The sequence below is a fragment of the Perognathus longimembris genome, chromosome 8 (genome assembly GCF_023159225.1).
Source record: "Perognathus longimembris pacificus isolate PPM17 chromosome 8, ASM2315922v1, whole genome shotgun sequence".
Taxonomy (NCBI): Eukaryota; Metazoa; Chordata; class Mammalia; order Rodentia; family Heteromyidae; genus Perognathus; species Perognathus longimembris.
The window spans coordinates 28,329,591-28,465,454 of NC_063168.1; the positions used below are offsets into that span (position 1 = coordinate 28,329,591).

The window sequence follows — 135,864 nt, forward strand, 5'->3', positions numbered from 1 at the left end:
AGGGCTTCATGTATGTTAGGCAAGCATTCTACCACTAGGCCATATTCCCAGCCCATGAGTTTTTTTTAAATGTCCGGACTTTGATAAAATTACCTCAAGAAATAAATTACAAGGAAAAAGTAAGCAAAAAAGAAAGAACTTGGAGACTAAAGGAGACTCAATAGGTACAGAGAGAAGAACCAAAATGTCTGCCTATCTTATGCACAGCCCATCCTATGCATGAGCTGGATATCACCATCTACCAAATTCTGCTCCAGGCCTCCAATAGTGCTACTGGAATGTGAGCCTCCAGTTTAGGCTGATCACTTCCAAATCACTTCAAGACTATCTATGCCAATTGGGATATAAAATATCAAGAGTTAATCAGGTATCATTGCTGAGTAGACAAAACACATCCAGTTTCTACTTTGTAATGTGATTCCAGGATAGCACACAGTGCAGGCACAATGCTTTCAGTGACATTGGCTTCAAAGGTCAGGATGATGCTTTTACATCTTGCAGAGTCACTTCAAGTGGTCAAAGCAAGTATAAGATGCACAAAGCATAGGGAAAGAATATTTGTTCCAAATTTGGATCTAGTCTTCAAGGAAGGATAAGCCATAAAATGTAATAAAGGAACTATTTCCATCAATAGAAAACATGTTTCTAAGTCCAAGATTGCAAGGGATTACTGGTCTAAGCTTATTCTCATCCTCACCTAGAGGCAAGTTACTATTCCCCATCCATCTTCTAAGGAGATGCAATCATGTCAATGTATCAGCAATTCCAAATCTAACTTTAGAGGTAGTATGCAGATATCTGTTAGGCTGGGACTCTCTTACTTCTGTCATAACACCAGTGTCAGCTCCAAACTCTGAGAGCAAAGACTTGGAAAGAAATAAGCACTGTATCCATCTGTTCTAAATATGGAATCATAGCCATCCTAGTCCAGTGGTAACACCGTCAACACCAACAATAGATTTCAATAAAACTGTAAGAAGGAAAAAAGGAAAATGAGAAAGAAAGAAAAAAGCAAGAGATGCAGAAGTTAGAGATGGTAAGAGACTTAAAAATTCTAAAAAATTATGTACTGGGGGGACCAGTAGCTCACACCTGTAATCCTAGCTAATCAGGAGGCTGAGATCTAAGGATCTTGGTCCAGAGCCAGCCTAAGCAGGAAAGTCTGTGAGACTTTTATCTTCAATTAACCAGTAAAAGGCTGGACATGGAGCTATTACTCAAATGGTAGAGTGCTGGCCAGTCTTGATCACAAAAGCTTGAGGATATGCTCAAGCCTTGAGTACAAGACCCAGGACCAGGACACATACACAAAATACAACAACAACAACAACAACAACTCTTTTGCATACTTAGATAAGTTTGAGTACAAGTTGAAGATATGACTTCCTTGATTTTCCTTCTAGGTTTGTTATAGTTACTTACTATCAATAAAGTAATGAGACAAACTAGAAAAACATTTAATGAAGATAGAGATTTTCTTATTTTTTTTTTGTTTTTGCTTTTTTACTATCTGAAGCTTCATTTTGGACAACTGTATATAGTAACTATTTTCTACAATAAGGTCCTGATATTTAACCATGTATGTGAAATAGAAACACAAAGTTTTTGTGTGTTCAATTTTAGACTGAATTTGAGACTTTGTCTGCTTTTACAATTACCATACTTGAATTACTTATTAATAACTATGCAATTCTGTCTCTTTTTTTCCCTAGTACTGAGGATCAAACCCAGGCATCAAACATGGAGGATCAAACATGACAGGCAAGCATTCTATCACAGATAGGTCTTACTTTTACCTATCTTAATAAAACAGTGCTTGTATCAGGTGTCTATGTGCCACTGTAGCCTCTATGACAGCTATTTAATATGTAGGCACTAAATGACATAAGGAAAACTTGGACATTGGTCATTTGATGAGTTCTTTAAAAGGTATAATAATTGTATTACAATTTACATCTTTCCCTTTTCTTTCTTTTTGTTTTGACAGGGAGACTATCTGCCAGTTCATTAAGCATCTGGAAATCACAGTAGCTACTTCTTAGAACTCATTTGCCATTTGAACTCCTCAGTCTCTGTCCTCTCTTAGTCCTGGCACACTTTCCCAGAGGGTCCTCTGCTCTCAGTGGATGCTCCTTCCAACTCTGCTGTGGGTTAATTCTTAGAGCTACCCAGGGTTCTCCACCTTCCCTCATCTATGCTCTCTCCTACAGTGACTTGCTTCTTCTCTCAACCATAACTGACTCCCACATCCAACAGCTACTCTGCCCTGACCCAATTCTGGCAGTCTAGCACTTCAGCACTTCAGGGCTTGCATGAAGTACCAGGCTGCATACTACCCAAGCCATTAGAGAATGTTACCACCATCCAGAAAAAATTTTGAGCAAAGGACAAACAGGAGGAAGGGCAGGTAATCTTCCTTTTCATCCCTCCATCAATATTAAGCATGGTGCTTCTGTGTAGTCTATCCAGAGTCACTTCATGTGGGCAAGCTGCATCTTCATGAAGCAGTGACCAATTCATTAAGCAAACTTTTTTTGTTTTTGTTTTTTAGTTGGTTTTTTTTTTTTTTTTTTGCCAGTCCTGGGGCTTGAACTCAGGGCCTGGGCACTGTCCTTGAGTTTCTTTTGTTTGAGGCTAGCACTTTACCACTTGAGCCACAGCACCTCTTCTGGCTTTTTTTTTCTTCTGTTTATATGGTACTGATGAACCCAGGGCTTCATGCATGCTACAAGCACTCTACTGCTAAGCCACATTCCCAGCCCCTCACAAAGCAAACTTAATTTCCTTTTCTTCTTTTCCTCAACATTCGGGGATTGCAGCTTCCAATAAAACCCTAGCATTTAAGCTTTTCCTCAGGTTTTCTAAGAAACCTGAATTATGAGAGTGAACTCATCAGATGCTAGTGTAGTGGTTCATAACTGTAATCCTAGCTACTCATGAGGCTAAGATCTGAGATCAAAGCTTGCCAGGGCAGCAAAGTCAGTGACACTCTTATTGCCAATTAACTACCAAAAAGCCAGAAGTGGAGTTGTGGCTCAAGTGATAGAGCTCCAGCCTTGAGTAGAAAAAGCGAAGGGACATTGCCCACTCCCTGAGTTCAAGCAAACCATTCCTTCACCCATCGCTGACATGCTCTCATTTCCCAAGCACATCTCCACTTTAGACTCTGTGAGTTCCAGACCCACTTGGATCCAACTGCCAAATGGACATCCAGTTAGATTCTCATAGCCACCTTAAACTCATGAATAGAATGAAACCACACTCCTCAAACATGTGCACTTCTGTGTTTGGGGGGGATAGAGAGGTGGAAACCACCCGTAGGAACTCTCTGTCAAACAGGGGAGACAGAGGAATTAATAACGATAATAGACACAGATGCTTACTGGTATAGAGCAGAGTGGCAGGAGCGTATACTGAGGAAGAGAAGCAAGTGCACTGTGTGCCAGGCACAGTGCTTGGTGACTGTATGCACTAGCGCTCATCTAGCCTTCACAAAAATCCTGTATCATTATTCTCATTCTGCAAACAAGGAAACATTACAGGTTAGCAACCTCAAAAAAGTCATAAAACAACTAAATCCAAATTTACCTAAAGGTCAACATTTTTGCTTTCAAAAAGGAGCACCTAACAAGCTGGGCCTGAAGGTCCCCTGAGGTACTAACATCAGAGCTAGCTCTAAAAAAAAAAAGAAAGAAAGAAAGGAAAGAAGGAAGACAGGGAGGGAGGGAGGGAGAAGCCAGACACAGAAGTGGGAAGGAGTGAGTGGCATTTTTCTCTCATTTCTCATGAAATGGTGACAAAGAGTTGCAGGGTCCACTAGATGCACAGAGAAAAGCAGCCTTGTAAGAGGCAAGCCCCTAAATCATAAATGGCATTGTGTGCCATTCTAATTAATTTAAATTTTCAGTTCTAGTCACTTGTATTAACCATTTTAGGACTTTATAAGTTTTAGTCAAGTTGGAGGGACCATTTTACGAATTAAGACTTGACTAGTTTGCATTCTGATTCCTCTGGCATCAGCATGGAGAATTGCTTGAAGAGAGGCAATAGAGGGTCTGGTAACAGTTTAAAGACTGCTGAGGTATCCAAGAAAGAAGTTATATACCAAGTTAGAAGCAGGTGGTAGAGTGGACAGATTTGAGAGATAGTGAAGAGGGTAATTAAAAACAGGGCTGGGGCTGGGAATATGGCTTAGTAGTAGAGTATTTGCCTAGCATGCATGAAGCCCTGGGTTCGATTCCTCAGTACCACATATACAGAAAAAGCTGGAAGTGACGCTGTGGCTCAAGAGGTAGAGTGCTAGCCCTGAGCAAAAGGAAGCCAGGAACAGTGCCCAGGCCCTGAGTCCCAAGCCCCAGGATTGGCAAATAAATAAAAATAAAAACAGGGCTGGGTAACTAAATTGTGTGTGTGTGTGTGTGTGTGTGTGTGTGTGTGTGTGTGTGTGTGTGTTTGTCTCCTGGAGCTTACAGTTGTGTGTGTGGTGTGTCTCCTAGGGCTTATAGTTATGAGTGTGTGTTTCCTGGAGCTTATAGTTATGGCCTGAGTATTGACCATGAGTTTTTCTGCTTTACCACTTGAGCCACAGCTCCACTTCAGGTCTTTTGGTAGTTAACTGGAAAAAAAGTCTCATAGATTTTACTGTCCCAGGCTGGCTTTAAATTGTGATCCTCAGATCTCAGCCAATTGAGTACCTAAGATTACTGATGTGAGCCGCTGGAGCCTGTAAAAGTAATTAAATTTCTGAGGCTGAAGGGGTCAAAGATAACCAGGTTTGTGGCTTTATGGCCTCTAGGACACAGAGGAAGTGATTCCAATTTTGGATCCGTTGACTGAGACAAATATTTGTGGGGCATTTAAGACTAGGGTTCAGGAGAAAAGTAGTTCAAGGGACAAGAAACTGCCACTGAGGAAAAAATGGATCAAAAAAGTCCTGGTCTCTTCTCAGTACCACCAGAAGTTGCTTAGTATTGGTCTTCAGTATCTTAGCCCCCAATGGAGATAGGCAGACACTTGGATAGAAAAGATAGCAACACAATCCATCCCAAGGAAAGGACAACATGGCCTGCAATTTCCTTCATACTGGAGAAGCCAAATTCAGAGTCAACCAGTTCTATAGGACTGAAGGTCTAACATTCCATGGCATCTCTGTATGTTACCAACTGAATCTTATACATCTAGCATGGTATTAGTCAAGTACTATCCTTGAAAGTACTCAAGAAATCCCCTTAGATCACTTACTTTTGAAATCCCAGCTAAGAAAAGCTATACCCACTGACCTTCCCATAAGGTATTCTAATTAAGACTGTGCCTCCTGGGCTCTCATCTTGAAGCCTCCTTCCTCCTGTCTTCCTCTGCCCCTCAAGAAAGACAGTATATGAGTAAAGAGTCCGGCCCAGCTAGACTGCTCCAAAGCACCAAGGACTTTCTCTATCTGGATCAGAGCCCTTTGGAAACCTGAGCTAGCTTTCTTTTTCCCTGTGTGGACAATAATAGAGTATCAAGGAACTAACCAGCAAAACTAAACTGGATTAAGTTCTAAAATACTGGGGTATTGCTCATAAGCACTGTGAACCTCAACTCTTGAGGTAGTTCAACTTGTCTAGGTTAAGGCCCAGAAAAATTTAAAAGTAGAACCCAACTGATACTAATTTGCTGTGGGGCTTGGGAGCAGCTTTTGTAACTTCCATCCTTTCTTACTGGTCTGATAGTTTAGTTTCCCTAGGCTAGTAGACTGGGGTTTTAGAGGGAACATTTACTAGCCTAGGGAAACTAAACTATCAGACTGTATTTCCTAATGAACTTAAGTATCTACTCTAAACCTAGCCTTTTTCTCCTTGCTCAGAGTAGCTTACATATGTGCATTTGAGGGGCACAGCACTAAACTGCTCACTACAGAGAGGGGGCCCTCAGTTATGACAGAGTCGAAGCTTCCTAGCATCTCTCTCTCTCTCTCTCTCTTTTTTTTTTTTTTTTTTTTTTGGCCAGTCCTGAGCCTTGGACTCAGGCCTGAGTACTGTCCCTGGCTTCTTTTTGCTCAAGGCTAGCATTCTGCCAACTTGAGCCACAGCGCCCCTTCTGGCCTTTTCTATATATGTGGTGCTGAGGAATATAACCCAGGGCTTCAAGTATACAAGGCAAGCACTTTACCACTAGGCCATATTCCCAGCCCCTCCTAGCATCTCTTCTCTCCACTCCTGCTCTGAACCAAATGTCTCAAGTTGCACTCTCAAGACCACACAGAAGGCGCTGAAGCAAAAGTTGCTTTAATCAGGGGTGAAGTCCTCAATCAGGGGGACCTCACTCAACCTTTGGTGGTGGGGTCTCAGCCTACCCCCCACATGCCCTGAGGCCCCTCTGGGAAGAGGGAGCAGCTGAACAGCTAATTATGGAAGAAGCCAGGGGTGAGAATGGGGAAACCCATGTTAAGGGCAGGAGCAAGAGAATGACAGGATTGGAGCAGACCTGAATGGAATGGGAAGAGCTTCATCCACATGGTTCTACCTGGGGATTGGCTGAGGTGGTTGTGCATCGGGCAGAGCAGTACAGGGGGAGGGGGATTTGAGGGCTGAAACAGGCAGCAGGGAAGGGTGGAGTTCTTAAGAGATGAGGCGACTGTGAAGCTGGTGCAGCTGCTCCTGGGTCAACACCAGCCGGTGTCGCTGTCCAAGGCCAGCTGCACAGGAGAAGGTCACTTTGCCCATGTAGACTGTATCATCTTGCTGTTCTTCCTTGGCCTTGGGATTGGAGAAAGAAACAGGATGCCAAGTTAGGGGCTTATTTGAAGGCTTGGCCACTGAAGGATACCCTGAGTACTGAGACCCTTGGGAGATTGAAGCTTTTGAGGTCTTTGGCCATGGTAACCACACTTGCAAATTAGAATGGGGGAGGAATGGGGAATACAGTCTGACAAGGAAGTTTTGAGTGTCTCCTGATATAAAGTTAAGAAATGTACTCTTTATATTTTGCTACAATACTAGAATTTGCAGAAACACTGAAAGTACTTTTGAATTACTTGCAAGTAATACTTGGACTTGCCAGACCCAAACAACAACAACAACTACAACAAAAGGGTAGGTACTGGGAATGTGGCTTCGTGGTAGAGTGCTTGCCTAGCATGCATGAAGCCTTGGGTTTGATTCCTCACTACCACATAAACAGAAAAGGCCAGGAGTGTCACTGTGGCTCAAGTGGTAGTGCTATCCTTGAGCAAAAGCAGCTCAGGGATAGTGCCCAGGCCCTGAGTTCAAGCCCCAGGACTAGCAAAAGATGGGGGGGGGAGCGGTAAATACTTGTTGAATGTGAGTCTCCAGAACCCTCCTCTTCAAATTCCTATGAGTGGGAGGAATCACCTGAGCTGCCCCAAACCACTTTATTCTCTGACCTATGTTCCCCCTTACCTTAAGGAAGGCAGAAGAAGGGAAGGTGGCAAAGTCAGTGGGGACTGTGGCTCCAGGGCGCTGAGTTACTGTATCCTTAAGGACTTCATCCTGGAGAGGGCAAAACAAGGGTTCATTTAGGAGTTCCTCACAGTCTAGCACAAGGCCTCCCTAGTTTCATAAAAATGCTCTTGCCAGAAGGGTAAGGATTCAGTCCTCATTATACTTCTGCTCTCACCTTCAACCTCAACCCCACACCAACATTCCTCCTTAGAAATCTACATTATTTAAAGCCCAACTCAGTTTCCCTGTCTCTAAGGGAGCCATGCCCTAAGTGATTTACCCCATAGTGATTTCAGTTCTAACAAAAGTTGCACCCTGAGCCACAACCCCAAAGAGGATCCTAGCTCATGCATTCTGTTGATGAGAATTTATCTTGTTTGTACCAAGGTAGTTCCCAAAGCAAAATTACCTCCTCCCCAATGTGCTGTCTGGCACAGAGCTAGCCCAAGGAACTTAAGAAGTGCCTAGTTGTACAAGAAATGTACCCAATGTCTTACGTATGAAACTGTAACCCCTCTGTACATCACTTTGACAAGAAATAATTATTTTTAAAAAAAAGACTAGCAATTACACTCTAAGATACATTAAAAAAAAAAAAAAAGAAGTGCCTAGTTCCACCAATGAATGCTCCCAAGTGAGCTTTGTAGGGTAGAAACTGAACTGACCTTGAGCTTCTCAATGGTGTCACTCAGGGCCTTGAGCTGAGCCACTTGTTCCATAAGCTGAGCTGATGGGCTCTTGGCAGCTGTTGGGAGGGAAAGCTGGTGAGGCCTACTGAGGCCCAGACAGGCAGCTGAATTGGATTAAGGGTCAGGAATGCAGATAACTAGATGATCTCATGGAACAAGCACTGAAGAGAGAGTCGGTGAATCAAGCATACAACTTGGAGGCTAAAGACACTATTGGGAAGGTCTTCTATGGTACAAGGACTCCTAGGCACAGGCTCAATCCCTGAGGAAGAGGGGATGTTATAGTAGTCATCTGACCATGTGAACATACCAGGGCTGGTGCGAGTGATATCTACTACATGAGTGTGTGTACTCAGTTGATTTAATGTCTCCAGAAGCTGGCTGGTCTTGCGATACAATGCCCCAGCTGCTAGCTCATTGCCAGGGCCCTCATGGGGTGGGAGGGAAAGCTTTGCAACATGCAGAGGGGGCAAAGCTGCCAAGGATGCCTTCATTTGGGATCCCTGTGGAGGAAAAGGGGAAGCAGTATAAGAGCTCCTAGAAGGCCTCTGCCATCCTCTTCAATGGAGGCAGGTATGCTTCACCCTCTACCCCAATCCTCTCTGTAGGCTCCTCACCTTGAGGATGCTGTTCTCATGCTGGAGCTGAGAGATGTGCAGCCTCATAGCTGAGATCTGCTGAAGCAGCAGGGGTGAATCCTTCACCAGCCCAGGGCCTGGCAAGGAGCCTGGAGCTTGCCCAGGAGTGCCCCCTGTGGATATCATAACAAATGTCCTCAGTCGCAAGTGGAGAAGGTTAACAACTGGCTCCATCCTGTTCTTCCCTTTTCCTCCTTTCCTCCCACCTCCAGTTCTAACCCCAAGTTCTAACCCCAACCCTGATTCCCATCAGCCCTAGTAAACCCCAGACAGAGTGAGTCTCTACCTCGCTGCTGGTCTTCTGTGCTCAGGATAGCCCATGGGGGAGCAGGAAAAGAGGAGAGAGGAATTACATGATTTGGGCCTAGATGGATATACCATGGGGATCCTGGACAGAGGAAAACTCTTTTCCTGATGACCCTGTCTCTGCCTTCCTTTAGCACAGGAGCAGATATGTATAAAAACAGAGGAAAGGGGACAGGCGCTGGTGGCTCATGCCTATAATCCTAGCTACTCAGGAGGCTGAGATCTGAATATCACATTTCAAAGCCAGGCTGGGCAGGAAAGTCTGTGGAGACTCTTAGCTCCAGTTAACCACCAGAAAAGCAGAACTGTTGCTCAATGTGGCAGAGTGCTACCTTTGAGCAAAAAAAGCCCAGGCTCTGAGTTTAAGTTCCATGACCCACCAAAAAAAAAAAAAAAAAAAAAAAAAAGAGGAAAGGGAGTGAGGTCTTGAGTCAGGGAGTGCTAAATGAGAACAGCAAAGTGAGTGTAATTCAGGAAGCAGTTGCAGCACCATCTCCAACAAGGGTGCTGGGAGCAACCCAGGGACTCCCATGCACTTGTACCCTCAGGGCTCACCAGGAAAACTTAAGTTGGGAATGCAAACCATTCCTTTATTCCTCAGGTTTCTCTATTGCTCTGAGGTAAAATGCCCCTTTTTTAGTAGGAAATTTCATTAATTCAGAATCAGCATTGTTTAAAGAACCTTCATTAAACACTGTAAGATGGTTATTCTGAATACCCTCTCCACATAATACTGAACTTCCAAAGTCAAAAGGCATCAGTGATATGGACTTAGCTGAGAACAAGACCTTCAGAAGGGTTATCTGACAAGACACAGGAGCATCAGGAAAAAGTTTAATTCCAGGCAAGAAAATTGCCTTCTGGAGGTGAAAAGAGCAAGTAAAAAACTGAAGGAATAACAAAAAAACAAACTCTAGGACAGATGAGAACTAAAATGGCATCAGATACTTTCTTATCCAGGAAAGTAGAAGACTGGGCCTGGAAAGCAGAAAAGGAGCCTGGACCATACTGAGTGACTAGGTAAAGGTCAGAACACAAGCCACAAGCAAAATGGACAATTATGCAATAGAAGAAAGAATCACATTATAGAATGAAGCCATGTCAATTCAGTAGAGAAATGCAGTCCCAAGAGAGGCACAATAAAAAGCAGGCATCAGGCAGAGCTGGATGCTCTGGGAAAGTTAGCCCAGACTGCTTCAGGCTGACAACCCTCTGGACACAGGGTTGCAATAGGAAGACCCAGAAGGGAGAACTAGCAGAGTTCACCTGATGTTATTATGCTGAAATTCACAGACAAATTTGGTAATACCCTATTTGTCCAGAAGGACTCTACATAGATCATACATATATCAAGCCAAAACTTGATAAAAGCAGGCAGAATGCAACTGGGCAAACATTCATGGGTAAACATCCAGAGAAGGCGGCAAAAGTCAAAACCAAGGACAGAGAAGAGGAATTAGTCTCCTCTGGGCCAGTGATGTGTATCTATCCCACTTCACTCACCACCAGCAATGCCAGAGACCAAGGTAGCAATGCCTGAGGGAGGGGGCCCCCGGAGGCCCTCAATTGTGCGCTTGGACTGGCTGTTTAGCCGCAGCTTTAGCTCTGCCTTTTCTGCTTCTAGCTGGTCGATGTCGGCCTGGAGTGCATCCATGGTCTCCTCAAACTCTCTGTGAAATAGAATCTAGGCTTAGTCAGGACCTTTCTCCATTGCCATACCTGACCTTTCAGTCCCAACAGGTCATTGTACCCCTTACTATCCATGCTAGTGAAGAACAGAGCAGGGATAGTGAGATTAGGAGAATCATACTACAAGGGGGAAAGGGAATGCTTAAGAATAGAAAGACTCCATCAAGAGGGAGGATTAGAGGAAGTGGGGATCCAGGGAAGGTGCCTGACTTCTCTTTCTTCCGCAGCAGCGCCTGCGTCTCCTCCAGCCGAGTCTGGACTTTCTCAATGCGTTCATCTGCATCCTTGGCAGCACTGTCCAGTTTCTTCTCTAGGAGACTCAGCCGCACATTGGCCTCACTCAGCTCCTCTCCCTGGACAAGGCAGATAGTTTCTAGTGTCCTGACATCGTCCCATGACCCATGACCTGCAAAGCTCCCAGATGATTCTCTGATCACAGGCTCCACTTCTCCCCTCAATCCTCAAGACATCTCACTCCCAACTTGATATTTGTTTGCCCTAGGTCCCATCATATTTTGATGCCTCACAACCTACACTTACCTTAATTTTAAGTGACTTTTTCAATTCTTTAATAACTGTCTCTCGATCTTCAAGCTTCAAACCTAGGCCTTCAGCATCTGTGATCTCTGCACGAAGGGCTGCAGCCCGAAGTTCAACAGGAGGAGGCTAAGGGATAAGGTTAGTCAGAGTGTAGAGGCAGTGAGAGGAGACCATCAATGCAAGATGTTGCTCCAGGCATGTTCCTCTTGCATACTTGCCCTCCTACCACTAGCAACAATCTACAAGTCCTGCCCCTCCCATACTCTAGATCCTTCTAACAAAGTGTCTACCCACCTTGCTTGGGGGCCGTTCTGCATCATACTCCCCTTCCTGCATGGCAGTGGCCAGCTTGTTCATAGTGCTGATGAGGATGTTGCATGACTGGCGCAGACATTCATAGGGGCTGCTAGAAGGGCTCCCATAGATCTACAAGAGCCAAAGACAGAAGTGAAAGTCCTGCACTGACTACTTAACTCCCATACCCTCCTGATCAGCCATCCAGTCCAACCTGCTCGCTTGCTTTGAAAGCCAGTTCCTCCAATGCAGCCACAGGTAGTCCCTCATTTTCCGCCAGTGGGGCAATGAGCTGGGCAGCAGCAGCCGCCACCTCTTGCAGTACAGCTACCACCCATGTCAAGTGTTTTCTGCAGTCTAGGAGTGTGTCGGATACCTGTGGAACAGGCTAGAGTCAAAAGCCCTCCCTAAGTTGGCATCACAGTTCCTAGCTACTTCAAAACTATTTTTGTCCCTTGACCAGATCCACATTTTTTTTTTTTTTTTTTTTGCAGTAGTGGGGTTAGGACTCAGGGCTTCATGTGGCTTCGTAGGTAGGCACTATGCCACTTGAGCCATGCCTACCAGCCTTAGATCCAGATCTTAATGTGGTAGTCCCCTCCTAGCTCTACTCAGCTTCTTTCCCTTCTTCACTTGGAGCACTAAACCTGTGGTCCAAAGGCCAGAGCAGCTGGGATCCCAGGAGCATCTGTCCCAGGCATTCGCCTTCGGATCTTCTTGCAGAACTGGCGGATATCACTACATGATGTTTCCAGGTCCCGGAGTAGAAGAGCAATATCTGTAGCCTCTTGCCCACCCTACATAGGAAATAAGAAATGAATGAGAACCCAAGTCAGTATTAGGGCTGGGAGTGAGGTAGTAATAAAGGAAAGAAGAGGAACTTGCATAGATCTAAGTGTTCTCACCTGTAAAAAGGCACGCAGCCGCCCCACTTCCACACTCATGCAGTCCAGGGCACTCTGGGTGAACTGTGGGGATAGAAACATATGGTCTCCATCTACAGTAAGAGCCTTTCTGCCCATATCATCATCTCAAAAAAGTCTCCCTCCTCTGATGACCTCCACATATAGATCTTCCAACTTCCCTGAACTGGCCATGATGACACTTCCACAGTCTTATATGACATCCCTCCAGGGCCTGATCTCTTGATCTGATATCCTTTATTCTGACCCCTATAGTAGGATCAACCACTGATTGAGACACTTCACCTTAATGTGGTCAGCCAGCTGCATGGTACAGTCCTCCAGCTGTTCAGCAAGGTGGATGCTGTACAGATGCTAAGGAGGGATGACAAAGAAACAGAGAGCCTTTAGTCTGTGGAAGGACAAGAGGAGTCCTTCTCAAACTGTAATTTGAGTCTTGGTCGTTATGGGCCTTAAGAATATCCAAAACCTCCAAGGAACTGCATCATAAGGCAAGTTCACTTCAGAGTAAATTGGGCCAAAAGCAGCCAACCTAAGACATGCAACCTTGAATACACTGACAATAACTCCCCTTAGGCAAAAGCTTCCCTCCCGCCTACCCCATGCATGAATTCTTGCCCCAGACCTGGTAGTACTTGATAGCCTTGGTGAGAGGTTCCACATTGACAGTCTCATCCAGCTGATCCTTGTGTAGCAGCTCAATGAGGAAATCTAAGGAGCGCTCATGGGCACTCATCTCAGGGTAGAGGCTGCCCACCTTCTTATACACATCCACATTGCACTGAGAGAGGGCACTAGAGACCAGAGAAGGGCTCTGTGAAGCCAAGGTCTTCCAAGAAAACTCAGTTTCAGTTAATCCTGAACCCATGGCCCTGGCATGGAGGTCAGGAGTCACTTACTGCTCATAACGATGTAGTGTGGCCTGCAGAAGACTCAGTGAATATACCAGCCCAGCAGCAAAGCTGAGCTGCTCCCCTGCAGCTCCTCGCAGCCCAGGCCTCTCTGAGCAGTTCTCACTTAGCTCAAACTTCTCTTGGGCCTGCTTCCGAATCAGTTCTGCCTGTGGGAAGAAGACTAGGGACCTGAGCAAAGGATGGAGAACAGACTCAGGAATTCAAGAGATAGCTTAACAACTATATGAGGAGTACAGGTATGAGAGAAAGAGGATAAATGGGCAGCAAATCTTGCTAGAGAAAAGGGTAATGAGGTGAGGAGCTTGTGAGAATTTAGGATATGACAATGAATGGGCAGTGGGATTGTGGAGACCAACTCTTCTTGACTTAAACCTGTCTCTCCATGTAGAACACTATCCTGCCAATTATTTTCCTAGCTACTTTTAGCAATCTTTGGGCTCTCAGCTTCAATGTTATTCTTCATTCAAACCCTGCCCTACTCTAAATCAGATCCCTAGCTATGCTCTCATAAAGAACTTACCTTATTTTCATTTAAAAAAAAGTTACGAAGGAAAGTTATCTGATTGGTTATCTGGTCTCCCACAAATAATATATGGACACTCAAATACTTTATATATGGCACAGTACTTTCATAAAATCTATGTGCTTCATCTTGTATACTATAAATCATCTCTAGATTACTTGCAATACTGAATGTAACATAAATGGTACAAAAATAATTGTTATACTGATTGTTTAGGGAATGACAAGAAAAAGTCTGTACAGACTTAGTATAAATGCAACTTTTTTCCAAAATTTTTAAGACAAATCACTTAATTTTAGTTTGTATAAGCAAGTATAAAATGTTCTGGGTGCTAGTGGCTCACACCTGTGAATCCTAGCTACTCAGGAGACTGATATTTGAGGATCACGGTTCAAAGCCAGCTCAGGAATGAAAGTCTGTGAGACTTTTATCTCCAATTAACCACCAGAAAACTAGGCACTGTGACTCAAAGTGGTAGAGTGCTAGCTTTGAGCACAAAGAGACTCAGGGACAGCACTCAGGGCCTGAGTTAAAGCCCCAGGACCATCGGGAAATTAAAAAAAAAAAAAAAAAAAAAAAGCCTGCAGGGCCAGGCACTATCTTGCTTCAGCATTGAGTGGGAGAAAAGAGGCTTCTGTTCTTACCAAGCTTGTTGAATCTAGTGCAGAATGTATGTACTTCCACTACCTCATAAACTTTGCGGGCAGAAATGATTGTTGACTATCTTCAGTTGGCATCTTCAATACCTGGCTCAGACAAGTCAAATAGATTTTTATCGCATATGTGACATACCTTGCAAATAAGACGAGGCATGAGCAGGAGCACCAGGACACAGTCATGGTCTCCTCCTGGACGAAGGAAGCTGTCAGGCATGAAGGCTGTCAGCAGGGACATGTGCCGGTTGGCCTGGGCCACTTCCATCTGTCTTAATTCCATCTCAATAGCCTATAAAGTATATAGGGAGGAGGGATCTAATTCTTAGAACTGCCATATCTTACTTCTCCAAATCCCTTAGTCTAGGACAAGCCCAGGACTATATTCTTCCACACTACCACACAAACAACTTCCTCTTCCTCAAGAATCTAAAGCTCAAAACCCCAAACTTGTTAAGAACACAGACATACCCATTCTGGCCTTCAGGCCACCCACTTTACTGACCTTGGCATGGGCCTTAGTCTCAGCAAACTTGATTTTGAAGTCAAAAGTCTCTGGAGGCGGCTGTTGCTGTCTCTCCACAGATGCTTCCTGCTGGTTTGTCAGTTCCCGATTGACATCCTAGGAACAAACAGTGAAGCAACGCTACATCATGACACACACCTAGGGAGATCACAGAGAAAGGGCAAGAACAGAAGCAAGGGCAAAAGGTAGGTACCTGTAGGTGTGCAGTCAGCTGGCGGTACTTTTTGATGGTTTGCTGGTAATCTGCAACTGTCTCCTGAGCTGCTTCCACACGCTTCTGGGCCTCCCGGACCCGAGCACCTGCCATGTCCAGTTGCTCTCGCAACTCCAGTTCTGTCTCACGTGCATTTTCCTGCAGTTCATCATTCATCTCATTCATTGCTTCCTGGATATCACAAGGTAGTGGGGGAAAGCAAAGGTAGGATCAAGACAGGGAGCAGGGCCACAATGAGTTACCTTACCACACATATTCTGAGTAAAGGTCGTGGGTCATATGTTAAGCTCTCTCAGCAGGTCCCTTCCAAATACACTGCACCATGGTCAGAAGCCAGGAGTTTGCTCTTCTCTTACCAAATCGCCCACAGTCTCTCTTAACTCCCGCACTTTCTCTTCCAAATTCAGGTTCCGGTCAGTCAGCATCTCCACCATCTCCTCAGCACCCAGAGCAGCATCCACCTGTGTGACAGAGAGGACAAAGGAAGAAGTGCTGCTGGAACATGTCTAGAGAAAGAGGAAGTGACAAAAGGAGAGTCAGCCGGGGAGAGCTAGGCTTCCCAGACCTGTTCCTTGAGCTCATCAATGGTGCTCTCTGCCTGGCTCAGCTCTTCCTGAAGGCGTTCTCTCTGTTGTCTCACAACTTCCAACTCTTGGTTCTTTTTTTCCATGAGCTTCTGAAGCTTCACATGCTCCTGCTTCTCCGAGGAAGAGAGATCCCGCATCCTGTGGGGAAGAAAGAAAGCAGAGTATCACTGGTCAGTCACAGGCCAATGGATACTCTTAATACATTTGGAGGCAGCAGAGTGAGCATCAAAGCCAAGCAGTCAGAAGCCTACCTCACCAGGGCATCCTTCAGGCGAGCATTTTGCTCCTCAAGCTGCTTGAGTTGGTAACTGGATGCAGCCCCATCTGAACCTGGTGAAGACCATTAAAACATTCAGGCTGGTCTCACCCCACCACTTGGTCCCTGCAGCTCCATGTGCCTTACCCTTTTCCTCAATTTCAGCCTTGAGGATCTCCAAGTCTGTGGTGAGCTCATCCACACGTTCCTTCAGTGCCTCCACCTCCTGCTGCAGAGACTCTGCCCTCTCTTCAGCCATTTCCTTGTCTAGAGTGGCCATCTCGATGGCATCAGCAGTGTCTGCCATCTCCTCCATGTATCTCTCCTTTGCCTCCAGAGCCTCTTTGGCTTCCTGGTAAAGGGAATTGGTGGGTGAGGCCAGAGCAGAGAGTCCCACACTGCCTTTATTCACAGGGTACTACAGGCTCCAGCCTCATTTCCAGTTTGCCTTCTCCGAGCCCTCAGTCTCCCCAGGCACTCCCTCCATCCATCCTGAGTCTCACCTTCCGTGCCTCCTTGAGACGTCGCTGCAGGTCTGCCTGCTGCTCTTGCATTTTGCTCTTCCATTCCTGCACCTGCTCCAGCTGGATCTTGTGTTTCTCCAGCTCTTTTAGCTTTGCTTTGTCTTCTGCCCGTTTCAGCCGCAGAGTCTCCAGTTTCTCCTCCAGGTCCCGCACCTGAGCCCTCAGCCCCTCTTCCTCCTGCCAAAGAGAACCCCAGCATCTATGCACAGCCCATCCCTCTTCCCCAACACAACTGGGCTGGAGCTGTGTATAAACATTTTTGGCCCTAGCATCAAAACCAAGTGACAAACAAATACCTGAAAAGAAACTTCAACATAGTAAGTATGGAGAAAGTGAAAGAACAGCAGAAAAAGAAAAGGTAGCTTGGCCAGCAGCAAGATATCCATATACTATACCCTCGCTGCTTGTTTTTATTCAAGTTCTAGGTCTTCCCCAGCCCCAGAAAGTTTCTGACACCCAGCCAGAAGTTATCGGCCCCTCAGTTTCTTGATTCTCCTTTAACTCAACCCCAGTTCTTACCTTCGAGGGAGAAGGAAGTGGGGGTGCTGCTCCAGGAGAGGTGAGGGCTGGTGTGGGGATGATGGGTGCTGCCAGTGGAGTCTGAGCTGGGGTGCTGGGCTCACTGCTGCTCAATTCACCTGCTGATGCTGAACCAGAGGGCCCCAAGGAGCTACTGGCTCCAGGCACTCCAGTGCTAGCTGGACGAGTGGGCTATTCAAGAGGGAATAGGGGTAGTCCAGGGAGAGACAGAGGATGGCAGAGATGAAAGGGAGAGAGAGAGAGTGTGAGAATATGGCAAGGGAAGAAGTCAGAGAAAAGAAAGAGCAGAAAGGATATGAAAGCACAATGAGAGCAGAGGCAGTGGATGGAAGAAAGAAAATGACATCGTCAAAAAGCAACAGTGAAAAGGACAGGGGGCGGGGAGAGGGAGGAAAGGATGGGAGAAGACTTAAGATTAGAAGGTTCCTCCCTTGGCAATGAACAGTACATTCCTCCTAGCTCTGGTGTTACCCTTTAGAGCAGAATTCCTTACTCCCCAGTACTCCCTTCTGTGACCCATTTGTGATCAGCAATTTCTTAACACTCCCAGTCCCGTCCTTGCTCTGGGTCTGTGCCCAACTCCCCAAAGGGAAAAAAGTGCTTCAATGTCATTCCCAGAGAAAAAGAACAGATTAGAGTTTGTTCTCGATTTTCATGTTCCCAGAGAAGGATGGGCTAAAAGTGGGAGTGCCCGGCTCTCTAGCCCTGGCAACCCATCTCTACTCTGGAAGTCATGCTGAATCACCGTCCCATGACCTATGTCAGGGGATCACACAGGTAAAGGGCCAAGGTGAAGCCCTAGACTCTCTCCTGAAGCAAGGTAAGTACAGCTAACCCACTTTGCTTACTCCACTGTACTTACTTACAAGTAATACTATGCAGGCCCCTAGGGGACTAGGAAAATGGGAGTAAGGGCCAAGCAGTTGCCCTGAAGCTCCAAGCCTTGGGGCAGTCAGGCCTGCCCAGCAGTCTTCCTAGCAGTGTCAATCCCTTTAGTTCTCCTGACACTGAGGAATGACATGCTACCCACATACTCCCACCCAAAAGCTTTAACAGACACACTCTTCTCCTTATTCTCACATTGTACACTGCCAGTTCTTTACCTCAAAACTGGTCAAAATTACCTTCTTCAAGAAAGCATGCTCTGGCTAGCCAAAATCTCCCTCACTTCTCTTTTGTATTCAATTATCCTCCCTATAGCTAGAGCCATTTTCCTAGAAAGGGCTCATCACCAACTCCAAGCTCCTTCCTCCCTCAAAGGGAACCCATATGTACAATGACCAACTTTGACATCCTATACATGCCCACACACATGCACATGCCAAAATGTGTGTAGACTCAGCAGTGGCTTGCAGAGGCCTGTTTGTTCTCACCTTGGGCCGCCGAGTTGTGGTCTGGACAACAGGAGCCAGAGGAGAAGTAGTCAGGAAAGAAAGGATAATGGCAGAAAGACAGACAGCAAAAGGACAGCAATGAGAGCAGAAGTAGTAATGGGAATAGACTGCAGTTAGCCACCACCCTCAGCCCCATCCCATCTCCCCTCCACTGAATCATGGTGTTCCCATTCTAGGAACTCAGAACTCCTGTTCCTCCTGGTTCCGGCCACTTTCGCCCAACCCTTGCAGGCTTTACCCTTTCAGACATTCTAGAAATCCCAGAAGTCCTGTCTCCTAGGCTAAGCCTCAAGAAACCAAATGCAGCATCTGGCAAGAAGGTCTCCAGAGATTAATCCTTCTGTGAACAACCGCTCTCAGTTCAGCCCTCAGGCCCCACCCAGACACCATTCCTAGGTCAGTCTTTTCCTCCAAGTGCTAGACTCCATAGTGTGCTCCCTAGGAACAACCCCCACCATGACAAGAGTGACATACCCCAGAAATGTGAGATCTGATCCCTAAGCAGAACACTGTTTCCCTCCCTTCTTTTCCCCCTTCCCTGCCAGATCCCACAGCAATCCCCATCCCTAAGACAGAGGGCTCAGGTGTCAGGATTATGAATATTGTATTACTAGAAGCCCAGAGCTCAGCTAAGAAACCCCACCCAGCTTAAAGAAGGAGGTAGGGGTAGGTAGCAGCACAGAAAAACTACTGTTTTAAACCAAATTCAGAAATCCTCTGGGTTACTGCAAGGTGGTAAAGAGGAAATTATCTCCAATTCCCTAAGAGTATTCTTGCTGCCCAGTATCTCATCATTCTGGCAAGGACAGATCATGGCTTAGGTCTATTTCCAAAAAATACTGAGCCCAAGAAGACCATCTCCATACCTGCACAGGACTAAGCAACCACAGCTATAGTCAGACTATTTTAGGATCTCCATGCCACCCTAGTTTTAAAAAAAATCCCCAACACAAATCCTGGGGGAGGGGGAATGCTGGGACAACAACCAAGAGTCATTCTAGCAAAGGTTGAGTGAGGCAGGTAGGCCTGCTACAGGCACTGAGGTACCTGGGCCAGCTTCTTCAGGCTCTATCACAGGAAACCCTCCTCAAGCCTGTTTGCTGTAAAGGTTGCCTAAAGCTTAAGCTTGTGGAGCTATAGGTACAAGGCCTGGAACACAGACTCAGAGTACAAAACTAGCAAGGTAGGGAGCATACACTCAGAAGTGGGACACAATAGTGATACACACCTCTCCCAGTCCTTCTACCCTTACCTCCTCCCCCCAACCAGGTAGAATAAAGTCAATCAGCCCCCACCCCCACCCCTAGCAGCCAGCTGCCACCATCGCCTTAGCAACCTGGCAGCAAGACCAAAGCAAGCAAGAGTACCTTTCGGGCTGTCGGTGCCTGTCTCATCATTGCAGAAAACCACAGAAAGCAAGGAGAGGAAAGAGAAGGAGGGAAAGAGGATAGACAAATACAGGGAGGAAAGACGGACAAGGAAGGGAGGGAAAGAGACCGAATAGAGGGAAAGGCAGCGGAGACAGGAGATTAGTGCATCAAATCCCAACAATACAGTCCAGGCCGGCAGCTTCCCAGGCTGCAAACTGCTGCTAGGACACAGAGGCCACCCCGCAGGTGCGCAGCAGGACAGCCAGGCTCCAGCAAGCACCAGATCAGAGCCCGGCCCAGTTCGCCAGCTTAGGCTGATGGCAGCCTCAGTGGCCGCAGCACCAGCTCCATCTGACGTCATGCACCCACCCTCCTCTGCTCCATAGGGGTGGAGCCACTGTTCCACAGTCACCTAGCAACCACCCAGGGCTCTAGCGGCTCCTCCTCCTCCTCCTCATGACTGGACAAAGTCCTGTGCAAATCCCGCCTTTCTTCTTCCTCTAAAGATCAGATTCTAGTTCCGCCCTCCCTCCCTTACACACTCCCAAGAGCTTGCTCCACAAAAACAGGGTCAGGGGCCCAGCCCTTATGGGCCCAGGGCATCAGTGAGCAGGAACGCAGGTCTCCCTGCTCCATTCAGTCTCTCTCATAATTGCACTGTTTTCCTGACTACCCCATCAAGTCCACTTCTCTTACACATACTGGCAACACCCTTGTCTCTCATCAGAAATACAAAACCAGACTGCAGCCTTCTCTACCCCAATACCCAGCTTGGGCTCTGAAGAGTACACGGAGTAATCAATGAGCCCTGGGGAACAATCTGTTGGGAAAGTAGTTCTAATGACAGTGTTGGGCTCCTCTGGCTATAAGCAGGTTAAAGCCTAACTGTAAAGCGCTTTCCAAAAAAGATTCAGTATTTTTGTAGGGACATCTATGTTCTCTTTTGTCCTCCCTCAAAGTATTCTTTTTTGTTCCAGATGTAGCTCCCAGTTCCACATGGGAAAAGAGCAGGGATCCTCGCTAAGTGATGTGCTTTAAGAGACCCAATGGCACAGATGACTTGGGGGGTAGGGTAGGGAGGACACTTTCTATCATGAGCAAAGAAGGTGCTGAACCCAGCTCAGGTAGTTTAGGCTAGTCTTTGCCTTATTTCCCCATGGTTTGGCTTAGGCCCCTGACAGGGTTATGTCAGGCTGCAGCCGGAACTCCTCTGGCTTCACGTTCTTCTCTGTTCAGGGGCCTGAGGTGAGATGAGAATTCCATCCAGAAGACAAAATCAAGGGAAGCCAAGTTTCTATTGGCCTAGAATGGGCCTCAGCATCCACCCTTTAGGGCATTATTTTCCTTTCACCTTCATTCCCATCTGGAGCTGGGACTCAGGATCCAAATTCCAGCATGTGGTCAAGACTCCAAATAAAGAACCTATCTTCCACCATTGGTCAAAAAAAAATTTTTTTCCCCTCTCCTTTCCCATTGCCCCAATCCAGCAGCATTCCATGCAGCATAAGAAAGGCCTGAGATAAGCAGGCAACAAGGAAATAATATTGTATATACAGTACATACACTCAGACAGGCAAGTGCACATCAGAGACAACTTAGGAAGAGGCCCAAGGCAAGGGCTGGGGAGAGGAAGTGGTCATGGCAGTAATTTAAAATTTAAAAGTCTATAAGGAAAGGAGAGAGGTAACACATTGAAGCCACTCCAAGAAGTGAAAGGTAGGCCTCAACCTAATGAAGGAGGAGGCAGAAAAAGAGCAATGGAGTAGAACAGAGGTAGCAGTCTTGACCAGTGGCTTTCCAACTATTCTTCCTGTGTTGTGTTTCATAGCCCCCTGCCTGTTTGCACAGCTATTTTGCTTAGTGCTTTTCTTAGCACCATTACTTCAATCTATCCTCCTATCACCCCCAACCTTGGCTAAGTAAGACCCACTGTAAGCAAGTAAATGCTCTATTTTATGTTGTTGCTATTTACAGTCATATGTTTAGAGCCTCTAACTAGGAGTCTGGAGCAAGGAGAAATCATCCCTAATGAATGTTACTTGGGCCTAACCACTGAGCCTGACTGATGCTCTGGCTCCTCTCTTCCAACACAGGAAGTCTAAAAGCAAAGCTGCCATTTCCTCTGGCCATCCCAGCCCCAAGGTTACACATATACATGCATACAGCAGCCCAATGGCATGCAGGACAACAGGGGTAGAGGGCTCCTGGCACCCAACCACCCACCCAAGCACAAACAGTAAACACGCCACCTTCTTAGGCTTCAGTCCCCGCTGCATTAGGAGTAGGAAAGGGCAAAGTTAAAAGGACAAACATGACATGACCTTATGCTAGTTGGCCAAACATCTTGGACATAGGCATCAATACCAACACAGAAGAAAACAGACAACGTGTGAGGGGAATTCAGTTCAAGGTCAAGCTCTAGGCAAAGGAAATGAGGAGTCCCTTAAGGATCAGCTTCTAGGACAGCCACACCCTGGCCCAAAGAAGCTGAAGACCCACCTCTGCAGATGAGAGGCACAGGGGAGTTGGAAAGTGCCCTCAGTATATACAGCCAAAACAAGTAGCAAGGGACTGGGCTCCTTCCACCCACCATTTGTGAACAGAATGCCGCCCCCCCCCATCTTCTACCTTACCATACCCTCAAACCCTTTAGGTCTTGGTATCTTTGGGTACCAGAAGACAGAAAGTTGACTTCACTACTGGGGTCAGATCTGTCCTTTCTATCACCACCACCCCACCCCACCCCCAGCTCAATCCCATCTCACTCTGCACTTGTGAAATCTAACAGTTTTCCCCTACTACTACTATTCTAACCCTAATAGATCAACTCATACCCAGAAAGCTTCCTTCTCAGGGAGGTTAGAGAGACTGAAGCAGTTCAGACTCACCTACAGCTTCTACCTTCTTGGTCTCCCTCCCTCCATCTATCCATATTACTCCCTACTCCCACTCCCAAACCACTCACCAGTTTGCTAGCCTTTGCAGCTGTATCAGCTCCCTCTGAAGAAAACAAACAAAAAATGTGCATTTGTATACAGGGCTAGAGACAAGAAACATTATAGTGGGGCAAAGGGATATAACAAGAGACTATGGTGTGATAGAGAAACTTCAGTATCCATTATGAACCCCCCCCCCATTATGGGGAGAAGATCTGGGGATTTCTGGGTGTGAGGAAGCAACTTAAGTGGGTGGCTATTACCTCTTTTGAGGACCTTCGAGGCAGAAGAATCGGGTGTCTCTGGAGAAGTAGTATCTGCTCCATCTTCAAATACCTGGATCTGAATCCACAGAATATATCAATATAGCCAGTTTGAGAAAGACTATATGAGTCTCACCCTACTCCTCAAACAAACTGGTAGACAGGACAACTTCCCTAGGATGGACCTCCAATCCTCCCTCCCTTCTACCTCCCATTCTCCCAACCAGCTTATGCCCCACCTAGGAAAAGGAAATACCAACACATCAGCTGCACATGAAACAGATATCATCACATACACACACACACACACACACACACACACACACACACACACACACACACACACACACACCACACACACATCCAAGCAAGGTAAGTACCTGGGACTGGCGCACAAAGATGCCGTGCCCTTCATCACAAGTGAAATACTTCCTGCCTTGAACTGTTCCATCATTCTTGCCTTTTGCTTCATCCAGAATAACGCCTACCCATTTGCCAGTGGCAAAGAGTGTGGCCCCAACATAAGCCACAGTTCCTCTGTGGCCCTTTCCAATCACCTCCACACGGGACCCAACCCGCAGAGGCCGGGCACTTGCCTCTGCACTCATTCTGCTGCCACTGGGCGTCTGAAAGAAAGACACACATAAGCATACACAATTAGAGGCCTAGGTCAAGGATGGCATCCTAATGCACAAGAAACAGCTCAGACAGGATCCTGGGCTAGAAAAAAGACCAGAGTCATTCCTTGAACACCATCATCAGAATGAGGAAAGCCTACAAATTATCCTTTGAAAAATGTCAGTGATATGTCTTCCTAAGATTTCTCCAAACTCCTCTGGAATCTGGTAGGATTTTCAAGTTTATGTTTAAATGCTATAACAAATCAGAATTCATTGATAGATCTGTGAATGTCACCATATGGCTGCTTTCTCAGGAGCACTGCCCCCAAAAAGGGGAATTAAGCAGAAGCAAATAACTCAGTTTAGACTAGGCTCTCCACAACCCAATGCCTTGACCCAGAAGACTGAGCTTGGAAGACAGGTGACTCAGTGGGCAGCCCTATAGAATTTCATTTCCTTCTTCACTGTCAACTGTTTCCTTTGGGATTCAAGTAGTTCTCTCACTTTTTTCTTAATTTTGTTTTTCTGTTGATACAGGGTCTGCAACATAACAGGCTAGACTTGCACTCATGATCCTCCGGCCTCAGCCTCCTGATGTACACCACCATACCAAACTAAGCCTCTTCCTTTCACAGATATGTAATTGTCCCTCCTCGCACCTCCTCAAGTTACCACCACTCCTTCATCATCTGACTCCCATCCACATGCCCATCACAATACTCCTGATGCTATACTACAGTTCATCCAATCAGTCAATTCCCTTCTTCCTGGCCTTTGTCCTGTTCTGTCCACTTTCTATCCTTCAAGCTCTGGAGATTCTTCCCCAATGCTATGTTGCCATAAAAAGTAAAACAGGTAGCTCAGATTTGTCCCTCACATTGTCCTCAGTCAGGCTCTGCCTAGTGGTTCAAATGAATGTCTTAGCACTCCATAAATGGACAAAACAAAGGAATAAACTAAGACACTTTCTTAGGATGCTCTCAGCTTTTGATGCATTTGTAATAACAGGATACAACATGAAATTAGGTCCCAAATCAGCCCATGATTTAAGAAAATCACACCTAAGCCATTTTTAGTAATAGCAGCTTCATGAACCAGGGAGCCTTAAAGCAAACAGATAAATGGAGCAAGAAAAAGTGACAACATGGTCCTAATGACTCTAAAGGGCTCCATTCTGATAGCCCCAGGTTGGCATCAGAAAAGAGCCCTGAGAAAAGCAACGAAGAGGCAGTACAGTTCCAAACCTGTCACTCCCTAACTCCCTTTCCCAAAAAGCTCACCCAGGAAGGTAAGGGCATAGCTTCCAGAGAATCCAGAAGCACAAATCACCTAGGACATTAGAGCACATCCCATGGAACTAACAATAAAAAAAAATTGCCAGTGACATCAAGGCTGGACCTCTAAGACTCTCCCCGACTTCCCAACAAGCCTCTCCAAACCAGGTGGACCCAACAGTGTTACAGAGTCTATCTCAGACAGAAGACAGGACAAATGGCAAACAACAAAGCAGCTCTTCGGAAGTCCTTTCTGACCATATGCCCCATTCTGAGTCCCTGAATAGTTTGGACCCCCCACTAGCCTGAAGGCCAACTAGAGTCAGAAGACAGGCCTTGACAGTCCCCATTTAGGGCTCAACTCTAGGAAAGGAAATCTGTCCGGACTGCCAGGGCTTTGGACTAGTCTATGAGTGCCCCAGCTGAGTCCCAGCCTATCTCCCCAGCCCCCACAACAATGATGTCCACAGGCACCCAGGCCTTCTCCAGCAGTTTTCCCAGAGCCATCCCAAATTAGGGCCACTTACCCGGTTGTATACATGCCTCTTGCTCTGGGCCATGTTGCTCACCTGGCTTCTACCCCCTCCCCCAGCCGGCCAAAGACAGAGAGAAAAGGCAGAAACCTAGGCAGGAGGGTCAGGGCGCTGGGCCCTCATGGGCTGACATAGGAGGCGTCAGGCACAGCCCTCCCCAGTCCATGGGCCTCACTAGATGAGGGACCCTACCCGGGTAGGGGTGGGGGCAGTGATGGGGGCTGCGAAGCAAGTCCCCTCAGCTGCCCGAGGATTCCTGAACCACAGATACCAAATCCTGCTTGCCAGCTGATGAGTCTCACTCTGCGCTAGTGCTGCTCCAGACTTGTCAGGAACAGTGCTACCCTCTGGGTCCTAGTGCCCCCCTGTTTCACCTGGGCCAGAGAAGAGGAGCAAGGACCAATGGACAGGCCCACCCACAGACCCTCAGCACTCACCTCTACAGTACATTGTCTAGGACTAGAAACACAGTCCTGACAATTCATCCTAGCCTGTAACCCCTCATCATCACTGTCCCCCTATCCTCTCTAGGGTATGAGGCCTCAGCAGGCCCACAAGCATCAAGTGACACTTCAAAACGAGCCACAGCCTAAGGGGAGGCACAGAAATAGAGGGACAAAAGGTAATCAAATGCAGCAGTGGTACTCACTAGACACTATGAAAATGAACTATACAACTCATGGGTGAGGACGGGAGGGAAAAACTGGGAGTGTGTGAGGGAAGGGATGACATGGTCCAAAAGAAATGTACTCTTTACCTGACTTAAGTAATTATAACTCCTCTGTACATCACCTTTATAAATGACAATAAAAAAATTAAAACAACAACAAAAAAGATCCACTGCCTAGGGCCTTCACACAAACAAATTAAGGATCTCTCACCCCACATTCTGGACTCTAGATAAGGTCCAAACCTAGTCCAGAGCTTAGAATCTAGGTTTCAATCTCAAACCAAGCCAAATAAAGAGCAAAGAAAGGGTAAGTAGCACTGTGACTCAAAGTGGTAGAGCACTAGCTTTGAGCAAGATTGCTCAGGGACAGTGGACAGACTGAGTTCCAGTCAGCTGCCCCCCAGAAAAAAACAGAGCAAAGAAAGGAACAAAGAAGGGCAGTAATGGAAGTACATTTAGGCATACTGCAAAAAGTCAAGTACCACAGAACACAACATCCCCCACTCCCCCCCTCCCCCCCACACACATTTTGCAAAGGTTATCACAGTCACCCTTCCCAATTTTGGTTGTAGTAACAGATCAGGCTTGAACTCCAAGAGAAGCAGATTATTAAGGACAACGCATTGAACCCCCACTTTGCTCTTATAGCCTAAAGCACAGGACATCTCAGCCCCTTCTAAACTTAACAATGGGGCTAGACTCTCATGCAGCTTTTTTTTACCACATGAGCTGTGCCTCCATTTCCAGCTTTTTGCTGGCGAATTTGATAGAAGCCTCTCAGATTTGTCTGCTTGTGGGGCTTCAAACTCTCATCCTTAGGACTCAGTCCTGAGCGGCTAGGATTACAGGCTTGAGCCACTGGCAGCTGGTAGCCCCTTCTATTCTTGGTTTTGCCTCCTACCATCCCAGATCTAATGAGATAATTTTTTCTATTTTTGTATTTCACACACAAAAAAACTTAATAGTCATATATTACCCTTATAATGAAAAAAGTTTTAATTTAATGAGATGATGTACTCTAGTGAGATGTCTTGGGGCCATGTAACAGCATACCTCGTGCATTTACTGATGGGCTAGAAACCAAAAGATCAGGGTCCTTATCCCTTAAGTAGCCAGCAAAACTGGACTGGGGTCTATCTTATTGCTCCTCTGGCTACAGACTCCCTGGACCTAGGAATATTTGTCTTCCTTCACTGCAAAAAATGGTGACTTCCCCAACTCTATGCTTTAGAAAGATCTAAAGCAGGCCAGATAGCCCAAGAGTAAAATGAAAGCCAACAGGAGCAAATATAGCCCCAAACAACTTCTGTATGTTCAATCCTATCCACAACCCTTAGAAAACCATCTCTCTTCTCCCCTAGAAAATCTCCATTAGGCCAAACCCTTCCTTATTCATCATTACACGGGTGGGCAGAGTAATCAGACTCATGCAATTTGGACCTTACACGTTCAGAGTTATTCTAGTCTATAATGGTTAAGAACCAGTGGCTCAGGCCTGTAATCCTAGCTACTCAGGCTGAGAGCTGAGGATCCTAAGCCAACATGAACAGAAAGGCCCCAAGAGGTCAAGCCCTGATACACACACACTCACACACACAATCAGTGCCAGTTCTAGACTTAGACTACTATCCTGGCTTTGCTACTAGGTAGCACATAAACTTGGTCTATTAAATATTGTGCCTTAATTTCTGTATCTGTAATCAAATAACATATCTCAGGTGCTGTGATGAGCTGAAACATGATAGGTAAAACTTTTAAGACAGTATCCAGCTTTTATAAAATGTTTGGTAAAAGCTAAGAAAAATGCTGCCATCACCATATTGGAGTATTACAGTAACCCAAAAGGTAGGCCAGGGACGTTGCAAACTGCCACTAAGGACTTAACTTCTCTGAAGTTAAGAGTGAAAACCATAACTGGAAGCAAAACCTGACCCAGGGCCCACAGTGCTCTCTACTATCCCTCATTGTTCCCATGCATATCTCTGTTTCCAAGGCTATACTTTTTCTCTAAATCACATTGCCTTCAGAAAAATAAAAAAGCTCAGATGTACAATGGCCTGACAAGTTACAAGGAACACACATATATAGTCACTTCTGTTCATTATCCTGTAAATGAGAATAATATCTGCTATGTCTATAGTAATGAAAGGCTCAAATAAAACAAAACACATAACTTGTTAAAAAAAAAATGTAGAAAGCTATGCCAGGAAGTGACTCATGCCTGTAATCCCAACTACTCAGGAGACAAAGATCAGAATAATCATGGTTCAAAGATAGTCCTTTGTAAAAGTTAGCAAGACCGCATTTCAATCAGTAAACCAGAGGTAGTGGTGTACACCAGCTACATAGGAGGCCCAGGTAAGAGGATTATGGTTGGAAGCCAGTCTAGGCAAACAACCCTACCTGAAAAATAAAGAATGTATGGTTCAAGTGGTAGAGCCTTTGTCTAGCCAGTATGGGGTCCTGAGGTCAAATCCTAGGAAACTCAAAAACAAAACCAGAAATACCAAAGCTATAAAGGTCCAAAGAGTTATCTCCTGAAAAGAGTCTAGATGGTATATAAATCTTAAAATCATTACATATTATGTATTATAGGAATTGTAGATGGATAATGTGAAACAAAAAAAAGGTACCTCGTATGGTTTTGTTTTTGTTTTTTGGCTATGTAAAGAGGACAGGTCTACTAAGTACAGTACTCACTATACGTTGTGAATACAATATAAGTAGAGACATACTGCTTAGAATAAAAGACTAGCTTAGGTAGAATGAGGGTTCCTCTATCAAACTATAAACTTTTCAAAGCAGACACCACCAATTCTCTTTACAATCTAATTACCTTTAGTTGAAGAATCAAATATTTATTGAATAAACACTCTAGATGCTAAAAGGTAAGTAATGATAGGCAGGAGTTTAGTTAGCATCAGGCAGACAGACAGACTTAATCCAGTAACAGTAGGAAGCTAGTCTCCTTCCTGAGCAGTAGAATAGTCGAGTGAACTATTTTAGGAAGATCAAACTGGAAGCACATGCAAGAACAAGTTGAAGCAGGAGCAATTTGGTGAAGACAAATATGGCAAGGAGACTATTGCAATAATGAACATGGAGGGTCTGAACCAGGATCATTAGAGAGAAGAAAGGGGACAATTCAGAGATAGTACCCAAGAAGACCCTACAAGGCCCTGTCCTAAATCAGACATGAGAAAAGAACAGGACTGTATAGCTTCAGATATAAATCTACACTAAGGGGCTGGGAATATGGCCTAGTGGCAAGAGTGCTTGCCTCGTATACATGAAGCCCAGGGTTCGATTCCCCAGTACCACATATATAGAAAACAGCCAGAAGTGGTGCTGTGGCTCAAGTGTCAGAGTGCTAGCCTTGAGCAAAAATCTACATTCAGCTTTGGTTCTTTTGTTTCCTTACCTATGTGACTCTGGGCAAGATATTTAACACTCCAAGCCATATTACCTCATCTGCAGAAAGGTGGAAATAATGCTACCACTCAAGAATGTTGTAAAGATTAAGTAAGACTTAAAATATTAGCACAATTTCTGGGACAAACTACATGCTCAATAAATTGTAGATGTCTTCATCATACTGAAAAGATACATCAAAATGACTTACAAACAGTAGAAACTCCAATGTTGCAAGGATAAATGATTACATATATTTTTAATATAATGCTATTCTTATTATTAAGGTGCTGTACAGAGGGGTTGCCATTTCATAAGTCAAATAATGATTTATGAAAATGTCAGCCCTTCCTTTGTTTCTCCTCCAGTTGAGTGCATACATTACTAGGTAAATAAACTGTGGAGTTTCTAAGCAAGAGTAATGTAAGAATGATGATCAAAACATTGACATAATATAGGAAATGAGAAGGGAAACTGAGCATATTAAGAGAAAATACGTACTATTTTTAGGGCTTGCTCTAGGGCAAATTTAACTGTGTATACTATCATACGTATTCCATCATCTCCTTCAACTATGAATCTAAGAGGTGTGGTTGCCATGTACTTTGTGTGTCTCCTCTTAATTTAAAGGAGGATTAGAGGGATGTTTTCTCTTCTGTGTATAATTCTGTATTTCTTAGAATATTAAAAGAGCACTCAAGTGTGGGTTTCTGTGTATTGAGTATTCATTTGGATTTCAAATTACAGTTATGTACTGATGTTACAGACTTATAGCAGCATAGTGAATGGTGAGACTAGTGCAAAGCATTTACTTCTGAAAATTAAAGACCTTTATTGCTAGCAAATCAATGTAACTTTCATATGAATTTTTCCTTTGTAAATTTTAAAGTATCATAGTGATCAGCTAGCTACCTTTTATTTTGCCTTTTTCAAGTGGAATTTTCTTTTAATTTGTATATAACCTGTTGTCTAAATCTTATATACAGATTTTTATAATAAATCATTCTCCTATATGAAATTTTGGATACTGTTAAAATATAACTGAGGACTTACAAAAAAAAAGAGGTGTGGTTGCCAATACTTAAAGACTAAGGAAAATGGAACAAGGGGGCAAAGTGGGATGGACTTGAGACTATAGAATGTCAACATGAGAAATCATTAAGAGTGATGGAACTGTTCAGAATTTTGACTATATCTATGTCCTGGCTTTAATGTGCTATAGTTTATAAGATGTTAATTACTCAGAGAAACTAAATAAAAGTATGTGCAATCTTTGCACTAGTTCTCTAACTACATAGAAACATGTCAATTATCTTGAAGTAAAAATATTTCCAACAGGGCTGGTGATATAGCTCAGTAGTAAAATACTTGCTTAGCATGTACAAGGTCCTAGGTTGAATCATCAGCATTGTCAAATAAATAAAAAGAAAAGAAAGTGGGTGCCAGTGCCTCAAACCTATAATCCTAGCTAGTCAAGAAGCTGAGATCCAAGGATTGCAGTTGGAAGCAGTCTTCAGATTGTTTTCCAGCCAGGGCAGGAAAGTCCATGAGACTCAGATCCCAATTAACCACCAAAAAGAGCTCAAATTGGAGCTGTAGCTCAAGTGGTAGAGCAGTGGCCTTGAAAGAAAAGGCTAAACAATGCCCTGGACCCTGAGTTCAAGCCCAAGTACACACACACACACACACACACACACACACACACACACACACACACACACACAAAATGTCTAAAATATTTCTTTTAAAATTTTTATTAATTTTATTTATGTGGTACTAAGGAATCAAACCCAGGGCCTCATGCATGCTAGGCAAGCACTCTACCACTAAGCCACATTCCCAGTCCCCTAAAATATTTCTAAGGAAACCAAAACTTGTGTTACAGATGAAACAGATTCCACTGCCTCCATTCTATAGGTGATAGAACGGAGTCTCTCAAGCCAAGTCTAGCTGTATAGGTAGGTATTCCTACCTACCACATTACTGAGCCCCAGTTATGTTCATAGGACTCTCCCGAGTTACATGCTCCCTTGGCTAGAGAGAAGACAGATACTCCTTGAATTCCTTCCTTCCTTCCTTCCTTGTCCATGGGGCTTGAACTCAGGGCCTGGGCATTGTCCCTGAGGTTTTTACTCAAGGCTAGAGCTTTACCACTTGAGCCACAGCACCACTTCCAGGTTTTTTGTTTGTTTGTTTTTTCTGGTGGTTAACTGGAGATAAGAATCTCACGGACTTTCCTGCTCTGACTTGCTTTGAACCACGATCCTCAGATCACAGTCTCCTGAGTAAGCTACTCTTTGAATTTCTCATTCCTTTTTCTCCCCAATATTAAATACTGCTAAAATGTCTAGGAAATTACAGGAAGAGGATGACTTTTTTTTTTCTGTATCTGATAAATAAGTTACCAGTAGTCTTGGGGAAATTTTCAGGAAATGATAGGGAAATCAATGGATGTAGGTGAATAGAGAAAGAAGTGAAAATAAATAGCCTCTTTTCCATTTCTTTGGGATCTGAAAACATTAACCTAGCTTTTCCTGGCACCCCAGAATCCCTTGATACTTTGATCTCTTGTCTCACTTCATCAAACCTTGATGCTTAGCTAACCCAACTATCTGCTTTCCCTGATCTCATTCCAAGAGGAACTGGTTGAAACCTGGGTATTCTGACAACAGGGACAATTCATACATCTCTAAACACACTAACAAGAAAGAAAAAAATGTGGACATAGGCCCCTTAGGAGTCAGGAGAGGGAAAAGTTTATTTACGCATAGGGAAAATGGAAGCTTGGAGACTGAAACTAGATTCCAGATACCTATAGGAACCTGCAAGATGGTATGCACAAAGCATTTTGTCCCTAGGTCCAACTCTGATCTGTTTTACGGATTTCATAGAGATAGACTCTAAATGGACTTCTTTCCATTTAAGTACCTCCCCAACTACTCATTATCCCCCAAAATGTCTGTATTCTACTACCAATCTGAATGTGACTAAAGCCAAAGACTGGGGCTGGGAATGCAGCCTAGTGGTAGAGTGCTTGCCTCGCATGCACGAAGCCCTGGGTTCGATTCCTCAGCACCACATATATAGAAAAAGCCAGAAGTGGCTCAAGTGGTAGAGTGCTAGCCTTGAGCAAAAAGAAGCCAGGGACAGTGCGCAGGCCCTGAGTTCAAGGCCCAGAACTGGTAAGAAAAAAAAATAGAGCCAAAGATTTCCAGGTTTACTTTTCAGGAAGAAAAGCTACAAAATATATTTCACTTGTTTTCAACAATGGAACTTCTTCAGGAAGACAATGGGTTTTCACCCTGGTATTCCAATCCTCCCATTGTTAAGGGAGTACCACTTAGCTATTTTTGAAGTTCCTGCTAGTTCTTCCCCCTCAATCAACCTTAGCAAGTTCCTGGCACTAGGACCCTGCAAGCAAGAAACACTGAGCCTGCGCTCTAAAGAAAGAGATGCACCATTTCACAACTTCAGCAAAAGCCAAAGCAGCCAACAAAGCCACAGCCACCTCAGCTGTGCTGGGCTGTTCTGGGCTCTGCGGCCAGCTCATGGGCCACTCCCCAGAAGCAGATCATTCTGTCCTTTCCCTTTTTAAACCCACGTCACCACCTGATCATCATGGAAATCAGTCGCCTCACACCACCATGCAAAGGCGTATCCATGGCAACCTCATGAGGAAGGACACAGAAAAGATGCTCCAGTGGCTGCCACAAAAATAGGTAAGTCCGTTTCTCCTCTATCCATGCTATCCTGCTATTCTCCCCCTTCACTCAAGTCAGATATGCAACTTACCTGCAAATCCTATCTATCTCACCAACTGGAAAAACACACAAGGCGAATTAAATCATTATATTATTATATAAAGCTTATATGTCTGCCAAATCCCATAACTGACTCGTAGAAAACATCCTCAGTATTTCTGGGTAATGGAGATGGTAACAAGAGCTCTCTTTTTATTCAGTCGGATAGCAGTCTCAGCCTTCAATTCTTAGCAAGTCACTATCAGTCACTAGTCCTTCTTGTCAAGACGCTAATTATTCCAAGATCTCAGTTTCCCTAGGTACTTGAAAAATGCAAGCAGCTAGAGTGACACCACTGCCCTGCCTATCCACTCCACCAAGATGCTCAAAGACTGGCATGGTGAGTCTCCCTCCTCAGATCCAGAAAGTGGGAGTTCTGATTAAATTCCTTCCTTCTCTAATGCCTGAAGAGAAGGAATCTCATCTACAGGGGATATATTTATCAAACATAAATACTAAGCTGAAGTAATCCTCCATGCTTCAATTACTGCTCCTGTAAATTTGGAATAACAGTACCTTTCTGACAGGATTGATGTTAAAAAAAAATCATATGGGAATGCCTGAAAAGCACTTACAACTATGTCTGGTATGAAGCATTCAATAAATATAGGTGATTATTATGAGGAAGAAAGATGCCTGTAAGCGTAAGATTCCATCTGGGAGCTTCTGTAAATGTAAGATTCCGTCTGGGAGCTTAACTAAATTGTTCTTTTTCCTCTTAACAGTTGTTTCCAGCTTTCTTTACCACTTTCAAGTGTCTATTCCTGATGAAGCCCACACCAGCACCCCATCCCTCAGTAAATAACCTTGCTGAGAAAGAAAATTTGGCTTGCTAGGTAAGAATTCTTTTGTAAAAGCAGATATATCTACATCCAACACTGTCTCTTTCTTCCTAAACTCTTTAGTTTCTTACATCATTCCAACTTCAAAGGAAACAGTGTCCCCTTCTTTTCAGACCAAACCTTCCACTCTCCTCTTAGGATGTGATTTAGCAATCATCTTCTCTCTAGTGCCTTCAGTTGCACCTTCCTGCAGCAACTGAAGGGTCCCTTCCCTGGAATTTTTTTCCTTGTCTAACTTCATGGGCAGCATTGTTTCTTACCTCATGTACCAATCCCTCTTCTCCTCTGTTACCTCCAGCCTTCTATAAGTGTGGCTGGGAAAGCTCATCCACTCCCATTACTTCAGCTACTACCTATACCCTCTAACTGTAAGCAAAGAGCTCTTTTTAACTTCAGGCCCACATCTCTGTTTACTGCCAGAGACAAAGTTCAAAATGCCCAAACACATTCGCTATCATCTCCCCTTAAAAACAATCCCTTTGGGCTGGGAATATGGCCTAGTGGCAAGAACGCTTGCCTGGTATACATGAAGCCCTGGGTTCGATTCCCCAGCACCACATATATAGAAAATGGCCAGAAGTGGCACTGTGGCTCAAGTGGCAGAGTGCTTAGCCTTGAGCAAAAAGAAGCCAGGGACAGTGCTCAGGCCCTGAGTCCAAGGCCCAGGACTGGCAAAAAAAAAAAAAAAAATGATCCTTTTCCTATAGTCCTTTGCTACTGCACCACAATCCACCCAAAATAAAACAAATCATCCTCAGCAACTCTTTCTCCCTTGTTCTCAACAATCAGTCACTAGTGGGTTAATTCATCTCCACAGTCTCTCTCAGATGTGTCCCTTCCTCTCCTTCCCCACTGACATAATTGTAGTTCAGTTCCAAATCATTTCTATGTTATTACCAGTCTCCCAACTGTGTCTATAGTATTATAAGGGTCTTCTAACAACCAGTCTCTAGATTCTCCTGTTCAGTCTATTTCCAAAGTTTAACCTCCCAGAATATAGCCATGTTACTCCCCTGTCTAAAACCCTCCAGTGGCTTCTCTGCTCACAAAATTAAATCTTCTTAGCAGAGCACTATAGGCTACTAAGAACCTGGCTTTAGGGTTGCAAGTGGGGACTATCATACAACTGTAATCTCAGGCCTAGGAAGGATGAGGCAAGAGGATGCAGAATTCCAAGCTACCCTGGACCTTGTCTCAGAAGGGGGGGGGGGGGAAGTGATTTAAGTATTAACCCAGTCACACCAATTATCTCTCCTTTTTTGTTTTGGCCAGTTGCACAGCTTGAACTCAGGGCCTGGGTACTGTCCCTAAGCTTGTTTGCTCAAGGTTAGTGCTCTATCACTTTGAGTCAATGTTCCACTTTGGTTTTCTGGTGGTTAATTGAAGATAGAATCTCATGAACTTTCCTACCTGGGAAGGAGATCCTCAGAGGGTCAGATTCTCAGATCTCAGCCTCCTGAGTAGCTAGGATTACCGATGTGAGCCACCAGGGCCTGGCTCAATTACCTCTGCTTTGGTTCCAGAGTTTTCTTTTCCTCTTCAAATGTCACCAGGACTATTCTCCTATCATCCTTCAATATTCACCTCTTCTAAAGATTCTCCCAACTTCTCCAAGCACAACCAGTCATTCCCTCTCCTGTCCTCACACAGCACCCTGGACATATTTCCATTACAATACTACATTTGATGTAAAGTATTGTCTATTCAGTCCTACCATGGGTTCCTTCCGGATAGTTTTACCCATCTCAGTATCTAAGCACTGAACCCGGTACCTTGCACTGAAAAGGTACTATGTTTACTAGAAGCTTCTACCAATAGCAGGCTATAGGCACATAAACTGGCTGACAGCTTTTGAAGTAAAAAACTCCACTCTTAAAAATGAGGTGTAGAGCGGAGGGAGGGGATTAGAGCAGGGCATAATACACTCGTTCTTACACTTACACACAAACACACACACACACACACACACACACCACCAGATGCTGCTCTTTAATCTCTAGATAAGAGCCTAATAAATTAAGTTCTAAGTGCAAGGGGAGTACCAGACACTATGGAATTCGGTAGTGGCACTAAAACTCAAGCTTATTTTCTACTCGGGTAATAGAACCACAGAGTAGGTGCCCTAGGTAAAGTGCAGATATTTTGGAAAGCACTATTAAATAAGGCTTAAGGGCAGCCAGGGCTGATGCTCTGTTATATATCTCCTAAGAGGTCTGAGGAGGTCAAACTGTACATCAGCTAAGCTCAACTGGTACTGGCCTAAATTTCAAATCAAAAGTAGTATTGCGGGCTGGGGATATAGCCTAGTGGCAAGAGTGCCTGCCTCGGATACACGAGGCCCTAGGTTCGATTCCCCAGCACCACATATACAGAAAACGGCCAGAAGCGGCGCTGTGGCTCAAGTGGCAGAGTGCTAGCCTTGAGCGGGAAGAAGCCAGGGACAGTGCTCAGGCCCTGAGTCCAAAGCCCAGGACTGGCAAAAAAAAAAAAAAAAGGTAATATTGAGCCAAATTCGAACCTCCAAGATGACAAAGACTCTAAGCTAGATTTGAACCAGGCATTCTTTCACCTTTTTGTCTCTTCAGAGGACTCTGAGGACCAAGTTTCCATTTCCCCTGATATGGAACAGATATTCCAAGTCCTCTACAAATACCCAGTAACTACAGGCAGACAAGAAACATGAGACTCAATCTACTATAATAATTCCTCCTAACTTATAACTCCAGGCAGCCACTAACAATGATAAAGCTGGCAGAGCAAAACTTAGAATGGCAATTATCAATAGTATTACAATTCTCTCAACTATTTTAACTTCTCCCTAACAATGTTTCCTTTAAACCCTCATATCCAGTAAGGCTGAACATATATCAGTTCTTTTTTTGGTATTACCCTCTGCCACTTAATAGCTTCGAAAATTAAAGCATATCATTTGCCATTTTTGGTGCCTACTTCACAGAGATTATTAAACCAAATGACATTATGCCATGGAAAGGTCTATAATCAATAGTGTTATACATAAAAGTAAGGCATCATTTTCATCAGCCTAAGTGAAGCCTGACTCTGCCTTTCTCCTTCCTCATTTCCAATCACTTTATGCACAACAGTAAGACAAAAGCATCCTCTAAAATATTGCTTTGTCCATATATTCATTTGCCCAACTTTTTTTTACAGACATCTCATTCCTTGCTTCAATCAAACAATCCTAATTTAACATGTGAAGTTTCATCTCTGCACCACTGCAGCTGCTTATGGTGTTTTCTCTAAACCTGCATGACATACTCTCCCTTCAACATCCAGCTAAAGCCTCATTACACACAAAACAGACAAAATTTTAAGGACATTTCTTAAACATGATGGAGGGACTACGGACAATTCCATTTGAAGGTAAAAAAGGTGAGAATAACTATAATACTTTTAAGAGTCAACGTTTTAAATAAACTATATATACAAAATTATATACATATAACTTTTGTACATATATAAGTATTACTTATTCGTACACATCACTTGTGAGTACATAAAATGTTTTAAATACCTGTAAATATATATTCTGCATGTTTATTTACAAGCTAATTATTAAGTTATCATTTTTAACATCCCACAGCGCAAGCTTTGGTAGTACATCAGGCAAAGAATGTCAACCTGCACTTGAAAACTCTCTCTCAGTACTTTATACCAGAGTAGCAAACAGTCATTAAGGGGTGGATGCTCTCATCGCTGCATTAAAAATGGGTAAGTTGGAAATCTCTGCCTCTTTTAAGACAGCAGAGCTCTGGGTGGTTGAGCTGCGGCTCTGCCTGAGTTGAGAGGTATGTTAGATGACTTTTCAGGGGACACGTAGCTGGTGAAGGCAGACCCCTGGGCAGGGAAGACACACGGAACTCACCCCTGGACTCCCTCGCCCAGGCCCCCACGCTTTGCTTTTTCCGCCTAGCACCAAATTCTCAGCCCCGTGCCCATAGGAAACCTGTGGCTCGGTGCGGGCTCAGGAACGACTATGACGGTCCCAGGAAAAGGAGGGGACCCTAGCAGCTCTGGAGGAACTCTGACCCCAGGGATCACGGCAAGGCTGAGAAACTGAGGTGGGTCAGACGAGCCCGAACCCCCACATCCAGGTGGGCGCCCACCGTCGCCGAATGCGGCCCATCCCAGCCGGCCAGCTCCCAGGGCACCGGGCTCCGTGCCCCGCCCTACGCCGGAGCCGAGCCCTGGCCCACGGCAGGGCGCCCTACAGCACGTGGGGCGGCGGAGAGAACGGCGGGCAGGGTCGTACATTCGTACCTGTCCTGTCAGGGGCTCCGTGCCCGCCTCGGGCACCGCCGGCGACCGACGCCCAAGACCCTGCGGGCTCCGCCCAGCCCCGCCGCCCCGCCTCGCGGGCTGCCCGATTCGCCGCCCGACCCCGCCAGCCCCACCCCAGAACCCCCAGGCCCTGAGGCCTAGAGGCGCCCTGGATCCGGGAACAACTACTCTTTCCCACAGTCTCTCCCTGGCTGCGGAATGCCCGCCACATGCGTCCTAGAAGACATCGGTCAGGCACAAAGCTGGACACCTGAGGCGGGATGTGCGCACGCGCACTGCTCCTGGGACGCTGATTAGGACCATAATAGGGAAGCGCGTCGTGACGAGCGCCACCTGCCGGCGCAGGAAAAATCGCGCAGAAAACCTGAAGGAGGCATTTGCGAGCTGCAGTGTTTAAAACTGTTAAAACTACAATGTTGTATCCATGTCTCGTCGTCTAGTTTGAAAAATAAATTTATTTTTCTGGTACCAAATAATATCCATTATGTGAGGATTCATGAATTACCATGTATTAACGACAGACATGTAAAATAACACGAATTTACATAATAACATCTGGCTCTTTTTTTTTTTTTAAGGGACAAAGGATTTATTTTGATTCATTACTTCAAAGGATTGTGTTCTCAGTTCCTGAGATCCATGCACTGGACACAACGTGACCACAGTGGGAAAATGGAGCAGAGAATTACCACACCTCCTATCAACCAGAAAGGAGGCTGAGGGAGACACTGAAAATGACAGAGACAAGGGAGGCAGGAGAGGGAATGGAGAGGGAGGAGGAGGGCAGGGAGGAGGAGGGTGAGCAGAAGAGATTCCTGGACATAGCCTTCAAGCACATACCCAAAATGACCTGTTTCCTCCACCCAGAAGTCTGCAAGTGTTCCACAACAGCCCAGTCCACTGGGGACAAAGTTTTAAAAGCAGATGTCTACTGGGAATATTACATTATCAAAACACAAAAACATGAATATATCCTATTAAGCAAATTAAAAACACATTAGATACACAAGCACATGTAAAAACGTTTTTGAAAAATCTCAGTATCTTGACATTTGGTCACTTATTTCTAATTTTAAAAATGTACGTTCATCTTACAGCAAACTATAACGCTATTTAATATACTTTCTAAGCATGGTCTGGTACTTGTAAAGACATGCTCTTTAGTAACCAGAATACAGGTAATTTGAGAAGTTATACTGAAAAGAACACTTTTTCTACATTATTGAAAACATTACACCAGTGACTACTTACATAAAATTGGTAAACTCTTTCATTAAGGAGCTTCTCAATTTTTTTCTTTTCTTCTGTTGATTCCTTGGGCTTGAGCTCAGGGTCTGTGTGTTGTGCCTGAGCTTCTTTGCTCAAGGCTAGCACTCTACCCCTTGAGCCATCATTTGCAGAGCTGACTTTGGGGCAGTCAGTAAGAGTCTCATAGACTTCTTGCCTAGGGTGGCGTCAAAAAAAATCTTCTATTCTCAGCCTCCTGACAAGCTGGGATTCCATATCTGTGACACTTGGGCCAGGCACTTTTGATGTGAATGATATATGTTTCCATATATTTTAGGTAAGTTATCTCAGGGCTATCATGATGATTTGAGTTAGAGGAGCTCCCACCATTACTCTGCCCAAAGGAAATGTTGAAGGACAAACATCAGGAGTATTCTGAGGGCCTGACCAACAGACATGGTAACACCCATGTGGTGAGGACGACCGAGGAGCCCCAAATGCCTTAAGCTCACCTTTGACATAGTCGTGGCATTCCTAGACACTTGGGAAGGAGAGAAAACCCTGTGCTGTGTTTCTCAGCACATTTGGGGATTTCTGCTAACATGAAGGAGTTGGAAATTATCTCAGTAGAAAGGATATTGAAGGAAGGGATGGCCCAAAGTAAGGGCTGAATATCTTCCCACCTATCAAGGAGTTCAGATCCAATGTTCTGGTTTAAACTTCATGATAAAAAGTAGAACAAAATAAATGTCAGATCTTCTTAAATAGGCTCTCAATTACTTGAAATCTGTATTGCTAATTCTATCTGCAAATTAGGTTCCGTCTGGTTGACCTTTAGTTTGGATTGAATGTCATCCAAATCTACATCTGATGATTCCTTATTAATTTTATGCAATCTCACTATTGTACATATATATTCATACATCTGGCTCTTATACTAAAAATATTCAATTTCTTAACCCAGTGCACCCACTTGTAATAATGTAACCTAAAGAAATGAGCCGCGCTGCTGGTGGCCGACGCCTGTAATCCTTAGTTAGTCAAGAGGCTGAGATCTGAGGATCAAGGCTCCGAGCCAGCTGGGGCAGTAAAGTATGAGATTCTTATCTCAAATTAACCACCCAAAAGCCAAAAGTGAAACTATAGCTCAAGTGGTAGAGCACTAGCCTTGAGCCAAAAAGCTAAAGGGCAAGACCCAGGTCCTGATTTAAGCCCCCATACTTAAATAATAATGGAACAAATGTGCAAGTACCTGTGTACAAAGATACATGATTCGATAAGCAGGGATTCAAATTCTAACTGCAATTTCTTCTTAGGCTGTGTACTTCACATCTCTGTGCCTCTGTTTCCTCCTTTGTAAAATGAGAATGTTAATGACAACTTTTATCACAAGAAAGAAACTATTAGAGCCTAAAATATCATTGTTACTAGTATGCTTCTCTCTCATCATCTTAGCTGGAAAACAACCTGAAAAATCCATAATGTTAGCAGAGTCGTGGTGGCTCAAGCCTGTAATCCTAGCTACTCAGGAGGCCGACATCTGAGGATAGAAATTCAAACATAGCCAGGGCAGAAAAGGCAGTGAGACTCTTATCTCCAATTAACCTTCAGGAAACTGAAAGTGGAAGTGACAAGTGGCTCAAAGTTGTAGAGTGCTAGCTTTATGGCTCAAAGTTGTAGAGTGCTAGCCTTGAGCAAAAGAGCTCTGGAACAGGGCCCAGGCCCTGAGTTCAAGCCCCACAATAGACAAACAGACATGCATGCATGTATAAGGTTAATTCTGGTATAGGATTAATGGTAGAAGCTTCTTTTCCCTTCATTTCACCTTCTAATTATTTCTAATTATTCTGAATAGATAATACACAACAATGGTTCAAAACCAAAAATAATAATTTAAAATACGTACTGAGAAACTTCCCGTCAGCCCTTGGTTCAACACACTCCATGTCCTTACCTTCTCACAGGTAATTTGTTATTAGTTTCTTATTCATCTCCATGTTTTATTTAAATGCTTGCTGGTATGGATACAGTCTTATTCATTCCACTTCTTTTACAAAAGGTAGCATACGATATATACACTTGTACCTTGTTTTATCCACTTGCAATATATCTCAAAGCTCTTTCTGATTTAGTATATTAGAGACAGAGATGCTCCTTAGTGTTTTCAGCTGCATACTATTCTATTACACTGACATGCATAATTAACCAACTTCTACTTTCCCTCTGTCTTTGCTGTTTGTTGTGCCAAGTCATGAGACCACCACCAAGAAGGCCACCAAGACTCAGACACTCCAAAATGCAAAAGCAAGGCAAGGCTTTATTTAAGCGAGCTGCAACTCGGGCCTCGTCCTACCCACCGACACAGCGGAGGTTAGGAGGGAGCCCCGAGCTGTGATTACACAGGGCTTATAAAGGCAAAGAACAAGGTTACAAGAATCAGGTGTTCAAGCAAGCAAGATTAGGACACAGGTACAAATCTGATTGGCTCAGGGTTCGATTCTAGAATGGGGTTCACGTGGTAAAATGGGGTTCATGTGGTAAAATGGGGCCTGACTTCAAAGTCTGGCACTTCAGTTAAAATGTTGCCCTGAATCACTCTGTACATTTGTGTGGGGTAGTTATTGGTCAAATAACAAATCTATAATTTCAGTAGAATCAGTCTCTATCATTTGATGAAAGAGAAATAGTATAAAAGTAAGTTTAGAAGTTTTAAAATACGTTACTTACCATTTTAATCATTTTAAATGTACAATGCAGTGGTCCTAGTACATTCAATTGTTCTGCAAACTTTACTTCTATCCATCTTCAATTTTTTTCATCTTTCTATAGTGAAATTCTGTCCCAAATAAACACTAACTCTTTATTTTCCCCTCTCTACAACCCTTAATAATCCTTGCTTCTGTGAATTTGAGGACAGCACTTCATATGTGGAACAGCATAATATCTGTGCTTTTTTTCTTTGGTTTATTTCACTTAGCATGCCTTAAAGGCTCATGCATGTTGTAGCATGTGTCAGAATTTAATTCCTTTTTAAGGATTTTAACGTAATATTTCATTGTAGCAGTGTGCCACTTTTCTTTTCTTTTCTCTTTTGCCAGTACTAGGGCTTGAACTCAGGGCCTGAGCACTGTCCCTGAACTTTTTATGTTCAAGGCTAGCACTCTACCACTTGAGCCACAGCGCCACTTCCAGCTTTTTCTGTTTATATGGTATTGAGGAATTGAGCCTAGGGCGTCCTGCATGCTAGGCAAGCACTCTATCACTCAGCCACATTCCCAGATCAATATGCCACTTTTTGTTTTTTCATTTTTTTCTTGGTAGACATTCAGGTTTTTTTCACCTTTTAGAACCTATGTTTATTTCTTGTCTTGTTTTGTTTTTTGCAGTACTATGGTTTGAACTTAAGGTCTCAAACCTGCTAGGCAGGTGCTCTGTCACTGTGCCATGTTCTACTCTTTGTATATTTTTATTTTATTTTATTTTATTTATATTTTAGTTTATTTTTTTTTTTCAAATAAGGTCTGGCATTTTTTTGCCCCAGCCAGGCCTGGGCCACAATACTATTTACAGCTCCTGTATATATAGGTGGGATGACAAGTGTGAGCCACTGTGCTTAGCCTTTTTTTTTTTTTTTTGTCAGCTTGAACTCTGGGCGTGGGCGCTGTTCCTGAGCTCTTCAGCTCAAGGCCAGCACTCTACCGCTTGAGCCACAGCCCCACTTCTGGTTTTCTGATGGTTAATTGGAGATAAGTCTCAAGGACTTTCGTGCCCAAGCTGGCTTTGAACTGCAATCCTCAGATCTCAGCCTCCTGAGTAGCTAGGATTACAGGCGTGAGCCAGCAGGGACGCCTGGTTTAGCCTTACTTTTATGCACATACTTTTAAGCATAAATTCATGTCTCACTCACTTCATCCCCAAGATTCCTACTCAGAGCAATTTTTGTGTGTGTGTGTACTAGTCCTGGAGCTTCAACCCAGGGCCTGGAGGCTGTCCCTTAGCTTTGCAGTCAAGGCTAACACTCTACTACTTGACCCACAGCTCCACTTTTGGCTTTTTGGTGGTTAATTGGAGCTAATAGTCTCACAGACTTTCCTGCCCCGGCTGACTTTGAACTATGATCCTCAGATTTTAGCCTCCAAAGTAGCTAGGATTACAGGTGTGAGCCACTGGCACCCAGCTCGGAGCAATGTTTGTTTGTTTGTTTTGTCTTTTCTTTTTTGGTACTGGCTACTCAAGTGCTTTGCCACTGAGCTACATCCCAGCCCCCAGAGCAATTCTTTTTTTTTTTTAATAATAATTACTTTTTTATTGCCAAAGTGATGTACAAAGGGGTTACAGTTTCATACGTTAGGCCATGGGTACATTTCTTGTACTATTTGTTACCTCCTCCCTCATTCCCCACTCCCCCTCCCCCCATGAGTTGTTCTATTGGTTTATACCAAATGGTTTTGCAAGTGTTGCTTTTGGAGTTGTTTGTCTTTTTATCCTTTGTCTCTCGATTTTGATATTCCCTTTCACTTCCCTAGTTGTAATACCAGTATATGCAGTATCCAGGGTACTCAGATGAGATATAGTGATAGCATGGGGACAAACACAGGAAGGAAATACAAGAGGATCATCAAGAAAAGCAGCTACGGTTTCCAATGGCATGTTGAAAGTAATTACAACAGTGCTATAAGTTGTTTCCATTACATGAAGTTCATTTCACTTAACATCATCTTATGTGTTCATAAGGGCATAGCTATTGGGCTCTTGTGATCCTCCCCAGAGCAATTCTTTTTTTTTCTTTTAAATTTTTTTAAATTTATTAATTAAACAGAAATTTTTTGATAAGGTGTTGTGTAAAAAGGGTACAGTTACATAGTAGGGCAGTGTGTACATTTCTTGTGATATCTTACACCCTGTTTTTCTTTCCCTTCCCTAGGTCAGGTAGACATATATACAATACACAATGTACCAAGAACATATACAGTAGCCACGTGGCCTACGCCCAGAAAAATTCGCCTAGGGCTTTAAATGTAATGTCGACATTAGACAATATGTCGACAGTAGTCTTATATGAACGTACATACATAGCTTTTGAGCTATTGTATTCCATTCAGAGGTCAATTTTTGACCTTTATATGTTGAATAGTTGTTTGGTTTTAGTTACATAATGTTGGGTCGCTGACCCAATCCTGTGAGAAATACCAAGCAGTTTTTGGTTTCACAGACCTGGTCTCTACTGTGTCTCCGTCACCCCATCTTAACAGTCATATATCAGGGAGATCATGCCCCTTTGTTTTCTGTGTTCTAGGCTTGTCTTGCTCAACATTATTTGTTCAAGTTCTGACCATTTCCCTGAGAATAACAATATTTCACCATATTTCACCATTCCTAATCGCTATGTAGTATTCCATTGTGTATAGGTACCATAATTTTTGAATCCATTCATCTGTGGAGGGGCATCTGGATTGTTTCCATATTTTTGGCTATTGTGAATTGTCCCAGAGCAATTCTTTTTTTTGGCCAGTCCTGGGCCTTGAACTCAGGGCCTGAGCACTGTCCCTGGCTTCTTTTTGCTCAAGGCTAGCACTCTGCCACTTGAGCCACAGTGCCACTTCTGGCCGTTTTCTATATATGTGGTGCTAGGGAATCGAACCCAGGGCTCCATGTATACGAGGTAAGCGCTCTTGCCACTAGGCCACATTCCCAGCCCCCCAGAGCAATTCTTTTTTTTTTTTTTTTTTTTGGCCAGTCCTGGGCCTTGGACTCAGGGCCTGAGCACTGTCCCTGGCTTCTTCCCGCTCAAGGCTAGCACTCTGCCACTTGAGCCACAGCGCCGCTTCTGGCCGTTTTCTGTATATGTGGTGCTGGGGAATCGAACCTAGGGCCTCGTGTATCCGAGGCAGGCACTCTTGCCACTAGGCTATATCCCCAGCCTCCAGAGCAATTCTTTTTTTTTTTTTTTGCCAGTCCTGGGCCTTGGACTCGGCCTGAGCACTGTCCCTGGCTTCTTCCCGCTCAAGGCTAGCACTCTGCCACTTGAGCCACAGCGCCGCTTCTGGCCATTTTCCGTATATGTGGTGCTGGGGAATCGAACCTAGGGCCTCGTGTATCCGAGGCAGGCACTCTTGCCGCTAGGCTATATCCCCAGCCCCCCAGAGCAATTCTTAATGCTAGGTTTTTATGCTGCCACAGTTAGGCTCTAGAAATTTAAGCATTTAAAGTGCACAATGTCCTCTACACAGTTTCCTATAGAATAGTTTCCTATACACATTGTACTGAACCTTGATTAAAAAAAAAATTCACTATATCCTGTCCATATTAATACATATTGATTAGCATGCTCTCTTTCACACACACACACACACACACAAACACATAACCTGCTTGGTGGCATTAACAACCTTTAACAGATGCACTGAGGTTTTTTTATGTGAAGCTGCCAGGCCTTCAGTGGGATGGAGATGGGACATGGGAAAAATGTAAATGTTTCTCAGAACAATGAAAGGAAGGGCCACCGAATCTAAAGGTCATGCTAATAGGAGAACTATTGTTTCTTTTATATTTGGGCTAGTCTGAATGGCCTTCAGGGAAAATTGGTATCCTCTTTCTTGTGTATCCTTTGTATTATTTCTTCACAGGTAAAGTACCCCCATTAATCACTAGCTCCTTCTAACACAGCCTGAATCAGATCCCAAAGACCCCCTAAACTGTTGTGTGACTATATCCCATTACACTAACCTGTGATGTTGAACATAGAAGAACATCTTTGCTTATCTGGTGAAAAGTTAAATTACATAATTTTTCAAATGCATTTTTGTAATAAACTTCACAAAAATGTATACAACTCAAAATTTTGCAATCGTATTTGAAGACATACTAAAGATAGCCTAAAATTGGGAGATATAGCACTTTCATAAATAGGAAGACTTAAGGAAGTGAATTATCTCTTATTAATCTAAATGTCTGAAATTCCTCATCAGTATCTAAGAACAATGAATTAGTAAATTTGTGGAAAAGGGCAATGGGCCAAAAATAGTCAAGAAAGTCCTGAAGAAAAGGAAGTCAGTCTAAGTGCTGTGGCTCATACCTGTCAGCCCAGCTACTCAGGAGGAGGCTGAGACCTGAGGACCATGGCTCAAAGCTAGTCCAGGCAGGAAGGTCCATGAGACTCTTACCTCCAGTTAACCACCAGAAAACTGGAAATGGCGCTGTGGCTCAAAGGGGTATAGCACTAGCTTTCAGCAAAAATACTTAGGGACAGTGCCCAGACCCTGAGTACAGGCTTGAAGACCTGATCCTACCCACTCCCCACCAAAAAAGAGGTCAGGCCTGAGTGGGGTACTGTGCAGTGGGGAGGGGACTACACTGGGGCTTGAACTCAGGGCCCGAGCCCTGCCCTTTTTCACTCTAATGCTTGAGCAACATCTCCACTTCTGGATAGGATTACAGGCATGAGCCACTGCTGCCCAGATGACTGCAAACTTTAAAATTACAGTAATTTGGGAAATCTTATTTTGATGTAGTGATAGAAAAAAAGACAGGATGTAGCTTGGTGTAGAGTTCTTACCTAGCATGCATGAAGCTCTGAGTTCAATTCCCCAGTACCACATAAACAGAAAAAGCTGGAAGTGGTGCTGTGGCTCAAGTGGTAGAGTGATAGCCTTGAGCAAAAGAAACTCAGGGACAGAACCCAGGCCCTGAGTTCAAGCCCCAGGACTGGCAAAAGGATAAAGAAAAAAGACATACAGAACAGAAAAAAATGTCGACACTATATAAACATATTTAGGAAAACCTGATATATGAATATTATTATATTATTGGGTAGTTGGAGATATATACTCTTCAACAAGTGGTGCTGGACAATTGGTTGTCCAAATGTAAAAGGAAGGAAAAATGACATGAATGGATCAAAACGAAATGAGAAAGGGAGGAAAGAACTACTTTTCTTCTGGCCATGTGGTAGAGTAAATATCATAAATCCCTGATACAACAACTAAAACTTCTCTCTCCTTCCCTCCCTCCCTCCCTCCCTTCCCCTCTCTCTCTCTCTCTCACACACACACACACACACACACGCACACGCACACACACACACGCACACGCGCACACACGCACATACACTTGCCTGATGGACCTGGTAAAAAAGTAAGAAAATTCCTCAGCGCTCAGTACTGGTGACCCCACACCAGCAAAAAGATGCCAGTGGAGTGTGTGTGGCTCTGGTCATAGAGTACAGCCTTGAGTGAAAAGGCTAAGGAAGATGTGAAGCTCAGAGTTCAAGCTCCAATGCCAACAAGAGGCAGAGAAAGCAGGGAGGGGAAGGAGGAGGGGGAGGAGGAAGAGGGGGAGGAGGAGGAGGGGGAGGAAGAGGGGGAGGAGGGGAGGGGGAGGAGGTCAGACATTATATAAAAGCTTGCTTCCCAAGACTGAGCCAGTGTTTGTTAAATTGAGCCAGACCCCTTGGCAGCCCCCTATCTGCTCCTTAGAGAGAGAGGAATTCTGCTATGGAACAGTCACCACCCTAAAGCTGGGTCTCCTACGGGTGGTGTCCCTCTTGGAGTTCAGTGAGAGAATGGATGGATACTCTTGAAATTGACAGAAACATCCCACTAAATTCCTGAAACAACTCAGCGTTTATTTTCCTCAGCAGGGGAGGTCCAGTTCCCACGGGCAGGGGGTTCAGGACTGAGGGGAGGGCTCGTTCTTGGATGGGAGCAACCATACTTTGGGAGCTGTGGACTTCATTGGCGGAGTCTCAGGCATTTGTTGCTTGGGTAAACCGGTCTGGATGGGGCACCTATCAGCTGAAGGAGAGGTGTCCCCCTCCAGGGGCACAGCAGAGCTGGGCAGCCCTCGTGTGCTCCGGTTCCACATTCTTACACCAGGAGCCAGTTTTATGGCTTCTGACAGAACCATGGGCTTCCACAGCACCTGCGAGGTGGCCTCAAGCACATGGGGTGCTGTTTCGGGCTCTCCAGAATCCTGGTCTTCCTTTTCAAGAGATCTCAGGATCCGAGGGGCCACTTGAGTGCGTTCAGCCCACAGCTCGCCCAGCAGCTGAGCTTCCCCTTCCCAGCCACTGGGCCACTTGGCACCGGGCCATAGTTTGGGGCTGGTACTGAGGGTGACATCAGAAAGCGCCGGGTGTTTCATGGGGAAACGGAGTCCAGAGCTGGGGAATGGCAATTTTGACCCAAAGGATGGTGTTGGTAGGTCCAAATTTAAATTGGGACATTGGAATCTGGGGTCTGGGCCCAGGGGACTGACGGGAGCCGTAGTATGGTAAGGAAAGTGCACCGCCGGGGGTTCATGGAGTTTGGGGTCCACGGGGGCTTCAGGAGGTTGGGACTTGGCCTGGATCTGGATCCTTTTGCCCCGCCGACGCCCATGGTAGACGTCCAAGGGGTGAGCCTGGGGGTCTGTGACCAGTATCTCTGCTAACGGGCGCACCCAGGGGCAGGGAAGCTTGGCGGGGTCCAAGCGCGCCAAGGCCGCCTGGTAGCCCATCCTGTGTTGAGAGGCACCCGACCCCACTAGCGCCGGCGACTGGAAGGACACTGGCGGGCTGGGCTTTCTGGGGCCCTCGGCGGAGGACCAGGACGCAGAGGCAGCCGGGGTCATGAGGGGCACACTGTGCAGCCGGTCCCCGGCCGCGTCTGGTGGGGGCAGGTCACAGTGCAGGTCTACCAGCACCGAGTAGGGGCTGAGGGGCGGTCCCTTCTCCACGGACGACCGGGGTGTGGCCCCGTGGAACAGCTCCGGGACCAGGTTGGCAGGTCCCACCTCCACCGACACACTCTCATTCAAGGAATCGGGGGAGAAGAGGCCGTAGGTCTCCGGGCCGATGGACTCCTCCAAAGTATCCTCGGGCCCTGCCTCCAGGCGCGGCCCCGGGGTGGCCTGGAGGCCCGGGGAGACTGCCAGCTCCGCAGAATGCTCTGAAGAGTCCCGCGGCTCCTGGGAGACGCTATCCACACACGGTCTTCCCAAAGACATCCGGTCCGGGTTCCCAGGATCCTGGCAACGGCCCGGGGGAAGTGAGAGGTCGGAAAGCAGAGTGGGGGAGGGAGAGCGAGGAGCGGGGTCGGGAGAGGCCCGGGGGGAGGCGGAGGGCGCGTCGGGGGCGCTCCTGCTAGGAGGCGGCTGTGGCCGGGCTTACTTGGCCTTCCACGCCGGAGGCAGGTGCTTGCAGCACCGGCACGGAGCCTTGAGCCCAGGCGTCGATCGTACACTCTAAGGTCTCCTGGTCCTCGCTCCAGGTGGGGCTGTCGGCCAGGGCGGACTCCCCCTCGTCTCGGACCAGGAAACGCCACTCGGTGATCTGCAGCATGGCCTCCTTGGCCTGGCTGATGATGAACGGAACGCACTGTGGGGGCGAGGCAGGGGCTCAGCTGCGCCGGGAGGGCTTCCGGAGGGAGGAGGGAAGATCGGGATCGAGTCCCACCTGCTGGTTCAGATAGACTTTAAAGGCGGAGTCCAAGACTCGAGTTAGCAGATCGGCCAAGATATCCCCCACCACGTCCTCGCCCTCCTCGAGAGCCGTGAGCGCGATCCACTCCGCCTCGTTGAGCCGCCCCGGCACGATCTCCACCTGTGGTACGGGCACGGTGGGCGGTCTTGCCTTCTCTGCCTTGGATCGAGTCGCCCCACGGTCTCGGGCTTGCCTCTGTGGGAACCAAACGCCTCTTTCAGGGAGGGAAATCAAGGAGAACAGAGGGGCAGGATGGAGGAGACGGTGGAAAAAGAAAAAAAGGATAATTTCCAAAAAGGCTCATTTAACAGCCCACTAAATCCACTTTACTGACAAACTGAAGTTTGGCACAAGTTAGCCATCAGTTGCTTGGGAACACACACACAGTAAGCCCAGGTAACACAATGTTTTCACTCCATGGATCTTGCTATTTGCACTAATACAGAGAGAATCCAGAGTTCACAAGAGTACAAAGAATTTGAGAATATGCGTTGTTTTTTTTTGTTTGTTTGTTTGTTTTTTTTGCCAGTCCTGGGGCTTGTACTCAGGGCCTGAGCACTGTCCCTGGTTTCTTTTTACTCAAGGCTAGCACTCTGCCTCTTGAGCCACAGCACCACTTCCCGCTTTTTCTGTTTATGTGGTGCTGAGGAATCGAACCCAGGGCTTCATGCATGCTAGGCAAGCACTCTACCACCAAGTCACGTTCCCAGCCCCTATGCATCAATTTAAACGTGCTGGATAGCTAGTTACTCAGAAGGCTGAGATCTGAAGATCAGGGTTTCAACCCAGCCCATGAAAGGAAAGTCAGAAAGTCCAAATAACTCCCCAGAGGCCAGAAGTGGAGCTGTGGCTCAATTGGTAGAGCACTAGCTAGTGTTGGGCAAAAAGGTACTGGGGCCCTGAAGTCAAGCCAAAGTGAGTGAGCAATCAAGCACACACCTGCTAGAGTTATTGATGCTACTGAGTCTTTTTTCTTTTTCTTTTTCCCCCCTTTATTGTCAAAGTGATGTACAGAGAGAGGGGTTACAGTTTCATATGTAAGGCAGTGAGTACATTTCTTGTTCAATTTCCCCTCTCCCCTTTTCCCCTCCCCCCCATGAGTTGTACAGTTGGTTTACACCAAATGGTTTTGTAAGTATTGCTTTTGAAATCGTTTGTCTTTTTATTCTTTGCCTCTCGATTTTGGTATTCTACCTCAAATATCTATTATTTTTTATCCCCATTTGATTTAATTTTCCCAGAATCACACAGCTCAGAGGTAGTGCAGCCAGAATTTGTATTTGGGCTTCTAATTCCAGAACCTGCCTTCATCCAACTTTCCAAACAAAAGCATCTGCACACTGAAATCCCCTTCGGTATAACTAATGTAAGCTAGTAAACAAAATGATCCAAAAAAGGATTTGCAACAAATATGAAAGATGAAAACAAATATGCAAATATGGAAAAAGAAGTATCTCCAAATATTTACTTTAAACTCATATAAAAGAGGAAAATGCCTAATGACTCCAAAGCTAAGGAAAAGGCATAATATTCCTCAAAAGAGAAACTGTAAATGAATAACAAATATTCCCCACCCCCACAGGAAGTGCTTTAAACAAGGAAGCCCAGTTATTCCTAGCAGAGAGGTTTCATACCCCCAACTCTAACCCATGAGGAGTGCTGTAATAAATATTTTTAAATATTTAATATATATCCAAAACACTAAAAATTTCAATTTAATTTTCTGTAGTACTAGGAATCAAGTTCAGGTGGTGGTAAGATTGTGGCAATTTGATGAAATAGAAACTTTTAAAAACAAGAATATTCAACCCTACTAAAGTTTTGTGATGCCTAAACATAATGAAAAATACAGAAAATATATATATATATATATATTTGCCAGTCCTGGGCCTTGGACTCAGGGCCTGAGGCAAGCACTCTTGCCACTAGGCCATATTCCCAGCCCCAGAAACAATATTTTTTGAAAGCCATGCAGTCGTATATATTACCACTACCAAAATAAATTTTCATGTGTGTACTGGGGTTTGAACTAAGGGTCTGGGTACTATTCCTTACCTTTTTGCTCATGTCCGATACTCTATCACTTGAGCTACAACTCTACTTCTGGCCTTTTTGGGTGGCTAATTGGAGGTAAGAGTCTCACAGGCTTTTCTTTTTAATTTTTTGCCTGTACTGAGGCTTGAACTCAGAACATGGGTATTGTCCCTGAGTGTCTTTTGCTCAAGACTAGCACTCTACCACTTAAGCCACAGCTCCACTTCCAGCTTTTTCTGCTTTATGTGGTACTGAGGAATCAAACCCAGGGCTTCATACATGCTAGTCAAGCACTCAATCACTAAGCCACATTCCCAGCCTCTCACAGACTTTTCTATCTGGGCTGGTCAAACTAATTTTCAGATCTCAACATCTTAAGTAGCTAGGATTACAAATGTGACACACTAGTGTTGTTTCAAAAATATTTTTAAGGGGCTGGAAATATGGCCTAGTGGTAGAGTGCTTGCCTTGCATACACAAAGCCCTGGGTTCGATTCCTCAGCACCACATATATAGAAAAGGCCAGAAGTGGTGCTGTGGCTCAAGTGGTAGAGTGCTAGCCTTGAGCAAAAAGAAGCCAGGGACAGTGCTCAGGCCCTGAGTCCAAGGCCCAGGACTGGCAAAAAAAAAAAAAAAAAATTACACACACACACACACACACACACACACACACACATATTTAAGAGGGTACTCTTTTTTTTTTTTTTTTTGCCTGTCCTGGGCCTTGGACTCAGGGTCTGAGCACTGTCCCTGGCTTTTTCTTGCTCAAGGCTAGCACTCTGCCACTTGAGCCACAGCACCACTTCTGGCCATTTTCATATATGTGGTGCTGGGGAATCGAACCCAGGCCTTCATATATATAAGGAAGGAGCTCTTGCCACTAGGCCATATTCCCAGCCCAAGAGGGTACTCTTAGGGGAGAAACACAAGGTGAAATGCCTATGTGCTTCTTATCATATAAAATAATATTTATCAAAATGAACTCCAGGAAATGGAAACACAAGTTTTTTTTTGTTGCTGTTTTTGTATTCTTTTTGTCTTGTTTATTTGGGAAATAAGAGGGGCCCAGAAATGAAGGAATAAAGGGTGAACAAATACAGCAGTGGTATTCACTAGACTCAGTGTTGAAAATGAACTATATAGCTTACAGGTAGGAATGGGAGAGAAAAACAGAAGAGAGCTAGGGAAAGGGTGACATTAACCAAAAAGAAATGTGCTCATTACCTGACATATATCTGTAACTCCTCTGTACATCACCTTTATAACAACAACAAAAATTAAATATATAGGGGCTGGCAATGTGGTTTAGCAGTATAGTGCTTGCCTAGCATGCACAAAGCCCTGGGTTCAATTCCTCAGCACCACATAAACAGAAAAAGTGGTGCTATGGCTCAAGAGGTAGAGTGCTAGCCAGGGACAGTGCTCAGGTCCTGAGTTCAAACTCCAGGGGTGGATATATATATATATATATATATATATATATATATATATATACTGGATCATGTTTGCAATCCTAGCTAGTTTATAGGCAGACATCACGAAGAGTCCAGTTCTAGGCTAGTCCAGGCAAAAAGTTAATAAGACACCTATCTCAACTAATAAGCTGAGTGTGCTTATGTCACACACCTGTCATCCCAAGTAAATGGGAGGTCATGAGTATAAGGATTATGTCTATGGCTTGTCTGGACAAAAAGTAAAATCATGTGTGAAAAATAGCCTAAAAATAATAAGCACTGAATTTTGGCTAAAGCCATAGAGCAGTTGCCTAACAAGTTCTAGGGAAGGTCCTATGTTCAAACATTGGAATCACCAAAAAATAATTTCTTATGCTGGGCATGGTAGTCCAGTCCCAACTTGATCTCAGGACTGGAGTCCAGCCTGGATAACGCAGTGATATATTGGCTCAATAACAAACAAAAAGTGAAAATGGTCAGGCGCCGGTTGCTCACATCTGTAGCCACCAAAAAAGCCAGAAGTGGTGGTATGGCTCAAGTAGTAGAACACAAACCTTGAGCAAAAACCCTAAGAGAGCCTGACACTGGTGGCTCATGCCTGTAATCCTAGCTACTCAAGAGGCTGGAATCTTAGGATCACAGTTTGAAGCTAGCCCAGGGAGGGAAGTTCCTCCATGAGACACTTATCTCCAATTAACCACCAAAAAGGCAGAAGTGAAGATGTGGCTCAAGTGGTGGAGTACAAGCCTTGAGTACAAATGCTCAGGGACAGGCCCTCAGTTCAAGCCCCAGGATAGGCACACCAAAAAAAACCCAAAACATACAAAAAAGCTAGGAGATAGCACCCAATCCCTGAGTTCAAATACCAGTGCTGGCTCCTGAGAGACACACACACATACACACACACACACACACACACACACATACACACACACAGAATGAAAACTATACTCATTCAAACCTTCAATTTCAGTTCTATAAATACATCCAGAATGTATATGCTGACATAACTATAAAAATATATCCTCATGCATATTCCCTATGGTGTTGTTTCTAGTAAAAACTAGATAGGATGATTTAGAAAAGGATAATAGATGATTGATTGTCCTGCATCTACATAAAAGAATATTATACAGTGAGTAAAGATAAAGTTTAGAATGAATTTTCATGGTATAGGAAAATGCTCATGATTGAGTGAAAGAAGCAGAATACAAAATGGCATCTTATTTATATCAGATATATAGAACAACACATAAGAAAACTAAAACACCGGGCTGGGAATATGACCTAGTGGCAAGAATGATTGCCTTGTATACATGAAGCCCTGGGTTCGATTCTCCAGCACCACATGTACAGAAAATGGACAGAAGTGGCGCTGTGGCTCAAGTGGCAGAGTACTAGCCTTGAGCAAAAATAAGCCAAGGACAGTGCTCAGGCCCTGAGTCCAAGACCAGGACTGGCAAAAAAAAAAAAAAGAGAGAAAGAAAGAAAGAAAGAAAGAAAGAAAGAAAGAAAGAAAGAAAGAAAGAAAGAAAGAAAGAAAGAAAGACTGAAACACCAAAACAATTACAGAAGGTATGCTCTTTTCTATTTTGTAAGTTGTCTACAATGAGACTGCAAACTGCTCCAAACTCACTTTAGGGAACATGGTAACTTACTTTGTCTTGGGACTCCCCTTAGTCCTCACAACCATCTCACTGAATGTGGTTCTTTCCAAAATGTACCTCCAAACATGGTCTTTCCAAACTTTTACTTACCTCCTCCTCCCACAACCTTATTGCCTCATATTTGACATTCTCTAAAGTTCATTCTCCCATCAAATCTAATGTTCCCTACACCTCACACAGAGCTCAAAAATGCCTCATTTCTCTATTCCACTAGCAAAACCAGCCCTCTATCAAGCCTGGTGGGAGCAAGGTAGATAGCACTGGTACAACAGTTGCTTCCTTAGATTTCACCTACCCTCTCTTCTGACACCAGTGGGCCCGTGACAGTATCTAGACAAGTTCTGACCCAGATGATAGTGATATGTTTGCAAAAAGGCTCTACAAATGCTTTAAACCCTCTGCCTTTTAAACGATTTGACTTTCAAGTATAGCCTCAGAGTTGTTGAATTCATTTCTTCTGAAATGATCAAAGCTGATGATTTCTCTTCCACCCAAATTACTGACCTATCCTGGTTTTTACAAATGGATGCCTCAGTGTACAAGAACTGTTAGATGCAATAGCTGTTTCGAATTCCTTTTTCTTTCTTTTTGGCTCCACACCAGCTACTGACTCTTCTATCTTTTTTTTTTTTTTTTTTTTTTTTGGCCAGTCCTGGGGCTTGGACTCAGGGCCTGAGCACTGTCCCTGGCTTCTTTTTGCTCAAGGCTAGCACTCTGGTCGTTTTTTTTTTTTTTTTTTCTGTATATGTGGTGCTGGGGAAATCGAACCCAGGGCCTCATGTATACGAGGTAAGCACTCTTGCCACTAGGCCATATCCCCAGCCCCGACTCTTCTTTTTCTTTCTTTCTTTCTTTCTTTCTTTCTTTCTTTCTTTCTTTCTTTCTTTCTTTCTTTCTTTTTCTTTCTTTCTTTTTCTTTCTTTCTTTCTTTCTTTCTTTCTTTCTTTCTTTCTTTCGCCAGTCCTGGGGCTTGGACTCAGGGCCTGAGCACTGTCCCTGGCTTCTTTTTGCTCAAGGCTGCCACTTGAGCCACAGCGCCACTTCTGGCCATTTTCTGTATATGTGGTGCTGGGGAATCGAACCCAGGGCCTCATGTATATGAGGCAGGCACTTTTGCCACTAGGCCATATCCCCAGCCCCCCGACTCTTCTTTCGAGCCTGAGTGTGACAATGCATGTGGGTAAACACAGTGCAGAAGTAGACTTTGTGGCCTAGTGCCATTGTGGCCTCTTTGGCCATCTAGAATGCCCAGACGGCGCGAATCTGCCCCAGTGTTTACGACACCGATCTTACTGGCCGACCCCAGCTCCGGCACACCCCTAGTTGAGCCAAAGCTCACCGTGCCTTCGTGAGACATCTTCAGAGTGGTCCTCCAACCTCCAGGTGTTTGTGCTGCCTCCGGGACCCAACGACGCCGCCTAACGGTCGCCTCAGCAACCACGCAGCGCGTTGGGCCCCCTCGCCCCGCCCACGGTTGCCAGGCAACTGCGCCGCGCGTGACGTATTGCTGTCATTCGCCCCGCCCGAAGGCCGTGCGTAGGCGCGTCGTCTCTATGGTGGCGGCGGATTCGGAGGGACCGCAGGATCCAGGAATCAGGCAAGGGGGATCTGGGGTTGTGGGTGTAACCTCCGACCCTGGCAGGCGTCCTCAGGAAGCCGAGCCGAAGGAAAAAGGACCTGGAGGCCTCATTCTGCCTTGTTTTGTTTTTAGCTCCAGCACTTGGGACCACCGCGTCCTATGACTTCATTATTCCTCCTCTGGGATTCCCGTATGGCCCAGTGACCCAGCCCTGGGGCTCTCCTCTCCTGCTCCCGGATAGCCTCCGCCCGGCTTGAGACCCAGCCCCATCACTTTCTTCTGGTTACCCCATCACACTGCCGATCTGTGAGATCCCCTCCCAGTAGCCCCTCCTCGCTGCCACTCTTTCCCCAGGCGTCTCTTTCCGCAGGATGTTCCGTCGGGAGCGCTCCATTCCCCTTCGAGGTTCTGCAGCCCCCCTGTGTAACAACCTCAGTGTACTACACCTGCCAGCCCGCAACCTGACGCATTTTGGTGTAGTACATGGACCAAACGCGCAGCTTCTCAGCGCCGCCCCGGATGGTGTACCCTTGGCACAGCGCCAACTCCATGCTAAGGAAGGCGCCGGAGTGAGCCCTTCACTTATCACTCAGGTGTGGAGTTGGGAATGGTGTTGTTAAATTCAGTTCTACCCCTTTGTCCTTTTCATACTTCATGAAATAGGCCCTTCCCTTGCCTTCTGAATTTCCACGCAAGTCTCTGACCCTTGTCTCACTAGGATCTACATCTCTTTCCAGGTGCATTGGTGTGTCCTCCCCTTCCGAGTACTGCTGGTCCTCACCTCACATCGAGGGATACAGGTAAGAAAGGACCTTCCTTACCTCTCCCCGGCCTTCTCATTCTCCTCAATTTCCCTTCGATGCCCCCAGAGCCTTCCTGCTTGCCGCCAAGCACTTCCAAATTTTCCCTATGCATAATCCACTCTTCTGTTTTCATCTTTATTCTTTACATTTTCTCCCGTTCCCATATACCATATCCAGCATCTGCTCCCTTTACTAACTGTATGGCCTTGAGCAGAGTCTCTGTGTCCTCCTCTGAAAAGTAGGGATAAAAAAATAGTGTTTAATTCCCGGAACAGTTTTGAGAATTAAATGGATTAAAGCTAATATAGCTATGTGAAATGCTCAGTACAAAGCTCATCATAGGCCAACTGGATCACACTCCTATCCTTGTCCTCATCTTCCAGATGTATGAATCGGATGGCTCCACTATGGTCTACTGGCATGCATTGGACTCTGGAGATGCCTCTTCAGGTACGTGCAGAACCAAGTGAGGTTGGTAGAGCATTTGCTATTATTGGGGGTGGAGGATTATTTCTGATGGTTTTCTGTTTTCATACTCAGTACAGGCTCTGTTTGCTCGAGGAATTGCTGCCAGTGGCCACTTCATCTGTGTGGGTGAGGCGGGACCAAGGACATGACATTAAGGGGTTTACGGTATATGGGTGTGAGCTTCAGCCAGGTAGATGCTGAGGGCCTGAAGAAATTGTGAGAGTTGGAGGGAAGAGTAAGAGAGAAGGGGATCTGAGGCTCTGGAAAGACATGGAGTGGTTCAGAGAGTCAAGGAGGGACTGGATGATGGTAGCACTGAATTTGTTACTAAGATTTCTGGCATAGAGGGAATGTTGATCATGAAGGCTAGAGACCCAAGAGGGTGAGGAAGTCATCAGTGGGATACTGATTCTGGCTACAGGAACATGGTCAGGCCGGGTGCTGGTGTTTGACATCCCAGCCAAGGGTCCCAACATTGTCCTGAGTGAAGAGCTTGCTGAGCACCAGACACCAATCACAGATATTGCCACTGAACCTGCTCAGGGACAGGTGAGTGGACTTCCCTTACCCATTTTAGTGAGCCTGGTCATGACTGTGAACTGGCTTACTGGAAGATCTCAAGAAAGTTATGGCACCTAAATTTCATCCATTTAGTGAGGACAATTATGCATCCTCTTCTTATTCTTGAAGAAAGGTATGGGATATTGAGGTTGTGAGACTATAATATATGTAAGGAACCCCCCTGTGCTGTGTGTGTGTGTGTGTGTGTGTGTGTGTGTGTGTGTGTGTGTGTACTGTGATCCTCAGACCTCAGACTCCTGAGTTTCCAAGCATGAGCCACAGGCACCTGCTGAGTCCCTGCTTCTTAAGCACCTCTAAGGAGAGTTTCTGGTTGGTCCAGCTTGTGAGGGATCCACATCTTGCCCCTTCACTGGAGAAACAAATATGCTATCTTTCCCCACGTGACTTGTACTCAGGACCACAGCAGGAAAGAAAGGGAAAAGCTGACTCCACCTTTCCCCTCAGGATGGTATGGCTGACATGGTAACGGCAGATGATTCAGGCTTGCTGTGTGTCTGGCGGACAGGACCTGAATTTACATTACTGACCCACATTCCAGGATTTGGGTAAGGAGGCTGTGGCCTTCCTGAGTTAGCTTCTGGGTAGGGTATTAACTTGGATCTAGCACAAACAAAGTGAATGTCACCCATGCAGGGTCCCATGTCCCTCTGTGCAGCTGTGGCAGGGAATTGTAGCAGCAGGTTATGGGAATGGACAAGTATGTTTGTATGAGGCTACAACAGGAAATCTACATGTCAAGATCAATGCCCATGCCCGGGCCATCTGTGCCCTGGACATAGCGCCAGAGGTGGGAAAGGTCAGTCTCTTCTGCATCTCAACATACCCTTTTTCTTGGTACTGAGACACTGGGACGAATGCCACAAATTTGTCTTCACTCAGTGTAGCCCTTGCCCAGGACACCTGGACTGGGCATTCTAGTCTACATCTGTCCCATCAGGGAATTCTCACTCTCCCTTTTCCATTTCTTTTTAACATAGCTACTCTCTGCAGCCGAGGACACCTTTGTTCACATCTGGAAGCTAAGCAGAAGGCCAGAGAGTGGCTCTATTGAGGTATGTATCATGAAGGCTTGGAGTGGGGACCCAAACAAAGGACAGTAGGCCCTGACCAGCTCTCTTCTCCCTTAGGTGGAGCACTGTCATGGTGAGTGTGTATCTGACACGCAGGTGTGTGGTGCTCGGTTCTGTGAGTCCTCAGGCAGCTCCTTTGCAGTGACGGGCTATGACCTTGCAGAGATCCTGAGATTTACCAGTGTGTGAGAGGAAAATAGTCCTCCTTTTTCCCTGTGGTATTTATAAAGTATCCCTCCACACAGTGCTTGTCTGATTACTCAGTGTCATGGTCATATTTCTAAATAGTGAGCCAAGATCCAGGGAGGAGCAGGTGGAGCAGGCCTAAACCACTTGGAGAGAGGCAACCTGAACTCAGGAACCAGAAGGAGGCAGCTGTTAAATAACTTTAATGGTGTGTAAGAGTCACAAAGGAGGTACAGTTTCCTCCCAGGGCTCTTCAGTGCTATCCTCAAAGCTGGTTAGTGCAGGGAGGTAGGGCAGTATTGTTCCAGTTTTCTCCCAGGAAGGGTTTAGAGGGTCCTAGCCAACTCCAGTTATGAGCCCCCCTCAGTACCATGGCAACCACAGCTTAAGAACAGCTTCTGTTCTCTCTCCCCATCTGCCCCTAGTCCAGCAGAGAAAGAGAAGGCCAAGATGGCTAACTTGCTGAAGACAGTGCCAGATCCAGAGCCCAACTGTACATAGGTCATCTTCTTTTCTGCCCAAATCCTGTTGTCAGCATCTTTCTCTCACACTGGTGACTGGAGCCAAGTGCGGAATGAGCCTTTGCTGCTGCAAAGGCCTCTGGCCCGTGGGGACCGCTGATTGGAGAGGGGGGCAGCCAAGCGAGAAGCCCCAGGGGTGTGGTCTGAGGGGACAGCATCCAGGGAAAAGGTTCGGGGTCTCCCCCAGGGCATAGGGTGGGTCCAGGATGGGGCTGGGGTCACTGAGGCAGGTGTGCAGGAGCTAGGCAAGGCAGGCTGATCTGTGAACATAGCTAGCCAGGGTGGGGGTGTCTCCAGCCTTGCACCCTCCCGCTGGGCCAAGATGTCTGTCACAGCTGCGATGTCATCCAGTGGCTCAATAGCTGTGGCACCAGGAAGGGGTTGAGGGGTGGGGGCTAGTCAGAGCTCAGGCCCCAGGCCTACCCAGCCCTGACCATCACCTGTCACTGTAGTAGGAGGAAAGCAAAGCCCGGATCTCAGCTGAGATTGCATTATCCTGTAGGAGCAGCCCCTCACCTGGGCTCCCTGAGGCCATAGGCTCTGATAAGACTGGGATTCAGCGGCAGAGGGGAGCAAAGGTGGGTGAAGAAACCAAGAAAGAAGATAAAAAAAGAACGTGGTGCCAGGCAAGTGAGAGGTCAGAGGAAGAGACAGGAATCCACATGCAGAAAGGGAAAGAGAAAAGAAGAAATTAGGAAAGAAATTCATGAAATGAGCCTGTTGTTGTTTTACTTTGGGGGGAGGGGTGTTGAGCTTTGGAGGAGGTAGTTCTAATAAGAACAGGAAAGAAGAAAGGAATGCAATAGGGTTGAGTGGGACATGGTCCCCAGAGATGTGCCTTAGCCTGAAGTGCACTTTGTCTGTTTCCATTATCTGGGTTCCCTTAAAGCCCCCAGTCTCACTTCCCACCAGCTTCCCTAAGTATACCTTCCCCTCACTCACCCATCTCATGATATAAGGACCCCTGCTTAGCCAGTGCTTGAGGAGGCTTCCGGGGAGCAGGAGTTTCAATCTTCATGACTTCATCACAGCACTGCTTCCACTGGCCTGCAGGAAGAGCACTAACTGTTAGAAGGCCAGTTGCTCTTGCTCTTACTGCATTTATCTCCATTTTTTAAAGAAAAACAAATTCTTTCTCTCTTAGCTTTTCATTCAAGCTGGCACTCTACCACTTGAGCCACACCCCCACTTCTGTCTTTTTACTGGTTAATTAGAGGTAAGAGTCTCTCAGATTTGTCTGCTTGGGCTTGGCTTTGCACCATGATTCTTAGGTCTCAGCCTCCCAAGTAGGTAAGATTACAGGTATGAGCTGGGCTTAGAAAGTGGCTTAGTGGTAGAGTGCTTGCCTTGAATGCATGAAGCCCTGGGTTTGATTTCCCCAGTACCACATACACAGAAAAAGCCACAAGTCGCGCTGTGGCTCAAGTGGTAGAGAGCTAGCCCTGAACAAAAGAAGCTCCAGGACAGTGCCCATGCCTCTGAGTTCATTCCACAGGAATGGAATAAATAAATATTCAAACCCACCAATCCCTCCCAAAGGTTCAACCCAGCCCCCTTCTCTCTTACTCATGTCAAAGAAAAGCTGCCACAGTGCTTCCATCCAGTTTTGCAGGGCTTCCCGGCTCTCTATCTGAAGGGTGTGTGTCACCTCATCATCCCCATACTGGTTACTGATGCTGAGAGTGAGGGGTCGTCCAGGGGCCTGGTCTGGCTCCCCTGCCCGGACCCGAGTCTCCTAGAAGAGGAATAAGTGGGCTACTTCCCCCTCGTTTTTGGTCAGAGAACTCAGCAGTGATGTGCAACAATGAGGTCATCCCTTCCTAGAAGTGGTATGGGCTTTCTCTGAGCCTTCACATTTGCCTCCTACTGGGAAGGATGGCAAGAGAAAGCTGGGAAAGAGACAGTCAGTGCCTAGTCAGGGAAGGAGAAGTAGATTAAGAAGGGAAAGCGGGACAGAGGTAGGCACCAAGGCCAAGGTTTCCAGTAGTTCCAAAACATAGGTAGGGATCTGGGGTGTGCCTTGATGATAGAGCACTTGCTTGGCATGTGTAAAGACCTAAATGTGATCCCAAGCACCAAAAAAGCAAAACAAGATCAAAACACAAGTGGGTAGGAAAGCCAAGAAAAGGACTAGGAAGCAAAGAAATGAAATTAGACCTGGGTAAGGAGAGAAGAGCAGCAAATAGTAAAGTAGATACAAATAAGAAGCTGAAGGGAACTTGGGAAAGAGAGCTCAAAGTCCTAAATTGATGGTAGGACTCCCTGAGAGTCTGAAGAAGCTGAGGTTGATGAATAAGCAAGTGATGCTGGGGGAAAGGGGCAGGGCAGTAAGGACCCTTCTGCATCCTTGGCGCTGAAGTGGTGGTGTTAAGGTAGGAACTCAGCCCCTGAGATCTGCCCCCACTCTCCTAGCGCCTAAAGCAGAGGCTCCTGAGCCCAGGCCCCCAGTGGCTCACCACTAGGAAGGGGACCCATCACCTTGTTGATGGCAATAGTCAACAGCGGATCTTCCCCAGTGTCTGCATCCTCAGGTCGACGGTAACAGAAGAGATTTGTGCCTTTTAGGACTCCATACACTCGTGCTCTGTTCTGTAGCTCCCCAGCTTGCTGCATAAATGATGCATTGTTTCTTGGGGGGAACATACTCCCTGGCACCTCTTTCCCAATCCCCCAGTGACAGCCTGCCCACTTCGCCCACCCCTCCTTCCCATCTGTTCATCTTTGGTCTTTCCAAGCTCCCTTCACCCACCCACATCTTCATCTTTCAGTAGTCCTAGGTGATTCAGCTTGCCTTTGCCGCCTCCCTGTCCCCTTTAACTCTCAGAACCCCCTCACCTGCACTCTGAGAGTACCACTTGCGGTGGGCTGGGTCATGCAGAGAGGCTGAGCTGCCAGGCGGCAACACACACTACCATAAAGGGGCAGCCAGGCAGGATTCTCCTCTAGGGGAGGAGGAAGTGCAGGGTGAGGGCAGGGAAGGAGAAGGGACTATGCTATGTCCCCTCTTGCCATCGCCAGCGCCCCCTCCCCCTACACATACATACCATGACTGGCAAGAGTGAGGTCATGAGTGCGGAATCCATCTTGTACTGCGGCCAGCGTGAGTGTGGTGTGAGCCAAGAGGTGGTAACGAGGACCCCTAGAGGGAAGAGGAAGAAGCATCAGTTCATGTTTTCCATTGCAGGAGTTCTTAGGGACTGAGCACAGAAAACTAGCTCGCCTCCCCATCCAGTAGGAGTGAATATTAACTGTTCATCACACTGTGCATTACATATGTTATGCCAACTGTATTCCCTTGACAGCTCTGTGAGGTTTATGGCATCTTCACTTAATAGATAAGGCAATTTAAGGCTTAGAGATATTAAGAAACTTGCCAGTAAAAGCCAGGTGCTGGTGGCTCACACCGAAATCCTAGCTACTCAGGAGGCTGAGATCTGAGGATCAAAGTTTGAAGTCAGCCCAGGCAGTAAAGTCCATGAGACTCTTCCCCGCCTCCCCCCCAGCTGAGGACTGAAATAGGGGTCTTGCACTTGCTAGGCAGGTGCTCTTCCACTGAGCTAAATCCCCAGCCCACTATAAGACTCTTAATCTCTAATTAACCACCAAAAAGATGGAAGTGGAACTGTGGCTCAAGTGGTAGAGCATCATCCTTGATCATAAAAGCTAAGGGACAACACCCAGGCTCTAAGATCATGCTCTAGTACTGGCACACGAAAAAATAAAAGAAAGACTGTAAGTTGCCAGTAGTTTATAGCTCCTCAGAGTCTTTGTGATTCCATCAAGTACCTCCAGATGCCTCTACCATAAGTCCAGTGTACTCTGCTCCAACTAGGGACCTCTGTTGTGTGTGTGTACATCTATCTATAGCTGCTGAACAGTTAAGAGCCTAGATCCTGACTTTTTCTGCCTTACTACTGGTCTTGAGCGTAGGCTTAGATTCAGCTCTCAGCTAATCCATGACCACAGCTTGTTCAAGTCCATATGTGTGTGCTAGCAGCAGTGCAAAGTGGGCTGTGATGTGCAACATGGCTCAAAGGCCACCTGTGGGCAGGATACATCAGCTGAGAGCAGTAAGGGTGGTGTAGATCTTACCCCACAGCCGGAGTGGGCAGCAGGATGGGACTGCTTGCTGAGCCTGCAGCACTGTCCAGCGATGCTCGGACACGCTTTCCCGAGGAGCGGCCCAGAGAGCTGCTGAGCTTGGTGGCAAGCCTCTTGGGGGCACCAGCCAGAGCCCCTTCTTCATCTACACAAGCCCCATACAACTCCAGCCGCAGTTCAAAGTCTGGCCCTGCCTCAGTGCTGCAGAGGTGCAGAAGGACAAAGAATGTGGTGACAGGAAGGGCACACAGTAAAACATGGAATACAAGTACTGGGGCTCCACAGAAAACCAGGTACCCATCCTCCTCCTCCTCTTCCATGCCCCTACCCCAAATTGCTTCATGGGAGACCGGAACAGAGTGGAGAAAGGAGGAGTTGTGATACTCACAAGAGCACATTGTTCTGAAAGGAGATGTCTGTGAGGGTCCTGTCCACCAGGATCATCTCTGTATCCTGAATCTGTTCTCCTAGCTGCAGCAGCAGGAACACAGCCCAGCGGTGCAGGTCTGGGAAGAGGTGGGGGGGGGGGGGAGAGGAAGGGGGAAAGAGATGTGTGTGTGTGCATGTTTGTATATACTCACCACCAGAGAGAGCCTTTAACGTCAGGGACACTCCCAGGGTATGGACTCACCACCTTTGTTCTTGAAATATTCTGTGTCCTTCCACATGAGTGGAATCCGGAGGTCTAAGGGGCAGAGAGGTAGGAAAAGTGGTTGAGGTGGGACGGAGATGGCATAGCCAGATGAGGGATGCTAGCAGTTGGGACAACTGCTTCTTACCAGAGATGCAGACCCGGCCTCGGCAAGGGGTGCGCTCAGCAGGCAGCCGGCTGTCAGAAGGCCTATGGGTAGATCACAAGGTTCTCTCCTGGACTCCACTCTTCCCCTTCCCTTGCTCTGGTTCCCAAGGGCTCTGGAGCTCTCTGGTCCCAGAGTCCCAGCCCTGAGGTCTCTAGCCAGGCTTGACATGGGACTGAGGGACTGAAGGACTGAAGGTGTATTGTTGCCAGAACCCAGACATTTGCTGGGTTTCAAGACACTTAAGATGATCCTCTGCCTCAGCCTCCGGAGTGCTGGGATTACAAGCATGCACCACCATTCCCAGCTTCATTTCTTCTTTTATATAGAAGTGCAACTGGGTCAGTCAGAATATAATTTGACCAATGTTTGACAAAAGAAAAGTATCATAAGGAGGGAACATTTATATTCCATTCGCCACAGTCTCCTTAACCTCTCCACTGCCCCCTCCTTCCAACTTTGATGTCCCTTTTACCTTCTTAGCCAGATAAGTGGCACCTTCCCAGTGCCTGGGGTTACCTAGAGCTCCACACATACAGCATCCTCCCCTCCCCACCCATCACTGGGGCTCTCTGAGCCTGTATGACAGCCAGTCTGTCCATACTTTTTTTTTTTTAAACCATTCCTGGGGCTTGAACTCAAGGCCTGAGCACTGTCCCTGGCTTCTTTTTGCTTAAGGCTAGCACTCTACCACTTGAGCCATAGCACCACTTCCAGCTTTTTCTATATATGTGGTGCTGAGGAATCAAACTCAGGGCTTCATGTATGCGAGGCAAGGACTCTACCACTCTACTAAGCCATATTCCCAGCCCTGTCCATACTTATTTATCAGGGCACTCGTATAATTTCTTGGTGATATGGCTTCCAGGAATTGGGTTGGACCTCACATCCCATTGTGTGGTGACCCAGGCAGAGCACTCTGCTGGCTGGCCACCTGAGGAGGCAGCGTATGCCCACAGGCAGCTGCCCCCCTTGCCTACAGGCCCTTAGCTGCAAGGGGCAGCTGTAGAGTCTGTTTTCATCATCTGTTAGCTCCATGGTAGGCTGGCATCTGCCTGTGATTTAGCCACCAGGCTGACATCATAAGTGAGGGGCTGGAACCATCTCTCCATGAGGCAAGCAGGCCACTCTTCCAGAAGCCACTTCTCCAAATGGCAATTACCCAAAATGGCCAGTTGTCACAGCATCCCCTGAGCCATTTCACAGTGGTTGTGTCAGATGAGCAGAGTTTACCATCAGAGTATCTGTGTTTCATATTCAGCAGCTGAGCCCTCCTAGAAAGTGTAATCTAATTTAAACAAATGGGTAGGTTTCCTTTAAATTTGTTTTGTTTTTATTATTTGTTTCCCTGATTTGTCTCTGATGGTGGATCTCAGGTGTAACCAACTATTGTTCATTTGTGGTGATCTAGCCATGCAACAAATTGGCCATTTGAACTGGCTTTGAGAAATCAGTTTTCCAGAAGCCAGCCAGCCAGCCAGGCTTATCAGATTCCAGGCAAGACTTAGCAAATTAGTGCTTTTGCTTTACTCTCCATCCATCAGACTGCCAGTTCCCACCAGAGCTCCCACATGAGTTTTACTGAATCCAGCCAGCCCTGGCTACTCTGGACAACCCACTAAGTGGGAAAACTCCAAGGTGTCCTCCATGCCCCACACAGGCCTTCCCAAGGAGGCAGTCTGCAGGGTGGTCTACACTGCATCATTTGCTGTACCACCACCACCTGAAAAGCCTCCTGCTCCCACTTAGGCCTTGCCTCCCCTTGCTCACCGCCGGCCTGTCTTCCCCAGCACCTGGGCCTCCTTGCGCCGCTGCAGCTCGCCCATGTAGCTGAGGATGCGGCTGTTGCACACCAGCAGGCTCTTGGTGGCCTCCAGAGCCTGCTCTCTCTGGGAACAGGCTGCCAGCAGCTTGCAGGCTCCTTCCCTCATCCGGATCTCATGGTCTAGCTTCCTCTGCAACTCTGTGTCCTAGCCAGGGAATGATGGAAAGGAAATGTCAATCAGGGAACAGGCTAAAGCACTACCTCTTCCCCAGTGCCCAAGTGGGCTGGGGCCCAAGAAAAACTGCCATAAAACTAATGGTTGATGCAATTCAACAGCAAGTGTTGATCCAGGTATGGTGGTTCATTTCTGTAATACCTGTACTCCAGAGGCTGATGCAGGAGGATCACATATTGGAAGTCTGTTCAAAGCCTATTCAAAGTTCTAATCTAGTCTGAACTACCAAGTAAGACTCTATTGCAAAACAAAATTAAAGAAAGAAAAAGCAAGCTTTGAATCTCATCCAAAACTGCTCAAGAATAATCAGAAAATGAAATACAGTCTTCTTATTCATTTGATGTTTAGGAATACAAATTTTGAACGCAATTTGAACCCACATATCCTTTCTTCTAAGTATTCAATAACTAAGTTTATCCTACAGATATAGTTAACATATTTAACTGGATAAGGCCATATGGACAAAAATATTCACCAAACATTGTATTATTATTATATTGCCAGTCCTGAGACTTGAACTCAGAGCCTGGGCACTGTCCCAAAGCTGCTTTTGCTCAATGCTAGCACTCTACTCTTGAGCCACAGTGCCACTTCTGGCTTTTTCTGTGTATGTGTTACTGAGGAATCAAACCCAGGGCTTCATGCATGCAAGGCAAGCACTCTACCGCTAAGCCACATTCCCAGACCTATTTTATTATTTTAAAAATAATTTTATGATTATAATTTTATTTCAGGGCTTGAAGTTAAGGCTTTAGGCTGTTGCTTAACTTTTTTGCTTAAGGCTGGCACTCTACAACTTGAGCTACACCTCCACTTCTGGTTTTTTGCTGGATAATTAAAGATAAGAGTCTCTGAGGGGCTAGGAATGTGGCTTAGCAGTAGAGTGCTTGCCTAGCATGCACAAAGCCCTGGGATCAATTCCTCAGCACCTCATAAACAGAAAAGGCCAAAAGTGGCACTGTGGCTCAAGTGGTAGAGTGCTAGCCTTGAGCAAAAAGAAGCCCGGGACAGTGCACAGGTCCTGAGTCTAAGCTCCAGGACGGCAAAAAAAAAAAAAAAGTCACCCTGACTTTTCTGCCCAGGTTAGCTTCAAACCACAATACTCAGATCTTGGCCTCCTGAATATCTTGGTTTACACATGTGAGCTTCCAGTACCAGCTTAAACGTTAGTCTAAACAAGCCTAAAACCCTTCAGTAGGACATTGGTTAAGTAAGTTACAACACATCTCTACCATGTAATATTGCAGATATTAAAGAATAAGTTTACAGATAAAGCTCTAAAATCTGTAGCATGAGGAAAGAACAATATTATACAAATTACCATCCATGCATGATATATGCACTTGTGTGTATATTTTCATATACAGATAAATAGATGTGCATATTTGGTGTTTTTTTTTTTTTTTTTTTTGCCAGTCCTGGGCCTTGGACTCAGGGCCTGAGCACTGTCCCTGGCTTCCTTTTGCTCAAGGCTAGCACCCTGCCACTTGAGCCACAGCGCCACTTCTGGCCATTTTCTGTATATGTGGTGCTGGGGAATCGAACCCAGGGCCTCATGTATACAAGGCAAGCTCTCTTGCCACTAGGCCATATCCCCAGCCCCTAGATGTGCATATTTATGCACAAAATATCAGTATTTGTGGGCTTGGGAACCTGGAAGGGAAAAATGATTTATGGGAATAGTGAAGACACATATAAGGTAGTATGCTCCCATAAATCTTCATGCTGCACAAAACTCCATATATAACCCCAAATAGGATATCTGCCATGTTCTGGCTCTCGGAACTTGAGAGATGAGTGAGGTCAGAGGCAAAGAACTGGAATGAGAAAGTAAGTGGTTTAAGGGTAAGGGGCTGGACAGGTCATGCCTAGGGGTCAAAGGAGAGGTCCTGGGAAAGGCGCCAAGACAGAGCGGTAGTAGTACTTAAAAAGTACTGGACAGATTACCCAGCCCCTCTAAGCTTTTGTTTTCTCACCTATAAAATGGAGATAGAAATAGTCCCCACATCCTAGAATTGTGAGGATTCAGTGAGACAAGGTTGTAAAGCACTCTGCACAAAGCTGAGCACTTTATACACACGCATACACACACACACACACACACTCATACACATGAGTGATAAGGATACTGATTTTAGCCATGATGCTACTTTGGCAGGAGTAGATTTTACCCAATGAATAGCAGAGCACCCCCTTGCTGTCCAGCTGGGAAAGGAGTGGTGTAGGCATTAATGGCTGCTCCAGAAGTGCCATGTCATGGCATAAACGTACTCCCAGGAAACAGACCCTGTTTATTTCTGGTTGAGGTGTTCCAGGGAGGCTTCCAAGAGGAGGTGGGAAACAGATGGGACCGGACAGAATGCAAATGGAGACATCCAATTGGAAGAGGGCAGTGAATGTGACCCGTTCAGACCTGCTTCTCCCTCATACTAGGTGTGCTTTCTGTTCCCTGTGGTTCCAGCCTTCAAGCGTCCAAAATCTGAGCACCTCTTCCAAAAAGCCTTGGCCGTCCTGCCTGCAAATTCTTCCTTCACTATTTTCCGAGCTAATAAGCCTGGGCAGACTGTCAGCACCCTTCACTCCAAGACTATCCACCATCCATCTCCCCTACTGGGCAACCCAGTCCCAAAGGGCCCCTCGGCCAGGAAGCCCACCCAGATGTCATGGCCCCTCCTGGCCTAGCTTTGCCTGTCTACAGCAGTGTTCTACCTCTGCTAAGAGTCGTTGCTTGCCAGCCCCTACCCCACTCTATATCCCGTTTCTGCCCTAAGTACCTCAAATACATTAAAGCCAAAGAGAAAGGAGGAGCCAGCAGCATCCTCAAGTTCCTCCCCGCTAGCCTAGCCCCAGTCCAAGCACTCACGGATCCTTGCCTAGCCCTGTCCATTGCTCCTGTGGCACGCGATGCAGGGAGCACCAGCCTGCGGAGCCCGCTGGGGCCTGAGGGCCGCGGGGAATCTGAGCAGCGCGGCGCCGGTGCAGCAGTAGCACCTCCGCCTGCGGCGCTCGCTCAGGGCGTGGGTGACATCAGCTCCCAATTGCCGCGAGAATGGCTGTGGGGTTCCAGGGCGCCGACAGCCCCTCCAGGAGCCTGACCCTTGTTGTCGCACAGGACCTCAGGGAGCGCCCCCATCACCCTAGGAAGGGAGGCAGGAGACCTGTCCAAGGTGACCCCTTTCTGGGGGAGGGGCAAGGCTGGTGGGGGCATATGAAGTGGGGATACCTACGGGAGCCCTAGAGATGTCACTAGACTCAGCATGGGGACTACACAGCTCGTTCATTTGTCCCCCACTTTTCACCTCTCCCAGGGCTCAGGGTCAGCAGTGCCTTAGAAATCTGGCTTCCAGCCTTTAGGGTAGAAAAGCTCAGAAGCTCACCCAGGCTCTGGGTTCTCCTGCTTCATCCCCATTTCCCTAACCCAGGGAAAGTTCCTTGTCACTCCCCACCCCCACCCTTCATGGTCCACAAACATAGCATTTCCTGGGAAAAAGCAGGAGCTGAGTCTCAGCGAGACCAGGGTCAGATCCCCTGGGAGGAAGGAGGAAGAGTCATGGGCAGAAGCCCCAGAACATACTAGACCCTCTGTAGAGATCCCCACCCTCCCCAGACTTCCTGCTCTGCTTCTCACCACCTTCTGTGCCCTTCTGAACCTCCAACAAGGGCTAAGTTCATATCCCTGGGAAGCTGTGAGCATCTAAGCTCTGGAAGTCAGTTTGTGTACACGTATTTTGTGAACGTTAAGTGACTACAACTGCTCTACCTGGCCTAGCACATATTTAAAAATAAACTTCCTCTCTCCCCATACTCTCAATTCATCTCTTCCAAAAAGTCTTCTTGGATTTACCCCTCCAGAACTATCTTATCTTCTTTCCCTGAAATAGTAATCATTCTTTTGATAGCCTGCTGGACTTGAGGAAAAAGAACACAGTATCCTTAGCCTGTGGCTACAGGAAAGTTGAACAACGTAAAAACTAAGCCCATCTTCTGCCCTAGATCTTAGGCAGACCCCCCCCAATAGACAATAATGAAATGGTGTGTGTGTGTGTGTGTGTGTGTGTGTGTGTGTGTGTGTGTGTGCAGATTTTAAACATTTCTATGAAACATTCTTTGATGATAGAAATATTTAGTAACGGTCTTAGCACATGACATGTATGTACTTAGAGCAACTGAGGAACTAAATGTTATTGTAACTTTTTTGAGATAAGGTCTCCTGTGTATCCCAGGCTGGTCTTAAATGCTGGATCCTCCTGGGATTACAGGTATTGGCTACCATGCCCACCTTGTTTATTTAATTTCTGGGCGCGCGCGTGCAAGCGCTAGCACTGACGCTTAACCTCCAGGCCTGGGCCCTGCCCTTTAGCTTTTTCACTCAAAGCTAGCATTCTACCACTGGAGACATTACTCTGCTTCTGGGTGTTTTTTTTATGGTTAAATAGAGATATGAGTCTCTCAGACTTTTCTGCCCAGGCTAACTTCAGGCTTTCCTGCACAGGCTAGCTTCAAACCAAGATTCTCAGATCTCTGCTTCCTGAGTAGCTAGAATTACAGGTGTGAGCCACCAGTGCCCTGACCAGTTTTAATCTTAATTAAATAAAATTAAGATTGATAGTGTCCAGATATAACTAGTAACAGACAGGACAGAGGACTAGGGATGGTAATTGATTTTATCTGATGCACGAATACAGGAAAACTTTTGTAATATCAGAATCTCAACTCATTTAGCATCTTTCTGCAAAATAAAGGTAACCTTCTCTAGGCAAACACATTAAAGTATTCCATCCTGATGCAGCTGAAACCAGACCAGGACTGGCATGGTGAGAAAGGTACAACCTGAACAGTTTATGCCAAGGCTACACCAAGAAGGATTCTTAGTACTATCTAGGCTTATTGGTGCCATAATTGACTAGATATATGCATTCTGGTCCAGGGAGTAGTACAGGTAGCACATGTACAATAAATTGCTATACCTGACCACCATCATTTAAAATCACCCTTTCCATCATTCCTCACCATAAACAAACACATTTTTGTGTATGAGTCCCGGGGCTTGAACTTGGGACCGGGGTGCTGTCCTTGAGCTTTTGTGCTCAAGGCTAGCACTCTACCTTTTAAGCCACAGCAATACTTCCAGCTTTTTAATGGCTAATTGGAGGTAAGATTCTCATGAGCTTACCTGTCAGGGCTGGCTTTGAACCATGATTCTCAGATCTCAGCCCTCTGAGTAGCTAGGATTACAGGCATGAGCCACCAGTGCCTGGATTAAACACTATACTCTACTCCCTCATGACTACAACATGAACACCTACCCACCTGGTGGCCTTTCACTACTTTTCTTGCCATACCTTTTCCCCAGTCCCCTTTCCACCACCCAGCTTACTCAGCTAATGGTTTTGAATGACTTTAAAACCATTGATGAGCCTTTCCTTCACTTAAAACCCTTCAATGGGGCTGGGAATATGGCCTAGTGGCAAGAGTGCTTGCCCCCTACACATGAAGCTCTGGGTTCGATTCCCCAGCACCACATATATGGAAAACGGCCAGAAGGGGCGCTGTGGCTCAGGTGGCAGAGTGCTAGCCTTGAGCAAAAAGAAGCCAGGGACAGTGCTCAGGCCCTGAGTCCAAGGCCCAGGGCTGGCAAAAAAAAAAAAAAAACAACCTTCAATGGCACTTCATATCTAGAGTACAATCTAAGAACTTTATCATGGTATTCCAGCCTGCAAGATCTAGCCCTGCCCATAAGTTCAACTCCAATTACATATTGCAATCACATTGGCTTCCTTTCACTCCCATAAATGCATCATCTCCATCTCAGCGCATTTGCCCTTGCTATGCCTTCTGTCTGGAAGGCCTTCCTTCCAATCATCACATCTCCAAATTCTTCCAAATTTCAACATCTCATCCTGCCTCTCAACCTGATGTTGACTACATTCCTTGTTTTCACCAAATTTTCACTAGGTGATATTTGTTACGCGTTTATATGATTATCTCTTCTCCCTCAAGAATGGGCTTTTCTTGTTTAGTTTGCTGAGGTGTCCCATGCTCTGGAAAGGAGCTTGGTATACAGTAGGTGTTCAATATGAGATCAACCACCATAAATAAATAACTGAATAAATAACTTCAGACAATCTCCAGGGCCTGAAGAACATTTATTCCTGGCTCAGCATTTCCTTTCTCTTCTCTAGTGAGGCTATATCCTTCCTGCAAAGCTTTCCCATGTTGACCTCTCTCCATCCCCTTCCCAGGCCATCTACAACCACCTACAGAGCTTCCAGAAATAGGTGTGGAGACCCTGCTTTCAACTTACATGTTTTGATGGGTGAAAGTGGACCCAGGTCCACACACTGCACAGAACATCTAACAAACAGAACTACTGAGCCTCTCTCCCCGTGCCTTTGGGTGAGTCCCTGTGCCCACCCCCACCAAAGACAGGCAAAGCTGAGACAGACTGGGATGCAAGTGGAAGAAGTGTGTGGTCCAGGGGTAGGAACATTACCTCCAGGCTCTGTGCCATCTGTCGAATGTAGAGCATATTCAGGTCCTCCAGGATGTGCATTCTGTCCTGCATCTCTGTGCCCCCCAAAGTCCCTTCCCTTGTCAACCCCTCCAGAGCCGCAGAGGGGACAGGTAGTGTCCTACAGTCCCCCAGTCTTGAGAGAGGTGGCCAGCTCTTGAGTAGAAAGCAGAGGCCGGTCCTGCTCTCCTGCACTCCTGTTAGACGGCTCTGGCTGCTGTGACAAAATTTCCTTTCCTATTGCTGTTCCAAGGCCTTGGCAGGATCCAGGCAGGGGAGGAAAGGAAAGTGAGGAAGAACGAGGTCCTGGGAGGGGAGGCCAGCTGCAGAGGGGGCCCTGGGCACACAGTGTCCAGTCTTGCTTTGGTGGCAGCTGTTCTCCCAGCTGTGGAAGAAAAAGGCCTTTTCATTCGCCCTCTGGCCCCTCCCCAGCCCCCGCCCACATCCCTGGCCCGGTGGACAGAGAATCTGTGTGCCCAGAGGGCAGTGAGGGGCAGGCACAGCTGGAAGGGGGCAGGGAGGGGACTTCTCATGCACAGTCTATGGAGTCCTAGCGTTTGCTGAGAGGTTGGAGCTCTCTAAAAGGGGCCTCTGGCTTACTTTGAGAAAGTTAGAAAGAAGAGCCACAGAAGCAGGGACTTGAGCAGAGATGAGCCCAAAGTGGAGCAAAGAGGTGAGTGGGTAATGTGGCCCAGCCCCCAGGGCCACCCCTTCCAACTCGCGCTCCCATCTAGCCCGCCCCGCCCGCCCAGACTCACGATTACCTCGCTTTTCCACCCGAAGGGAGGATAGGGAAAGAGAAAAGCAGGGGTGTGCCTGACTGCTGCTGTCCTGCTCCCCTTGGAGGGCCCCTTCCCTTCCAGACAGGAAACCAGCCCCGAGTCCCAGCCAGCTGCAGCCTTGCCCCCCCTCTACCCCTGGCCCACGAAGTCACACTCGGCCCGGGCCGGCGGGCCCTGCGGCTCCGCCCCAGCTCCACGGCGATGGCCCCCCGAAGGCCAGCAGGACAGATCTCAGGGGCGGCCCCGGCTTTCAGGCCACTCCTCCTGGTGCCCGGCTTGGCCTCCTATTTCCCCCCACGCAGGGTCCGCTGGCCGACAAAGGCCCTGTCCCCCAGCCCAGTAACTTCTGACTCAGAGAAAGCTTGGGACTCTGGGACAAGGGTGTGAAAGGGCCTTTGTTCCAGGCAGCCTGGAGGAAAAGGGCAGAAGCCAGGCCTGGAATCCCAGCCGGAGGGAGCGGGCAGTGTGGAGGGAGATCCACCTCACTTAACCCTTTCCAGTCCTCGGAGGGAAGAAGCAATTGGGACTGGGCCGTCCTGGGGCAAGTGCGAGCTGACCTTGGGAGCAGGAGCGTTTTTGGCTAGGTGGCTATGCACACCGTCCACAGCCGCACCCCTCCCGTCCCTCCCCATCCTAGTGAGTTAGGGTAGAGCTCCACCGGCCATGGGTGGCCCTAGCCTAGAGGCTGGACTACTCTTAGGACCCAGGAAAGAAGGAGAAAGTTTGGCAGTGGGAAATAACTCCAAAGAGTTAAATCTCTCAATCTCTCTCTCTCTCTCTCTCTCTTTCCTCGCCCCCCTCCCCCGTGTGCTGCCCTTCAGGGGATCTTAGGGAGAGCTTCAAAGCCTCAGACCCGGCCTGGGGTTGAAAGAGTTGACAGAGCCCAGAAAGCTGAAACAGGGTGTGAGATGGTGCCCATATGGTGCCCATAGCCAGGATCTACGGGCGACCAGGTGAAGACCCCGAGGTTTTGGAGCTTGCCTGGCTGCCCACCACCCCAGGAGCAGGAGAAGTTTGGGAGGAGCTCGGGTTCAAACCTATTTTGCGAATCCAAAATAGTTTTTCTTTTTGAGCGCAACCCAGACTTTTTCCCCCAAGAACAGGGGAATCATCCTAACCAGACCATTAGAGGGGCAGCACTGATCGGATTCACGTGCAAACTCTCCGCACCTTACTTTTTTAAGTCCACAGCTCCGGCCAGAGTGGACCCAGCGGATCGGGTCTCCGCCCCCGGGGCGTGCGCGGGCGAGGGCGGGCGCAGGGGCGGCCCAGGCTGGCTGCGGGCGCAGCGAAAGCGCTAAGCAGGGGCGCAATCTCACCTCGGGCTGGTCACAGAAAAGGCTAAGTCGGAAGCGGCCTCGTTTGAATTCCATCTCCAGGGCGGAGCCCCTGGCCACGGTCACCCGGCTCCGGTGGTTTCGGGAGAACATGCTGGCGACTGGGGCACCTTTGCCCGTCCAGTGCGCTCCCTGCGCTGCCTGGCGCTGTCTCTTACCAGCTTCTGTCCTCCGACGCCCTCCCTCCCTTCAGTCCAGCTGGGAATCGCCAGCTGCCCGGTTCCCAAACTCCGCCCCCGGAGACCGACACCTGGGCTGGGCAGGGCGCGGCACCCTCCTCTTCCACCCCCGCCAAAGGCCCTGCCTGCCGAACCAGTGTGCAGGCTCCTAGCAACTCTGGCTCCACAGTCACAGAGCTAAAGGCACCCAACGCTTCGCCGCATTGCGTGGGCGCATCCTCGCTTCCGGCAGGAGTCCGACGCCTTACCTGGGCATGGGGAGGGGCCACGAAAGCCCTGCCCCCACCAGCCGCCCCCACCTGTCAACTCTGAGTCCCGGAGCGCGGAAAATCCCGTGGTCACATGGATGGCGCATTGCCCACCTCCGGTTCCAGCACAGCACAGGACTGCCTCGCCTCGCCCTCAGGCAGCCTCAGTAGTGAACATGGCAACTTTAGTTCCACAAGTCTCATCTTGGTCTCGCTCCTCCATTGGGCTCCCCTCCACCGCTACCCTTGTGTAGGGGCCATAATAGTTAAACATGTCTTGAAATCCCAGTTCCTTCATTGACTGACTGTGGATTTTCGGCTCAGCCATTCAACTTTCTCATCTGTTCTATGGAAATACTGTTACTCTTCTTATTCCTGAAGATGCTACAAGGATTGTATATGAGACTGCGAAGAAATACTCCGTTTAGCACCTAGCACAAACCAAGCAGCTCGTAAGTGTAGCTACAGAAGAGAGAGCCGGTGCAACACCTGTGTACCCCTAAATGAGACCAGTAGCTTAAACTCCTTGTACTCACAACTTAAGTGCCTTAAGAGGGAGAGGCTTTGATGAATGACTTCAGTGTTGGCTGCTGAGTAGCTGAAACAGGATTGGTGAGCACTCCCTGCTTCTGCAGAAACGGAGTTCCCCTCCTCTTCCCCAAAAGCTCTGTGAGATAGAAAATGGCACTCTCCTGGAGGCTTCAGAACTTACGGGACTGAACTTGAAAGAGGGTGAAGCTCCTAGATAAAAGTTGAGCGCAAGCCAGAAACATTTTAGCTGGGAGGAAGTCCAAGTCAGAACTCCTCAGCTGCCCAGCAGAGCAGCTGAGAGATGTTTAATATTGAGATGTGAAAGCCTTTGCCCTATTAAAGCATGTCAGGTCTGGATCCAGGTAGCCGAGGCTGCTAGTGTCCCACCCAGAGAAAGTTAATTAAAATTACTTCAGCAAAAGAGAAAATGTACCCACACATTGAACTGAAATGTCCAGAGGACAAGCTTTAGGTATGGCTTCACCCAGGCATTGAGTGTCTCAAGGATCCATTTTTTTTCCATCCCCTGGGTATACGTTCCTCCATATTGTCCTTGCCCTCCACAGCATAACAAAACGGCCGTTAAAAATTCTAGGTCCACATTTTCTCCAGCTTAAATTTAGCTGAAAAGAAAATATCTGCTGCCTTCAGCTTCTACACATGTCTGTGATTCACTGTGAGCCATTTGGAATTGTTCATCCATCCCAAACCAATCATTGTAACCAGAGGGTTGACTAGACCTGAGCCAGTAACTGTGGATAGGGAGTTCTGTTCGCCAGCTAGCCAGGCCTGAGTCAATTTGTGCACTCCTGGCAATGAATTGGAATGCAATAAGGTGGGGAAGAGAGACAGACAGACACACACAGAGACAAACACAGAGAGACAGAGGAGTCGGTTTACCAATAAATGATGGACAGGAAAAACAACAAGTATCTTCTACATGCAAAATTTTACATGAAGAAAGGAGCTGTAGACACAGGAAAGGCAGATCAAAAGGTTTTTATAGGGCTAGAGGCATGCTTCAAGTAGTACACCACTTGCAGAACAAGCATAGCAAGCATGAATCTCTGAATACCACTAAAGGTAGGGGAGGTAGCTATGAAGTCCACAGTATCTGAGATAAACCTTAAAAGGAAAAAAAGGAAAAGCATCATTTCTTAGCAATTGCAGGGACAAGTGCCAGTAGCTCCCACCTGAAATCCTAGCTACTCAGGAGGCTGAGATCTGAGGACAGTAGTTCAAAGCCAGCCCAGGCAGGAAATTCTGTGAGATTCTTGCTCCACTCAACCACCAAAAAGCTGGAAGTGGAGCTGTGGGTTCAAATGGCAGATCACCAGTCCTGAATGAAAAAGCTAAGGCTGAGTTTAAGCCTTATGATCCATTGTCACTCCTTTAAGCTATAAACTCTTCAGGGAGGCACAATCTGTTTGGTCCACTGTTTTATTGCAGCATCTGGCATATACCAAATGCTCAATAAACATCAGTTGAAGAAAATAAAGAAACAAGCAATTTGAGAATGACAGATTGAGATGAGCCAGCTTGTTAGACTAAAATAGTTTATTTCTATTGTTTATTTTTAAGCTCAAAACCCATTTTTCCAAATAATCTTACCCAGGATATGTGACATTAATTTGAGTCAGTAGTGTTCTAGAGACAGGTACCAGAATTTCACACTGCCTCCTCCCCACTAGCTCTGTCAGTCCTCTGCCCACAGTAAAAATGGGCTTTGTGGAAGGGTTGGATAATACTGGTTTGTTCTTTCACACCGTAAAGAGGTGGGTTTTTTTTTTCCTCCTGGGGGAGGGGGGCTAGAGTTTAAACTCAGGGCCTTATGCTTGCATCATCCCGTGTGTGTGTGTGTGTGTGTGTGTGTGTGTGTGTGTGTGTGTGTAGATTGGTGCTGAATTCAGGTCTGGACATTGTCCCTGAGCTTTTTTTTGCTCAAGACTGGTGCTCTACCAATTGAGCATCATTGATCCATTTCTGGCAACATTTTTGGTGGTTAATTGGAGATAAGAGTCCTGCCCTAGGGGCTTCCAATTGTGATCCTCAGATTCCAGCCTCCTTAGTAATTAGAATTACAGTATAAGCCCCTGGTGCCTAGCATACCATCCCATTTTTTGCTCCTCTGCTTCTTCTTCTTCTTTTTGAAATAGAGTCTTTTAGGCCAGCATGGTCCACAATCCTCCTATTTACTCTTCCCTGCTGGGATGACAGACTCCTGACATCATGTTCAGTTTTTTTATTGTTTTCAATGGAGTCTTTGAATTTTTTTTGTACAGACTGGCCTTGGAACTGGCCTTGAATCCTACTGCTCTAGCCAGGATTGCAGGCAGGAGCTACCAGTGCCAGCTAGAACCAATGCCTTTTTTTTTTTTTTTTTTTTTTTTTGGTATGGGGATCCAACCCAGGATGTTGCACTTGCTAGGCAAGCACTTTGCCACTGAGCTACAGCCCATCCCAGAGCAGATGTTTTGAAAAGAAGATAAGCTAAAATTCTTTCTGAAATTGTGTATGCACTATGGCTAAAGATTTTGGAAAACACTTTATTTGTTTTTGTTTTTGTTTTTGTTTTTGTTTTGCCAGTCCTGGGCCTTGGACTCAGGGCCTGAACACTGTCCCTGGCTTCTTTTTGCTCAAGGCTAGCACTCTGCCACTTGAGCCACAGCGCTGCTTCTGGCCGTTTTCTGTATATGTGGTGCTGGGGAATCGAACCTAGGGCCTCGTGTATCCGAGGCAGGCACTCTTGCCACTAGGCTATATCCCCAGCCCTGGAAAACACATTTTAGAAAACATAATTTGGCAGTTTCTTGTGCAAAGTAGTTGACTAAAGTCAATGAAGCCAGTGAACCATGCTCCCAACCCAGGGAGGAGAAACAAAGGCCAAAATATATGTGGATTTATTTGTTTAATGCTAATACTGGGACTTGAACTCAGGGCTTGGGCTCTGTTTCTTAGCTTTTTTGTTCAAGGCTCTACTACCTGAACTACAACTTCACTTTGGCTTTAGGTAGCTAATTGGAGATGACTCTCATGGACTTTCCTGCTTGGACTGGCTTCAAACCATGATCCTCATAATCTTAGCCTCCTAAGTAGCTAGAATTATAGGCACAACCCACCAGTGCTTAGCTTGTGGATTTATTTTTAAATGAAGTATTTGAAAAATACTTGAAAACATACATGCCATTTAAAAAACAATGCTATCACTTTGAAAATAATACAAAGTTTAAAAAGAAAGTGAGAGAGAATATTTAACTTCCAAAAAATGCCTTACTTCATACCAATTCCAGTTCCTGAGGAAAACATTGAGACACTAGTTATGTAGCATATTGAACCCTCACCGTGGCTTATGCAAGATGGCAGCTGAATCTCACAGAATTGTGCATGTCAGTTGTTGAAACAGGGCATTAAAGGCTTTGGGTTTCATTTGTTTGTTGTTGTACTAGAGTTTCAACTCAAGGTCTTGAGCTTTCTAGGAAAACATTCAACCACTTAAGCTACAACTCTATAGCCAGCACTGGCTCATGACTGCAATCTTAGCTATTCAGGAAGCTGAGATCTGAGGATCCTGGTTCAAAACAAGCCTGGGCATAAAAAGTCCTCATGAGGGGCTGGGAATATGGCCTAGTGGCAAGAGTGCTTGCCCCCTACACATGAAGCTCTGGGTTCGATTCCCCAACACCACATATATGGAAAGCGGCCAGAAGGGGCGCTGTGGCTCAGGTGGCAGAGTGCTAGCCTTGAGCAGGAAGAAGCCAGGGATAGTGCTCAGGCCCTGAGTCCAAGGCCCAGGACTGGCCAAAAAAAAATAAGTCCTCATGAGATTTTTATTTCCAATTAAAAATTTCCACTCAAAAAATGGGAAGTGGGGCTGGGGATATAGCCTAGTGGCAAGAATGCCTGCCTCGGATACACGAGGCCCTAGGTTCGATTCCCCAGCACCACATATACAGAAAACGGCCAGAAGCGGCGCTGTGGCTCAAGTGGCAGAGTGCTAGCCTTGAGCAGGAAGAAGCCAGGGACGGTGCTCCGGACTGGCCAAAAAAAAAAAAAGGGAAGTGGCACTGGGGCTTAAGTGATAGAGCGCTGGCCTTGAGCCCACAAAGGGTTGTTTATAGCTGGGCCTAGGTGAAATGTCCTGTATGCATTTCAAAGCAGGTTCACATGTTGAGGTTCTGGCATGGTGTCTGTATGGGCCTGAGGCAATAGGCTGGGGGTTAATCCTTCATATTCCATTTCCGTCTTTGGACACATAGAAAGAATGGGCCTAGAAAGGAGAGGCAAGTCTTTTGTGTAGGATCTTTGGATACCTAAAAAGAATGGGATGAGAGGGGAGCAATGTGGAGTTCTGAGAACAAAGTCAATTCCCATCAATTATAATGTAGGTATTTGGGGAAGATGTTATGGATCGTGCAGGATTCAAATGATTTCCTATTTCTGCACAATCTTCCATAGGAGACTACTAATTGATGGCAGCTAGAGCCTTTATCTTCTCTCTCACTTCTTTATAGCTCCAAGGGGTAGACCCTTGGTCTAAGGTAAACAAATGGAAGTTCTCAATTGGACTTTGAATCTTGAAGTGCTAATAAGACCCAGGGATCATTTATGATATACTCTCTGCATCTGCATCAAGGAAATGATCAAGTTCCTGTGGCATGACTTTGTGTGGCTTTGGCACAACCACAGCCTTATATTCCTACTGCCTGGCCTGACAAGATTCTCATTCCTTACCTACAGAGAGTACAAAATGAAACTAGAACATTTTGTGGTGTTATAAAGTTGTTTATTTATTTTGTTGGTTGTGGGGATTAAACTCGGGGCGCAGGTACTATCACTGAGTTGTTTTTGTTTTTTTTATTTTTGCTGAAGGCTAGTGCTCTACCACTTTGGTTTTTTTTGTTTTGTTTTGTTTTTGTTTTTTTGGCCAGTCCTGGACCTTGGACTCAGGGCCTGAGCACTGTCCCTGGCTTCTTCCCACTCAAGGCTAGCACTCTGCCACCTGAGCCACAGCGCCCCTTCTGGCCGTTTTCCATATATGTGGTGCTGGGGAATCCCGAGAGCTTCATGTGTAGGAAGCAAGCGCTCTTGCCACTAGGCCATATTCCCAGCCCCCTACTCTACCACTTTGAGTCACTGCACCACTTCCAGTTTTAAGGTGACTAACTGGAGATAAGAGTCTCACACAGCCTTTCTTGCCTGAGCTGACTTTGAACAGCAATCCTCAGATTTCAGTGTCCCGAGTAACTAGGATTACAGGTGTGAGCCACCAGGGCCCAGCTTAGAAGTTTGGGTTTTTTTTTTAAGTACTAAAAAATGATTGAGACATGTCATAAAGACACAGAAGTCAGCTAGGAATGACCACTGACCAAACCTAGGATAAATTTGAGCATTGATATTGTTATGCCTAGATTTCCGATCCCCAAAGACCACCAAGGAGCCTCAAGCCTGGACTCCCAACTGTCACCGACACAGCGAATCTGGATTGAGAGTCCAGACCCTCAGATAGGCAAGGTTTTTATTGTGATTACAATGGGGGTAGGGTATTTCCAACTTGGCAGATACTTGATTGGATGGCATTTAGCAAGCAAGTCTTGTCCTATTTCTATTGGCTATCTACCCTTTCAGTTATCTATTTTGGCTTTGATATCAGGAACTGGCCTCGATATCAGGAATTGACAACAGGTGGTCACATAGCACTGATGCAAGGGGTTAGGGCAGGGGGTAGAGCAAGTCACAAATGGGTTAAGCAAGCCGTTTACAGAAGCAGAATATTGTGGTCAGGCTGACCTAGTACCAACTTTATTTAAACAATTGCAACCATGTTTTCCCATTACCACTAAGCTAGCTTGAGCGGGCTAAAACAATACAGTACTCAATCATAAGTAAACAGTTACCATGGCATTTCTACTACTATTATGGTTATTTCTATAATCTATGACTATGATCATTTTTTACTGTCCATTATCATGGTTGCTACCCAGGTACAGAGGGGAACAAGTGCTCCCTATATTTTTAAATGTCAAACTACAAGAAACTAGTCTCACAGCAGGCCTCTAGCATGGAGTCATCACCAGGGCTTAGAAGCCATTATAATTTTAACACTAAAACTTATATTTAGTTACTCCAGTTTTCAGGTCAACCCTAACAATATAAAATCATGATAGCAATGAATTAGAACCCATTGACTACACTGGGTACCCAGCGGTACCCATCTACAATCCTACATACTCAGGAGGCTGAGATCTAAGAATCACAATTCAAAGCCAGCCTAGGCAGACAAATCCTGAACACTCATCCCCCATTAGCCAGCAGAAAAGAAAGTGTGTAGGTATGGCTCAAAGGGTAGAGTACCAGCTGTGAGCCAAAAAGCTGAGTGAGGCTGGGAATATGGCCTAGTGGCAAGAGTGTTTGATTCATATACATGAAGCCCTGGGTTCGATTCCCCAGCACCACTTGTATAGAAAATGGCCAGAAGTGGCGCTGTGGCTCAAGTGGCAGAGTGCTAGCCTTGAGCAAAGAGAAGCCAGGGACAGTGCTCAGTCCCTGAGTCCAAGGCCCAGGACTGGCAAAAAAAAAAGAAAAAAAAAAAAAAGCTGAGTGAAAACATGAGGCTTGGAGTTCAATCCCCTGCACCAGCACAAAACAAACCCACTGACTAGTGGGAAGCTGTGCTAATATATAAATACATTAAAATTGGAGGCTTGGTTGAAGTGGTAATGTGCCAGCCTTGAGCAAAAATGCCAACCAAGAGTGTGATACCCTCAGTTTAAGCCCCAGTAAAAGGACAAAAACAAATCTAAGAAATTTCCGGGACTTAGGGGCATAGCTCAAGTGGTAGAATACACGATTAGCAATTACAAAGTCCTGAATTCAAACCCCAGTACTGTCACCAAATAAATAAATAATAAACCTGGAAACTTGAGTGGAGAGATGGGATTGGGAGATGGAGGAGAAATATGGAAGGATGACATTGATCAAGATGCATTGTATTCATCAACTAATATGTTGCTGGGCACAGGTGGATCATGCCTATAATCCCACCTGCTCACCAAGCTGAGATCTGAGGACTGTGGTTCAAAGCCATCTTAAGCAGGAAAGTACTTGAAACTCTTATCTCCAATTACCCACTAAAAATCTGGAAATAGAGGTGTGGCTCAAGTGGTAGAGCACCAGCCTTGAGCAAAAACTAGCCAAGGTATAGTGCCCAGGCCCTAAGTTCAAGCCCCAGGAACAGCACACACATACACACACAAAATTGATATGTTGAATAAAACTCCTGTGTATTTAAAGGTAATAAAAATGAACACATCATACCTAGATAAATGCAAATGAAAGCTCTTCTTTATTGTACAATGCTAATATGTGTAAATAATAAATGTTGATCACCACTAGGTAATTATTGTTGTATAATTCATTTATATAGTATTAATCAGGGCTGGGGATATAGCCTAGTGGCAAGAGTGCCTGCCTCGGATACACGAGGCCCTAGGTTCGATTCCCCAGCACCACATATACAGAAAACGGCCAGAAGCGGCGCTGTGGCTCAAGTGGCAGAGTGCTAGCCTTGAGCGGGAAGAAGCCAGGGACAGTGCTCAGGCCCTGAGTCCAAGGCCCAGGACTGGCCAAAAAAAAAAAAAAGTATTAATCAGATGAGTGGAGGTTCAATGAAGAACACAATATTGGATTGTTCAGAATATTCTCTCCCCAAATACTTATAATTTACCAAGGCAAATATGGTGATATACAGCAAAAGAAGCTACCCTGACCAAGTAATCAAGTTTAACATGATCACTAGTGAGATGGGCAGACAGACATCTGATGGGAACCTGCATTGTTCTCAGAACTCCATGTTACTCCCCTCTCAGCCCATTCTTTTTATTTTATTTTATTTTTTGTAATTTATTTATTAATTAAACAAAATTTTTTTCACAAGGTGTTGTGCAAAAAGGGTACAGTTACATAGTAGGGCAGTGTGTACATTTCTTGTGATATCTTACACCCTGTTTTTCTTTCCCTTCCCTAGGTCAGGTAGACATATATACAATATACAATGTACCAAGAACATATACAGTAGCCATGTGGCCTACTCCCAAAAACATTCACCTAGGGCTTTAAATGTAATGTCGACATTAGACAATATGTCGACAGTAGTCTTATATGAACGTACATACATAGCTTTTGAGCTATTGTATTCCACTGAGAGGTCAATTTTTGACCTTTATATGTTGAGTAGTTGTTTGGTTTTAGTTACATACTGTTGGGTCGCTGACCCAATCCTGTGGGAAATACCATTTGACAAGCAGTTTTTGGTTTCACAGACCTGGTCTCTACTGTGTCTCCGTCACCCCATCTTAACAGTCATATATCAGGGCGATCATGCCCCTTTGTTTTCTGTGTTCTAGGCTTGTCTTGCTCAACATTATTTGTTCAAATTCTGACCATTTCCCTGCAAATAACAATATTTCACCATTCCTAATCGCTATGTAGTATTCCATTGTGTATAGGTACCATATTTTTTGGATCCATTCATCTGTGGAGGGGCATCTGGGTTGTTTCCACATTTTGGCTATTGTGAATTGTGCAGCGATAAACATGGAAGTACAAATATGTTTTTGATATCTTGGGGTTTGCTGTTTAGGATAGATGCCTAGGAGTGGTATGGCTGGGTCATAGGGTCTATATTGAGCTTTTTGAGAAACCTCCATACTGTTCTCCAAAGTGGTTGCACTAATTTGCACTCCCACCAACAATGGAGAAGGGTTCCTCTTTCCCTGCACCCCCTCCAGCATTTGTTGTTGCCTGAGTTCAGAATATAAGCCATTCTAACTGGAGTGAGGTGGTATCTCAGGGTTGTTTGTATTTGCATTTCCTTTACTACCAGGGATGTTGAACATTTCCTCATATCTTTCTTTGCCATTTTTATCTCTTCTCTTGTGAAGTCTCTCTTTAGCTCCTTTGCCCATTTCCTAATTGGTTTATTGGGCTTGGAGGGGCTTAGTTTTTTGAGTTCTCTGTAGATGACAGATATTAGGCCTTTGTCTGTTGCTGTGCTGGTAAAGATTCTTTCCCATATCGTTGGCTGTCTTTCTGTTTTGGTGGCTATGTCCTTAGCTGTGCAGAAACTTTTTATTTTGTAGTAGTCCCATTTGTCGAGTCTTTCCCCTATTTGTTGTGCCCCTGGGACTCTACTCAGGAAGTTCCTTCCTGTGCCTATAAGTTCTAGCGTCTTTCCTACTCTGTCCTTCAGTAGTTTCAAGGATTCAGGTCTGATATTGAGGTCCTTGATCCATTTTGAGTTGATCTTGGTGCCTGGTGATAGGCTTGGGTCTACTTTTGAGTTTTCTGCATATGGCTGCCCAGTTCTCCCAGCACCAGTAGTTGAAGAGGCTATGTTTATTCCATTGTATGTCTTTAGCTCCTTTGTCGAATATCAGCTGACTGTAAGAGTGCGGTTTTATTTCTGGATCTTCAATTCTAATCCATTGGTCTTCCGATCTGTTTTTATACCAATACCATGCTGTTTTTGTTATGATGGCCTTGTAGTAGAGCTTGAAGTCTGGTATTGTGATACGTCCTGCACTCCTTTTTTTGCCTAGAATTGCTTTGGCTATTCTAGGTCTTTTGCTGTTCCATATGAATTTATGGATTGGTTTCTCTATTTCAGTGAAGAATGTAACTGGGATTTTGATAGGGATTGCATTGAATTTGTATAACAATTTGGGCAATATGGCCATTTTCACTATATTGATTCTGCCTACCCATGAGTATGGGAGGTCTTTCCATCTCCTTGTGTCTTCTTTGATTTCCCTTATTAGATTTTTATAGTTTTCATTAAATAGGTCTGTCACGTCCTTGATTAGGTTGATCCCTAGGTACTTTATTCTTTTTTTGGCTACTGTAAATGGAATTGTTTCCATAATTTCCTTTTCTGCTTTTACATTGCTGGTGTACAGAAAAGCTGCTGACTTTTGTGGATTGATTTTGTATCCTGCTACTTTGCCAAAATGGCTTATTAGGTGTAGGAGTTTGGGGACTGAGTTTTTTGGGTCCTTCAGATATAAGATCATGTCGTCTGCGAATAGGGATAGTTTGATTTCTTCCTTGCAGATGTGGATCCCTTTGATGTCCTCCTCTTGCCTTATTGCCAGCCCATTCTTTTTAGGTATGCAAAGATCTTATATAAAAGGACTTTCCCCTCCCCTCTAGGCCCATTCTTTCTAGTATCCAAAGATGGAAAATGAAGGATTGACACCCCCCCACACACACACCTTATTGCCTCAGACCCATACAAACACCAGGCAAAACCTGAACATGTGAACCTGCTTTGATATGCAGGCAGGCCATCTCACCTAGGCTCAACTGTAAACAACCCTTTGTGCACCAAACAGAAAAGCACCAACTTGCTAGACCTAGTGGCTCCTTCATTAACCTCTGACTCCTTGCTCAGACCCCTTATAAGCCTGGTCCCAAATTCACCCCCTAGCACAACCTCCAAACCTGCAGGAAGGTTTGTGGCCCTCACTGTTCCTCAATAAACAGTCCTTGACTGAGACCTGTTGTTCAGGATAGGTGCCTAGGAGTGGTATGGCTGGGTCATAGGGTATGTCTATGCTGAGCTTTTTGAGGAACCCCCATACTGTTCTCCAAAGTGGTTGTACTAATTTGCACTCTCACCAACAGTGGAAAAGGGTTCCTCTTTCCCTGCACCCTCTCCAGCATTTGTTGTTGCCTGAGGTCAGAGTAGAGGCCATTCTAACTGGAGTGAGGTTGTATCTCAGGGTTGTTTTTATTGGAGGCAGGTTATTGAAAGGCCACTAGGTCTAGGAAGTTGAGGCTTTTCTGTTTGGCCTACAAAGGGCTGTTTACAGCTGGGCCTAGGTGAGATGTCCTGCCTGCATATCAAAGCAGGTTCCCATAGAGGTTTTGCCTGGTGCCTGCATATCAAAGCAGGTTCCCAGGTTGAAGTTCCGGCCTGGTGTCTGTATGGGCCTGAGGCAATAAGGTGGGAGTCAATTCTTCACCCAATGCTACCTAAATTACTTATTGATTTGCTTTATTCCTTGAAAGAGCCCTGTGAAAAACATCTTATTCCATCCCACAAAGCTGGAATTTGAGGTTCAGAGTTTAAATAACTTTGATCCCAATGTTGCATAGCTAATAAATGTTGGAACTGGGATATGATAACAAGCTTGATTCACTTCAAAGTCCATTCTTTTAATCTTGATCACAATAACTTTACATTGAATTTCCAGACGTAATTGTCCATTGATTCTTGATACTGATTAAACTGAAGTATCCCTTAAATAAGTGGCTTTCTTTCCTTGTTTACTGAAGTTATTGTGTTCAGATATGCATGTATATTTAAGTAGGCACATGTAAATGTTTTTTTTCTTAATTACAAATATGACATACTCTGGCTATAGTTTATTATAAGACCAAGATAATGAAAGTTCCCTAACTCCACCCTCTAAATAAAACCAAATTAACAGTACCATAGTAAGTTCCTCAATTTTTTATTTTTATTTATTTAATTTTTTTTGCCAGTCCTGGGCCTTGGACTCAGGGCTTGAGCACTGTCCCTGGCTTCTTTTTGCTCAAGGCTACTCTGCCGCTTGAGTCACAGCGCCACTTCTGGCCATTTTCTGTATATGTGGTGCTGGGGAATAGAACGCAGGGCTTCAAATATAGGAGGCAAGCGCTCTTGCCACTAGGCCACATCCCCAGCACAAGTTCCTCAATTTTTTTTCTGTATATATACACACTAATCTATATTATACTTTAAAAAAAAATGAAAACACAGGTGGGTGCTGGTGGCTCATGCCTGTAATCTTAGCTACTCAGGAGGCTGAGATATGACTGAGGATTGCAGTTCAAGGCCTGGCAGGAAAGCCTCCAATTAAGACTCTTGTCTCCAATTAACCACCAAAGTTGGGGGGAAGGGGGAGCCAGGAGGGAACTGTGGCTCAAGTAGTAGAGCGCTAGCCTGGAGTGATAAAGCAAACCGACAGCACCCAGGCCCTGAGCTCCTCAGTACAACATGAAGAACAAAACAGCAAAATCATCGTCTTAAAAGCCACATTTCTTTCTGTTGGGAACGCTGGGAGCGTGCGACCCCATTTGGGTGGAACTCTCGTTGGAAGCACCGTGGTTTCCTAGGGAAGGCTTTGGTTGTGAAGCCTGCCCCGCACAATCATGGCGGCGGCGCACCGGAAGTAGCCGGTTATTTTTGCTGGAGTCAGTATTTCCGCGGGGCGGAAAAGGTATGCGGCATGTGTGCCGACTATTTCCAGCCCCCTTCCCTTACAGGACCCCATGAGTAAGCTGTGGCGGCGCGGGAGCACCCCCGGGGCGATGGAGGCCCCAGAGCCGGGTAAGTGCGGGTCGATCAAATTGAGGTCTTCTTGGAAAAGGAACCTCCTTCGCTCCTCCGGGTTTCCTGGGCAATTAATCATTGGTGAGGAGGAAAAAGGCGGTGTTGTTGTTATGGTAACAGGTAGTAACTCGGGAAGAGTGGGACCCCTCTGGGGTGTATCTTAATTCCGGGGTTAGGTCGAACACCGTTGACAGGCTGTCTTCTCACAGGGGAAGCACTGGAATTGAGCCTGGCTGCTGCTCACGGCCATGGAATGCACAAGAAAAAACACAAAAAGCACAAGAAGAAGCATAAGAAGAAACATCATCAAGAAGAAGATGCTGGGCTGACACAGTCCTCTTCTGCCAAGCCCCAGCTGAAACTCAAAATTAAGCTCGGTGGGCAGGTCTTGGGCACCAAGAGGTGAGGCCAAGGGGGTAAAGATTTTACTTGGGGAACTTTTAGGAGCAGATGAACAGAGAAGTGGGAAGGTGGATGGGCTTTCTAGAAGACAGTATTGGTACTGATTTCAGGGCCCAGATCAAGACAGCAAAGATCCACAGGGATTGGAAAGGCTGTCTGCAGCTACTGAGCAGGAGGACACATTTGCTCACTTTACCGTTGCTTTTCTGCAGTGTTCCTACCTTCACTGTGATCCCTGAGGGTCCTCGATCACCCTCTCCTTTGATGGTGGTGGATAATGAAGAGGAACCTATGGAAGGAGTTCCTCTAGAGCAGTACCGAGCCTGGCTGGGTGAGAAGGAACTGGAGGTGGGAAAACTGGGTTTCTTCTTATACTCGGCTAAGAGAAGGAGGATGGTTTGAAGTGGATAATATTGAATATCCCAGTATTAACCTGGCCACTTGAGAATTCTTTGAACAACTCAACTTTTATCTCTTAAATTTTCCTTCCTAGATGAAGATAGTAATCTGTCCCCCTCCCCACTTCCGGAGTTGTCAGGAAGCTTAGGGGGGCAGGAGGAAGAAGAGGAACAAAGGTGGCTGGATGCCCTGGAGAAAGGGGAGCTGGATGACAATGGAGACCTCAAGAAGGAGATTAATGAGCGGCTTCTCACTGCTAGACAGGTAAGTTGGTTCATTCTTTACTGAGATAAATGGAGAGAGAGAGAAACTTGCCATGTCCCACTTACTTTGGCAGGAGGTTATCAATGGGAATGCAGAAAGACCTCAACAGTTTCTGTTCGCATGGATCTGTTATTCTGTGTATTGTGCCCTTGAGGGATGGTGGCACATAAGTTAATAAACAATTTTTAAAATGTGGAATTTATGACAAAAAGTACGTGATAAAATAGATGGGCTGGGAATGTGGCGTAGCGGTAGCATGCTTGCCTAGCATGCATGAAGCCCCGGGTTTGATTTCTCAGCACCATAGAAACAGAAAAAACCAGAAGTAGTGATGCAGCTCAAGAGGTAGAGTGCTAGCCTTGAACAAAAAGAAACCAGGGACAGTGCTCATGCCCTGAGTTAAAGCCCCAGTACTGGCAAATAAATAAATAAACAAACATTAAAGTAGTTAGGAATGCCTTTTTGAAAAGGTAAACATTTTCAATACAAGAGCTTTGCAGGCAAAGAGGCCAACAGGCATAAAAATCCTGAGACTAAAACTTGCCAAGCAAGGTAAAGAAGAGGGGAAAATGTGGCTGACACTGATGGGTTGTATGCAGAGAAATAACATATTTCATTATAATATATAGATAATGGCTCTTATATAGAGAATGAGATAGAAGCAGGAGGGTGGGATAGAAGCCAGGAGATTGTCCAGTAGATAGGATTTTAGACAGGATTATAGGTCCCACTCCTATAGTCTATTCATGAGGCTGTGATCCAAGTATTGAGGTTTGAAGCCAGCCTGGACAGATAAGTCCAGAGACTTCAATTAACAGGCAAAAAGCAACTTGAAGGTATAGCTCAAAAGATAGGCACCTAAGCAGGTTCAAGGCCCAGAGTTCAAATCCTGTTGCACACACACATAGACACACACACACACACACACTGTTAGTGGTTATGTTGGGAAGGGTGGGGGGTTGAATGAAAAAAAGTAATCAAAAATAATTCTGAGAGTCAGGAGTCGGTGGCTCATGTCTGAAATCCTAGCTACTCAGGAGATTGAGATCTGAGGATTGTGGTTTGAAGCCAGGTGGTAGAGGGAAGTCTGTGAGATTCTTATCTCCAGTTAGCCACCAAAAAGTTAGAAGTGAAACCTGACTCAAGTGGTAAAGCTAGTGCTTGAGCAAAAAATACCAGCTTCCAGGCCCTGAGTTCAAGCCCCAATGCTGGCAGGAAAAAACAAAACAAAAAAGTGTGTGTGTGTGTGAGAGAGAGAGAGAGAGAGAGAGAGATTATTCAATTGATGCTATCGAGGTTTCTTTTTAATTAAAAACGAAAACTTGAGAGAAGGTGGTACAATTTTGGAACTCTTTTCCCCTAGAGAGTCAGGGAGATACAGTTGAATGTGAGACCTGGGAGGAAGCTATATAGTAAGAGCCCCCAAAGTGGGTATTTATTAATTCTCACCTGCCAATGCCTAGACTGCAAGACCCTACTCTCCATGTTCCCTCTTTTCCCCTCCCGAAACCTGGCGGCTCTCCTCATCCTTCACTCTCCCCGCAGCGAGCACTGCTCCAGAAGGCGCGGAGTCAGCCTTCGCCCACGCTGCCGCTGCCGGTGCCTGCGGGCTGCCCGGCCCCTGCCCTCACAGAGGAGATGCTGCTGAAGCGGGAAGAGCGGGCTAGGAAGCGGCGGCTGCAGGCCGCCCGGCGAGCGGAGGAACACAAGAACCAGACGATCGAGCGCCTCACCAAGACTGCGGCGCCCAGCGGCCGCGGAGGCCGGGGGACGGCGCGGGGCGAGCGGCGGGGAGGGCGCGCCGCAGCTCCGGCCCCCATGGTTCGCTACTGCAGCGGGGCACAGGGTTCCACTCTTTCCTTCCCACCTGGCGTCCCTGCCCCCGCTGCCCTGTCTCAGCGGCCACCCGCTCCGGGCCCCCCTCCTCGCTGCTCAGTCCCCGGTTGCCCCCACCCGCGCCGCTACGCCTGCTCCCGAACGGGCCAGGCACTCTGCAGTCTTCAGTGTTACCGCATCAACCTGCAGATGCGGCTGGGGGGACCCGAAGGCCCTGGATCCCCCCTTTTGGCTACTTAAGGCTCTTACCAAACCCGGACTTTACACCCCCATCTATGCCTGGTTTTCCTTGTCTTCTCCCACTTATTAAATTATATCCGGCGCTTCTGTCTGTACAGAATTGGGGAAAGAGGGGATACGGGAAGACGAATCTTGGGCACACGCAACTTGTCCTCCCCGGGGCTTAGGAACGTCGGCTAGAAGCCCAGCAAGTCTGCAACCGAACTCGGGTAGACTTTCTTCCAAACCTCTTCTGTTCCACCCAGGTGGGAAATCCGGCTCGAGCCAATCCCCGAGAACTCTGCTCTCCTGAATGGTCTCCCATTGGTGGATAAGTCAAGGCCTGTTCTGTGGTTTGAATTGGCTGTTGTTGCTGTCAGTCAGGGCTCTTGGTTGAGCCATTCCCCCGCCCCCCCCCCACTCTTTGTCTGTGCAAGCTCTTGTTGTCTGGGAGAGCGGAGGCGGCCCTGGTGTGGATTGGTCACAGGGAGAACCCTCTTCTCTGCTCCTATTGGCCGGTCCGTCGATGGGCGATGGTGATTGGCTGAACTAGGCCACCAAGGTTTTAGTTGGCTGAGCTCTCCCCCGGATGGAAGCTCCGGCCGCGGAGCGATGGTGGCGGCACTGAAGATGGGCCGGGCAGGGACTATGGAGGTGGCGGTAGAGGTGGCAGGGGCGGGGCAGTTGGCGGTAGAGGAGGCTGTGGTCTTCAGGGGGCTGTAGGTGGAGGCATGGCTCGGGCCAGCAGCGGGAACGGCAGCGAGGAGGCCTGGGGGGCACTTCGGGCGCCGCAACATCAGGTATCCCAACAGCTCCAAAAGCCTATCACGACAGCCATTTATTTCGCTTTCCCCTATCCTATCCCTTCCTGTTGCAGGTCAGGGGAGGAACTTACGGAGCCAAAGGTGCTGTGAAGTTCCTAAGCATGACCCTTTCACTCCTTGTCTAAACTTTGAAATGTTGATGCAGTTGACTTTACCTGCAGCCTCATAGACACCATCCCATGGCTGCCGTGGAAGCTTGCAGAGTCTCCAGTGACCAGAAACATAGTGAGGTTCCCTCTGTCTTGCAACAGTTATTTGTGATGTTTTTCTGTGTGCCTATTGTCACAACAGAGTCCAGCGTTTTCTCTTAAGGGAGCAATTTGGAGAGGAGATGGCACCCAGTCTTGTGCCTTGGTGCCATCCTTTATCACCCACAGTAATCCCATCTCGTTGGAAGCGTTGCTCTGCGCCTCACACTGCCTCTCCTCCACCCTAGGGAACCTGAGAGCCACGGGTGGAAAGATCTAAGGGAGGGTGAGGGTGTCAAGTCTGTAAGGGCTGATGGACGCATTTTAGCTTTGGAAGTGACCTTAAATCCCTCCCTGTTGTCTGAGGCTTTAAAATAGCTCACACTGTCTCAACAGAAAGCACCCTAGGGTGACAGGCTTGACTAAGAGAAGTCTTGAATGTGCACAACAGAAATCTTTTTCTTTGTTCATATTTTTGTTTTCTAGTCTGATTTTTTTTTCTAATCCAAATCTCCCACATGGACAACCCTGAAGATATTTGACTACCCGCTTACTATCTATCCCCCATTCTCAGCATCTTTCCAAGATGACCTTGGCTCACAGGGTGGGATTGTGTATGTGCATGCAGGAGTCGGGAGTGAACTGTGTCTTGAGCTAGATCTCCCTTAGTTCTAAGTGCCTTCTTGCCCCCAGCTTCGAGAGCTGTGCCCAGGTGTGAACAACCAGCCCTACCTCTGTGAGAGTGGTCACTGCTGTGGGGAGACTGGCTGCTGCACTTACTACTATGAGCTCTGGTGTGAGTCTCCAAGAGTGATAATTCTCAGGTTCCTCTGCCTCACCCCCACCCCTTGTACCTCATAATTCCAGCCTTTAAGGACCCCTTTCTGCATGGGAGGTATCTGAGATATATTATCCTTGCCCTCTGCAGGGTTCTGGCTGCTCTGGACTGTCCTCATCCTCTTTAGCTGCTGCTGCGCCTTCCGCCACCGACGAGCTAAACTCCGGCTACAACAACAGCAGCGGCAACGTGAGATCAACTTGTTGGCCTATCATGGGGCATGCCATGGGCCTGGCCCTGTTCCTACCGGTTCACTGCTTGACCTTCGTGAGTGGCTTGAGGCTCTGGGTCCACTACTAGTATCCCTTCCCAAATCAGGACCCTGAACTATCCCACATTCCCTTTTGCAGACATTTCAAGGAACCTGTTATCCCTAGTGTGACACTCTCCCATCCTGGTTGCCTTCTACCACCCATACTGTTCTCTTCTCTACAGGCCTTCTCAGCACCTTCAAACCCCCAGCCTACGAGGATGTGGTTCATCGCCCAGGCACACCACCACCTCCTTACACTATGGCCCCTGGCCACCCCTTGACTGCTTCCAGTGAATGCACCTGCTGTTCCTCTGCATCCAGCTGCCCTGCCCACTGCGAGGGGACAAATGTGGAAGGTGCTTCCTCCCACCAGAGTGCTCCCCCTCATCAGGAGAGTGAGCCTGGGGCAGGAGTGAGCCCTGCCCACACACCTCCCTCTTGCCGCTACCGTCGCCTAACCGGTGACTCAGGTATTGAGCTCTGCCCTTGTCCTGACTCCAGTGAAAGTGAGCCAGTCAAAGAGATGAGGGTTAGTACCACCCCACCAGGTCTGGAGGACCAGTCTCCTTGTGCACTGCCCCCAGAACCCATGCTCCAGGTCTCTCCTGTGGGGCTGGTTTCCAGTGGAGATATACCATAAGTAGTCTTGGACAGATGGGTTTCTTAGCCACCAGAAACAGCCCTGTTTTCAAGTCCTCCTTGGCCCCTCCCTACCCTCCTACAATCTACCTGAAAGGGCAGGAGCCCTGGGGATGGGGGCAGTACTGGCAGACTGCTAGCTTTACCCACCCCCCAACACATACACAGGAGCCTTTAATCTCATTAAAGAGATGTGAACCAGCCATTTGTGAATTTGGGTGAACTAGAACTCAACTCATTACAACTGTATTTGACTTGACTGTTGTTTGAAGGGACATATAATGCCCATTTATCTCATCTTCCCTTAAGATAGTAGGGAGCCCCAAGGCCTGAACTGAACTAATGCCTTTTGATGGGGCAAAACTGGCAAAAGCAGTAATTTGGTTACATTTTTTTCCACTTTATTTAGAAAAATAGACTCTTGAGTTCACATTCACCCCAGGGCTGTGTGGGATGACAGTAGGAGACACCTGAGATGAGCTAAGGAAGGTTTGAATTACTGGCATCTGGGGGACTAGGGTCAGAGGCCAGAGATCTTGTCTCCAGATTCAAAATACCATGAGTGGCCTGGCTTTTCTCCCATCTCTGCTTTAGTACTCTTCAGCCATGACCAGTAAGACCAGGCTGGTCCAGCCGTGGAAAGGGCGACAGCCCATGCCCCGCCCATCTCGGTCACTGTACTGTTCCCACAGGAACCCTGTGGCTTGGTACTGCCGCCGCACATTGCCTACCACATTGGCACGTAGCTCACTGTAAAGCTTGGCAGCCTGGATCTGGTAGGGACCAGCCAGATGCCCATAATGGTGGAGGGCTCCTAAGGCCAGATAGTTGACATTGAGCCACACTGCACCTCGCCAATAAGGAGGGTCATGCTCAGAATTGCGATGACCATAAAAGGAACTAGAGGCCGCAAGGGACCGCAATCCAAAGGGGCTCCAGAGATGGCGGCTGTCACCTAGAACATCCAATAGGGGCCCAAGACGGGACGAGTTGGGGTCTAGAAGCCGCAACAGAAAAGGAAAAAGAGTGACATAGCCCAGAACATCCACATATTGCAAGCGAGGTGGGGGCCGGCCCACCACCCGAACCAGCCCATGAGGAGGCCTAGGCTTCAACTGTACTGCTTTTGTGTGGTTTCCAAAGTCTGCAAAGACCCCTAGCTCTGGAGCCCAGTGTAGCTCATCCAGTGTCTCCTGTGCCTCCAGTGAGGCAGCCAGGGGACCCAGCTCAGCAGCAGCCTCAGCCTCCCCAAGCCTTTCTGCAAGTTGTGACAGGACACGGGCACCCAGTGCTATCCAGCATCTCAGGTCCAGGTGGCGCTCTGAGGTTGAAGGATGTGAAGCCCGGGGGTAGTCATCTAACCCAGAGGGCAGTGTCTTGGGGTTTAATAAGGTGGGCAAGGCTGGGTCCCGGCCCCGCCAGCGGTAAGATAGTGGTACTGGCCCTGCCTGGCTCTGATGGAGCCAGGAGAACCAGGCATGCAGGCGGGGAAAAGCCCTGTGGAGGAAGGCTAAGTCAGCAGGGTCACCACCTTTTAGCATGTGTTCTACTGGCAAGAGCAGGGTTGGAGGGTTGGCATGGGCTGCACGCTGCACTAGGAATTCTGGGGGCACCCGGGCTCGGGCCTCATCTCCCAGTATCTGCTCTCGCCCAATCCAGCCATCAGCATTGAGCAGTCCCAGCCAGTGGCCTAGGGCCTCCCGAGTGAGGCGTGGATCCCACCTCTGGACCAGGAGCTGGTGAAAGCCCTCATCCCAAAGGAAGCCTCGTGGGAAGAATGATCGAGAGGGCACCCCTGAGAAAAGAGGGACAGGCGGGAAGAGGGCTGGGTCCACCTTCTGCTCTGATCCTTCCACTCCCATGTCTGGCAATACCAGACCCTGTCCATAGAAGTAACCAATCCCACCAAGGAGGCCACTGAGGGCAACCTGACCTAAAGTCAACTCCTCAGGGATCAGGCCTTTCTCTTTTAGCTGGAAGATCTTCTCAAAGTGCTCTTGGAAAGCTTTAGTGTGGTTGTCTAGGGCCTGGGTCAGCAGGCTGCCTGCCAGCTGACCCAGAGCTGGGTTTCTTCCTGCCCGGGCACTGCCCGATTCAAACACAAATTCCATGGAGAATGGGACTTTCAGTGTAACCTGCTGTATCAAGAATTGCCCTTGTCCCTGCCCTTGTCCATTTGGGCCTCTGTCCTCCCACTTCAGAGATCCAGGCAAGCCAAGATAACGTTCAGGAGAAGCCCCTGGGGGCCGATGCTGAAACCAGCTATTTAGGCGATTCTTCACCATCTCTGTCAGAAGAGGCAATCCTGGGTTGGAGGACCAGAAGACATTGTAGCTTGAAGGCAAGAAGATAAATATGAAATATTATTCAGGAAGAGGGAGTAGGATTATAAAGGAAAATAGGTAATCAGGAGTCAGGATGGCACCCTTGACAGTATAGGAAACATGGGGATGGATAATACAAAATAACTGGTGAAAATAAGTTAGGCCAGGGGAAACAGAATCAAGCCAAGTCTACATGCATATCACCCCTACTCCTACCCCACACTTCCCCATTTACCTGCCATACTTGGGTGTAGTGTCTCCAGGACTGGTGGGTGGTAGAAGAGAAAATCGGAAGTCACCAAGGTCACTGGTATGCCCATTGATGAACTTCAGTTGCCCCTTAGGTCCAACCTCTGGTAGTAGGACTTCCTGGCCATCTGTCACCACATAGAAGAACAGGGAGACCAAGGGGAAGGCAGAGGTACCTGAAGCCTAGGTGACCAAGAACAGAAAACAGCAGCACTCGAATGGCATTCTTTTGAGAATCAGGTTTAGTGAGGGAAAAGGATCTCAAGCAGGAATAACATGGACTAACATATACTTGGCAGTGTTGAGAATCACCACTCAACTCAATAATTGGGTACAAGCAGTGGAATGGGTTTTAGGGCCGTGAACAGGCTCTCTGGGAATGGAGAGTATTGATGTGCTATGCCCTGTACTAAGAACTTGACACAGGTGATTTCATTTAAGTCTTACAATCTTGTGAATTAGGTGATGATGCTATTATCACTGCTTTCCAAATAAAGAAATTGAAGACTTAAAGAGGTGGTAGACTTAGGTAGTGAGACATAATGTAGGACCAAAGCCAGGCAGGCAGACTCGTTGCCCTGGCTGTCAATCCTCATTTCAGGCTGCATTTGCTGGCAGTAAGGGAAGGATGGAGGGAGTCTGGGCTGAGGAAAGGGTATCCTGAGGCCCTGACCTGAGGCTCTACAGTCACTCTCCAGCTCCAGTCCCCTCCGTGTAGACCCCCAGGCCTCTTGACGAACTCAGTGGTGAGCCTTAAGGCCCCATCCTGGATGTGCTGCCGCCCGAAGGAGAGGCCGTCGTGGAACTCCCAGCCAAAGGGACCTACGCCGTCCCCCTGCTCACACGTGTGCCTGAGTTTAGGGATCCCTGAGGTTGCGCCCTGCTGCGCCCACATCAGTCCTGGGGGTAGAATGGCCGTGTAAGTCAAGGAGAGCGCAGTCCCTCTGGGACTCCGAGAACTTTCGGGTCATCCCTCTCCACAGCTTTCATGATCCGCGCCTCCCCACCCTTAGTATGACGGGAAGCTTGGGCGCCAGATCAAGAGTCACCTGCCGCCCGCCCCTAGGCCCGGTTACCGGTGAGGAGAGGCTTCGGGCTGCGAGTCTTCATGCCGAAGTAGACGTGAGGGCGGTAAGTGCCCCAGAAGAGGTCTGGGGCCACGGCGGGGCTGGACGAGTCAGGGGGCAGTGCTGGGGGCGCCGAGTGCAGAGTGACTGCCCGCTGCGCCCGGTGCCACGCTACTATCCAACGTCCCGACAGAGCTAAAGCCACAGCCAGAACCAGGACCACGACGGCCATCGTCGCCCCCCGGGTTCCGCCACCCCGGCCGTCCCGTCGCCCTGGACCGCCCCGAGCCGCCCTCTCAACTGTCCGCGGTCCCTCAGCCGGCGCAGTGCGGCGCCGCCGCTCGCCCCGAGCCATCTCGGCACGGAGGTCGGCGTGGCGGCAGTGCGGAAAGAAGGCGGTGGAGTACAGGTCCTGCCGTGCCTCTCCGGCTCACGGCCCGCGCGCCCCAGCGACCACTGTCGGGTCCACAGCACCCGCGGCGCGCGGCTCCCGCTCCACTACACCTTCTGTCGGAAGTCCCGCCCCGCCACGTCAGATCCAGTGCCGGAACCCGGAACCTCTGTGACTGGAGGGAGGTGGGGCCTCGTACACTCAACCTGTTCCCGGCTCGGGTTACTTGTTCCCAGCCTAGTGCGGGGAAACACCTCATCTCTCCGAGCGTTTTGTTTGTTCTAGAAGCTGACTCCAGTAGTTGTAGAAAATGGTGCCCTAACAAGCACATCTAACTTGGCTCAGACTTCAGACCTAGGTAGTGCTAACCTCGAACCCTCACTTGGTACATTGATTCTGGCTTTCTTCCCTTCTCCCCGCCTCCCCCCTCAAGCCTGGGGTTGAACGCAGGGCCTGAGCACTGTCCCAGAGCTTTTTTTGCTTAAGGCTAATAATACTCGACAGTTTGAACCACAGCACCACTTCCAGCCTTTTATGTGGTATAGTGGAATTGAACCCAGGGCTTCATGCATGCAAGGCAAGCACTCTACCACTAAACCCTATTCCCAGCCCTGCTTTCTTCAAGAGAGGACCCACAAGAAAGACTGGCATCCAGTCCCAGCTATGTCTTTGAGACCTTGCCTGTGACTTCAGAAAAGTCACATCTCCACTCAGCTTACAATTTTTCCTCTTGTGCAATAGTGGGAATGGTACATAGAAACTTGCCTGTATATACTGCCTAACCAGATAGTCAGCTGAATTTGTTAGCTTCTTTTTCCCCCCTTTTTTTGCAGTGCTGGGAACAACCATGACTTGGTTCATTCTAGACACGTGTTCTAAACTATCTTCCCAGCTCTGGCTTACATCTCTATTATGGTATTTATTACATACATGAGTTTTATTTATTTTTGTGTCCAAAAGTAATCACAGTTAAGGATGCAAGGTCAATGCTAAAGGTCTGTAAATTTCAGCAAATGTTTATTACAAACCTTTTATAACTATGATGGGGTCAGAGAGTAAACTTCATCAACTTAAAAAGTTCAGTTTAGAAGCACAGTGCCAGCACTCAATTCATGAGAAAAATTTAGTTGAGATTAGCCCAAAACCTGGGTAGTAGTCTGTATCTTTAGTGCTGGCACTGAAAAGGCTGAAGCGGGAGAACCTTGAGTTTGATGCCAACCCTGGATAAAAACAATAACAAATGTTGAGGACATGGCTGAAGTGGTAGGACACTTCGTGCAGTTCAATATCTAATACTGAAAAATCGAAAAAACAAGGGCTGGGAATATGGCCTAGTTGTGAAGTGCTGGCCTCATATACATGACGCCCTGGGTTCGATTCCTGAGCACCACATATATAGAAAAAGCTGGAAGTGGCACTGTGGCTCAAGTGGTAGAATGCTAGCCTTGAGCAAAAGCTCAGGGACAGTGCCCAGGCTCTGAATTCAAGCCCCAGGACTGCCCCCCCCCCAAAAAAAAAGTCTAAAAAAACAACAAAACCTGTCACTAGATAACAGCCAGTTAATTGTGGCACTTGAGCAGTTAAATCCAGGCTGTTGGTGTTCTTTCCAGCTTAGAAAAGGCAGCTCCCACCCAGGGCTGGTAGCTCATGCTTGTAATCCTTGCTATTCAGGAGGCTGAGATCTGAGAATCACAGTTCAAAGCCAGCTCAGGCAGGAAAGTTTGTAAGACTCTTATCCCTAATTAAAACACCTTTAAAAACAAAACAAAACAAAAAAACAGAAGTGGAGCGGTGGCTCAAAGTGGTAGAGAAGCCTTGAGCAAAAATGCTCAGGGATGTGGCTTAGCAGTAGTGATTGCCTCACATACATGAAGCCTTGAGTTCAATTCCTCAGCACCACATAGAGAAAGCCAGAAGTGGGGGGGGGGAGAGGAGGAGGAGGAGGAGGAGGAGGAGGGGGAGGGGAAGGGGAGGGGGAGGGGGAGGAGGAGGAGGAGGAGGAGGAGGAGGAGGAGGAGGAGGAGGAGGAGGAGGAGGAGGAGGAGGAGGAGGAGGAGGAGGAGGAGGAGGAGGAGGAGGAGATGTTGTTGACACTTACAGGTATTAACTTGTTAAATTCTCAGACCTAAATGCAGGCAGTCATGCCTTGGAATATTGTCCAAGGCTTGGTTCTAAGTCTATATGTAAAGGGACCCTGCCTAAACCCCTTGCATAAGATGTTGCAGTACCTTATTTTTGGACACAAGTGTCTTGTTTTTATCACAGACTGCCATGGAACTCACCATCTCCCAACTTCAGCCTCCTCAGGGGTGGGCTACTACCACACTCACTTTAAAATGTCACAGTATTTGCATCAAACCTACACATCCCTTCTGTATGTATCTCTAGATCACTTTTTCATTATACAATGTAAATGCTGTGTAAATAGCTGTTACATTGTACGTACTATTAAGGGAACAGTAATAAGAAAAGTTTGTAGTGTTCAGTTCAGATGCAATTATTTTTCTTGAACATTTTTAATCCAAGGTTGAGCCCAAAGATACAGAACTCATGGGTACAGAGGGAAGTAATATTCAGTGAATGAGGAAGCAGCCACTGGTAATTTTTACAAAGCTACTTAGAACAGAACTAAGTTTTCAAATTCTGGCAGCCTGGATCTTTACTGTCTCCAGGCAGTTTTTTTTGTTTGTTTGCTTACTTTAAGGAGGGTAAAGTGGGTAGGGTAAAGTGGGTAAGCAGATCGACACCCTTTTAGACAGAGATCATAGCAATGCTATAGAGGGTCACATGAAATGTATTTGGCAAAGTACATACCTGTCACTAAGAGATCTTTGATTGCCTTAAACATAATGAAAGTCTTTAGCAGCAGCTTTCCCTCTATAACTCACAAGAAATCATGTACACTGCAAGCTAAAACCGGCATGTGTACATGTGCGCACGCATGTGCACACACACAATGCTTAAAGTTTCCTACCCAAATTTGGGAAATTAAGCAGCAGCAAAACATAAAAGAGACAAGTCATGACCCTGCAACAGTGATACTCCAGAATGAATACAATGATGCTCCAGAATGAATGGGAATGGAGAGATCATTTCAGGAGCATTTTAAAAAAGATTGGACATGATGGGTAGGGGAGAGGGCAGGATGAGAGGTAATATTGTGTTTATCAGCAAAGGTGGCTGAGCAGATGAACTGTCTTTGAAAGGAATGGGAGAAATCACTGGGTAGAGGTGGGGGTATGTAAGATAATTCTGGTTTGTTTGTTTTTTTGTTTTGTTTTTTTTTGGCCAGTCCTGGGCCTTGGACTCAGGGCCTGAACACTGTCCCTGGCTTCTTCCCGCTCAAGGCTAGCACTCTGCCACTTGAGCCACAGCGCCGCTTCTGGCCGTTTTCTGTATATGTGGTGCTGGGGAATCGAACCTAGGGCCTCGTGTATCTGAGGCAGGCACTCTTGCCACTAGGCTATATCCCCAGCCCGATAATTCTGTTTTTGACAAAGGATGTTGGTATTTGGTAGAAGTTGGTAGTACCACAGAAGCTGGGATTAGAACAAACCTAAATGTAAGGGTTTGACTCGTAGATTATGATTAAGAAAAACAAGAACGTGTGGATTAAGAATAGCAAAACTCAACAACAAATGCTGGAGGGGGTGCGGGGAAAGAGGAACCCTTCTCCATTGTTGGTGGGAGTGCAAATTAGTACAACCACTTTGGAGAACAGTATGGAGGTTTCTCAAAAAGCTCAATATAGACCTACCCTATGACCCAGCCACACCACTCCTAGGCATCTATCCGGAACAGGAGGCCCCAAGATATCAAAAAGACATTTGTACTTCCATGTTTATCGCTGCACAATTCACAATAGCCAAAATGTGGAAACAACCCAGATGCCCCTCCACAGATGAATGGATCCAAAAAATATGGTACCTATACACAATGGAATACTACATAGCGATTAGGAATGGTGAAATATTGTTATTCACAGGGAAATGGTCAGAATTTGAACAAATAATGTTGAGCGAGACAAGCCTAGAACACAGAAAACAAAGGGGCATGATCTCCCTGATATATGACTGTTAAGATGGGGTGACGGAGACACAGTAGAGACCAGGTCTGTGAAACCAAAAACTGCTTCAAATGGTATTTCCCACAGGATTGGGTCAGCGACCCAACATTATGTAACTAAAACCAAACAACTACTCAATATATAAAGGTCAAAATTTGACCTCTCAGTGGAACACAATAGCTCAAAAGCTATGTATGTAGGTTCATATAAGACTACTGTCGACATACTGTCTAATGTCGACATTACATTTAAAGCCCTAGGCAAATTTTCTTGGGTGTTGGCCACGTGGCTACTGTATATGTTCTTGGTACATTATGTATTGTATATATGTCTACCTGACCTAGGGAAGGGAAAGAAAAACAGGGTGTAAGATGTCACAAGAAATGTGATATCTTACACACTGCCCTACTATGTAACTGTACCCTTTTTGCACAACACCTTGTCAAAAAAAATTTTGTTTAACTAATAAATAAATTTTTTAAAAAGCTTTAAAAACAAAAAAAAGAGTAGCAAAACCTACTAACACAGGAAACAGCACACATTTTTGTATTTTTTTTAAGTTAAAAGATATAGTAAACAATGGAAGAGACCAAATTGAGAGAGTGTGATAAAGTGGGGGGAAAAAACAAGTTCATCAATACCCATCCTCCCCTACATCTGCCCCTTGGTTCAAGTGTCCCAAAGGCAGTGTAGTGGAGAGGCACTCTCTCCCACCTCCCACACTTCCGTAGCCCTTCATACAGTGACTGGAATAGGTATGAACAACCAAGTCAAGGTCTTAGATCACCATCTTACTACCGTCCTAGGCCTAGGTTGAAATCTGCTCGTCCTCAGTGCGGTCAGCGCCCGGCACCAGCGCCTGGCTTGTCCCCGCCGTCCTCGGTCCTCCTGGCCTGGACGTGGGAGGCGAAGGCCGTGAACATTTCCTGAGCGGTGAGGTGGGCGCCACGCATGATGAGGCGATGCCCGTCTCCTGTGGGAAGGGTCCAACAAGGGAGTTAGGCATCGGGGTACAGCGGGGCTGGGGCTGCAGACACTCCCACCCCGCGCCGCCTCCGCGCCGGTCCCTCACGCAAACCCACCGAACAGCACGTCCACGCAGGGCTCGGAGCCGTCGTGCCGCACGTCCGCCGTCACCGCGCAGTTGAGGTTGGTGGAGCGGACCCGCTCGCTGCTCACCGCCTGCAGAAAGGCCCTAGGGCGGGGACACGCGCCGGGGCCGGGCTCAGCGGGCACCGCGGCGGCCCCGAGCGCCCCGCCCCCGCCCGCGCCCCGGCGCCTACCTCGTCGACTCCACGTTCTTCTCGAAGGGGCAGAACTGAACCCGAACCTGCTTGACGGACCGCAGCCCAAGCCGAGCCATGGCGGCTGCCATGATGACCTCCGCCCCGGAAGGACACGCGCGGGCGGAAGTGCTCCTCCGCCAAAACGGTGACGGGTGCAAAAGGCTAGGAATGGCTGGCCGTCTGCCGCGGTGACATCGCGGCCTCTCGGGTACACTTCGGGCAGTTACCTGCCTGTCCGGCCTCCAGTCCGGCGGAAGAGAGAGGAAGAGGTCATTTTCTCACAGGGCTTGGGGAGGGACCCCATCTAACCTGACTTCAAGCATGTCAGATCTAGGTTAACACCTAAGTCCTGGCTCCTTCCAAGAAGAGGACACTACCACAGCAAAAAGTATCCACCTACCAGGTGGAAAACTTCAGGCCAGTAACTGAATAACCAAAGCTTAAACGTGAAAGTCCAACAGCTCAAATATATACATATATTACTGGGGGTTGAAGTCCCCGGCTTTCCACGTTCTAGGCAAGCACTTGAGCCACGCCCCCATCAATCCATTGTTATTTTCTGTACAGTGGATTGAACCCAGGTAGGCAAATAGTGTATCACTTCACACCCCCAGCCCAGTCCAATATGGTGTGTGTGTGTATATGCTGGTGCTGGAGCTCGAACCCAAGGCTTAGTGCTCTTGCTTGGCTATTTCACTCAGGCTGGCTCCACTTCCAGCTTTTTTTTTTTTTTTTTTTTCTTGTGGTGGGTCAGAGCTTGACCTCATAGAGCATGACTCAGGGCCTGGACAATGTCCCTGAGCTCCTTTGCTCAAGGCTAGTGCTCTGAGCCACAGCTCCACTTCCCATTTCTCCTTTTCTTTTTTATTTAATTAATTAAAAAAAAATTTTTTTGTCGGTCATGGAGCTTGAACTCTGGGCCCTGGGCCCTGACCCTGAGCTCTTCACCTCAAGGCTAGCACTCTACCACTTGAGCCACAGCCACTTCCAGTTTTCTAGTGGTTAATTGGAGATGAGTCTCATGGACTTTCCTGCCAGGGCTGACTTTGAACTGCAGATCCTCAAATCTTAGCTTCCTGAATAGCTAGGATTACAGACATGGATTACAGGCATGAGCCACCAGGGCCAGGCTAACTTCCAGCTTTCTGCTGGTTAGAGATAAGAGTCGCACTGACTTTCCTGCTTGGGCTGGCTTTGAACCACAATCCTCAGGTCTCAGCCTCCTAAGTAGTTAGGATTATAGGTGTAAGTCACCAGTGCCTGTTCTACATATAGATATGCTTATTCCACCTGTGTGGTTCCCCACAAATTAACTTTTTAGCCTGGCTCTTAGGACTTAAGAGGAAGCGGTATTTGGCCTCTCTGATTTTTATTTATTTTCCCCTTGCTCTTTCTCTCCCAAGACCCAGCCTTCTATCCCCTTTTCCACTTCTAGCTCTGAGATGCCCTCACTGAAGGGAAACCAGATTTGAACCTCCCAAAGATGCTGACCTTTCAGGTTCCAGGTTATGGTTTTGACATTTACTCTGGATTATAGGTTTTTAAAAGTCTATATTCTGTGTAGTTTATGTATGCTTCCTTCCATGCTCCCAATTCTAGAGTTCTTCAGTTCCATAGATCTGGGCTTTTCCAGCCAGGATGTGGAACTCTTGGACCTAGACTGGTTAGGATTCCACACTGGTTCCCAGGCAGGAAAGAAAAGGCAGGTGCCAACGAGGGTGCTGGTGTTGCCGCAGGGCAAGCCACGCCTGCTGATTTCCCACCAGGTAAACCTCAGGGCTAGGTCCCCTTCCTCTCAGGTTGCTTAATAGCTGAGTTGTATGGGCTGTGGGTGCTCCAAGCCGTAGAGGGGGCTCCAAGCTCTCCAGGCTGTTGAGGCTGCTGTGAGGCAATTCTGTCGTCTGGACCTCATGACAAACACCTGGTAGGGCAGGAGTAGAAAGCAGATGGCTGGTTGGAAAGTGCTAAAAATAGAGCAGTGGTGAGTCTGGGCTGTGGGTCACTTAAAGCAGTTAAAAAGTGGTGAGGAAAATGTGGACTGGGGAGGGGAATGACTCACAGCAACAGGAGGGCCTCCTGTGGACTCTATTCTTGGGCAGGGGCTGTTGTAATAGACAAAGCAGTGCCCCATCTAGCTGCTGGAAGATGCCAAGCATGAGCAGAGTCTGGCGAAGCTCCAGAGACAGGCCCCACTGCTCCTCTTCTAGCAACTCCCTGACCACTCCAAAGTCTTGTCTGAGCTGCAGCGCCCCCTGCAGGCTGAATTTCCAAGTACAATGTGACCAGCTGCTTCTGGCCTCCAAACCCACATAGCCCCTCTCATTTTCCAGTTTCATTCATCCCTCTTTTCTCCCCACCTGAACCGGATCCCATGGGTGAGGATGTAGTCAAGCCAAGCACCCAGTATGGCTGTCAGTGCATGACTGAGGGCAGGAGCCTGGGCTTGTGGTGGCAATCCCTGCAATCCTTGCAATATAGGTTCCAGTACAGAACGGACCACCATCCCAGCATACTCACTAGGAGCACTGGGAAGTTCTAGAGTGAAAAAAGAAAAAGAACAGGAAGTGAGGCTATAGAATGTTTGGGAAAAAGAGAGTATGATATCAGGAGAGAGCGGCACAGAATGTAAATAAAGTCAAGGATGGAGACAGTAATGTAGAGCTATGATTTGGAGAGGTTGGGTCACTATTCCCCTCCCCCGCCCCCCTCAGAATCTGGGAAGGAAAAACTGCAATGAGGCAATGAGAAGTTACCAGGACAGAGATGAAGTCTCCAATACCGGCCCCGTGGCATGTGAAGCTTGAAGCCCTGTGTGGCTCGTTTATGACATTCTTGAAAAAAGATAGTTAATGACTCTTCAGGCAGGAGCTATAGGGATAGAAAGAAAGTAAAAGGACCTTATCTGTTAGGAGACTTGTCAAATTATGATGCTTTTCTAGAGCTAAGGGCCATGGCTCAAGTGGTAAAGCAATTGTCTAGCAAGTGCTAGGTCCTGTGTCTAATTCTAGTAACAACAACAAAATAAATTCCTTTAATTTGAGATGTTCAACTTGGTGTCCATAAACCCTAGAATTACATGCATAATTGTTTGGGCTTGGGAATTTTCTTAGGAGAGATGCCGTAGTTTTCAGTTTTTCAAGTGTTCTGACCTAAATTATGAACAATTGCCTTAGGAATACCCTGTTCTGCTCAGCTTGCTTGATCCAGTGGATGGAAAATTCTCCATAAAGTAATAAAATTAGTTTTATTCTATAAGGACTTTAGGGGGGGAAAGAGATGGCCTTCACCACTATCTACATAGTTCTACTTCCTGCTTTCTGGTTGGAGATAAAATTCTCATAGACATTCCTGCACAGGCTGGCTTTGAACTGCAATCTTCAGATCTCAGCCTCCTGAGTAGCTAGGATTACAGGTGTGAGCCACCCAGTGCCTAGCTGGGTGAGAGAGTCTTATCTCCAATCAACCAACAAAAATCCAGAAGTGGAGGTATGGCTCAAGTGACAAGAGTGCCAGATTCGAGCAAAAATATTTAAGGACAATGCGCAGACCCTGCATTCAAGCCCTAGTACCGGTTTACACACTTACACACACACACACACACAAATTTACAGTGTTAAAAGTCAGACAGATGGGTAGAGGTTGAGGGGAAAAAAAGAAAGTATAATACTCTTCTGATTATCATCTAAAAGGAAAGGCAGGAAGTGCATTTATAGCAAAAACAATAATTATTCTACCATTCTGACATCTAGGAAACTTTATAATGTTCTTTCATTAAAGATCCTACTACCATTTCTACAGAGCAACATAACCCACAACACAAGAAAAGTTACATTTTTAAAAGGCTTTGAGCCGGCGCTGGGGGCTCATGCCTATAATCCTAGCTACTCAGGAGGCCAAGATATGAGGATTGAGGTTCCAGGCCAGCCCAGGGAGTAATAATGACACTCTTATCTCCAATAAACTACTCAAAAAAGCTGGAAGTGGTGTTATGGCTCAAGTGGTAGGGCATTCGCTCACCTAGAGCAAAAAAGGGACATTGTCCAGGCCCAGAGTTTAAGCTCTGGGACTGGCAAAAAAAAAAAAAAATGTTGGTTTGGATTGCCAGTAGGTTTTATTTTTACAGAGAGAGAAGAAAGCAATAATGAGGGTCTCACTCTACAACCTATTTTAGAAGAAAAGAACCTAAAGAAATAAGGCAAATTGCAGCAGCTCTGGAAAAAAAAAATGTGAGCGGAGTATAGTGACATTTACCTACCTACAATCCCAGCACTAAGGAGACTGAGACAGGCGATGGTGCATTCTAGGCCAGTCTAGACTAGAAAGTGAACTTTTGGGCAGCCTGAGTGACATAGCAAGATCCTATCTTTAAAATAAAAGTAGGGGGGGTGGGAGAAGAGGGGGAAAAAGAAAAAGAAAAATGTAGATGCTGTGGAATCAAAAGAAAAGGCCTGGGAGAGTCTGGGGGACGGGTAGCGCAGATATAGGAGCCCATGTGACTTTTTAGAACAGCTATCAATGACTGCTTTTAGTCTAAATCTAAACTTTCCCTCCAGAAAATCAGATTCTTCTTTTTTTCTTTCTTCCTCTTTCCTTTCCTTTTTTCCTTCCTCCGTTTCTTTCTTTCTGTCAAGTAAACTATCTTTTTGCCACTAGATGTCTGTTAGGAACTTCTACACTCCATAATCTAGTACAAGGAGCACAGTATGGGGCTGGGGGTATGGCCTAGTGGCAAGAGTGCTTGTCTCGTATACATGAGGCCCTGGGTTCAATTTCCCAGCACCACATATATAGAAAATGGCCAGAAGTGGCACTGTGGCTCAAGTGGCAGAGTGCTAGCCTTGAGCAAAAAGAAGCCAGGGATAGTGCTCAGGCCCTGAGTCCAAGCCCCAGGACTGGCAAAAAAAAAAAAAAAAGGAGCACAGTATGAAACTGCTCCCATACCATCTGGGACCTTGTAGTTAAGCTTGAGAGAAAAATCACAATATCTGATTCTTCTTCATTGTCCTAGGATCATGTGTGAAGTACCATGAGCAAAAGCTCAACTGTACAACTGCCAGAAAGAGAAACAAGTCATGTGAAGGGCATTGTATAGTGTTTAGTTCATATGGTAAGTACATTTTCCCTTTCCCTCTTGTTCTATTCTCACTCCAGCTACCAAGAAAAGTCCATGGGACTCTATCCCCAATTTTCCAGTAAAATGTCATAAGTGGAATTCTGGCTCAAGTGGGAGAGTACCAGCTATGAGCAGAAAAGGTGGAGTGAGAGTAGAGTGAGAATATACGGCCCTGAGTTCAAGCCCCAATATAGGCAAAGAAGCCTTCTTCAGTATTGGGGATTGAACTTAAGGCTTCATGAATGGTAGGTACATAATCTACTACTGAACTACATTCCCAGCTGTATTTCATTTTTTGAGGGTGGGAGAAGTGGTGCTGGCGATTGGATCCAGGGCCTATAGCATGCTAGGCAAATGCCTTTCTATTTGAGCCACAACCCAAGGACCTCTGCTTCTCTCTTTCTTTCTTTCTTCCTTCCCTCCTTCCTTCCCTCCCTCCCTCCCTCCTTCCCTCCCTCCCTCCCTCCCTCCTTCCCTCCCTCCCTCCCTCCCTCCCTCTCTCCCTCCCTCCCTCCCTCCCTCCCTCCCTCCCTCCCTCCCTTCCTTCCTTCCTCCCTCCCTTCCTTCCTTCCTTTCTTCCTTCAAGACAGGGCCTCAATTTGAGTTGGGCTGGCCTCAAACTTATCTTCCTGCCTCTTCCTCCAAAGTCAGGCCTGTATTTTTTGTTGTTGTTATTTATTTTATTTATTATTATTTATTTTTTTTGCCAGTCCTGGGCCTTGGACTCAGGGCCTGAGCACTGTCCCTGGCTTCTTTTTGCTCAAGGCTAGCACTCTGCCACTTGAGCCACAGCGCCACTGGCCCCAGGACTGGCCAAAAAAAAAAAAAAGAATATCAATCCTTTGCAACTTTTAGTGAAATAATGAGCCTGAGCATGAATGTTAGTGGCTATTAACATCACAAGAGAGTTTAACTTTAGTAGTATAGAGGAAAGGGGATGGGCCTAAAAACAAAACTGATCATGAGTCAAAAACTAGCTGTGGCAGTAGGGCATATTCGTATATATTTGTATATTTCAAAGTTTTCTATAGTTTTTACTCAACAGAGATGAGATCTAAGAATTTCTCAAGCACACAAACCCTGGAGAGTCTTATCTCCAATTAACCAGCAAAAAATTGAAAGTGGAGGTGTGGCTCTAGTGGTAGAGTGCTAGATATGTATAGAAAAAGTCCAGAAAGCCAGGTGCTGGTGGCTCATGCCTGAAATCCTAGCTACCCAGGAGGCTGAGATCTGAGGATCACAGTTTGAAGCCATCCTGGGGAGAAAACGTCCCTGAGAGACTCTTATCTCAAGCACTCAAAAACCAGAAGTGGAGCTATGGCTCAAAGAGATAGAGCACAAACCTTAAGCAAAAGGGCTTAGGGACAGTACTCAGGACCTGTGTTCTAGCCCCACGATCAACAACAACAAAGAGTCCAGAAAAAACTGCATGCCCTAGCTGGGTGCTGGTGGTTCATGCCTTTAACCCTACCTACTCAGAAGGCTGAAATCTGAGAATCAAGGTTTGAAACAAACCTGGGTAAAATAAATCTGTGAGACTCATCTCAAATTAACCAGCAAAAAGCCAGAGGTGGAAGTGTGGCTCAAGTAATGAAGTGCCAGCTTTAAGCAAAAAAGCTAAGCAAAATATAAGGCTCTGAGTTCAAGCCCTGGTACTGGCACATGGGCACTTGTGCACGTGTGTGCACATGTGCACACACACACACTTTGGTTTTTTCTTTCGCTGGTTGTGGGGCTTGAACTCTTCAGCTCAAGGCTAGTGCTCTACCACTTTGAGCCACAGTGCCACTTCCGGTTTTCTGGTGGTTAATTTGGGATAAGACTTTCATGGACTTTCCTGTCTGGGTTGGCTCGGAACCACAATCCTCAGATCTCAGCCTCCTAAGTGGCTAGGATTACAGGTGTGAGCCACTGGCACCCAGCAACACACACAAACACATACATACACACACACACCTTTCCAGGCCCTGCTGAGTTCAAGCCCAGGAAAACAAACAAATACAAAATTAACAAAGCAAAAAGATAAATCTCTAAGGAGATTTCAAATCACTGAGATGTTCCACTCTGTCCACTCAGCTCTCCTCCAAGTTAGCATAGAGCAGGATCTTAATTGTTATTGTTAGGGGCCTTGTTCTTACCTTCATCTGAGCCGTTAGTTTCTGAATCTCCAGGCCCAATTGCTGCTCCACCTCTAGAGCTATGCTTTCTTCTGAGGTCAGGTTAGACAGAGTTTCCACTTCATGCAATAGAGGCTTTGAATGAAAACTGAGAGTGAGGACTCAGCCTAGTCTAAGCTGCTCCCCTCCTCACTCCCTAGGCACTCACTGGTAAGTCCTTTTGGATCAAGAGCAGGAAGGAACCTGGGAACCACGTTGTCAGGTGGTGCTGAGCTCTGCCCAAAAACCAGACCAAGGTTGTCTGCAAGGTACAGAGTCCTAGTGCAATCGGTGCAGGACCTACGAGGGCAGCAGCCAAGCATTGTAGGGGTCCTTTGGAAGGAGGCTGATTTTAGAACAGAGTTATGGAATCTCCTCAATTGTTTTGTTCCCCTTTGCCCCATGCCAGGACCCCATCTCACCTGGAGACTGATGAAGAATCAATCCTGACCTAAGTTCTTGAAGGCCATCCAAAAGAGGAGGAAAGAGCTTCTGCAACAGTTCAGCAGTACCAGAGGCTGAGACAGGATTGCTCTGATCCCTAAGAGTTGATCCCAAAGCCTTGCAGAAACCTGAGGATAAAAGGGTATAGTCTGATGGGAGAGGGGCTACTTGTAACTTGTAACACCCCCAGTGTCACACTCTTCTCACCTTGGTCCCAGGTCCAGATCAGAGACTGATGAAGTAGTCTGTGACACATGGAGGCCAGTTCCTTCTCACATTCCTGAGGCAGATATGCTAGTGGGAGAAATAACTCTGGAGCTTGAAAACAAGGACTCCCTTTCCACAGACCCTTTCCACTCAATGATGGATCCTCCAGGACACGAGTGTGATGGAAAGCAAGACTTGGCCTTGAAAGACTAGAAGGCTGTAGTCTGCTTCTGTTGTCAGGTTGTCAGGTGAATAGGCTGGCTCAGAAGGAAGAGACACCAGCCCTCCCAAATGCCCACCCAGGCCCATCACTTACCCTGTCCCAGTGCCTGACTCAGCTGTTGTGCCACTGCTTTGGGGTCCCTCCAGGGTCCCAGAGTTAGGTCCAGACTTTGAGCACATGTTGCCCACAGCAATGTCCAGTACTGGCTCCACAGGACTCCTTTTTCTCCAAGCCCTGGTCCACTGCTATCTAGAACTGACAGGTTCCCTATTAAGCTCAGAAGCCCTGGTAGCAGCTCCTGCTCCTCATGGCACCACCTGCGGAGCCTTTTCTGCCAGCCAGATCCCCTGAGTGCTTCCTCCAGCAGACTAGCCACCTGGCAACCCCGCTCCCGGGTCAGGAGGCAGAACACACGGGTCTGGGGAAACGGGCGCGCTGCCCCAGGGAGGTGGCTCATGACATTTTCCAGTAGCTTGGAGTAGACTGGAAGCGCCAGCTCCAGTTCGGCGAGTTGGGACGTCCAGCCTAGGCAGGCGGGTGCTCGACCGAGAACACGAAGCTGCATTTCAATGACCGCATCCAGGCGCTGGACGGCTAGTCCGAGAGGTCGCGCTACGAGTAGCGGCTCAACAGTGTCCCCAAGGCAGACTCTGGGGATTGTGCCTCGGAAAGGGTACAGCTGCAAGTCGCGGCACAGCGGAGGCAAAGGCCCGGGGGCGCGGGCAGGCGCGTGGGGGGACAAGGTCCCCAGGAGACGCACGACAGCCTGGAGGTGGCGGGCGCAGTCCCGGGCCTGGAGGAGCTGCTCCCGCTCGCGGTGCAGCCGCAGCAACACCGCCCGCAGACGCTGCAGAGCCGGGGGCACCGGGCCGCCCGCTGCGGGCTCTCCCCTCCGCTCTGCAGTCTCCTCGCCGTGGTCCTCATCCGCGTCGGCCCGCGCCCACCATGGCTGCCCACCGGGAACTCCGCCTATCCTAGGTTCCGGGAGGGGCGCGCTCCCGGCAACTGGCAGCCTCCGCCAGCCACGTACCTCCGGGCGGAGGGCACCCGTCCTCCTTCCCTCCCACTGCTGCTCCCTGGCGCCTCCCGGTCGGGCCGACAGTGAGGGCACATTAGCGAGTGGAGGCAGAAGGCCACCGGAACGAGACACCTGGGCCATGGGGCGGCGAGCTAGAAATGAACCCCAACGATCCCTCCTCTCCCCCTCCCCGCACCGCTCCGCGCCCGCCGTACCCGGGAACTCCGCCCCCTCCCAAGAGCTCTCCACCCGGCAGCCGAGGGACCGACCTTGGACCCTCTCGCGCTCCGTAGTCGCGGCTTCTGCCCCTAACAAAGATGGCCGCCCTCTCAGCTCAGAGCCCCACCCCTTCGCCCCAGCCCCACCCCGCGGGCCTCAAATTCCAGGCTTTCAGTGTGGGGTTGTGTCTTGTCAAGTCACCGTTGACGAAGGGGCGAATCCAACTAGGTAAATAGTAGAATGAGACGGAGAGGGTCCCAGGGGACAAGCATCCCCACTTCAAATCTACTGTGGTCTGGAGAAAGGTGGAGAGTCCTGGTACACATTCCTAGGTCTGACTCACCCCTCTCTCCTTTATGGTGGACAGCCCCGTGTAGCCTGGCTGCTCGCTGGGGGTGGGGTGGGGGGAGGCGTTGCTGTTTCCCAACTCTTCAAGGAATCTGGTCCGCAGGACTACCGGGAAGAGATAAACGAGACTCCCAGCTCCCCTCCTCACTAGTCGGTCAGTGTCGCCCACGCTTTCTTCCCAGCAGCTGTGTGGAACTCGCCCACCCTCACACCCTCTCCTGCTGGCGCCACACCGGGCTCTGCGGGCTTTGGAGAGGAGTAGCTTCGGGATTACTCGTGGGGTAGGCAAATGTGAAGCGTGGGACCCGGAGGACAATACTGATGTAATAAATGCTCGAGCAGACGATGATCGCCGAGTTGACCACTGAGGAATGGGTGTATGAGTGTTTGGGGGAAAGAGGGCACGATTGTGAGGACACGCTAAGAGAATGTCACTAAAGTGAGAGCACTGCAGAGAAGGCCTCCTTCAGCTGGACTTTGGATACCCACAAGTAGGTGATAGGGTATTTGGCAGGATAGGGGAGCAGATTTGGGAGCATTAGGAGCTAAACATTAACTGCTTCTTAGTCATGTGTAGAACCTGAAATTCAATAATTCCAAAAGTTAATTCATCCTCTTTGCAAATTAGTTGCATTTCTTCTAATTCTAATTTTAGTTCATAACACAAACATAACATAAACTCAAACTTTTGTAATCCTCCTTTTACTTCACCTAACGTTGTCACTAATATTTCAGGGGGAGGGTTGAGCTTCATCACTTGAACTCTATCCCCCCCCCCTGCCCTTAAAACAAGTCCCTCATTTAAATTCCTGCTACGCCACTGCCACTGGCTTCTTTTAAAGCCTCATTCCTCCAACTTGTACACTTTTAATAATCTGCTAACTGAACATTATACACCTAGATCAACTCCATTCCAGTGATCTATGATCACTGCCCAGATCAAGGTCACTCCTATCATGACAAAGCCCAGACTCTCTTGGCTCTTCAGACAGAGTCCTGGCTTTGTCTCTATTGGAACAGCATCCAGCACCAGTTATGTACCATAAACTGTTGTAGACACTGGGATGATGGAAATAAACTGGAGTGGGGGTGGGGATCTCTTTTTTCCAGGAAGTATCTAGTGGGAGGCATCCAGTCAACAGATAAACAGCATAGTATGTCAGATACCTGAAGAAAAGAAAAGCAAGATGGAGGACAAGGAGCATTTAATAGAGTTGGGTAGTTTCTCTTTTTTAAAGGGGTGTTAGAGAAGGCTTTCCTGAGAAAGTGACATTTGAGTAGAGATAAGGAGTAAGCCATTGGCTAGGAGAAACAGCATTCCATGCAGAGGAACTAACAAGTACAAAAGTACTTAGGTGAGAGCACTGCTGATGTGTTGTAGGAACTTTAAAGGACACTAATGTGGCTGGAGGAGACTTAGAAAACTCACAAAGCTATTGGAGAATCAGATTATATGTGGCCTTGGTTCTATCCTCTGAAGCTAACACTCACTGAAGAAATTACTCAGAATCACAGAGTATGGAGGCAGAGTGGTAGAATGAGTGAAGCCTTGGGTTGAGTTCCTAGCATAAAAAGAACAGGAGGAGGAGGAAAGGAAGGGGGCAACAAAGGAGAAAAGAAAGGAATGAAACAAAAGAAAACTGAAAGAGAACTGTATAGATCAAGCCTTTAAGAATCTTGCCTCTTTTATTAGTGTGTAAGTTTAAATCCAAAGAAGTTAAATTACTTCTCCCAAATAAAGTATCTTGCTGGGTGCTTGTGGCTACACTTGTAATCCTAGCTACTGAGAAGGCTGGGATCTGAGGATTGCCATCCAAACCCACTGGAGCAGGAAAGTCTGTGAGACTCTTATCTCCATTTAACCATTTATAAAAGCCAGAAGTGGATCCCTGGCTCAAGTGGTAGAGTTTGAGCCTTGAGAGGGGAAAAACAAAAACAAAAAACCCAACCTCAGGGACAGCACTGGGGCCCTGAGTGCAAGCCCCAGAATTAGCACAAAATCAAACAAAATAAAACATCTAGTCGCTGACAATCAAAGTTCCATATTGCCTCACCAGTTAGGAGATCAATAAAAAAATAAATGGATAATAAGGTTCTAAATTGTATGTGTCTGGACCCAGCCAGACTGTGTGAGAGGGTGATGATAAAGATGAAAGGATCTGAGGCAGCTTTGAGGAGTGATAGAATTTGAACTGGTCATTTCAGATGAGACAAGACATGGTGAGAAAAGCTGGGTGCCCGTGACTCATGTCTGTAATCCTTACTCAGGAGGCTGAGATCTGGAGAACAAGGTCAAAGCCAGCCCAGAAAGTAAAGTCCACGAGACTTATCCCCAATTAACCACCAAAAAGCCAGATGTGGAGATGTGGCTCAAATAATAAAGCACTAGACTTGAGTGAAAAAGCTACCTTCTGTGTAAGAATCATGATCATCTCCTTTTGGCCTTTTCTCTAAAACCCTAGTAGCTTCCCCTGGCTGGGTTCTCCCTGGCCTGCCTGTGACTCTCAGGTCACTGCCCATCTGTGTAGGGCTTTTAACCCCACCTCCATCCTCACACCGGTGCGTTCCCCAGAGGAACCAGTCTCGAAAAGAAATGATTCTTTAATTTTTAAATTTTCTATGACTATATATTAGTTATACAAGATATGGGGGAAATTCCACTGTGACATTTTTACACATATTTACAATGTAAGGGACAAATGTTTCTTGATGTCCAGTTGGTCTTATGCAATATGGTTTGTTGAAACACCTTTTGTGTAGGACTTCTCCAAATGCTTTTTGTTGCTTATGCTTTAGATCCCTTAAATACTGTGCTACAGGATGAAGTCTGCCATTACTAGCTGGGTGCCTTGGCAGATCTCACAACATATAAGCCTCAGTTCCTTCATCCATGAAATGGAGGCAAACTACCTCACAGAGATTGTGTGAGGATTGAAAAAAGAGAGAAAATTCTAAAAATGTCTGGTGCCAAATAAACTATTTGTTCTTGTCAGTCATGGGGCTTGAACTCAGCCTGGGCACCGTCTCTGGGCTCTTCAGCTGAAGGCTAGCTCTCTACCACTTGAGCCACAGCACCACTTCTGGTTTTCTCGTGGTTAATAGGAGATAAGAGTCTCATGGACTTTCCTGCCTGGGATGACTTTGATCCCTGATCCTCAAATCTCAGCCTCCTGAGTAGCTAGGACTACAGGCATGAGCCACTGGCACCTGGCCCAAATAAATTTTTCCCTACACTTTTCCTATATATCTATGAAAGAAGTATGAGTAAATTGCTGCTTAAATTCATAAAATCTAGAGTTTTTGGACTATAGATATCCCAGATATGGTTTCTGGACCAGTAACATCAGCATCATCCAGGAACCTATGAGGAGTGCAAATACTCAAGCCCCATGCCAGGCCTTTTATTTATTTATTTATTTTTTTGGCCAGTCCTGGGGCTTGGACTCAGGGGCTGAGCACTGTCCCTGGCTTCTTGCTCAAGGCTAGCACTCTGCCACTTGAGCCACAGCGCCACTTCTGGCCATTTTCTGTATATGTGGTGCTGGGGAATCGAACCCAGGGCCTCATGTATATGAGGCAGGCACTCTTGCCACTAGGCCATATCCCCAGCCCCCCATGCTAAACCAAACTGAAAACAATAGGAATAGGGCCCAACAGTTGTATATCAATAAGTCTCCCAGGTGGTCATGACACACACTGTTCTACCAGAGTAGACATCCATTTAAGCCCATTTGGGTGAGACAGGTTTCAGGTTATAGTTGTTGTTGTTGTTTTTTTTCTTTTCTTTCTTGTGTTACATTAGCATGCATTAATTATAGAAAGATTTTTTTGTGTGTGTGAGGCTTGAACTCAGGGCCTGGGCACTGTCCCTGAGCCTCTTTGAGCTCAAGACTAGTGCTCTACCACTTGAGCTACAGTGCCACTTCTGGCTTTTTCTGGGTAGTTTACTGGAGATAAGAGTCTCATGGACTTTAATGCTGGGTCTGAGATCTCAGCCTCCTGGGTATCTAGGACTACAGACATGAGCCACTAGTGCCCGGCTATAGAGAGAGTTCATGTGACATTTTCACAAATGTGTACAATGCACTTTGTGCTCTCCATTATGCTCCCTCAATTCTCTTTCTCTCTCTCTCTTTCTCATGTGGATCTTGGGGCTTCAATTAGGCGTTGGGCACTGTCACTGAGCTTCTTTTGCTCAAAGTTAGCACTCTACCACTTGAACCACAGCACCATGTCCAGATTTTTATACTTACGTGGTACTGTGGAATCAAACCCAGGGCTTCATGCATGCTAGGCAAGCACTCTACCACTAAGCCACATTCCCAGCCCCTAAAAATCACGTGTTTTTTTTTTTTTTTTTTGTCAGCTGTGGGGCTTGAACTCAGGGCCTGGATGCTACAGAGCATTTTTGGTCAAGGGTAGTGTTCTACCACTTGAGCCACAGCTCCACTTCTTTTGGTAGTTTTTATTGGATATGAGTCTCACTGACTTTCCTGCCTGAACTGGCTTTGAACCACAATCTTTGGATCTCAGCCTCCTGAGTTGCTAGGATTTAAGGCCTGAGCCACCAATAGCTAGTTCTTTTTTTTTTGCTTTTGAGACATATCTCACTATGCAGCCTGGGCTGGCCTCAAGCAATCCTCCTTGCTGAAATTACAGGCAAGTACCATAATGCCTAGCTTCATGCTTCCACTTTGTTATATGTGTTGAATTATAGGGGCTGGGGATATGGCCTAGTGGCAAGAGTGCTTGCCTCATATACATGAAGCCCCAGCACCACATATACAGAAAACAGTCAGAAGTGGTTCTGTGGCTCAAGTAACAGAGTGCTAGCCTTGAGCAAAAAGAAGCCAGGGACAGTGCTCAGGCCCTGAGCCCAAGGCCCAGGACTGGCAAAAAAAAGTTGAATTATAAAAAGTTTGAGTTGTATTGATAGCTTTAAGAACTCAAGACTATCCAGGCATGGTAGCATATGCCTGCAACCTCAGTGGAGGTAGAAGGATCTTGAGTACAAGGCCAACTTAGAATGAGGGAGGAGGTAACGAACAATACAAGAAATGTATCCAATACCTAACATATGAAAGTGTAACCTCTCTGTACCTCAGTTTGACAATAAAAATCTAACAACCAAAAAAAAAATACTTAAAAAAAAAAGGCCAACTTAGCCTACATAGAGAGATCTTGACTTTGGGAGTATGGAGTTGTTTTTGTTTAAGGGATAATTATAATATTGTGACTCTTTGAGAACAATGCTCATCTGGCCTTCCTGGCTGGTTTTTCTTGGGAAGAGAGAGAGAGACAGATCTGGGGACTTTGGAGACTTCATAGGGCTCCTGAGCCCTCAAAGAATGACTCCCCTCCCACTACTATGTGGTATTTTAGTTTTTAGAGTGAGCTAGCTCCTTGCTCTTCTAACCTCTTAAATAAATGTTTCCTAACCAGCACTTGTTAGTCTGATCTGGACCTGAATGGTCTAGACAAGAGCACAAGACCCCTGACCTGTTACCTCTACCTTGCCTACATTCAACACTTAAAATCTATAGGGTTCTAACTCAGCAGCCTAAGGCCCAAGTCTTCAGAACTAAAAAGTAGGTGACCCACCATTCTGGTCCCCTACCCACCCCCCAGGTGTAGATCTTTCACACAGTGCTAAAACTGTGGAAATGTGGGGTAAACACGAACACTGATGACCTACTGGAAAGGTTTCAGAGAGTCAGTCTTCAGAAGGTAAGTTGATGAAAGGAGTAAGGCCAGGCCTACCCTCTTCCTCTCCAGCCAGTAAGAGCCTAAGGAAGACAAGGGCAGGCTCTGAAGGCTGGCTGAATGCCATTGCTTGAGCAGGGGAATGTAAGGGGGATGGAGGGGGCAGAGACCCAGTCTGGTGAAGAGAATAGGAACTAGGTTGTGCCTTAGGTGGGATCCTGACCTCATTGTTCTTCCTTTGTTAAAAGAGCATGATTATACACCTACCTTTTGGATTTGCTATAAGGGTTAAATAAAACCACATTTTAAGTGCTGGGCACAGTGCCAACACTGAATTTCCCAGGAAGAGCAGATTTTTCTGGTTTGGGCTTAGAGCACCAGGGCTGAGGCATCTTTCTGTGAAGCATCGACTTTATTCTCACCAATCCGGACTTGTGCCAGAACAGGCCTGGGAAGATCTTCCCTCCACTTCAGAACCCACACAAGGTGCAGGGAGCATCTAGGACCCCAGAGGGCTGTCAGGGGCTTTCATCACCTTCAATCGTCCACCTGTATCTCTTCCTCTGATAGATGAGGTCCAGAACCAGGCCCAGTGGTGACAGGGCTAGGGTTGGGAGCGCCTTTGGGCAATGCTAAGTGGCACAGGACTCCCGGGGACAATGAACATAGCGAGGCCACATCAGCGCGCATTTCCTCCACATCCCGCTTGAGCTTGGCACGGCGGTTCTGGAACCAAGTGACGACCTGAGCATTGGCCAAGCCAAGTCTTGCGGCCAGTCCATCCCGTTCTGAAGGTGCTAGGTACCTCTGGAAGACAAATTGCCGCTCCAGCTCCAACACCTGCTGCGCGGTGAATGCAGTGCGGGACTTACGCTTTCTCCTGCGGGCTGGGCCCGCCCTCAGGGCTTCCTGGACTGCCCTGCCTGTGGGAACGGGAGTAGGAATCAGTCTGGGAGGGAAAGCTGCAGCCTGGGGTCAGGCCAGTAAGTCGGAAAAGAGAGAAGCCAGGACAGAAAACGCTGACCAGAAAGAACCACTGTGCCTTACGGAAGTGCACAGGCTCAGCCAATGCGCTGGTAGGGGACACAAAGCTCAGCCATCCGCTGCAGTACATCCGCTGGAGTCAGCCCAGGGACCTCTGCTGGGGCGGGGGGGAGAGGATGAAGGGTGTGTGTGTTGGGGGGGGGGTAGATGGGGAGGGGAGGGGATCAGGTGAAGGGTCGGACTGTGTAGAGCACAGCCTTTTCGTCCTTTCAGAGCCCTAGGCTAGACAGGCTAACTAGCAGGTTAGGGGTGCCACTAGCCGCTAGTCCGAGTAGGGGCGGTAGACCCAGCCTGGCGAAGGACCTCGGTTGTGCCCTTTCTTCGTCATGTAGGACACTCAGTTCGCGCCTCCTTAGTGACACTCGGGCCACATCTCTCTGAGCTCAAAAGGGAGATGGGAACAAGGAAAGATGTACTTGTAAAGTCGAACCACCCCCAACCCCCTCCCCCGCCGGCAACAACTAATAATCCTGGCATCCTCCTTAAGAACAAAGTGCCTAGGAATAGGACTTGGTAGTCTGCAGAAACCAGAGCATGCCTTCGCTCTTTCCAGCTCACTTGTTTACCAAACTTAGTCTTTTGTCTCCTCCTTGGACATTTTCTGTTGCGGTTGCGATTGCCCCCTCGTACAGCAACGACCAAGGGAGTCGCTGGTTTATCTACAGCCCAGCCCTGCGGGGCTGGGGTGGGGAGGGGAGGATGTGTTCATTCCTTGGTGTGACTGGAGAGTGTGGCAGCTATAAACCTGGAGCCAGAGATGAGACTCCTGACTCCCGTGAACTGAGGACAGGGTCGGATAAAGGTGACCTGGTCAGAGGGAGAGCTTTGGAATTAGAACCAAGGAAAGAGAAATGGAGAGCCCACCAAGTTAAAGAATTCGCGATCTTGCCTGTGCTCTACCTTCAGAAAGCTGCGGAGCGCGCTGCCCGTCAAGTCGGAGGAAAGTTTTACTAGTCAGCTCTTCCAAAGCCCACAGCGGTGACTTGGGATGGGGATCGGAGCGGGGCTCCGGAAGCTGCGGCGCAGAGGGTGCCCTGGGGACCAGACGTGGGCCTAGAATGTCTGCGATGCTGAAGGGCGTCAGGGGCTGGCGTCCTGAGCTCATGGCCCGCCCTGATGTGGTGGTCCAGCTGCCTGCTGAGCCTGGCTCCACAGCCTGGACCCCCCAGTGCTCTCCTCCCCATCTGGGCCCCTTGCCTCGGACCCGCCCCTAGCGCCAGGATCAGCCCGGTGTGCTCTTCCCTCTATACTCCTATAGCGCCCCCCCCCCCCAAGGGCCGTAGATGTGTGGATAGTCTTACTTCTCTGGGGGTGGAAAGGCGTGGAAAAAAGAAGCCAGTTGCTCTTTGCTGAGAGAAAGTAGTTCGGTGCATCTTGAAATATGGCCCATTCTCCTAGACTTTTATCTACTTAGGCAGTGAACTCCCTACCTGGCAGCTCTGGCTCATCAACTCCTGGGCGTAAAATTGCTTTTCTTTGGTCTCAACTGCTAGAGATTTGCAAAGTTCCAAGGAATCCAATCAGGGCTGATTGTGCTATATTTCCCAATCTCCGCTGGGACCTGTCTTCTCACCTGGTTGCCTTGTCCCCATCAACTTCTGTGGTACACACATTAAAGAGATCCTGGTGGCTGGAAGTAGGTCTGGTGTGGGGGTAGGGGTGGGAGGGAGATGACCAGCAAGAGACTTGGGAAGACCCAGAAGGGCAGAGGGACTGCAAAAATGGAGGCACTACAAGGAAGCAAGGTAAGTGGACTAGAGTCTTCCCTACCATAGCTTAGTGGTCTTGACCTAAGTAAGAACACAAGAGACACTGCCAGAAACCTGGCCTCAGGAGGAGTGACATGGAGAGCCCTAACTTGGCACTACTGTTCAGGAGGGGTTGTTGCCTGTGAAGACTGGCCTCCACTTAGGGCCTCCAGTTCACTCCATCAGTGAATCTCTGTCTTTTCATTAAGCTTCCAGAGTTCAGGTGGGGTTTCTTCAGCCTGAGAAGGCTCAGAGTAGGCCAAAGGAAACCAGGGCTTCCAATCAATATAGGGTCACTCTCCATGGAGGACTGACTTCACAGAATCAACTAGATCTTGGGAGAAACAGCTCTATCAGTTGAGGCACAAACTCTGAGGCTTCCCTGGTCTTTTAGTTCTTACATTGTGTTCCATCTCTCTCCCTTTTCTCCCACACTTATTCTGGGCCTCAGCTTACACCCCAGGCTCCTCCTACATAGAAAGAAGGCAGCTCTGGGACACTGCAGTCAAGGAGGGGCAATGGAGCCCCAATAAGGTGGGCTTCCTTCCTCTATCCCATCTCAGATAGCTGGAGGCTTTGCAGCCTACAGGTGGAGAAGCCTTACCACTTTCAAAGAAGGTGCTGTTTTACTGCTAAGATAGAAATCAATTTTTTAGTTTTTCTGCCTTAAAGGAATAGGCCCCTCCTAGATTATCCATTATGTCACAAACATAAAAGCTAATCTCTGCATATCCCACCATTTGTTTAGTGCCTTTCTGTATTCTACCTATCTATTCCCTGTGGCAGCAGTTGGGGTACACCAAAGAGGGCTTAGAAGGTCCTAGGTATCTAGGCCCAAAGACTCCCCCAGTTCCCAGATACCCAAACAAACAACCTAATGATAGTCAGTATAATATACTTGAAGCTTGATGGGCCACTGCTGGGTCAGAGAGCAGAGCCAGGCCACTGTGGAAAGCTAAGCTGCCTCAGGACCTTGTTAATTGGTTATTAATGGTGAGGGGCAAAGGGAGGGCAGGAGAGAGACTCCTCTTGCAGCCCTCAGCTCTCACTATGCTTGTGGTTTCAGTTAATCTGCAATTAAAGCAGATCCCAGGAGGCATCCGGAACAGCCCTACCACTTTCCTGGCATGTATGTCACCAAACAGACACTGCAACCTTTCCTCATGCATCCAGTATATGGCTTTTTTATGTGCATTTCTACCTCTGTTCTCAATTACTCCAGTATGTCTGTGAGGAGCTTGGGGCTCTCCTAATGGGTCTCTGCCTTCCTCTCACCTAGGCAAACTACCTTCTCTCTCTGTAACCAGGCTCTGATAATGGGATTGGATGTTTCTCAGACTGAGGTTTGGGGGAGGAGAGGGAAGTAGAGACTAATAAAGGGAGGATGCCCAGACAACAAGGCCTTACCAAAGTCATTCCATCAGCCAGGGACTCGCCCAGACTATCCTGGGGCCACAGAAGGGGGCTTTTCCCCCCAGTCAAGTGTCTGGAAGGAGCTAGGGTGAAACTGGATCCGCAGTGAGGGGTTGAGGAGCATGAGTGATTAATGAGGGAGATTAAGAGATTAAACTTCAGTTCTGGGTTGGAGGGGTGGGCCTCAACTCTCTAATAGACTCCCCAGGAAGCCCAGCTGGGGAGGGCAGAAGCTCCAGGGTGATCAGTCCTTAAGTGCAGGCTCTACCCCCACTGGCAGATTCCTTCTGGGGAGATTTACCTACTAGTGTTTCACCACAGCCTCCCCAGTCCAAGCTTTCCTTTCCCATCCATCTAGGACAATTTTTCATGTCTCCCTTCTGTTTGCCTCTTCAGACACTTCGATGTTTGGAAACCCCTTCTCCTAGTAACCATCTCCACCTTTATGGACGTTTTCTCACGCTTGCCTTAGCTTATTTTTTCCTATACCAAGCTCTGCAATACCTCACCCCTTCCCATCCCCCCCTCCCCCGCACTTCCCAGCTTGCTCCACCCCATGGTCTGCTCAATAAACAACCTTTTAAAGTCTCAGTTTTCCACCCGCTCATTCCTCTGAATTCTGGGTATAAAGGGGGTGAGTGGAGACCCTCAGAATATCCCTCAAGGATCAGAGCAATCTGACAGACATGTTTACTTTCCCCTGCCCGACTCTTACACAAAATCCACGAAGTAGAGTAAGAGGGAAGTGAGAATTTAGGGAAGAAAATCCAGGAGAGAAGGGTGGGCAGGGTGTTGGACCACCTAGCATACTTTGTGGGAGCGGGAGTGGCCAGACTCAGATGCTACGGTTTTTACTTTGGTTTTGGACCGGTGGGTTGGGAGTTCTTTCCGGCCAGTCCCCAGCTCACAAAGGGCTCTTCGCACCCACTGTACAACCCCACAGGGGAGCAGAAGAGCGGCTGCACACCCTGCCGGCTCACTGTTCTAGGAAAATCCTTTTTCCAGGTCCCTCCCCTGTCCCCAAGGCCTCGGGAGAGCCTGGCCGAGCTGAAACCAGGACCTCCACCCTGAAGGACCGGCCGCAGGCGGAGCCTCCGGCCCCCTCGCTGCCACATCTCTGGACTCCAAAGCACTACGCTGCCAAGTTCCCGGTCCGGAGCCCACGAGAATCGTGGGCGTGATTCATCTATCCGGACACTAAGACCAAAGTGACCTTGGGTGAGAGTGAGGAGGGGAAATGGACCTGGCAGGCCGGGGGCAGCCAGCGCCCAGTCCGCAGCTGAGCAACGTCAGCTACCCGGGAGACGCCCCGCAGCTGCCGCCACCACCACGCTGATAGATGAACCGATGGCGGCGGCGCCCAGTCGGGCTGGAGGGAGACCGAGGGGTTCATGCCAGATCCTAACTGGACCGCCTTCAGCTGCTCCAGAGCCTCAAGGAATGTGTCAAAGACCTCAACCTAAAGCTTAACGCTATTTTCCCTGAGTGCAGATCTGGCAGTCGCTGGGCTCTGGTCTCGCCTCCACCAGGGGAATTTAGGAAGAGATGGAACTGCTCCCCAACTCCTGCAGCTGCTGAGTCCCTGAAAAGTGCCCAGAATGCTTCCACTCTCCTTCCCAACTTGCAGGAAATGCCTGTGGATGCGTGGCCCGGAGAGGCAGATTAGAAGAGGGTGGGAAACTGGAATTTTATAATTAACCCAAAAGCTGGAGACAAGATTACCAGCAAGCACAGAGGTGCAAGAAGCAGATTGCATTCTGGGTGGGGGAGGAGATTCTGGAGAAGGTGAGGGAAGCACTGGTGCTCACCAGTGGGAGAAATTCAAAAAGAGCCAGAAGTGGTGCTGTGGCTCAAGTGGCAGAGTGCTAGCCTTGAGCAAAAAGAAGCCAGAGACAGTGCTCAGGCCCTGAGTCACAGCCCCAGGACTGGCGCGCGCGCGCGCACACACACACACACACACACACACAGAGTGGGTGTTGGGAATTGAATCCAGTCTCAGTTGTGAAAGGGGGGAGGGCTTCCAACACCTGCCCCTCCTCCTTGAAGCTCTCAGTACCTTCAGTCTATTCCCCTTCCCTTCCTTAGCTGCATCCTTCGAAAGGAGTGGTGGGGTTCCAGGCAGTAGGGTTCCATCCAGGCGGTCTAAGAAGCTGAAAAAGCTCCATGTTCAAGCCCAGGTCTTTTCTTAGCCAGGTCCGGAAGCCTCTACTGTAATCACATTCTTTGCAATTGGCCTCCATCTTTGCATGCAGTCACCAGCTACACACTGTGACCCACTTGAACAACTAGAGCCAGACTTTCAGCCAGTGTGGTATTTAGCTCACAGTTTATACTGCCAGCTCTATCCTGCTACTTGGATTCCACTGCCTCTCTATTGCTTCTTTGCTGAAGTTTTCCCTTGGGTCTCTGTTAGCTTAGGCCTCTGTTAGCACCTCTATTGGGCAAGTTTCTAGATTCCTCACCTACAGGCCCAAAGAATAAGGGCACTGGGTGGGTTTACTGCCTGAGCCCAGCAGGAGGGCCTGGGTTTACTGAAGACTAGGAATACATCAATCAGTGGAGCCAGTGCCCTGTCACTAGCAGCTTGTTCTTTGATGTGGCCCTTGTTCTCCCCATCAGTCAGTAATCTCCCCCTTCAACTTTTTTTTTTTTGGCCAGTTCTGGGGCTTGAACTCAGGGCCTGAGCACTATCCCTGGCTTCTTTTTGGTCAAGGCTAGCACTCTACCACTTGAGCCACAGTGCCACTTCTGGTTTTTTTTTTATACATGTGGTTCTGAGGAATCGAACCCAGGGCTTCATGTATACTGGGCAGGGGCAGGCTCTCTACCACTAGGCCACATTCCTAGCCCTTCAACTACTCTTTCACTGTCCTTCTTAGGCCCAAGGCCTTCAGAATCCTCTATGGACAGCCAGGCCGCCAAATCTGACTACCCCAACACCTCCCACCCTTATGTCTTGTTTCCTGGGTTATAAAACCAAAGTACAATTCTTTAGATTTTTTTTTTTCTTTTTTTCACTATTCTTCAGTGGCAGCAGACATGGTCCAGAACTGGCCCTTCTCTTCATGTTTAATTAGGACTCCTCCACTCATGATGAAGCATAGGTCAGTAAGAGCTACCCTCCAATAAAAACATTTATTTATCAGAAAGGAGAGCTGGGGGGGGGGCGGGGTAGGGGCTCAGTTAATTCACTTTCCAAGTTTCACTTAAGAGTGTCCTCTGCTCCTTTGGTAAGACACTGAGAGGGCAAGTGGTGGTAGAAAAGAGACCTTTCTTCATATGAGACTCAGATAATTTTTCATGACAAAGCTTGATTATGTGGAAGGAAAGTTACGGAAGAAGAAGAGAAGTGCTTTTAGAAAGCTTTTATTTCAAAAAATAAAGCCACAGTTAATTTCACATAAATATCTGGGGAGGGAAGGGGAGAGGACTGAGTGGGGCTTGGCCCCTACCTCCTCTTCTCTTTTACACTGTATTGTAAAAGCAAAGGGGATGGCTAAGGAGAAAACAAAGGGAAGGAGTCAGTGAGGCAGTGTTTTTAGGAAGGATCCCTAACATACCCATATCCAGAGGACTGCCTAGGCCCTGGCTTACCTTGCCAAACCAGCGGGACAACCAAATCTGTTTCATTGTCATGTGATCAGGGAGAACTTCATTGTCAAAAAGGAGCTGTACCTAGGAAGGAGATAGAGATACAGTTTAAGGAAATCTCCTCTTATCCTAGAACTACCATGGACCACCCTAGATTTTGTTTCAACTTCCTTTTCAGTCCCTTATCATTCAAAAAAAACAAGTGTGGGATTACTCACATTCTGTGGATTTAGCATCAGGCGTTGACAAAGGACCCTCCGGAGATGGCGTACTTCAGCTCTAACAGAACATCGAACATACTTGTTCTAGGGGGAGGGAAGGGAGGGAAGAAGACAGGGTGCATGAGGAAAGTGTTGCTGGGATATGAGTCTCCTTACAGAGGTTCTCCCCACAGCCCCTCTCACCTGTAGGACATTTTTATTCTTGTCTTTGCCAGAACTGGAGAGAAAAAGACACAGGTTAGGGAGCTTTATCTTTCCTTCACTCATCCTTTTAGGGCCTTGTTATACACCCTTACTGATTGACCTCCCTTCAAGGCTTTAGGTCATCAGCACCCTAAACACACCCATTGACTTGTCCCTCACCTCAGCCGCTCCAGGCATAAGCTCAGCTGTTCATCATAGCGATAGTAGTGGGCTTTTGAGTGGTCGAAGCTGCTGAAGGGGAGGCCAAGGTTGCTGAGGGCTGGCTCTAAGAAGAATGGGGTACTGAGGTACAAATTCCATAGCCCCTCTTTCCCCAGAGAATAAAACTGGGTAGAGGAAAGATTTGGAGGCTTTACTTTACCCCTCTACTGCCAGGAATGTACATACCTTCCCCACTGGGCTGGGTGACCCTGTCCAAGCCTCGGGACTGGTAGAATTCCCGAATCCGTTTCTCTTCACCTAGAAGGGGGATGAAGTATGGGAATTATTTATTTCTCCTTTTTGTTCCTTTGGCTGTTGATAACTTTACCTAAACTTCTGTCACCTCATCATTTTTGCCACCCATCACTAGTCCTCAAGAGGCCCACTAAAGTCGTTAGTCACTCACTGTCTTGCAAGCCGGGCACTAGCTTGTACACAATGTCTTGCATGACCCGGTCAAGTTTGAGGTTTAGTAGTGGCTGTGTCTCGTGGATCTTGATGTTACACATGGGGCAGTATTTGCTGGTTTGGAGGTACTTCACAATACAACTCTTGCAAACTGCCATAAGAGAAAAAACAGATTCTCAAGCTATTTGGGAACCCAACTCATAGAATGGGTGGAACAAATAGTAGAGGCTGGAAGTCAGTTGGCTCAGGACTATGGCCTGGAAAAACCAGATAGGGTCCGGGACACTCACAAGTATGAAGACACTCTGTGATGGTGGTGGCATCCACGAAGTAGCCAGCACACAGGCAGCAAACAATATGCTCATTCAGGTCTTTGATCTTCACTCGGACCTCCTCCTACGGACACACCCTCAGTCACCCATCAACCACCAGTCACACCCCCACCCTAACCCGCCTTGGGCACCTTCCCAGCTCGGGAGTTGTCTCTTTCATCAGACTCCACCGTCAAATCCTGCTGGCAACGTCAACCAGGTACGAACTCCCAGGGGCTGGCACTCCCCCTCCGCCCAGCAGAGGGCTCCGCGCACAGCGGGGCTCCTTTTACGTGGACTCGCCCGACCTTCCTTTCCCCAGGGAGACAACACAACGTTGGCAGCACAGTGCGCAGGCGTTCTAGCGCAGTTTAGCAACTCAACCACAATAGCGCATGCGTACCTGGCACCCTGTCTATGCGCAAGCGCATTGGGCACTTGGCCAGCTACTGCCAGTCTCCTAGCCCTCCCCAGTTTGCATTGTTAGCGGACCGTAGCAATAACCCTGCTGCCCCTGCACCTCGTTCCGTAGCGGGTCCATCTTGTACACTGACTGGAGCTGGTTCCGAAGCCTCATCGCGATCGCAATCTGGCCCCCCTGAGGAGACGCCATCTTAAAGGCTGATCCTGGCCTGCCACTTCCGGTGCCGCCTGCAAGGCGGGACTTGTCTCCCGGCAACGAGGGCTAAGGTCTTTTCGGATTCGTTCACCGTCAGAAAAGCCCCGCCCATGTTCCTTTCTCCCGGTGCGCTCACCTGAGCCCCTTTGGCCCCTCCCCCTCCCCCGTCTGTAATTAGGAGTGGGTGTGTGCGTGTGTGGGAGGGCCCTAAATCTTCGACCTCCTGTGGGAGTCCTCAGAGGTCCTACCCGACCTTGGGACTAACTTTTGGAGGCTGCGAAAGACTGCCCTTCTATCACCAATGGCCCGGCGATCACCGCCTGCTACTGCTCGGGGACGTCGGGCTCGCGTGACTACTTCGTTGAAGAAACCCCGCCCCAGTCCTGTTCTGGTGATGCTGTCGGGATCGGCCGACGGGTCGGTGGTCCCGAGCGCGTTATCCAGAAGCGGGCCCTCTGACTTCTCCACGGCGGGAGTTCCTCCCGGCTTGGCAGAGAGTCTCAGATAGGGTGCCGGGCGTAGGGGTGGGGTAGGAGAGCCCCCCAGGGACTTGGTAGTGCTCCCCCATCGCAGTGTGCCCCTGCTGCGGGGGGGGGGGGGCGGGCAGGCCCTAGTTAATGATGATGATTTAATCATCGGCGCCTGCGGAGGCCTGGGACCGACTAATGCAGAGCAGATGCCTAAGGAGGAGGGGAGGATGACTAGGACACTGCCGCACAGACACACTTAGGCAAAGGGAGCCTGCAGTAGCATAGGCCCAGCCTTGCACCTGAGGAGGACACGAGCGTCCCGAGGGCTTGTACACACTACCCCTGGATCCTTGCAGTGAAGATTAAAAAGTAGATTTACTATGAAATATTGGAGATTGAAGAAGTGGGGGAAATACCAGTGCAAACTTTCAAAGGCACAACTGAGAAAGCAAGGAGAAGTGTGATGCAAATTAATTTTTTAAAATAGAGTAGCTGAGAACAGCTAGAAGACAGGAAGAAGGCAAGGATGTGGGTTTGAGAGTGATTTTTTAGAGTTGGCATTTATGGAACAAGCAGGTACAAGGAGTATGTGTGTGAATTCATGAATGGAACAAAATATCCATTTCTTATCAACATGAACTTGAGAGAATAAAACCACAAAAAGTCACGAACATAGTAATTTATTAGCTTATTACAGTTATTGTTTAACTCCTCTGGTCCAAGCCACCATCATCTCTTCTCTGAATGATTGCAGTATCTTCTTGACTGCTCTACCTGTGTCCACCTTTGCTCCTCTTTAGCCTGTTCTCCCACAGCTTCTTAAGAGTGGTTCTGCACAGAGAACAAAGGCGCATGGTCTCCTTGATATATGATTGTTAGGGAGGGGGGAGAGAACAGTAGAGATCAGGTCTGTAAAATAACAAACTTCTTTTCAAATGGTTTGGGTCAGCGACTTTACATTATGTATCTAAAAGCAAACAATTACTAAACAAACATAAAAAGGTCTAGGTTAGACTTATCAGAGGATCACAATAGCTCAACAGCTATGTGCATATGGTTATATAAGATGATGCTAAGCAAAATGAAGTCCAAGAGAAGGAAACAGGAGGATTTTATTGTTGTCATTATGTTTAATGTCCTAGGTGAACTTCCTTTGGCATACCCCATGTTGTTACTGTATATGATTTTGGTACACTGGATATTGTATGTATGCTTACCTGAACTCGGGAAGGGAAAGAAAAATGAGGGGGGGTGTAATAAATATGACAAGAAATGTACTCACTACCTTATTATGTAACTGTACCCCCTCTGTACATCACCTTGTCAATAAAATTTAATTTAAAAAAGTGGTTCTGATAAATCATGAATCAAAAAAGGAAACAGGAAGTTAGGCATTGATTGCTGGCATAGCTCTCAGGAGGCTGAAATCTGAGGATTGTGGTTCGAAGCCAGTCCAGGCAGGAAAGTCCATGGGACTCTCATCCCCAGTTAATCAGCAGAAAGCCAGAAGTGGAGCTTTGGCTCAAGTGATAGAACATTAGCCTTGAGCAAAAAAGCTTAGGGAGAATCCAGGCCCTGAGTTCAAGCATCAGGACCACACACACACACATACAAAGGAAACAAAAACACTTTTTTTTTCTAATTTATTGTTTTAGAGGTGATATACAGCAAAGACACTTTTTGGTGGATATGTTTATTATTTAGATTATTGTAACAGTTTAGTGGGTTTGTACAGATGTCAAGAATGATTAAGTTATACACTTTAAATATCTTCAGTTTATTATAGGTCAGTTATACTTTAACAGAGCTGTTCAAAATAAAATTGAAAAAATAACAGTTTGTTTCTTCTGTATAAAATCCTTTGTTAGGACTAGGGAGGGTGTAGCTTATTAGTAAAAAAATGTCCTTTTCTCCAAGTCCTGGATTCACCCCCAGCACCAGAAAGCAAAGATTTAAAAAAAACCCCTGATGGCTTCCCCTTTTCAGTCAGTATCCTTATAATGGTCTGAATGCCCCTGCATAGTCTCTGTGCCTATATGCAACACTTCACTGCTCCACAGAGACCAGAATCTTTTCTTGCTATGTCCCCAATTCCAAATGCTAAATGTCAAAACACTTCTTCCTCCTTTTGAGTCTTCACAGGCTTTCATGATCATTCTGGATAATTTATTGACCCAGCCTTTTATTTCCTTGTTTATTTCCTCCCCCCCCCCCACCCCTTTTGGTCCAAGACCAGGTTCAATGCAGTATCTGACACTTTCAGTCATTGGCTAGTGCTCTATTAGCTGAACCTTGCTTGTTTTTCTATGTTATCTTTAGCATTTATTATTATTTTTCCAGTCCTGGTCCTTGAACTCAGGGCCTGGGCACTGTCCCTGGGCTTTTTTGCTCAAGGCTCGCATTCTCCCACTTGAACCACAGTACCACTTCTGTTCATGTGGTACTGAGGAATCAAACCCAGGGCTTCATGCATGCTAGGTAAGCACTCTACCACTAAGCCACATTCCCAGCCCCTAGTATCATTTTTTAAAGATGGGGTCTGTGTCTCTAGGCTGGCTTGCAAAATACTATCATCCTGCACAGCACCCCCAAATTGCGAGGATTTTAGTCATGTACCACCATACCTGGCTTTATTGTCATTTAATATATATTTGCATTATGTATTCCTCATACTTTGCTAAATGGCCATGTCTTTCTCTCTAGAATGTAGTAAGCTTTTCAGAGGTAGGTGAGTTTTTCTCCTTTTCCTCTACTATTCAAAGCTGTATCTTTAGTGCCAGGCATATAATGGGTGTTCAAATTTTCTGAATGACCAAATGAGTACACACAGGGGGTGATGGTGACAGCCTAGATTAGGGCTTCAGCAAAGGAAATGAAGGGTTGCATTTGAAATGTCAAAACAAGGCATAATAGAAGGAAGTAGCCAAGGTCCTGGGGTAAGAAGTGAATGAGGAACTTCAGTGGGGAGCCTGTCTCCAGACTTAAAGTGGCTACAGGAAAGACACTTGGAGCTGGCCAGAGGCTAGGAGAGTGTTAGATTTCAGAGTGTAGTACTGGATATCTAGTGTCAGATTTGTCTGTGAGGTTGTGAGAGTTAGGACAATTGGAATGGGTGAGACCTGAGCAGATGTAGAGAAAAAGAGCTGCAGTCTGAACCCTGAAGAATTTTCAGTTTTCAGTAGAAGAAGCAAAGTCAGAGGAAAAAAGACAGAAAAATGACATTCAAGTTCAAAAGTATAGAATAAGACTATTACTGAAGGCAAAAGAAAGGGCATTTCAAGAAGTAGTTGTGAAGCTGAGCAATGATGGATCACACCTGTAATCCTAGCTACTCAGGAGACTGAGATCTGCGGACTGTGGTTCCAAGCCAGCCTGGGAAGAAAAGCCTCCATGAGACTCTTATCTCCAACTAATCACCAGAAGTACAGAAAAGGAGCAATGCTTCAAAGTGGTAGAGAGCTATCTTTAAGCAAAAAGAGCTCAGGGACAGCACCCAGGCCCTGAGTTCAAGTCCTACAACTGACAAAAAAGAAAGAGAGAGGGAGGGAGGGAACAGGGAGGGAAAAAAGAAGGAAGGAAGGGAAAGGAAGGGAAGGATAAAAGTAAGGAAGGAAGGGAAAGGGAAGGAAGGAAGAAAGAAAGAAGACAGGAAGGAAGAAAGAAAGAAGACAGGAAGGAAGGAAGGAAGGAAAGAGGCTGGGGATATGGTTTAGTGATAGAGCGCTTGCCTAGCATGCATGAAGCCCTGGGTTCAATTCCTCAGTACCACATGAACAGAAGTGGTACTGTGGCTCAAGTGGTAGAGTACTAGCCTTGAGCAAAAGAAGCTCAGGGACAGTGCCCACACTCTGAGTTCAAGCCCCAGGACTGGCAAAAAAAGATAGAAGGAAAGAAAGGAAGAGATTTGTGGTTTTCGAAGAAAAATGTTAGAGAAATCCTGGAGAAGGGATACCAGATACCAGAACTCTTTGAGAAAGTCAATGTTACAAACAATAAATGGTGAGGAAATGGGCATAGACAGTAGAAGAGGAAAAATGATCATTTCTGTTGAGTCAGGCAAAGATGACAAAGATCTGAGACAGTTGGTAGAAAGAACTTGGTGGATTAGAGAAATGATGATAGAGAAGTGGGAACCATTGTGAAAGAACAAGAAGGAAGGGAAAGAACAGGGACTGAGGCTTGGAAGCATAGCTTATCCTGTGGAGCTGGCAAATTTGAAGGGCTGAAAACTTGGGGGTGGGCATAGACATATAGAATGTATAAGACAGATATAAAGGGCTGTATATGAGAAGGTACTCACCCTAGTGCCTCCATCTTCAGCTTGAATTAGTAGAAGTCATCCTTTCCTTATGAATCAGAGGTAGGAGTAGGAAGAGAAATCCCTAAGGTTAATAGAATTAAATGCCCTCTGTTCTTGAAGCAGGATATATATATATATATATATATATATATATATATATATATATATATATATAGTGTGTGTGTGTGTGTGTGTGTGTGTGTGTGTGTGTGTGTTGTATTCCTTAACATCTGTATGTACAACTAAGTTGGTGACTCAAAAAATCAGTTAGGTCATGTTTGGTATCTTTACCATCTGTGCTGACTGCAAAAGGGATTGCACAGTGAACCAGGCCTGTACCATATTAGTCTTTCCTTGTTCACTGATTCATTCATTCAAGAAGGATTTTTGGTTGAAGACTCACTGTTATTCTCTACCATCCAGCACTCTCCTGAGCAAAGGAGCTGACAAACTCCTAACCTGTAGGGCAGCCCTCCTCAGAGCTTCCTTTCTTTTTTCTGTCTCCTTAGACTCTCCATTTTCATAGGGTGGAATCTAGCCTAGCTCAGAAAACATTCCCCCCTTTGCTGCTGATAAAGGGGGAGGGGGTTCTTGTGAAGGGGTAGGGCAGATGATTTTCTGAGGGAAGTAGTAGTAGGGTTTGAACTCAGGGTCTCCCACTGAATCAGCTTGCTTACTTGAGTGGTGCTCTATTTGAGCCACTCCTCCAGCCTGAAATAATGATTATGTCTGTCTTCTCCAGCACATAAAAATACAACTGCCAAATTGTCAGGAGCCAACCACTTTTTCAGAAGGAGTGGTGTGAGCACATTTGGGTAAAGGCTGAAGAAACTGGATTATAGAGGTGATCAAGGTGAAGGAAGTTATGCATTATTATGATCATACTCTACAGACTGAGAACGAGAGGGGGAGGGAGAGGAGAGAGAGACAGAGAGACAGAGACAGAGAGAGAGTCTGTGTGTCTGTGTGTTTGGGGGTGGCTTTGAGTGAGAAAACCCATTCTTATATTCCTGCTTAGATGCCCAAATATCATTCCTGGTTCCCAAGAGGGAGAAGACCCCCTTCACCCTGCCCCA

General features: G+C 47.0%; 11 protein-coding genes across 21 annotated transcripts; 3 read left to right on the forward strand and 8 right to left on the reverse strand.

Moving 5' to 3' along the window:
- Window positions 1-6,248: 6,248 nt before the first annotated feature.
- On the reverse strand, window positions 6,249-38,777 carry Dctn1 (dynactin subunit 1). 3 transcript variants are annotated; one of them, XM_048352774.1, is made up of 29 exons: window positions 38,653-38,777; window positions 23,602-23,847; window positions 23,222-23,300; window positions 22,988-23,022; window positions 18,632-18,652; window positions 17,238-17,429; window positions 16,698-16,895; window positions 16,342-16,546; window positions 16,190-16,268; window positions 15,917-16,076; window positions 15,708-15,812; window positions 15,331-15,522; window positions 15,117-15,233; window positions 14,751-14,903; window positions 13,421-13,581; window positions 13,147-13,315; window positions 12,807-12,875; window positions 12,504-12,566; window positions 12,246-12,395; window positions 11,813-11,974; window positions 11,599-11,730; window positions 11,305-11,430; window positions 10,975-11,117; window positions 10,579-10,745; window positions 8,749-8,882; window positions 8,442-8,634; window positions 8,108-8,187; window positions 7,401-7,490; window positions 6,249-6,737 (listed from the first exon to the last, which is right to left on the reverse strand). In XM_048352774.1, the coding sequence occupies exons 2-29, from the start codon at window positions 23,827-23,829 to the stop codon at window positions 6,600-6,602; spliced, it is 3,741 nt and encodes a 1,246-aa protein (XP_048208731.1). In that variant the 5' UTR covers window positions 23,830-23,847; window positions 38,653-38,777; the 3' UTR covers window positions 6,249-6,599. The 3 variants fall into 3 exon arrangements, with proteins under 3 accessions (XP_048208731.1, XP_048208732.1, XP_048208733.1); XM_048352775.1 differs by lacking the exon at window positions 18,632-18,652; XM_048352776.1 differs by lacking the exons at window positions 22,988-23,022; window positions 23,222-23,300; window positions 23,602-23,847; window positions 38,653-38,777 and adding an exon at window positions 20,020-20,371.
- Window positions 38,778-48,547: 9,770 nt separating this feature from the next.
- Window positions 48,548-56,941, reverse strand: C8H2orf81 (chromosome 8 C2orf81 homolog). The gene is made up of 4 exons (XM_048352777.1): window positions 56,854-56,941; window positions 50,333-50,554; window positions 50,048-50,254; window positions 48,548-49,905 (listed from the first exon to the last, which is right to left on the reverse strand). Exons 1-4 carry the CDS (start codon window positions 56,869-56,871, stop codon window positions 48,568-48,570), a joined length of 1,785 nt encoding a protein of 594 aa, XP_048208734.1. The 5' UTR covers window positions 56,872-56,941; the 3' UTR covers window positions 48,548-48,567.
- A 284-nt stretch (window positions 56,942-57,225) lies between these two features.
- On the forward strand, window positions 57,226-60,329 carry Wdr54 (WD repeat domain 54). The gene is made up of 9 exons (XM_048352782.1): window positions 57,226-57,686; window positions 57,831-57,893; window positions 58,280-58,346; window positions 58,437-58,490; window positions 58,786-58,913; window positions 59,391-59,491; window positions 59,580-59,742; window positions 59,924-59,998; window positions 60,074-60,329. The coding sequence occupies exons 1-9, from the start codon at window positions 57,465-57,467 to the stop codon at window positions 60,203-60,205; spliced, it is 1,005 nt and encodes a 334-aa protein (XP_048208739.1). The 5' UTR covers window positions 57,226-57,464; the 3' UTR covers window positions 60,206-60,329.
- A 60-nt stretch (window positions 60,330-60,389) lies between these two features.
- Rtkn (rhotekin) lies at window positions 60,390-76,939 on the reverse strand. Of its 4 annotated transcripts, XM_048352780.1 has the most exons (13): window positions 74,897-75,088; window positions 74,115-74,517; window positions 67,392-67,591; window positions 65,604-65,665; window positions 65,456-65,509; window positions 65,213-65,330; window positions 64,816-65,025; window positions 63,768-63,862; window positions 63,559-63,665; window positions 63,202-63,330; window positions 62,290-62,458; window positions 61,666-61,770; window positions 60,390-61,085 (listed from the first exon to the last, which is right to left on the reverse strand). In XM_048352780.1, exons 2-13 carry the CDS (start codon window positions 74,184-74,186, stop codon window positions 60,748-60,750), a joined length of 1,659 nt encoding a protein of 552 aa, XP_048208737.1. In that variant the 5' UTR covers window positions 74,187-74,517; window positions 74,897-75,088; the 3' UTR covers window positions 60,390-60,747. The 4 variants fall into 4 exon arrangements, with proteins under 4 accessions (XP_048208737.1, XP_048208735.1, XP_048208738.1 ...); XM_048352778.1 differs by lacking the exons at window positions 74,115-74,517; window positions 74,897-75,088 and adding an exon at window positions 76,234-76,939; XM_048352781.1 differs by lacking the exon at window positions 74,115-74,517 and having other exon boundaries at window positions 74,897-75,087.
- Window positions 76,940-89,424: 12,485 nt separating this feature from the next.
- Window positions 89,425-92,806, forward strand: Ino80b (INO80 complex subunit B). The gene is made up of 5 exons (XM_048352785.1): window positions 89,425-89,579; window positions 89,792-89,984; window positions 90,197-90,315; window positions 90,478-90,647; window positions 92,193-92,806. The coding sequence occupies exons 1-5, from the start codon at window positions 89,522-89,524 to the stop codon at window positions 92,721-92,723; spliced, it is 1,071 nt and encodes a 356-aa protein (XP_048208742.1). The 5' UTR covers window positions 89,425-89,521; the 3' UTR covers window positions 92,724-92,806.
- A 137-nt stretch (window positions 92,807-92,943) lies between these two features.
- Window positions 92,944-95,657, forward strand: Wbp1 (WW domain binding protein 1). Its single transcript, XM_048352786.1, has 4 exons — window positions 92,944-93,502; window positions 94,408-94,510; window positions 94,643-94,819; window positions 94,988-95,657. The coding sequence occupies exons 1-4, from the start codon at window positions 93,434-93,436 to the stop codon at window positions 95,443-95,445; spliced, it is 807 nt and encodes a 268-aa protein (XP_048208743.1). The 5' UTR covers window positions 92,944-93,433; the 3' UTR covers window positions 95,446-95,657.
- An 83-nt stretch (window positions 95,658-95,740) lies between these two features.
- Mogs (mannosyl-oligosaccharide glucosidase) lies at window positions 95,741-99,931 on the reverse strand. Its single transcript, XM_048352783.1, has 4 exons — window positions 99,094-99,931; window positions 98,691-98,917; window positions 98,004-98,200; window positions 95,741-97,778 (listed from the first exon to the last, which is right to left on the reverse strand). Exons 1-4 carry the CDS (start codon window positions 99,437-99,439, stop codon window positions 96,035-96,037), a joined length of 2,514 nt encoding a protein of 837 aa, XP_048208740.1. The 5' UTR covers window positions 99,440-99,931; the 3' UTR covers window positions 95,741-96,034.
- Window positions 99,932-104,048: 4,117 nt separating this feature from the next.
- Mrpl53 (mitochondrial ribosomal protein L53) lies at window positions 104,049-104,951 on the reverse strand. Its single transcript, XM_048352792.1, has 3 exons — window positions 104,825-104,951; window positions 104,624-104,736; window positions 104,049-104,514 (listed from the first exon to the last, which is right to left on the reverse strand). The coding sequence occupies exons 1-3, from the start codon at window positions 104,914-104,916 to the stop codon at window positions 104,381-104,383; spliced, it is 339 nt and encodes a 112-aa protein (XP_048208749.1). The 5' UTR covers window positions 104,917-104,951; the 3' UTR covers window positions 104,049-104,380.
- Window positions 104,952-105,996: 1,045 nt separating this feature from the next.
- Ccdc142 (coiled-coil domain containing 142) lies at window positions 105,997-114,136 on the reverse strand. 5 transcript variants are annotated; one of them, XM_048352790.1, is made up of 9 exons: window positions 113,064-114,136; window positions 112,748-112,834; window positions 112,519-112,668; window positions 112,266-112,396; window positions 112,079-112,192; window positions 107,581-107,695; window positions 107,185-107,362; window positions 106,887-107,086; window positions 105,997-106,748 (listed from the first exon to the last, which is right to left on the reverse strand). In XM_048352790.1, exons 1-9 carry the CDS (start codon window positions 114,127-114,129, stop codon window positions 106,492-106,494), a joined length of 2,298 nt encoding a protein of 765 aa, XP_048208747.1. In that variant the 5' UTR covers window positions 114,130-114,136; the 3' UTR covers window positions 105,997-106,491. The 5 variants fall into 5 exon arrangements, with proteins under 5 accessions (XP_048208747.1, XP_048208745.1, XP_048208746.1 ...); XM_048352788.1 differs by having other exon boundaries at window positions 112,266-112,429; XM_048352789.1 differs by having other exon boundaries at window positions 112,519-112,689.
- A 6,520-nt stretch (window positions 114,137-120,656) lies between these two features.
- On the reverse strand, window positions 120,657-122,424 carry Lbx2 (ladybird homeobox 2). Its single transcript, XM_048352797.1, has 2 exons — window positions 122,203-122,424; window positions 120,657-121,181 (listed from the first exon to the last, which is right to left on the reverse strand). Exons 1-2 carry the CDS (start codon window positions 122,405-122,407, stop codon window positions 120,796-120,798), a joined length of 591 nt encoding a protein of 196 aa, XP_048208754.1. The 5' UTR covers window positions 122,408-122,424; the 3' UTR covers window positions 120,657-120,795.
- A 5,389-nt stretch (window positions 122,425-127,813) lies between these two features.
- Pcgf1 (polycomb group ring finger 1) lies at window positions 127,814-130,064 on the reverse strand. Of its 2 annotated transcripts, none has more exons than XM_048352795.1 (9): window positions 129,920-130,064; window positions 129,379-129,484; window positions 129,087-129,239; window positions 128,867-128,938; window positions 128,639-128,744; window positions 128,459-128,492; window positions 128,273-128,359; window positions 128,058-128,138; window positions 127,814-127,959 (listed from the first exon to the last, which is right to left on the reverse strand). In XM_048352795.1, exons 1-9 carry the CDS (start codon window positions 130,010-130,012, stop codon window positions 127,912-127,914), a joined length of 780 nt encoding a protein of 259 aa, XP_048208752.1. In that variant the 5' UTR covers window positions 130,013-130,064; the 3' UTR covers window positions 127,814-127,911. The 2 variants fall into 2 exon arrangements, with proteins under 2 accessions (XP_048208752.1, XP_048208753.1); XM_048352796.1 differs by lacking the exon at window positions 129,920-130,064 and adding an exon at window positions 129,552-129,913.
- Between the last annotated feature and the right edge of the window lie 5,800 nt (window positions 130,065-135,864).

What these genes read in the sequence shown, in the direction of transcription:
- Dctn1 (XM_048352774.1), bottom strand. Translation starts at nt 23,829, where the DNA reads ATGAGTGCAGAGGCAAGTGCCCGGCCTCTGCGGGTTGGGTCCCGTGTG. An exon ending in CCACAACTCGGCGGCCCAAG is followed by an intron (nt 17,430 to 18,631) that starts GTGAGAACAAAC and finishes CCTCTTGAATAG; the next exon opens with CCCACTCGTCCAGCTAGCAC. An exon ending in AGGCTATCAAGTACTACCAG is followed by an intron (nt 12,876 to 13,146) that starts GTCTGGGGCAAG and finishes ATCCCTCCTTAG; the next exon opens with CATCTGTACAGCATCCACCT.
- C8H2orf81 (XM_048352777.1), bottom strand. An exon ending in AAGTCTATCTGAACCAGCAG is followed by an intron (nt 50,255 to 50,332) that starts GTGGGACTCGAT and finishes TCGCCCCCACAG; the next exon opens with TGCGTTCCGTTCATCATCAG. An exon ending in CCTCCGGCGTGGAAGGCCAA is followed by an intron (nt 49,906 to 50,047) that starts GTAAGCCCGGCC and finishes GGCCGTTGCCAG; the next exon opens with GATCCTGGGAACCCGGACCG.
- Wdr54 (XM_048352782.1), top strand. Translation starts at nt 57,465, where the DNA reads ATGTTCCGTCGGGAGCGCTCCATTCCCCTTCGAGGTTCTGCAGCCCCC. An exon ending in CCTCACATCGAGGGATACAG is followed by an intron (nt 57,894 to 58,279) that starts GTAAGAAAGGAC and finishes CTCATCTTCCAG; the next exon opens with ATGTATGAATCGGATGGCTC. An exon ending in TAGCGCCAGAGGTGGGAAAG is followed by an intron (nt 59,743 to 59,923) that starts GTCAGTCTCTTC and finishes TTTTTAACATAG; the next exon opens with CTACTCTCTGCAGCCGAGGA.
- Rtkn (XM_048352778.1), bottom strand. Translation starts at nt 76,344, where the DNA reads ATGTTCTCCCGAAACCACCGGAGCCGGGTGACCGTGGCCAGGGGCTCC. An exon ending in TTTTCTGTGACCAGCCCGAG is followed by an intron (nt 67,592 to 76,233) that starts GTGAGATTGCGC and finishes TTCCCTGGCTAG; the next exon opens with GACACAGAGTTGCAGAGGAA. An exon ending in GCAGCTTTTCTTTGACATGA is followed by an intron (nt 61,771 to 62,289) that starts GTAAGAGAGAAG and finishes CTCTTCCTGCAG; the next exon opens with GCCAGTGGAAGCAGTGCTGT.
- Ino80b (XM_048352785.1), top strand. Translation starts at nt 89,522, where the DNA reads ATGAGTAAGCTGTGGCGGCGCGGGAGCACCCCCGGGGCGATGGAGGCC. An exon ending in CAGGTCTTGGGCACCAAGAG is followed by an intron (nt 89,985 to 90,196) that starts GTGAGGCCAAGG and finishes GCTTTTCTGCAG; the next exon opens with TGTTCCTACCTTCACTGTGA. An exon ending in GGCTTCTCACTGCTAGACAG is followed by an intron (nt 90,648 to 92,192) that starts GTAAGTTGGTTC and finishes CTCTCCCCGCAG; the next exon opens with CGAGCACTGCTCCAGAAGGC.
- Wbp1 (XM_048352786.1), top strand. Translation starts at nt 93,434, where the DNA reads ATGGCTCGGGCCAGCAGCGGGAACGGCAGCGAGGAGGCCTGGGGGGCA. An exon ending in TTCGGGCGCCGCAACATCAG is followed by an intron (nt 93,503 to 94,407) that starts GTATCCCAACAG and finishes TCTTGCCCCCAG; the next exon opens with CTTCGAGAGCTGTGCCCAGG. An exon ending in CGGTTCACTGCTTGACCTTC is followed by an intron (nt 94,820 to 94,987) that starts GTGAGTGGCTTG and finishes TCTTCTCTACAG; the next exon opens with GCCTTCTCAGCACCTTCAAA.
- Mogs (XM_048352783.1), bottom strand. Translation starts at nt 99,439, where the DNA reads ATGGCTCGGGGCGAGCGGCGGCGCCGCACTGCGCCGGCTGAGGGACCG. An exon ending in GAGTGACTGTAGAGCCTCAG is followed by an intron (nt 98,201 to 98,690) that starts GTCAGGGCCTCA and finishes TTGGTCACCTAG; the next exon opens with GCTTCAGGTACCTCTGCCTT. An exon ending in ACTACACCCAAGTATGGCAG is followed by an intron (nt 97,779 to 98,003) that starts GTAAATGGGGAA and finishes CTTGCCTTCAAG; the next exon opens with CTACAATGTCTTCTGGTCCT.
- Mrpl53 (XM_048352792.1), bottom strand. Translation starts at nt 104,916, where the DNA reads ATGGCAGCCGCCATGGCTCGGCTTGGGCTGCGGTCCGTCAAGCAGGTT. An exon ending in AAGAACGTGGAGTCGACGAG is followed by an intron (nt 104,737 to 104,824) that starts GTAGGCGCCGGG and finishes TCCCCGCCCTAG; the next exon opens with GGCCTTTCTGCAGGCGGTGA. An exon ending in CTGCGTGGACGTGCTGTTCG is followed by an intron (nt 104,515 to 104,623) that starts GTGGGTTTGCGT and finishes CCCTTCCCACAG; the next exon opens with GAGACGGGCATCGCCTCATC.
- Ccdc142 (XM_048352787.1), bottom strand. Translation starts at nt 114,129, where the DNA reads ATGGCCCAGGTGTCTCGTTCCGGTGGCCTTCTGCCTCCACTCGCTAAT. An exon ending in AACTAACGGCTCAGATGAAG is followed by an intron (nt 107,696 to 112,078) that starts GTAAGAACAAGG and finishes CTATCCCTATAG; the next exon opens with CTCCTGCCTGAAGAGTCATT. An exon ending in CAGGAGGCCCTCCTGTTGCT is followed by an intron (nt 106,749 to 106,886) that starts GTGAGTCATTCC and finishes CTGCCCTACCAG; the next exon opens with GTGTTTGTCATGAGGTCCAG.
- Lbx2 (XM_048352797.1), bottom strand. Translation starts at nt 122,407, where the DNA reads ATGAGCTCAGGACGCCAGCCCCTGACGCCCTTCAGCATCGCAGACATT. An exon ending in CGCTCCGCAGCTTTCTGAAG is followed by an intron (nt 121,182 to 122,202) that starts GTAGAGCACAGG and finishes CCGTTCCCACAG; the next exon opens with GCAGGGCAGTCCAGGAAGCC.
- Pcgf1 (XM_048352795.1), bottom strand. Translation starts at nt 130,012, where the DNA reads ATGGCGTCTCCTCAGGGGGGCCAGATTGCGATCGCGATGAGGCTTCGG. An exon ending in AGTGCCCGGCTTGCAAGACA is followed by an intron (nt 128,939 to 129,086) that starts GTGAGTGACTAA and finishes TCCCCCTTCTAG; the next exon opens with GTGAAGAGAAACGGATTCGG. An exon ending in TGATGCTAAATCCACAGAAT is followed by an intron (nt 128,139 to 128,272) that starts GTGAGTAATCCC and finishes TCTCCTTCCTAG; the next exon opens with GTACAGCTCCTTTTTGACAA.